The sequence below is a fragment of the Vigna angularis genome, chromosome 7 (assembly GCF_016808095.1).
Source record: "Vigna angularis cultivar LongXiaoDou No.4 chromosome 7, ASM1680809v1, whole genome shotgun sequence".
In the NCBI taxonomy this organism is placed as follows: Eukaryota; Viridiplantae; Streptophyta; class Magnoliopsida; order Fabales; family Fabaceae; genus Vigna; species Vigna angularis.
Window position 1 is genome coordinate 29321533 of NC_068976.1, and position 126555 is coordinate 29448087.

At 33.1% G+C, this 126555-nt stretch overlaps 11 protein-coding genes and 1 non-coding gene across 17 annotated transcripts; 6 read left to right on the top strand and 6 right to left on the bottom strand.

Moving 5' to 3' along the window:
• Positions 1–518: 518 nt before the first annotated feature.
• Positions 519–3900, bottom strand: LOC108337160 (cell division control protein 2 homolog C). The gene is made up of 5 exons (XM_017573626.2): positions 3750–3900; positions 3004–3658; positions 1842–1911; positions 1566–1704; positions 519–888 (listed from the first exon to the last, which is right to left on the bottom strand). Exons 2-5 carry the CDS (start codon positions 3644–3646, stop codon positions 796–798), a joined length of 945 nt encoding a protein of 314 aa, XP_017429115.1. The 5' UTR covers positions 3647–3658; positions 3750–3900; the 3' UTR covers positions 519–795.
• A 13239-nt stretch (positions 3901–17139) lies between these two features.
• On the top strand, positions 17140–20870 carry LOC108337702 (AP2-like ethylene-responsive transcription factor At1g16060). Its single transcript, XM_017574276.2, has 8 exons — positions 17140–17320; positions 17490–17572; positions 17698–17706; positions 17798–17886; positions 17984–18057; positions 18187–18237; positions 19044–19120; positions 20337–20870. Exons 1-8 carry the CDS (start codon positions 17193–17195, stop codon positions 20735–20737), a joined length of 912 nt encoding a protein of 303 aa, XP_017429765.1. The 5' UTR covers positions 17140–17192; the 3' UTR covers positions 20738–20870.
• A 7172-nt stretch (positions 20871–28042) lies between these two features.
• LOC108336669 (uncharacterized) lies at positions 28043–28981 on the bottom strand. The gene has a single exon (XM_017573138.1). The coding sequence runs from the start codon at positions 28979–28981 to the stop codon at positions 28043–28045; it is 939 nt and encodes a 312-aa protein (XP_017428627.1).
• A 20542-nt stretch (positions 28982–49523) lies between these two features.
• Positions 49524–49626, bottom strand: LOC128193413 (small nucleolar RNA R71). Its single transcript, XR_008244634.1, has one exon. It is a non-coding gene; the product is annotated as a small nucleolar RNA R71 (small nucleolar RNA).
• Positions 49627–61170: 11544 nt separating this feature from the next.
• Positions 61171–63895, top strand: LOC108337187 (uncharacterized). 2 transcript variants are annotated; one of them, XM_052880368.1, is made up of 5 exons: positions 61171–61689; positions 61761–61978; positions 62306–62434; positions 63300–63437; positions 63529–63895. In XM_052880368.1, exons 1-5 carry the CDS (start codon positions 61389–61391, stop codon positions 63640–63642), a joined length of 900 nt encoding a protein of 299 aa, XP_052736328.1. In that variant the 5' UTR covers positions 61171–61388; the 3' UTR covers positions 63643–63895. The 2 variants fall into 2 exon arrangements, with proteins under 2 accessions (XP_052736328.1, XP_017429145.2); XM_017573656.2 differs by having other exon boundaries at positions 61176–61689; positions 63306–63437.
• A 1572-nt stretch (positions 63896–65467) lies between these two features.
• LOC108338412 (uncharacterized membrane protein At1g16860) lies at positions 65468–71045 on the top strand. 4 transcript variants are annotated; one of them, XM_017575276.2, is made up of 6 exons: positions 65468–65670; positions 67135–67836; positions 67990–68111; positions 68917–69072; positions 69773–69984; positions 70529–71045. In XM_017575276.2, the coding sequence occupies exons 2-6, from the start codon at positions 67221–67223 to the stop codon at positions 70719–70721; spliced, it is 1299 nt and encodes a 432-aa protein (XP_017430765.1). In that variant the 5' UTR covers positions 65468–65670; positions 67135–67220; the 3' UTR covers positions 70722–71045. The 4 variants fall into 4 exon arrangements, with proteins under 4 accessions (XP_017430765.1, XP_017430764.1, XP_052736269.1 ...); XM_017575275.2 differs by having other exon boundaries at positions 67135–68111; XM_052880309.1 differs by lacking the exon at positions 65468–65670 and adding an exon at positions 65769–66418 and having other exon boundaries at positions 67135–68111.
• A 9112-nt stretch (positions 71046–80157) lies between these two features.
• LOC108336672 (GRF1-interacting factor 3-like) lies at positions 80158–81331 on the top strand. Its single transcript, XM_017573140.1, has 4 exons — positions 80158–80232; positions 80390–80466; positions 80802–80889; positions 80981–81331. The coding sequence occupies exons 1-4, from the start codon at positions 80158–80160 to the stop codon at positions 81329–81331; spliced, it is 591 nt and encodes a 196-aa protein (XP_017428629.1).
• Positions 81332–81830: 499 nt separating this feature from the next.
• Positions 81831–86460, top strand: LOC108336297 (kelch repeat-containing protein At3g27220). Its single transcript, XM_017572702.2, has 6 exons — positions 81831–82279; positions 82371–82600; positions 83727–83897; positions 84550–84655; positions 84883–85089; positions 85979–86460. The coding sequence occupies exons 1-6, from the start codon at positions 81947–81949 to the stop codon at positions 86147–86149; spliced, it is 1218 nt and encodes a 405-aa protein (XP_017428191.1). The 5' UTR covers positions 81831–81946; the 3' UTR covers positions 86150–86460.
• Positions 86461–87479: 1019 nt separating this feature from the next.
• LOC108338077 (F-box/kelch-repeat protein At1g51550) lies at positions 87480–90634 on the bottom strand. Its single transcript, XM_017574763.2, has 2 exons — positions 89926–90634; positions 87480–88744 (listed from the first exon to the last, which is right to left on the bottom strand). Exons 1-2 carry the CDS (start codon positions 90329–90331, stop codon positions 87759–87761), a joined length of 1392 nt encoding a protein of 463 aa, XP_017430252.1. The 5' UTR covers positions 90332–90634; the 3' UTR covers positions 87480–87758.
• A 1720-nt stretch (positions 90635–92354) lies between these two features.
• On the bottom strand, positions 92355–99556 carry LOC108338078 (uncharacterized). Of its 2 annotated transcripts, none has more exons than XM_017574764.2 (9): positions 99258–99554; positions 98590–98820; positions 98350–98452; positions 94684–94763; positions 94517–94594; positions 94284–94375; positions 93491–93602; positions 92877–93002; positions 92355–92790 (listed from the first exon to the last, which is right to left on the bottom strand). In XM_017574764.2, the coding sequence occupies exons 1-9, from the start codon at positions 99453–99455 to the stop codon at positions 92674–92676; spliced, it is 1137 nt and encodes a 378-aa protein (XP_017430253.1). In that variant the 5' UTR covers positions 99456–99554; the 3' UTR covers positions 92355–92673. The 2 variants fall into 2 exon arrangements, with proteins under 2 accessions (XP_017430253.1, XP_052735980.1); XM_052880020.1 differs by lacking the exon at positions 92355–92790 and adding an exon at positions 93171–93333 and having other exon boundaries at positions 99258–99556.
• A 2155-nt stretch (positions 99557–101711) lies between these two features.
• Positions 101712–104948, top strand: LOC108337342 (beta-glucuronosyltransferase GlcAT14C). Its single transcript, XM_017573844.2, has 4 exons — positions 101712–102549; positions 102978–103053; positions 103766–103881; positions 103984–104948. Exons 1-4 carry the CDS (start codon positions 102021–102023, stop codon positions 104550–104552), a joined length of 1290 nt encoding a protein of 429 aa, XP_017429333.1. The 5' UTR covers positions 101712–102020; the 3' UTR covers positions 104553–104948.
• A 10643-nt stretch (positions 104949–115591) lies between these two features.
• LOC108337519 (B-box zinc finger protein 32) lies at positions 115592–117424 on the bottom strand. Its single transcript, XM_017574066.2, has 2 exons — positions 116492–117424; positions 115592–116221 (listed from the first exon to the last, which is right to left on the bottom strand). The coding sequence occupies exon 1, from the start codon at positions 117242–117244 to the stop codon at positions 116507–116509; it is 738 nt and encodes a 245-aa protein (XP_017429555.1). The 5' UTR covers positions 117245–117424; the 3' UTR covers positions 115592–116221; positions 116492–116506.
• Positions 117425–126555: the final 9131 nt, after the last annotated feature.

The following is a 126555-nucleotide window of genomic DNA, read 5'->3' on the forward strand; positions in this document are numbered from 1 at the left end:
AAATTTTAATAAGAGATTCAAGTGAGGTATCGACAATGATATTTAAAAGCAGGGCAAGTAGACCATAAAATATTTGCGTTGACGTTCATTACCTAACCTTTAATTATGGTTTTCCATGTGGAAACTGGCAACTTCATAGCACGACAATCGCAATAAAACAATAACAACCGATTTTATATTCTAAACACTAACGTCTTTAAATAATTTATAAAATTAGGACACCGTACCAAGTAACCTCTGAAATATTCGACAGTTTAGTTTCTAACTAAATCTTATTGTTGTGCTAAAATATAATTTGAGGATTTTCTTAAAAATTTTAAAAACTACGCAACATAATTTGTCTTGGGAGCTAAATAATAAACTTTTTGACTTCAGGAACCATTTGAAGTTCAAGAATGAAACGAATGGTTATTCTTTCATAAACACACGTATACGAGTATAGTCATGGTGTATTCCTTTCAATTTCAACAAAAAATACAACCAACCCTAAAACGATTAGACATTAAGCACTGGGATAGTTAATACCACAATAATGGACTATCCTTTTCAATTTCGACAGAAACTACAACTTTTCAGGAGCATTAAGTTTTTTAAGGGTCCTACAAAGACTTTGGCAACCATGAACTGCCCTTAAGAGTGAACTGTTCATATATCACCAAGATGATGACGAAATATTACACACAAACTAAATTGGATATATATAAGCTCCATATGCCATGAATACTTTTCATCGACTGCTATATAATACTGAATGAAGGGAACTTTTGCACGGAAACTTTCGACATAGAGGCAAAACTAAAATTGAGACTTGTCGAGACTGTCAAAGTAGGGATGATCAAGTGCTGCCTTGGCAGATATTCTCTCAGAAGGGTTGTACTTGAGCATTTTCTGCAGATGAGAGAAAATATATTGTTCAAAAGGGGTTGTTATATATGTATACGTAGTGCGTAAAAAACTCAAGGTTAGCAACATATCACAGCTGGATCAGGTGATAGTATACAAGAAACTCCAATCAAGTGTATGATATATAACAAACTCCAGCCATGTGAGATAAGTTAAATTGACCACTCTAAAAATTAATTCAAATATACTTAATGCTTTTTTTAATAATTTTCTTGAACTCCTTCTATCCACTTTTATAGGACTAGAAACCGTGCCACCCAAAATTAAAATGGAATTATGCTATTTTAAGTATTAAGGCAACCTTAATTGGCTTCAAAATTTCTTTATAGGCACCTGATATACATGAGGAACCCACCCTGGTTTACAGCATTCTTTCCTATTGCACGTAAATTTTGTTTTTATCAATAGATACTACATCGAGATTACTTCATCACCAGGAAAAAGATACTTTGAGAAAAAAATGAAGCAGAGCACCTATGTCACAGTCTCAGACATATTTCGATTTTGTTCGGGTTGTTACGGAACAGAAAACACGTCAGAAGCATTTACGTGACTGGAAGTTATGTTGTACAAATATATACGTATATATTTATGTGAAGGACTGGATGGTTATGAATTCAGAAGCGTAGAGGATTCAAGAGAGGAAAAATACAAATACTAACCGACAACAGGTCCACTCCATCGGGTCCTAAGGTAGGTACATTCCTTGCCAAACTCTGAGGTTCCCACCGCGGGTACACATGCCAATCGCGCAGAGAAGTAACTCCTGGCCATTGCTCCTCCGTTGGAGTCCCCAACATCCTTGAGGGATCAATAATTAGTAAATAGCATAGTTGAATCAACAAACAAGGTATGAAAAGAAAAGACAGATAAAAAAAAGTGACTAGCTTCTAAGTTCTAATATTCCACTCAACTAAAAAATAAGTTTTCAGACATACTTGAATATGTGAATTAGCTGCTGGAACTCAGAATCCCCAGGAAAAAGCGCTTGCCTTTTCACCATTTCAGCTGCATAGAAAACATACAAACAAAAAAAATGTCGAGGAATTTAGAAAGGAGTGTTGGGATTTACATTAGATAATCCGGAATCATCGTATTGAAATACTAGTTAACATAATATTAAGCAACTAATAAACATGTTTGCTTCTGCATATTTTCGGATGTGAGTAATTGGAGTTCTAGTGTGAGTAAGTTTGTCTAAAAGTACCTCTCTAAGTTACATTAGCACGTTTTATTTTATATTTCTATTCCGTGAGTATACAATATGAAATTTCCATAAAAATATGAAAAGTTAGAGTCTAATGCACATTTAACTTCCATTTTCAATTCTTGTAGATTTTAGGAAATATTCCAGAGAATATTCAAATTTAACCAAACGCACTTGAAAAATACTCAATAAAAGGTTGTGTTTGTTTCAACTATCTAGAAAGATTCTCGTAAGAGTGAACATAGGAATGCAAAATTACTATGTTTGTTACAAGTATTGAAAATAAAAACATTCCAGAAATAATTGATGTCTTACTTCCCATTTCCATTATGAAGAATGAGTATCTGCATTCACATAAAATGAATGTTATTTTCTATAATAATTACCCTTTCCAACTTTTTCCTTTTGACATTTTTTTTTGTTTCCCATTTTTTTAATTAAATAAACTTAACATTTTTTAAAATACAAACAAACATGTTCACTAGAATAATACTTCCTCTCATAATATTAGCTATATCATTAGCATTGACAATTGATAATACAGTTTTAAATCCTACAGAGAAATTGCCTCTAACAATTTGAACCTATAATACTTCTGTAATAGTAGAATTTAAATCCAACTTAATTCAATAAAATGAAACTAACATCTAGTTATATGCTATAATTTGATCTATTTCTAGTTGTTATGGTCGATGGCGAGATCTTCAAATACAATTATTTACTAAAAAAAGTTTAGATAAAAACAACTCTAATTTAGCACACTACTTCAAAAGTCAGATTTTATTGACAAAAATCCAATTCAAAATCTCTTTTGCAAGCACTCATTCATCCAAACTCAAAACACAAACAAACTAGAATAAAGATAGTGAGAGAGGGAGTGGGTGTGGACTGACCAAAGATGCAGCCAACAGACCAAATATCAACTCCAGTGGAGTAATGCGTGGAGCCAAGGAGAACCTCGGGCGCTCTGTACCACAGAGTAACAATCTCATGCGTATAGCTCTTGAGAGGGACCGTGAAGGCACGCCCGAGGCCCAGATCAGCGATCTTGAGAATCCCCTTCTGCTGGTCGAGGAGAAGGTTCTGGGGCTTGAGATCGCGATGCAGGACTCCGTGGCTGTGACAGTGCGCCACGCCCTTGCATAGCTGGAAGAGAAAGCTCTGAACAAGTTGGGGAGGGAGTGGCCTAGGGTTAGGGCCCTTACGGTGGGAATCGATGAACTTCTTGAGGTCAGTGTCAAGGTACTCGAAAACGAGGTATAGGATGGGCTTGGTGAGTGGGTTGGCGGAGGCCTTCTGGGCTTTGGGGACCTTATCGACGTGTTCTACAGATAGGAGACGCACGATGTAAATGGATTGGGAGAGAAGTTGCAGAAGCGAAACCTCTCGGAGAGCCGTCGGAGGCACACCTTCTTCGTCCATTTCCAGACGCGTCTTCTTCAGCGCCACCACGTTGCCACTCGCTTTCTCTCGTGCCTTGTACACTTTCCCATACGTTCCTTCTCCCACCTTTTCAAGCTTCTCGTACTTCTCCATTTCGGTTACTCACTTCATCATCGATGGTGCATTTCATCAAATAGATAATCCACAGAATATGCAAAATGAAACTACGGAGACGAAACAGAGAGAGAGGACAAACCTGAGAGTGTTGTTGATGATGATAAGAGAGTGTAAGAGAGGCGCGGAGCCAGATTAGGTTAGATGATTGGGGAAAAGGCGAATTTGAATGTGAAACTGTGTAACGTAACGTTCCAGATCCAGTCTAAGAGGCGCCATTTTGATTTTCAAATATTTTTTCTTTTTTATTTTACTATATTTGTATCTTTCCATCAATATAATATAAAAAATTATAATCTTTTAAATGATAATTTTATATTTGTGTTTTAAAAATTAATTTTGATATTTTAAACATATTTTAAAAAATAAGTCAAATTTTGTGGCAACGCATTGCCATTGTGTGTGATAGCGCATAAATATGTGTACTGTATGAGTTGTGCTAACAGGAAGACTAGAAAATGCACTGCAGATTGCCTGCTCTGTAGTGTTTCTGTTTTTTCTCCACTCTTGTTCAGTACAAGGTACACACAGGTACCGACAAACTAAAAAAAAAAAATTAACTATAAAAGGAGAAATGTTTAAAATCACATGCCATTTAAAACCTTCCTAAATTCACATTTAAAATGCATTCTATTCTTTTTTTTTTCTTTTCTATAAAAGTTATATTATCTGTGTTTTAAAATAGAGCAAATTAAAATGAAAATTTGGTCCATGTCTTGATTTTAGAATTAGTTTCAAAACTAGTTTTCGAGGCCACCTAGAACCACCTAGAATAATAAATTTTAATTTTATTTTAAGGTTAAATATGTTTTTTTCTCTCAACTTTTTTTATGTGAAATTGAAATTTGTTTTTTACCAAAATTTTGATATATTTTAATTTTTAAACTTTAAAAATACATAAAAATATAGTACTTTTAATCTATTTACGTATGTGTACATTTATGTTAGATTTAAGTTATTTATACGGTTTAACATGTTCTCGTCAACCCCATGGAAGAAAAGGTAGGTCAGACCCATTAGCCTGTATTAACCTAGCATGTTTGGTCTGTCAGTCTGTTAGGTTGTAGAACAGGTTAGCCGCAAACTGACATGTTACATGTTTTAATGTGTAAAACAGGTTGGCCTGTTATGACCCTGTATTAATTTATTTATGTTATGTGGTTAATGTTCTCCTAAATTTAATAGAGAAAGAAACACAAACACCACAAAGAAAAAAAACAACACATCAATGAAACCAATAAAGCCACAACGAGGAACAAACTCAAAGAGGCTTAGAGTACCAAATATATAGTTTTACTTCAACAAAAACCATGGCAGACCACTTCCTTTTTCCCCTCCTAACTCTGTCAAATTGCAAACATAATAAAAACAACTCAAAAATCAGCACGTCACAAACCAAGGAAAAACGTGTGAACGACGAGTTGTGACCCAGGTTCGTTGTAACCTAATCGTTCATGCTTAGGGAAGAAGAATGTGAGGAGACAACGATCACACAGATTGGGGCCGCCACCACACCTGAAGACACCATTAGTGTCACATTGCCTTCACGATCGAACCCACTCTTGCTACTAGCCTAACCAAGGGAGGAAGTTGTAGTCGTCACTCCTCTTTCTCCATGGCCATTCAACCTTTTTTCTTCACTTCTTCTCTTTTTATTTGATTCATAATATTGTGATTTTTTATTCTTCTTCATTTTTATTTGAGATGTTGATTATATATAGGACTCTCTGTTGGGATCTATTGGCCTTGTTTGATTTTTTCGAGAGTAATTTTGTGTTTGAGAGAAGAGACTAGGTCTAGAATTTCGAGATGGTGGAATGGAGGGAAATAGTGAGTTGGAGGTGTTGAAAAAATATGGACTAGATAGGTTGGCATGTTAGTTTATTAGCCCATCACGAGACAAATTGTATTTTATAATGCTGCCAAAACAGGTCATCCGACCCAACCCGACTTGACCCACCAATAGTTGGCTACTTAGTGAGCCAATCAAACCCGGTTCACTAATTAGCGAGCCGAAAAAATTTGAACCCGACCCGACCCAACATGATTTTGTAGGTTAAACGGGTTGGCTCACTAAGTCACTTAATTTTTTCCAATTAAAAAAATAATAAAAATTTTCTAATTCAAACATAAATAAAAGGGGAGATCTTAAATTATATTTATGATCAATCAAACATAAAATTTCATTCACACAAATCACAAAATCTTCTCAACAAAATTTTTAGTAGCTTGATAACAATTCAAATTTGTTTTTGCATAAAAATTGAGTTACTAAGTATAAATTTGGAAATTTTTTATGTTGCCTAATTATTCCACACAAAAAAAATTACACACGAGTTTTCATTTCAATATTTTATAAAAGGCTTAATAGTTTATTTTGTCCCCAGTTTTGCTCAAGTTTGTCAATTAGGTCCAACCTTTGAAAAAAATGTCAAATGTGTCAACGAAGTCCCTTCCGTTAAATAGAAACAAACGAAGTTAAGGGATTGATGATATGGCAGATAACGTGTTATTTTGTAGGTATATTTATGTTGACGTGTTAGTGAATGGGTGCAGAGATGGAATTTAGGGGTGCACTTGGAATTTTTTGGGTCAGGCTCAAGCCCTAGTTTCTCTAGGGTTTCTCTTTTTATTTTTCGGAAACGAAGGTCTCTTCTCCACCTTCATTAGCGGCAGCTTTTCCCTCTGCATGACCAACGTCGTCATGCCTCCCTCTGGCCGGCCAAAACTGTCGCTAGCGACATGATCATTGCTAGAGACACCGCCAGCCACTACGGCGTTCCTCCCTCTGTGTGCGCTTGAGGTAGGCTCTGACACCGTGAAGCATCGTTAGTGACACTATTGCTCGCGCCTGTGTCGCTCGTCGCTGCAACGACACTGACTGATCTGGATGTCGGCGCCATCAACGATGCTCTCCCGCGCAAGTCATCGTTGCAACCAAGCCGGGGCAGTCGCTCCTCCTCACCGGCCAAAAGCGCCGCCGCGGACCACCATCTTAGTCCTCTCATGCGCAGAACCAGCCACCGTGACGATCATCAAGCTTGGCCAGAGATATTGTCACTGTCCTTTGCGACAGTTCAACCTTTTCGTTTTTCTCCTTTTGTGGGTGACAGAGGAGTTCAGCTACTTCTATTCGAAGCTAAAAATCACTGTTAAGGATTTCTCTTCTTCTTTTTTCGGTGTTTCTCTATTTTGGTTGGGTTTGAATTTGCAGGTGATTAATTATATGAGGATGATGGAGATTTTCTAAGGTATGAGTGAAGGGGGTGATACTGGGTGATGAATCTGAGTGTTACTGGAGTGATGAATGAGGTTGATGAATTTGTTTGTGATGATGTTGTTGAGAGCAAGAATGAGTACTTTTTTTTGGTATAGAAAATGAAAGAAGATGAAATTATGGAAGAATCAAGACCATGGTGCGTGAAGGGTGAATTACTTTCCACGTCAGCCTCTAATTCACTAATACATGAGCACAAATACACCTACAAAATAACATATTAACATTGTTTTCTGCCATATCATCAATTCCTTAACTATGTTTGTTTCTATTTAATATAAGGGACTTTGTTGATGCAAAATTTACAAAGTGATGACGCATTTAACACTTTTTTCAAAGGTTGGACCTAATTGACAAATTTGAGCAAAACAAAATAAGCTATTAAGCCTTTATAAAATGACTAACCCAACAAAAAGTACTTATTAGAAAAATTAGGTGGATTGGTGAGTCAACCCTGCTCACCCCGAGTCCAACTCGGATGAATCGGGTTTTTAGTGAGTCAGGTTCAAAATTAGCCTGTAGTGAAATTTCAAAAAAAATTTCAATCCAACTCGGTCTAAAACCGTGGTAGGTCAATTTGACTCATGAATTCCAACCCATTTTGACAGAACTAGTATTTTATGACCCATAATATGTAAATGGTTAGTCCGTCTCGACTCACTTTTAATGGACCAAAAACGAATCGGACCAAAACAAGCCAAACTAACTCGTTTTGCTACTTTTAAGGACCATTGTCCTAATAACAAATGCATAATGATTTCTTATAAACTTATAAAACTAGTTTTGTAAAAACTTAGAAAACAGAGTATTAGAGTTCATATGTGTTTTAAAATAATGAGTTAAATTTTTAAAGTTAAAATAATTCAATAAAATAAATAGAATTTCTTAAACTCATCTCATTACTTAAAACACAAATCATCTCTCTACAACTCTTTCTCTTAACTTCCTTTCACTTCTCTCTAGATTATCTTACTCCTCGATCGTCTATTTGACGATCAGAAAGTTCCTAGGAGATCATAGCTGAGTAACTCCAACATCTATCAATCAATTTCTGCTTTAAAGTAAGTAAGTTTCGATTCCTTTTTCTCTTTTATTCTTAGTTTGAAATCACGTGAAGAGATTCTTGTTGCATGCATTTTGTGACTTTTCCTCCTAGTTCTTTGGTAATCTGAGGTCCTAAGAATTCATTTTGTTTCCAATTCGGTGTTTTATAAGTGTTTCTAGAGTTTCTTGAGCTCTAAGCAAGGGTTTGATGTTTATAGAATTTCGTTGTTTCGGTGTAAGGTAAGGGAAACTAATCATCTAACTTTGAATTGAGTTGGTGGTGTATGTTTGGTAGTTATATGTATGTTAATTTGATTTAATTATGATTTCAATAATTATGTTAGTGTTAATTCTTTTGATTGAGTGTATTAGACAATTGGATGATTAATTTCTGGTGTGATACAAAATTTGATGTTATTGTTGTCATGAATTGTATGTTATGGACTTGTATTGATGTTAGGAATTGGTTGCAAAGTTTATGGAGTAATGAATTGAAAATCTATGGGTTTTGTAGTTAGAATTGAGGTTTTAATATGCAAGTTTGTGAAATAGTGTTTTGATTGAGAAATATAGTTTTTTCAGGACTAGTATAATGTTATTTGAGACTTGTTAGAGTGGTGAGATAGCTAGAAATTGATATAGGAATATATAATAGTCTTTTCTTTACGTTTTAAGTGGTTTTAAGTGTAAATTGGAGATTTGAGTAGTGAAATTTTTATGTAAGGGGTTCATACTGAATTAAGGAGTTTGGGGTTTGTATTTAAGTCATTTAAAACTTGTCTAGACTTTTGATTTGCTGAAATTGGTGTTAGAAATGGTAGAATTGAGTTTAGGCAAGTTCAAAGTAGTCAAGTTGGGTTTTAGGTAGCTAATTTGAGTTAGAGAAATGTTTCTCAAATGTTTCTTAGTGCCTAGAAGGTCTTAGGAGTTACTTAAACTTGTATAGAGGGTAGCAAAGATCAAATTAAAGGTGTATTAGGTTCTGGTGCGAGCTAAGCACCCATTGGACACCTCTTGAATGCCCTTTTTGCGCGAGCTCTAGGCTTAAGTGCCCTCTGAAGGCCCCCAAGGTGCCCTTTTGCCTAGAAGAACTCACTCGAGCGCCCCCAAGTGCCCTATTTCAGTTAGTTTGGTGCTTGTGCGCCCCTTTATAGGCGTTGGGCATCCCTTTTCAAGCTCAGGGCGTCCCTTAGCCAACTTTTGGGTTTTTCAGTTTTAGTTGGTCCTATGTTTTCTGATACATTGTTTTGAATAATTGATTTATGAGTAATGGTTTTATGTGTGTTTTGTGATAATATATGAGGTCGTATGTATATTTATATATTATATGGAAAGGTTATGGAAATGAGTTTCAAGAAAGAATTTCTGATTGAGTATTTTAAGTATTGTAAGTATGAATTTAGGTAAATATAAATATGATTTTTTTCTTTAAATTATTATAAACAATTTTCTTTTTAAATTAAATTTTAAGTTTTTGTTTTTATTTTTTGTGAAAATAATTGTGATAATTATATTAGAAAGTTAGATTATAGTTTATTGTGAAATTTTGTTTGTCAGACACTACACAATTGAGAGAAAAAAATATTTCATGTTAGTTTCATAAAGTACAACAAATAATGTAAGGGCCTCTAAAATTAATAAAGGGGCCTTTGGGCCTTATGTGGGGCAGCCAGGCCCATCAGATCAAAGGCACATGACCTTAGCAGGGGTCTTTCTCCTAAGTCAGCTTTCCACTCTGCCAACTTTTTTCTTCTCTCTCTAAAAACTCATCTTCTAAATATTGCTCTGCCTTCTCTCTAAAATACCACCCTGTTGAACCGTTCAATTTTTGAATAGGTGGTGCTCAAACATTCACCGCATCAAGGGCTCCGTAACGGACCGAACGGGTTCTTGTTCCAACCGGTAAGTCACTTTCTCCTTTTCTCCACCGTTCCTAGCACCTAGGGATTGCTATTTTACTGAATGCATGCCACTAGAAGTGTTCTACTTCAAATTTGTGGTAATTTCTAGTCTAAAAAGCAAATTCTATCACCATTGGGTGATTTATAGGGTGTCTTTGAATTTTGCTGTGAGGAGCATTATTTAGATCATCCTGTCAAGGTAAGGGGAGCTAATTATTTTTGTATGAATTTATTTTATACAAATATATGCAGGTTGAATGTTGAACTGGTGTATTCTTGTGAAGCTGTTCTACGATGTTAATTTTTATTTGTGGAATTGTGCTTAAATAATTTATGTTTTGGTGTTGAACTGGTACATGTGGCAATTATGATTGTAAGTGTCTCTGTTGAAATTAATTTGTTTTGGTTGAAATTGTTCTGGTTGGAGGGTTTGGAGTAAGGGCTTTGTGATAGCATGTATATGGGCAGGTACTGTTTAAGGTTAATATGACGGGAAGGGTGATATATATAATTGGGTATTTGATGTCTAGAACACTGTAGGACAGTTTTAATAACTTAGATAATTAAATCATAACTTGTTAAAAGCCTTTCTTTGTTGGTAGGATAGAGGGGACTTAAAAACCTGAGTTGGCACATCCCTGATCATAGAGCAGCCCTGGCCTGGTCCAGTAAGTTGTGACTAGTCATATGTGCTAGCGCCGAAGGTGAGTCTGATGCGTTCAGACATCTGAACCTTCTTCGGTGACCAATTGGGGGAAAGTAAGATCTCTACTATGATGAAAATTAGACAAGTAGTTTACCAAATAAGAACCATGATATATATATATATATATATATATATATATATATATATATATATATATATATATATATATATATATATATATATATATATATATATATATATATATATATATATATATATATATTATATTAACATATGAAACGTATGATATAAATTGTTATCATAATATATATGTATGTATATTATTAAATGTTATGGAAATATAAGTTAGGAAAGCATGACATATATATATATATATATATATATATATATATATATATATATATATATATATATATATATATATATATATATATATATATATATATATATATATATATATATATATATATATATATATATATGAACGTAAACTGGTGCATGGAGGGGATCTCACTCATTTTTCTTCTTCTGTTTGGATTGATTGATGTTGTTTGACTGCCAGGATGTATGTATGATGTTGTTGAGTGGTTGTAAAGCATATGAATGTGAACTACAATGATGTAATTGAGTATGAAGTGGACATCTCAAGGTGAGATGATTGAAAGTGATGTGTGGGGTGTTGTGGTTGTTCTATATAACTGTATGGAGCTTTGAACTGGTATGTCTATCCCTACACTCGAAGCACTGTTCATGCTCAAATAGAGGAGAGCAGTGTAAGTGGTGAGAGTAGAGGAAGGTTCTCGTCTATAGTCTTAGAGTTTAGACATAGACAGATGGGGGATTTACCTTGCATAGTGTTGGGGAGTATCAGTTGAACTACGCAAGTGCAAAGACGACCAATAGTTCGATAGTTATACCAATCCGGATGATTCGTGTGAGGGTTTGAGTCATGGTTTAAAGTGGTATGCCTTGATTGTTCTTTATATGTAGCTAAGCACGATGATATTTATTGATTGAACTATATGATTATTGCTTGTTTATCTAGCTCACCCTTACTTCTTTGTTGTGTGCTGCTTGTGTATGTTTTCCTTTGTGATGATCATCCACTTGGATGAGAGCAGATGTTGTTGAGGAGGTTCCCTTAGAGCAAGAGTTGGAGGATGGTGATGATGTAGTATAGTATTTTTAGGATTTCTAAATTTAAGTTGGTGTTATTTTGAAGTACTCTAAATTGTTTAAGTTTTAAGTTTTGTCCTTTTGTGGATGAATTTGTCCATTTTTGCGGGGTCTCGAAGGGGCATGGAAACACATAAGAACTCTTGAATTGAAATGGAAAAATAGATAGAACTCCAGTTACTTCGAAAATGGTAAGATCTTTGGCGCAAGAACGCAAAAGGAGGGGTTGATCCGTATCATCTTGACTTGGTTCTGATTTCTCTATTTTTTAAGAAAATCGAGTCTGGTTCTTCTCCTACCCGTATCGAATAGAACATGCTTAAACAAATCTTCTTCATGAAAAACCTGTTTTACTATTCTACTCTGACGGTTCTCTCTATTGGAATGTGGACGCCTAAGTTATATGATTGTGGTTATTATATATTTGGGATGCCACAAATAAATATTTTTAAGTTTATTTTAGAGATAAAATATATATTTTTATAATAAATTAGAGAATAACATTTAATTCTTAGAATAAATTATTTTTCACACTATCATTAAAAAAATAAATTGTAAAAGTTTCATAATAACTTTTCACATTACAAGACCATTATATAGATTGGTAAGAAATATATAATGAACCATTTATTCCAAAAAGGTGCCTTGAATGTTATTGTTCTCATACACTTCCACATGCACTTGTTTCCTACCTTTGTTTTCGGTAGATAAATGGTGGTTGTGTTTATTACCTTTGGCATCACTAATGAAGCTTTTTCAAGGTTTTCATGTGATGGTATAAGAACAAATAACATGTCGCTTTTTCTTCTATCAACAAAAATTGCAACAGCTTTAAACATGTACATAGAAATTTCTTTATGAAAATTATCTTCATCTTCTCCAAGTGTTTGAGCCAGGAAATCATGACACAATAAGAGGTAATTACCAATTTACCGGCTGTGTTTGTGATACACCTTTTGAACAATGTTGAATCTTGATTACTAATTCTGATCATCAAAACAATAACTTTTAAATTAAACATAATTTTAATGTTTAATTTTGTAGCTAAAATTATTAAAGTATACTTTTTTACATTTTAAATTAACTCTTTTTTCTTCAATATTTACTTTAAATGTAAGAAAAAATAAATACAAAATAATTATATCCTCTTAATCAACAATAACATTGATAGTTATTTTTATTTTCAAGAAAAAAATTTGAGATTTGACAAAACGAATTTATAGTATATAAACGAATGTAAATTACTTTTTATAAACTAATTTTATAGCATTGAGATAAACTTATATTATATTTCTTAGCCTAGTATCGAAGTCATGTGTTTGAGTCTATTTTATTGAGATTTGTTGTTTGTTGAATCTATCATATCATTCACTATGAAATCAATATCTGATTATCTATAATATCCAGTCTCACGTTTGAGATGTATCTTTATATGAGAATAGGTTAAAGATTTCACATTGACTAAAAATAAAACGAGTTTATATAATTGGAAGTACAGAACATCTCATTTTTACTAAATCTCACCCTAAACATAAATAATCAAGGTATAAAACAACTTCAACCTTAATAAACTAATACACTATTTTTATTATATTCATTGTAACATCTTGAAGTTTAAATCGTTATAAGTTAGATGTAACATATAATAATAAAGACAACTAAACATTTCTCAAAAAAATATAAAAATTACACAAATGGTGGATTTTTAAAAATGTTCTATAATTATTTAATAAGTTTTTACAACAATAATAAATTTTAATAATGTTTCTTAGATAATTTTATTGTTATTTTAATTTGATATAGAGTAATTAATACAATTTTAATACACTAAGGTTTTTAGTGTGTTATTTTAGGTTTTTCTTTTTACGTATGAGGTTATGTAATTGTGGAGTAAAAGTCATACGTATTTGTAGAGTAAATTTACATATATTGACTTAATAAATGTAAATGTATTGTTGTATGTATAACAATAAATATACGAATGTTGAAGTGACAATAGATATGAGATTTTTTATTTTTTAATTTCCAAGCACCAAATTTCTTCTCCTTCTCATTTTTTTTTCTTTATCTAAAAGATCTAAAATTATATAAACAGTAAAACATGTAATAAATTTAAAATTAATTAAATATTGAATATAAATAAAAAAAATTATAAAACTCACATTCAATATAAAAAAACATTCATGTATAACAATGAGTTATTCCATAAATGATCGCATTCACTAATACTACAGTGAGAAAGATAAGAAACTAATTTTAATGTAAAAAATGTTTGGAGGGAACTATATTTCCCAATGAACTGCACACAAAAATAACCAAAAATGTAATTTTTATCACTAATAAAAGCCTTAATTTGCACAAAATGATCAATGTTATTAAGGGAAACTTTGCACAAAAAAGAAAATGAGAAGAAATAAAAATTGTAAGTTTTTTTCAAACACATTTACATCTATCATATAATCACTAAAATAAATTTATAACTAACTTATAAACTTTAGAAGTAAACCTTTTTTTATGTTTTTTATGTTTGGCGTTTCTGATGTAAACATTGATCATTTAATTAGAAAAAGATTACTTTACGTTTATATGATAGAGGTAAATTCGCTTACATGGTAAATTTTTTTGTTTTGATGATATTAGATAATAAAATTAAATACTAATATAATATATTAAAATATTTATTATATAATATATAATATTAATTATATTTTACTTTTAAACAATCATGATAGTAATTTATGCAATACTATACTTTTATTATGATTCAATAAATCCCAAAATAATTTACTATAAATTTTAAAATGTTAATACTAATAATAATATAAGTATTATACAAATAAAAATCATTAAATTATTATAATAATAAGTAGTGATAGATCAAATGACACATGTGTAAGTTACATTAACACTATTATAAATTAGTCTAAAAAGTATTCATAAAATATACCACTTTGAAGAATATTTCATACAGATTAGTTATATAAAGTAAAATTAATTTTAAATAGTTTTTTTTTCTGTAAAATGAACTTATTTTGATTTTGATCATAATGAAAAAGTTACTTTTTTATTTTTTATTTTTTTATGAAATGAAAAATTATTATTTTTATTTATTATGAATATTTTTATTGTTTTCATCTTCCAAAATTTTGAAATAGTGAGTTTTGATCCTTAAGAATTCATTTAAGTATAAATAAATACTCATAAACATCACTGTATCATTTAACTTTTTAGTGAATGCATAACTAATTAACAAGTGCCACATAATACTGAAAATTAAAATAATAAATTTTAATTTTAGAGAGACTAAAATAATAAATTATAGATATATTCATTTTACATTGATTACCAATATATTTAAGCCAAAAAATTATATTAATCTTTGTAAATCAAAAATATGTATGTAATACATAATTTTTTAAAATATATTGAAATTATTAATAACGCAATACTTGATATAAATTACGTTCATATAATTAAGTTTTTCGTTTTATAAATATACAATAACGTGTTATTTGAATACATAAATTATTTTATTGTTGTGACATAGTATTTATTACAATTTAAAACAAATATTTAAGATTTTATATTTTAATAGTGTGCATTTGTGTGGGAGTATGTCTTCAGAATAAACTAATTGGCCATCAATCTATATAATTTTATGCTAATTAAGTGTGGATTCATTAACAAAAAATAATATTAAGATCTATTTAGATTTCATAGACTTTAAGATTTTGAGATTTTGTATTAAGATGTTTGAAGATTTTAGCTAGGATACAACAATTGTTTGTATTCACCCACTGATAAATTCTTTTCAAAGAAAAATATAAATTCTTCTAGAATTAATAATAATAATAATAATATACCGACCAAAATAAAAACAATAAAAACATGGTCGAGTTATGATTAATTTCCGGACTGCAAAAAGCAATGTCTACTCAACGATAGTGACTTATATGCACTTATAAATATATCAATTGCTGCATTTTTTTTTTAAATCTTATGTATTTTAAATTTGAAAAATAAAATTACATTTACAATCTAAATAAACAAAGCTCCAATTCACACAAAAACAATTTAAGTGTTTTCTTTTTATAGTTTTTCCTATACTCTCTTTTTACACTAACACTTACAGCACAGTATGAGTAACCTTAAATATAATGTTATATCCCTTAGAGATGATAAAAATTAAAAAACAAACAGAAATTTTATATAGAATTTGAAAATTTTCAAAAAGGGTTATTGCAATTTATCAAAATGATTACAATCATGAAAGTAAGAACAGTGAGACAAAAGTATAATGGACTAGCTTAGAGACAGCCACAATAAAAAGCAACACTTTTTTTTTTTCGTTTTCCGTCCAAAACTGAATTATTTAAGTTAGTCAGAACAACAAAAAGAACAAAAACTTACAAAATCTACTGCAAATATAAACATCATAATCCTTAAAAAAACAAAAGCAGTACATTCAAAATGTGCAAAAAAAACAAAGGTGATAAAAAAAACTTATTTGTAAGAATTTTTTTTTCAAATTTAAGATACATTTAGTTTTAATCTCTTAAACTTAAAAAGAAAGTAGTTTTCCAAATTAATATATATAATTCTTAAATTATAAAGTATTTTGTTCTTCTATCTTAAAGAAGTTTTCATCTCTACACCACCTTAATAGGTCAATCATAGGAATCGTCTGTTTGTTAGATCGTTAGATAGATAGCTTATATGACTTTTATAAAACGTAAGAACTAAATATTTTATTATTTAATTTAAATATGAAATATAATTTGTTTATAAGAACTTAAAAACAAAAAACTAATTTAATCTAATATTTTTTAAATTTAATGGTCAAAAGAGAATTATTTTCCAAAAATAAAAAATATAACTTTTACTTACAAATCTTCAAAAATAGTATTTTTCTTATGATATAAAAATTAATTAGAAAATATTGTTGCAATTCATTGATTATGTTAGCTAAACTAACTGCCTACGTTTCGTGTAACCGCATTGACTTTTTTTTTTTCATTCTTTAAAAGAGAATAGGTTACCCAACCAGAAGCAGTGTTACAGTGAAAAATATAATTACAAAAACTCAATAATATTAACTTATTAAAAAATGTAAGAATTGATGAAAAAGTTTATGAAAGCATTAATGATATGATAGAAAAGTAAAATACAGAAAAAGTATTAATGAAGTGTTAGAGATTATTACTCCTTTCCATCCTGAAGAATCTGTGTGTTCAACCACTAACCGCTACTGTATCAACAATAAAAAGGAAAATAAAATGTGAATAAATATATTATTAAATTATATAATTTATTTATGGGAGAAATAAAGAATAAACCTACTTTTTCATTCCCTCACTATTTCTATTAATTAATGCCTTTTTTATTGGATGACTTAGTCATATTTATAACCCTCTCGAACTGTATGCACTGCAGTGGTCCTCTCTTCTCTGCTGAGTTTTCATGGCCAGAAAATCGCAGAAAACCCTCAAGAACACTGACACCAACAACAACACTGCAAAACGCACACGCAAAACCGTTCCGAGAGACTCACCACCACAACGAAGTTCAATCTATAGGGGTGTCACAAGGTTATAACTATAACAACACTTCTCACTGTCTACTCATCAATCCAGATCTATGTCTCTGACATTTTTCTTTTTTCGTTTTCTTTCTTAGCTCTTTCCCGTGTTTCATAATGCTGTCTTCTCCTCTAATGGCTGATGAGTTTGTTTGCATGCATGTGGTTTTTTTTTTCAGACATCGTTGGACTGGTCGGTATGAGGCTCATCTCTGGGACAAAAACTGTTGGAATGAATCGCAGAGCAAGAAAGGAAGACAAGGTTTGCTGCTTTTTTAATTTCATCTCTTCATTATCACTTCTCTCTCTCTTTCTGATTTTCTTCACATGATTTATGTTGTCATGTTGATTGTGTTCCGGCAATGGAAAACAACTCGGTGGATGCAGTGTATCTAGGTATGATATGAGTCATGGTAACCTTCATTGATGTTGTTTTTTTCTTCCTTAATTTTTGGCATTGAAAATTGATTGCGATCGACTTTGTTAGGGGCGTATGATGATGAAGAAGCCGCGGCGCGTGCTTATGATTTGGCAGCATTGAAGTACTGGGGCCAAGATACCATTCTCAATTTCCCAGTATTATTTTTCTCACCTTTGCTTCAAATGATGTTTCGATAAACAAAGGTTTGTTGTTCATACATCAGATTTGATCAATCAATGTTTTTGGTCACAGTTAACAAATTATGAGGAGAAGCTCAAGGAAATGGAGGGTCAATCGAAAGAAGAATACATTGGATCCTTGAGAAGGTTGATTTTCAGTTATTAATTACATTAATTTCTACACATGATAATGCATTTCCGAAGCTTTTTCTCTGTCTTCTTTATTTTTGGAACTGTTGAAGTTGTTTCTTATTATATTCAATTTTCATTTTGCAGAAAAAGCAGTGGATTTTCTCGAGGAGTTTCAAAATACCGAGGTGTAGCAAGGTATTCCAACCTTGCTCTGTTTTGTTTGGAAAATACTAGGTTTCGTCACATTTTAATATATATATATACTATATTTTTAAAATATATAAATGTGGTAATTGTATCAGTTCTAAAAGAAATTAAAGGGAGTAGCTGAATAAAAGTCAGTCTATTGATAGGGGAAAGGATAAATAGTGTAAATTATATAAAATATTATTTCTTTTGAAGTACAATAAATGAGTTAGTTTGCAGGTAGTATCCAATATTCTGGGAGGCAATTAGGAAAAATAAAATTAACAAAATATCCCATTTTAGATGGATTCCCTCGGGAGAGAAGAAAAATACAAAAAGCAAAATAAATATAAGAAAAATTAAAATGTACATTTATAATTATTGAACAATATTTTTGTGCTAAAAGAGTAGTGAATTCTCACCATTAGTTGTGGACATTTATTAAAATTTCATATTTTAAAGATCAATTATGTAAAATACAATAAGTGTGAAATTATAATCATATATACCAAACAAGTTTTTCAATGTCTCTAACTTTTAAGTTAATTTTCATAAACATAAACTTTCTCACTCATCCCCTTTTTCTCTTTATATAGAAAAATGATATTTCAACACACATAAATTTATACCTTCATTTGACACTGTTTTTTTAATTTTTTATTGTATTTTTTTTAAATACAAAAATTTATTTTTTTATAATTATTTTATTTTTGTAATGTGTTTTAAAAGCACGTTACTGAACCATTATTTCTCTGTATATATATAGTTAGTTAGATTGATGAAAAATAGTCTGAATTTTTGTTTAAAATGATTAGACACCACCATAATGGAAGATGGGAAGCTCGAATTGGAAGGGTCTTGGGCAACAAATACCTGTATCTTGGAACATATGGTAATTTTCTTAGACTATGATCTAATATTTAGATTAGGTATGACTCATAATTGTAAAAAAGAGAAAAAAAGGTGTTTGTGTCTATTTTAATTAATGATTTTTATGTGCAATTCCCATCTTTACAACGAAGCATATGGTCTTTACATTTAAATGCATTTACATGCATCTTTAATATGAAATTTTGAAATTGTATTTGACCATTGTTTGTAATTCTAACAAGAAAATACCTACTTCATTTCAAGAGGTCCCGCATAACAAATATAAAGGTCAAAATATGCAATCAAATCACATTGGTTGCAATATAGATCACCAAACTCCAACTGCTTAATAAAGCTATTTAAGAGTGACATCATTCTTCCCTGTTCTTTTTTATTCTAAACCAAACCGAAAGAAGAAGAAATATCATAAGTTTGGTAGTGACACGGGCATATGTCTCAACACATTATGTCAAAATTGTACCTTAGGTTTTAACTGCTATTGTTCCTTACCTAATTAAATATAAAGTTTAGAGTAACAATATAATGATATATATTTATATTTATTTTACACCCATTATAAAGATCAAGTAGTTATAAAAAAAATGATTTTTTGTATTTTTTAAAAAAATAGTAGTATTAAATGAAGGTAAAAAAAATATATATATTAAAGTATTATTTCTGAAAAGTTTAATATCTAATTTTTAATATATTTTCAACTTACTTTATCTTAAGGATTTCATGTGTACTAAAGATAAAATTAATTTACAATATATAAATACACGTAAATATAATCTCAAAAAGTTAAGTTTCTAAAATTAATTAGGTTAGATATGTTTTTTTTCCTTAATTTTTTTGTGAAAATTAGAATTAGTCTCTCTTAGAAACTTTGGTCTAACTTAGTTCTTTAATTTTATAAATGGATAGATTTAGTCTTTTTAACCCAAATTTATTAAGTTTATTTGATGTTTCAAATGTATTTCATGATAGCATTTGAGTTGTTTACATTGTTTGACACATTTTTTATTCAATGTTAGTTGAGAAACACATTTAAAACCTTAAATAAACTTAACAAAATTTGGTTAAAAAGATTAAATTCACGTACTTCTAAAGATGTGAGACTAAATTAGACCAAAATTTTGAAGAGTCACTAATTCCGATTTTTACTGAAAGTTAAAGAGCCAAAAATATATTTAACTTAAATTGATTTAGATTTTAAAATTTTCATGTTATATTTGCAGCTACACAAGAAGAGGCAGCAGCAGCATATGACATGGCAGCCATAGAATACAGAGGAGCTAATGCTGTTACAAACTTTGACGTGAGCCGTTATATCAATTGGCCAGGTCCTAAAAGTGAAGAAGAGCACAAAAATGTTGCTATAAATGAAAATGTAAACTCTAATGGCGATATTGAACTAGGATTTGTTTCACATGAACATGGTTCAATCACTGATGAGAACACAACAGAGCATGTAGCACAATCTACAGAGTCAAATCCTTCTCGTCGCACATTCCCAGAAGACATTCAAACAATTTTTGAGAGTCAAGGACCAGACATCTATACTGAAAATGATGATATCATTTTTGGTGATTTGGGTTCATTTGGGGCACCAATTTTTCATTTCGAGCTTGATGTTTAGAAGACTGATATCATTATTGCTCTTTCCATATCTTATTTTTCAAAATGGGATAATCAACCAAAAAAACATGATAAAGAAGTTTAGGTTACAAGTAAACATTTTATAAATTTCAATGGAAGATTCTTTAGTAATACTCAAGGGGGAATGAAATTTTATAGTTTTATTTGTGATAGAACAAGAACAATTTAGTTTTGTTATTTGTCTCCACCAACTTGTGTAGATTTCACAACATTTAGTTAGAAATAAGAATAGTAAAAATAAATCATTGATCGTTTTTCAATGGTTAAGATTAAAATGAGTATAATTAAATTTTAATTAATTTTATGATTTGTTTTTAAATTCATTCAATTATGTATATTTATATGATGATGGTATTACTAACACGTATTATGCACTTAGTGTTTTGATTAGTTTTATTATTCTTGATTGATTTGAATTTTCAACATCCATATATGATTTAATTACAAACACAATTTGTTTTTATGTAATTTTGTAACCAAATAATTTGTGTTTAGGGATTAAACCGAAAAAAAAACTAACAGTTTCATTTTATTGGAGTTTAACTCCTCTTTGAGGTGGAAATATGTACGCACAAAATAGTGGAGTATGAATTAAATTTGTTTATCTTTAACCGTTCATGTGTATCTATTTTATTTAAGAAGATACATATTCATGTTATTGAACTCTTGTTTTTTTTAATACATTAACTTTCTTACACATTCTTGTCTTTTTAACATCATGTTTATATGATTACAAAAACCCCAAACAAAAAATAATTAAATATAAATTTCATCTCCAATATACATTAGTTTAAATGCTTATATTAATAAATGTTATAGTTTAATTCCTATACTTTATACCATTTGTGTAAAAAGGTCTTCACGAATAGATGAAATTAATGTTTTAAGTTTTATTTTAGACTTAATTTTCTAATATTTGATTTTAATTTAAAGATTTAAGAAAGTTTGAAAGATGTATCTTCTCTAATGTGAAGGTTCTCGTTTATCTACATGTTCATATTTGATTATTTTTTTCAAACTTGTGGAATTCATTTATTGTTGGTGTAACATTTCAAAATATTTGTTATATCAAATTCATTCATTGGTATAAAGTATTTTGTTAATTTTTTCTATTTTTAGGAAAACTTTGGACTTTTTTTTTATGGATGACTTGTTGTTAACTAATTGTGTATTTTGCTTAGGTTTAAAACACCTTTAAATATAAATATATCTCATTCGTAACATAAAAAATTTATAATTTTTTCAATACTAGATCACAAGAAAGATTGAATATGTTATTCATGTATCAACTGAATCTTTATAGAAAACCTTAGTTTGAATATGTTATTCTCGATACTAAATCATAAGAAAGATTGAATATGTTTCATGGATGGATTTAATCTTTAGGTGGTCTTAGTTTGAATATACTATTCTCGATACTAGATCACAGGAAAGATTGAATATGTTATTCATTGATGGATTGAATCTTTATAGGTGGCCTTAGTTTGAAGTATTTGAGATAATTAAGGATTTCAAGTAACACACGAGGTAAAGATATTGGGAAAACCTAAGAATGGAAGGATGGATGAACATTTGAAACAATTGTGTCTACATAGAAATGTTATGAAATAAAATGTTCAAAGTTTATTACACAAACTTTTCGTCATAGATGTGAAGAAAATGTTTTAGATTTCACCACTACTCCTTTACATAGATTGTAAATAACAAGATTAAGAGTTCATTGCACTTTCTTTAGTTACTCCAATCTTAACCATTTTTAGAGATGAGATGAGGACTTTACAAGAAAACAATGTAGGAGAAGAAACTAAACTCGTGATTAGGACAATAAGGCTAAAACTTACATACATTCTTTGTTGGAAGAAATATGTTTGTTTTGTTGAGAATCCAAGTGTGAGTCAAAATCTCACATTGGGTAGAAATGAGAAAGTGCAATAGCATATAAAGGTGAAGACCCATTAATCCATTGTCTTAAGGTTTTGGATAGAGAGTAATGTCAATCTCTTATATGGTTGAGCTCAAGTCTCATTGATGTTGTATCTCCCAATAATTTGGAAAAAAAACCATAATGCAACCTAAAAAGTGTATTGAGACCCAAAATTAAACCACCACAAACAAAAATAACATATATATAATAAGAACATTGTTTATATTTCATTGTAATGTTACCTATGACATTTATATTATTATACTAATTATTTAAATTTACAATGTTATAAATACTTGCTCAAGGTTATATGAAGTTACAAGTTCAAATTTATATCCATTTATTCTTAAAAGTTTTAATTTTCTATTATATATATTGTTTTAATTTTCTCTCCCTTTCATTGTATATATTGTTTTAATTTTCTATTTAGCTATTTTTTGCCTTTCATTTTACTTTTTCCTTTTTCAACTTATCAATTTTCTCTTTTTTATTTAATTTATTTTTATTATTTGAATTTTCTATCTCATATTGTTTATGAAATGGATCAATGATTTTTTTAATTATCACATGAAAAATTATCCATCTTGTGCTCGTAATTCTAAATATTGGCCCAATTTTCTTGTGTTTTCTACACTACCAAATAACTTCACAATCAATCATATGTAAAACCATCCAACTCTATCAAGCTCAAATAATTAATTGATCTCAAAATTTCAACAGTCATGTTATAGACCTACAATGAATACTATTAAAGTAGTTCTATCTAATAAATAATCTTAATCCCCATCCTAGTCAATATATACTCAAGTTTTATAATTTTTTATACTAAACTTAGTTATACTACACTCAACAAAACATGAAATAGTGACAACAAAAGTTAATGTATCAAATGGTATTTGAAAGAGGATATTATTTTAATTCAATCATGACTCAACTCATCGGTCAATCCAATTTCAAACATGAATGTGAAAAAAAAAGTATTTAGTTGAAAATTACCAACTACTATAAATACAATATTGATTAACAACAATTATTGTCAAGATCAAAAGGGTGGTAGACTAGGATTCATTTTGTTGTTAGCAATTTTGTTGGGTGTCACTCACAAGCCTTATAAAAGAGGAAAAGTTGAACCTTAAATGAGGATGAATGAAAAGAGTAAAGATTCCTTTTATTAAAACTCAAATGACATTATTTGAATAATCAACCTTTTTACAAAGATTTATTAACAAAGGCAATTCAAAAAGAGTAAAGATTTATTTTATAAAGTTGTCCTAGTCATTTTCCTATCCTAATACATCAACAATTTATGATGAAGAATCGACGACAACTTTGGTATGTCAAATGAAAAAAGACAACAAAAAGAAATAAAAAAAGATAAGTTGACTAAAATGCTTCTGAGAATGTATAATTCAACATAATAAACAAGCATCATAAAGAGAGGATGAGTAAGACATAAATGATATTTTGAAGGTTAGACATACAAAGAAAAATTTGCAAAAAGGAAGATCTTATTCATAGATAAATTAGGAATTACACTAACATAAATCAAAGATCCCAAATGTTATGTAGCATGATTAACTAAAAGCATTATTTTAATATATTATTCAAAGTAACCTTTATACAAGTCATTATTTTATCGTAATTGTTATTCAAACTAGTTATTATTCAAATGAATTGCTAGTATTGAAATGTTTATTATATATATACTACAAATATATAAGTAAAGTTTGATCTCATTCTATTAACATTATTCTTATCCCATAACCAAATTTTACAAAGCATTTACATGGATGATGTAGAATGAGAACTCAACAAATAAAAAGAATATGAACAATGCCAAAGAAGAATACATTTTGGATCGATCAGGCCTATGCTAACACAAACTGACTTGATCCGACACAAACTGACTTGACTCAAACAACCTTACCAACTTGATTTGACTTGGGTCCATGTAGACTTGGTTCAACCTGGTTTGGACCCTAACTCAGGTAAGCATGGACTTGACCTAACTCAATTGAATATGAGCTTGCCTCAACATGGGTCGAACCAACTTGACTTAACCTAAATTGGAATTGGCTCGGCTGGATCTAGGTCTGGACTAACCCGACTAGACTTTGGGATGAGCTAATTCAGTTCAACCTATGCTTGAGCCAATTTAGTTCAACCTTAACCTATGTCAACTTGATTCGATTTGAGTCCAAACTAACACAACTTAACTAAGGCCTAAACCTACTTGACTGAAGTTAGGTCTATACCGAATGACTCGACCTGGACTTCAATTGACTTGGATTAACTTGGATTCATATTGATTCAGCCCAACCTTGCATGAACTCAACCTTACTAAATTAAAATTACCTTATCCAAACAAGAACATTAAAATTTACTAAATTTAAATTACCTTATCTAAACAAAAAATTTAAAAAATAAAATAATTTAAAATAAAATCAATTCAATTCAATGTTTTTAAATATAAATTTTCGTATAAACTCAAGACTTGTTTGTGTGCACTAAATTGGGGGAAATATTAATATAGTTGAGGTAATCTTGGAAAACCTTAGAATCATGCTTGGAGCAATTGCAACTTTGAATTTACATGTTTCTTTTTTTATATTGCAAAAGCATTTATTTAATGATATTTTACAAGGAGAATCTCCACTTGTGTATTATTTGCGATAAACAGAATTCAATATAATATGAGAAGTTTTTCATCACACATAATAGTTCTATTGCTGTAATAGTTATATATTTTGCTGAAAAGATATTTATATCGTATATTTCTCGTTAACCTCTTCGAAAACATTTATATAATTTAAATATGACTATAACTATAACTATAACTATAAATATATATATATATGTTTGCTAACTTGCGTACACTTATTTTTCAATTGGTACATTTTAGCAATGTGTATCGGGTTTTAGTAGACAAAAATACGCTCATATATTATGGATTCTAAGTTTTAAGGTCAAGGGTATTTGAATAATTTTATTCTCAAAACTAAAAAAAAAACAAGAAACTCCCAAACCCTTACTCACCTCCCTCATTTCTCTCGATCATTTCTCTTTCATCTCTCTCACTCTAACATTTTCTCTGTCATCTCTACGGTAGCCCAAGTGAAAAAATTAGAAACATTCGTCGTTAAACAATTTGTCTTTGTAAAGAGTTGAGTCATGGACATATTCACCTTCAAGCAAAGTTCATTCAAGATCTCTTGAATTTCATCATCTTCACTAACCTCTCCAATTTTATCATCTGCAGATGTTGAATCATCATCTCTAAAAAAACCCTTCGGACCAATTACCAATTCTTTCAGATGTCATTATACTTGTGAAAATTAGATAAGACAAAAATTATAAAATGAAAAATCATTATAAAATCATTTTTTGTAAGAAATTGTTTAACAATGAGTATTTCTGATTTTTTTTTTCCAGGCCAATTACTAATTCCTTTGATGTCATATGCTTGTGAAAATTGGATAAAATTAGATAAGACAAAAATTATAAAATGAAAACTTATAAAATCATTTTTTGTAAAAAATTGTTTAACAACGAGTATTTCTGATTTTTTCCAAGTCAATTACCAATTCTTTCATATGTCATTATGTTTGTGAAAATTAGATAAGACAAAAATTATAAAATAAAAACTCATTATAAAATCATTTTTTGTAAGATTGTTTAATAGTGTTTCTGATTTTTTTCAGTTGGGGCTACCATAGGATGACAGAGAAAATGTTGGAGTGAGAGAAATGAAAGAGAAAGGGTTGAAAGGAATGGGGAGATGAGTAAGAGTTTGAGGGTTTCTTGTTTTTTTTTGTTTTGAAAATGAAAATTATTCAAATACCCTTGACCTTAAAACTTATAATCCATAATATATGAGGGTATTTTTGTCTACTAAAATCTTATATACATTATAAAAATATACTGTTTCGGTAGATATTTTTAGGACCGAAAGACTAACCTGCTGACGTGTTTGGGCCGCTCGCTCGCTTCCAAACTCCTGCTATTGGCCGATCAGTGTTGGCACAAACCGATCGGTCTCCTTCTCGACGAGGGAGGATGTACCTGCAAAAGATACTCCGACGCTCAAGTTAGGCGTGTGATTTGAAGAGTATCGGCTCTTGGTTGAATATTTAGTGAATGATTATCACTGTTGAGTATTTGAGAGTAGCGTAGAGTGAATAATGCGTAAGTGGAACGTACTTGGCTTTTGGCCCTGGCTTTGTATTTATCATTTACCTCATGGATCCTAAGCTGAGATAAGCCCAATAAAATATAAACAGAATAAGATATAAACAGATTACCTGAATATCCGGTTGGTTGTTTGTAACCACTCGGTCGATATTTCATATGATACATTATGCCCCCCAAGTCCGAGTTAAGCGTACGGCTTGAGCCGTGGTTAACTATAGGACTTATGAGTTTGAGGGAGGCTATATTTTGTATTGGAGAGCTCCTACCGCTCCTGTTGGTGGTTGAAGAGAGTTCGTTTTATAACTTTTTCCATGTAAAGACAAACGAGGGCAGTTTACCGTTCGTCCTTCAATAGGAATCGAGAGGAATTTACCTCTCGGTCTTCAACGTTAACCGAGAGGGTGCTACCTCTTGACCTTCGACATCAACCGAGCGGGATTTACTGCTCGTCCTTCAACTGGAATCGAGAGGAATTTACCTCTCGGTCGTCAACATTAACCGAGAGGGTTTTACCTCTCGACCTTCGACATCAACCGAGCGGGATTTACCGCTCGTCCTTCAACTGGAACCGAGAGGAATTTACCTCTCGGTCTTCAACAATAACCGAGAGGGTTTTACCTCTCGACCTTCGACATTAACCGAGCGTGATTTACCGCTCGTCCTTCCCCAGGAACCGAGAGGAATTTACCTCTCGGTCTTCAACTTTAGCCGAGGACTTTTTCCTAGTAAACGGACTTTACCGTTTGGTCTTTGAGAGGGCTTTACCTCTCTGCTTTGATCTAGGAGTGCTTCCTAGTGAACATGTTTTACCGTTCAGCTTTGAGAGGGCTTTACCTCTCTGCTTTTATCTAGGAGTGCTTCCTAGTGAACGGGCTTTACGTTCGGCTTTGAGAGGGCTTTACCTCTCTGCTTTTATCTAGGAGTGCTTCCTAGTGAACGGGCTTTACCGTTCGGCTTTGAGAGGGCATTACCTCTCTGCCGAGCGGGATTTACCGCTCGTCTCGGACTTGAGCTTTAGTGTTGACTACGAAATTCTTGAACGAAACTGGTAACTAATGTTCGAGCGTGAATTGCTCGGTTTTATTATTTCATAATGAAAGTTTAAGAAAATAACAAGAGTCTAAATCAAGAATTTAAATATGACATTAATAGAGGTTGGAGTTTCTCTCTTCAGTTTATAATTCCACGAACCGATCGTTCACGATGACGACTGGGACTGCGATAGTCTCGCCTTCGTTCGTTCTTCCGATACGTTCGTTCGGGACTTCTTCTTGCTTCTTGTATGTACTTACGGAGGTGTCCTGCCCGAATGAGACGTTCTATTTCGTTTTTGAGCGTAATGCATTCTTCTGTAGTATGCCCACGATTCTGATGGAAATGACAGCTCTTCCTTTCATCTGCGTATCTTGGAGATGGTTTTGTTTGGAGTGTGAGAAGTTCAGCGTTTAAAGCTTCTTCAAGAACTTTTGCCCTAGGTGTGTTGAGGGTTGTATAGTGATTAAATTTAAATGTTCGGGAAAACTCCCCACTTTTACCATTATTGTCGAACGGTCGTTTACCGTCCTTTCTACCTTCACTTGCCTCAGCTTCTTGTTGTCGCTTTCTTTGTGAGATTCGCATATCCTCCATGCGGATGAATTCAGCTACTCGTTCTTGGAGCTCCTCCATTGTTTTTGGCGGTCGTGCATACAATTTTTCAGCAAAATACCCTGGTTTTAGACAGGAAGGCAAATTGGTGATGATAAAAGATTGACTTACCTCTTTAACTCGTCGTGCAGTTTCCATATACCTTTTCATAAAGGCCTTCAAAGTTTCTCCCTTTTCCTGTTTAGTATTTACCAATTCCGCTGGTGTCACTTCCTGATTACGATTGGAGGCGTATTGCCTTTTAAAAAGGTTTTCCACAGTGGCGAAGCAATCCACTGTGTTTGGGGGAAGAGTGTTATACCATTCTAATGCTTCGTCCTTGAGTGATAAGGAGAAGGCTCTGCACATAACCGGATCACTGTCCGTGTAGAACACCATTGCATTGGTGAAAATCCTGAGATGATTGTCGGGATCTGTCGAGCCATCATACTTATCCAATACAGGAGGGTGCTTCTCTGGCATTGGAGTTTGCATGATGATCGCAGTAAAAGGGAGCAGACTGGAGGGCCGATCGGTTCGTAAGGGGGATGGTTCCCTTCTTCCCCGACCGTTCGGGTCAGTATGCCGAGATGGCTGCTGATTACGACTTCCATCGTTATCATTGTGATGGTTGTTATCCCGCTCGACTGTGGACTCCGAGTGTTGAGCTGACCGTTCGGCACGACCTTGCTCTGCTCTCAATATTGTAATTTCCTCTGCGTGCCTTCGTTGCGTCTCTTGTTGTGCTTGCGTCTATGCCTGTATGGTTCTGGCCTGTGCTTGTATCTGCGCCTGCATCTGCGCTATCAAATCTCTGGTGTGTTGTTCTTCCTCCATGCTCCTCGTGGTCACCATTGGGTTTGCCGCTCGGCCCCACGGTGGGCGCCAAAATGTTTTGGTAGATATTTTTGGGACCGAAAGACTAACCTGCTGACGTGTTTGGGCCGCTCGCTCGCTTCCAAACTCCTGCTATTGGCCGATCGGTGTTGGCACAAACCGATCGGTCTCCTTCTTGACGAGGGAGGATGTACCTGCAAAAGATACTCCGACGCTCAAGTTAGGCATGTGATTTGAAGAGCCTCGGCTCTTGGTTGAATATTTAGTGAATGATTATCACTATTGAGTATTTGAGAGTAGCGTAGAGTGAATAATGCGTAAGTGGAACGTATCTGGCTTTTGGCCCTGGCTTTGTATTTATCATTTACCTCATGGATCCTAAGCTGAGATAAGCCCAATAAAATATAAACAGAATAAGATATAAACAGATTACTTAAATATCCGGTTGGTTGTTTGTAACCACTCAGTCGATATTTTATATGATACATATACCAACTGAAAAATAAACGTACACAAGTTAGCAAACCTCATATATATATATATATATATATATATATATATATATATATAAAATTTGATATTATATATATATATATAGTTATTAATATATTAATAAAAATATATGCTTATGTGTTTATTATTAATATAAGTAAATACAAATTATATATTTTTTAACACCAGTATCATATAAATATAAATTTATTCATATATTATGTAATTTCTTGTGTGCGTTGTGTGAGAGTGATGGGTTTAGAGAAAGTGAGTGTTGGATTTGAGCTGTGCCTGAGCTGGAAGTTGCTCAGTATAGTAAGCACTTTTTTGTTTGGTTGGTACTTACTACTTTGATTAAAGAACATAAGTAAAAGAAACAGCAGGGAAGATCAATAAAAAATAAAAATAAAATAATTATAATATAATTATATAAAATGAGAGTATTACCAATTTATCAGAATAAAAAATAATATTAAAAGAGATGTGAGAATAAAATATGAGAATGTCTATAATATTAACATTTTATTATTCTGCAAAACGGTTAAAAGGTTAAATAAGAATTAATAAAAAAAGTAAAAGAAAACAATTTGTTTTTAATTTTATTTTATTTTTAACTGAATTTTAAAAAAACGTTTTTCTTTAATTTCAACAAACAAAATTGAAGAAAATACACAAGTAAAAATAAAACTAATATATATATATATATATATATATATATATATATATATATATATATTATTATAAAGTAGTTTTTAAGCCTAACTCAACCTCACAAAACCGGCTTGTAAGGTAAGGCTAGTATCTCACTTATATATTATAATTTTGTCTTATATCTAGTCGATGTAGGACTTCCACACATTTCCTTCACCCCTTAAAGTCTATTTCTTAATATGATATCAGAGTCATGGTTAGAGTCTAACCTAGCGAGTTCTATGTGGCCATTTCTATTTTCACTCGTTGTCGGGTCGTTATTGGACTACCCAATTTCTACTATCACGCACGAGATGTTTATACTTCAGCATAAAGAGGTGTATTGGAAGTCTCACATCGACTAGAGACAAGAAAAAATTATAATATATAAGTAGGGTGCAAATCTCACCTTATAAGCCGATTTTATGGGAATGAGTTAGGTTTTAAACTTATAATGTTTTAAATTGATATTAAAAAATTCAATTTATTCATCTTATGCGTACAAATAACTAATATCAAGAAATAAAATTGGATGTTTACTTTATTTTTTATCAATTAATTTAGATAAATAAAAGTTTAATATCATAATAAAATATATGTAAGGATATAATATAATTAATTTTATTTAAGGACTAAAAGTAGCCCAAAAATCTCAATATAAAAGCAGAGAAGAGAAATGCTCGAAATATAAAAAGAATGGAGGCAGGTCCTTAAACATAAAAGAAATAATTCCACGGTAAAAGGTTGGAGAGAGATATTCAACGTATAAATTCTAAATGGTTAATTATTATTTGTTACGTATATTTATATCTTTAATTTGTTTCGGATCTTATTTAAAAAAAAGGGTTAAATATGTTTTTTGTCCTTTAAGTATCACACGATTTTGGGTTTAGTTCTTATTTGAAACTTTGATGGTTTTTAGTCCTCATAGGTTTAAAACTCTTACTATTAGTCCTTAAAATTGGACGGCGTTAACTTTTAGTAAATGTGGCAAATGGCGAGACCACGTCTTATGCCAGCTTGCCTCTTCACTCTCTGCCACGTTGCTTGTGCTTGAGAACTTCGTTCGTCTTCTCCGGCAGAGCCTAGCCTCCATCAGACCAGCCGCCGTGCCGGACCTTCCACTCAGTCCAAGGCGTCGCCGGCGACACCAATCGCCACTGGGGCCATTGTCGGTCGTGGCGTCGATTTCTCCCTCCTTGCCTTTTTCTCCGCGCGAGAGAGAAGCTCTCTCGTTCCTTCGCCAATCACCGCCTGAGAGAGTCCAGCCTCCACGAGCCACAAACCAGGATGGTCACCGCCGACGCCGTCCTCGACAACCGGTCAGAGTCGTGAGGATTGGTCTCCCCTTCCTCTGATTCGGCGCGACCCAAAAGCAGGGGTTATCATCCCCATTTCGGCGAAGTAGACGGCCGCCAACGTCCACTGTTTCGCGCCGTCAACACCTGCTCCATGGCATTCTAGAAAACGCGAGCATCCATGGCATTCCCAGAATCACCTGAAAGTCACACAAAACCAGAAAACGCGAGAAACTCCAATCGCAAATCGCACCTTGCCGGAAGACGCACACCGAGTTCGCTCCGACCAATCGAGAACCACGGCCAAGCGAAATCCCAAATCGCGAGTGCTGCGACGAACCCTAAATCGCCTAAGCCTCTCCGCCATCGCGCCTTCATCTCGCAAGCTCCCCTGCAGCGACGCCATCCTCCACCAACGCCACCTTCAACGCGCAAAATCCTTGCAAGCCGCGACATCCTCCCTCGCGTCATCACCGTCCTCCAGAGGCGCCATCACCTGCAACAGACCTGCAAATCCAAAAACACAGTAGAAACTCCATTTGCCACCTACAAGAGTGCAACCCTTCCCTTCTCGCGTTCTTGGCTCATGACGGCGTAAGATAGAAGAGCAAAATCGTGGCGGAGGTGCAGAGGCAAGTTTTCCAATCTGGAAAACCCTAATTTAGGGGGGCTGACACGTGTCAGATTCTTATTGGCCAGATAAAAAGAAAAGCAACGTGGCAAAAAGTGAAGAGGCAAGCTGGCATAAGACGTGGCCTCGTCGTTTGCCACATCTACTAAAAGTTAACGTCGTCCAATTTTAAGGACTAATAGTAAGAGTTTTAAAACTATGAGGACTAAAAACCATCAAAGTTTCGAGTAGGGACTAAACCCAAAATCGTGTGATAGTTAAGGGACGAAAAACATATTTAACCCTTAAAAAAAATCTAATTGAACTTTTATTTTTATAAAAAAAAAATTAAACGTGATATCTTTTGTTAAATTAACATTAATATTGTTTGAAAATGTGTGAAATTTTGAATTATACTTAAAACTTAGGTTAACTTTTATATGAAAGTGTATATATTAAAATTATACTTAAAATATATTCTAAAATAAAAAATAACTTAAATTTTGACACTTAATAGACTTATATTTTAATAGGTAATATTTTTAAATAGTGATAATATTAATTTAATAAAAAAGTTACTTTAGTTTTTAAAAAAATATTCATTAAGTTAAAAATAAATATAAAAATAAAAATTAATCAAACACATAAAATTAATCAAATTAAAAACTGTCATATAATCAAACTATTAAAATAAAAATAAAGTAACGTGCGGAGGAACTGAATAATTGGAGAGTGGGACTTGAGAAGTAGAAATTTGATATAAATTGGATAAAGAAAGCTGACATGAAATTAGTGCAGAAATTTGATGTGAAGTAAAATGAAAAAACAAATATAAAATTGAATAGATATATAGAATCTAACACTATTATTTTCCTTTATGTTGTTATTTTCTATATAATTTATATTAGTTGTATATTCTCAACTCATTGACCATAAACCAGTTTAGATCATGTTATAGTCAAAAGAAGTTTTTTGAAAAAGGTAAAAGAAAGAACAATGCACGTATGTAATAAAAGTCAAATACGAAAAACTTTTTTTTTCATTTATTAGGAATAATATATAATAATAATAATAATCCAAAACAAATAATAAAAGAAATAATTACTTGGAATGTGGAAAATTATTTGAAATTAGAAGAGAAAACCTTAATTCCTATCACTAAATATGTAAATGGGTTGAGATAATAATAGTTATATGTCTCGGTAAAATAAAACTTATCTCGTTATACATATCTAATTGAAAAATACTGATAAATCTTTTTATATTTTAGATAATTCGACATAAAATAAACCGTATATTTAAACTTTTATATTTAGATATAAAATTAAAATCTGTCATTATTTTAATATGTGATACAATTTGATTCTTAAATTTAGAAAATAAATATATATTTTTTCTAATTCAAATGCGTGAATTTGTTTTTAATTTGACAATATTCAAGGTGTTTACATCAAATAATAATTTTAACTCAAATATTAATTTTAAATACACGTAAAAAGTTGATAATGTTGAATTAAAAAAGTCTATATTAATTCGTTTTTTAATTTGGAGATCAAAATATATCATGATGAATTCCAATATACATCAAATTTAAAAACTAAAAACATATTTAACACTTTATTTTATTGTAAATTTTAAATAAAATTATTTATAAATTATTTATTAAATAATAAATTCAAATTGTTCAACAAAGCAAGATTTTGTTTCTAAGACTCAGATTTATAAACATTTTGACATGGTTTTCTTTTATATTGTTGAATACAGTAAAAAATATGTATAAGAATAATCTCCTCTGGGTTGAATATACATATATGATACTGTATTTATAGTACAAAAAATATAACCTAAGCCCAAAATACAAATAAAGAATAATAACAAAGTAACTAAAGATAAAATAAACTATATTTATTTATCTTAGATATAATATATCTTACACTCCCCTACAAAATGGTGCATACAAATCGCATATACCAATCTTGTTACTAATATAATCAATAAAGACTTAGTGAGAATGTATGTTTCTGTACTCGAGTGATACCAAATTGTTAATGATTTGTGAGGACAATATAAAAGACGAAATATCACCCAAAAGACTCCCTTGAGCAACAAACCTAGGAGGTTGCTCCATTTAAACCTCTTCTTGCAAATCATTGTTGAGAAATACATTATTGACATCCAGTTAATAAAGAGTGCGAACAGAGGTCGACAAACAACTAACAACAACTATGGAGAATAATATTGGACATGGGTGGACTGCCGCGAAACTTCAACTATGATGACTTTGACAAAGAAGATTACCATAAGTAGCGGATGACGTCTAACAGTGGCAGACATTGATAGACTGTAGGGACTGGATTTTCATTAGTAACTAATGGGGTCTACAATAGCAAACAACGACAAACTGCAGGGACTAAATTATCATCAATAACGAATTGGTGGCCTGCAGTTACAGATGGCAAAAAAATCCACGGGCACGGGTATCCGCGGGTAATTATTATCTACGAATATTTACTACTCGCGGGTAACGGGTAGCGAGTATTTTAATACCCGCTTCTAAACTGGTCGGGTATGAGTACTATACTACCCAACCCGCGGGTATCCGTTACCCGCAAAAATAAAAATAAAATTAATTTTTATATTTTTTAATTAAAAATAAAATAAAATTATATTTTATTAGGTTAAATTTAATTAAAATTAAATTTTATTTTATATTTAATTTAATTTATACTATATTATATATATATATATATTGTACTCTTATTTTAAAAATGTATAAAATATTATTTTTTTATATTTTGCGGTTACCCGCGGGTTTTAAAATACCCATGGGTACTTTTCAAATGAGTACCGCGCGGGTACTGGGGTCGAGTAGCAGGTACAGTTTTATCCGGCGGGTCGGGTTGCAGGTAGGCACTATCCGTGCTCAACTCTGCAGTCTGTCGTTGTTTGCTATTGTTGGTCGTCATCCACTGCTAATGGTAATCTTCTTTGTCAAAGTTGTCTCAATTGAAGTTTCGTGGTAGTTCACTATTGTTTACAATAGTGCAGTAAGAGAAAATGGCACCGGTTACTTTTGCTTATAGGCACCGGTTCTACAACCGAGGCATATACAGACGAGGTAAAAAATGGTAGGTTTTATGCCTTGGATACGGACCGAGTCAAAAAGAATAGGATTATGCCTCGGTTTTTAGGTAACCGAGGCAGTAACGTATTCTTTTTTTAATTTTTTCAGCCATCCTCAGTCATCCTCAGCCATTTGGGGGTTCACAGCAAGAACAACAACATATCAGAAATTCCTACATACACCACAAAGCAATACACAACACACACAGAAGCTTCGCGTGCCCCAGATCCAACAATCTTTCTATTTTCACCCTTCTTTCTTCCCTCATCAGCACCCTCATCCGAAACAACACCATTTCTGGCCGTTTCAACTCCAACCCTCTTTCCTTTTACTCTCATCGAAAAAAACAAAGGACCAAAACAGAGAGCGAGAGAAAAGGAACGAAGCGAGCTGCACTTACCTTTAACCGGGAAGAGATCCGATGCTCACCGGAGGCGGGCTGACAACGAGAGGAAGACGCGGACACAGAGCAACGCGGAACAGAGGATTGAAAAGGTGTGGTTGGGTCTCAGTGGAAATGGCAACAGCGACCTAGGGCTGACAGATGCAGAATCTGGTGGGAGCGTGACAGGGAGGCGCTCGCGGGGGAGACTGGTGGCCATGGTGAAGTCGTAGCCTTTGTTGTTGGACGAGGCTCACTAGAATCTGTCATGGTGATGAGGGTGTGAGCTTCGATGCTGGATGATGAGCAGTGAGCTCGAATGGGGAGCGCGGCGAAGATTTAATCGATGTCGTTTAAGCTCGTCGGAACCCCATCAGAACCTTACCGAGTGAGGGGTAGAGAAATTGTAGAGAAAGGGGAATGAAGGAGAAGAACAGCGGTGACTCGCGGCAGAGTGGCGGCGACGCTGGTGGGGGAAACCCTTGGAGAGAACAGCGGTGGTGGCGACAATCCGTGGAGAGAACAACGACAGTTGCGGCAAAGGGCGACGATGAAGAGAAATGGACAGGGCGGCGGTGAAGAAGCAGTGAAGAGAAATGGTGCGAAGAATGTTGTAGCTTGAAGAGAAAGAAGAGAAAAAGGGCTAAAAATTTTGAAATTAGGGCTGAAGCTTATATGCCTCGGTTCTGCGTGCAACCGAGACAATAAATGCCTATATGCCTCAGTTAACAAAGCAACCGATGCTTATACACCTCAGAAATAAATAAAAGAAAAATACAAAATGGCATTTTTGAAATTACATTCAACTTATACGCCTCGGTTTGCCACAGAATCGAGGCAATAAGCAGGATCTGAAAAGCTGTTGAATTTTTCAGGGTTTTAGGCATCGGTTAAAATTGCAACCGAGGTAATACAACTTATATGCCTCGGTTCCCTTTGAACCGATACATATAAGTTCGACAGAATTACAAAAATGCCACCGCATTCTGATAGGCTTCGGTTTCTCCTAAACCGAGGCTTATTATGCGAGTTTAAATGTTGTTTTTTTTACTAGTGTTAATATTAATCTCCATAGTGGCTAGTTGTTTGTCGACTTTTATTCGCACTCTTTATCAACTAGATATCAATAATGTATTCCTCAAATATAATTTACAAGAAAAAATTTATATAGAGTAACTTTCCAGATTTGTTGCTGAGAAGAAGTCTTTTGGATCGTCTTTTATATTTTTCGGGATATGACATAGACTCTCATGTTTTGTAGAAATTTAATATTAGGCTCCATGGAATACATGAATATTTTTTTTATAATCTCTTTAATACGATTGAAAAGTGGTATTTGATACATAAATCTTTGGCTAAACAAATCACACTCTAACTCTTATAACTGTTTGTATTTTTCACAAAAGCTTAAGGTCATACATACATCCAACCTTCAACAACATGCCCTCTAAATGTCATATACATAACTTCAATGGTTAACAAAGCTACTATTGCTTAGGAAGTGATTTTCCAATTAGCCAAATACACGATAAAAGCATAATTATTAACAAATTGTCTAACTTCAAAGTCTACAACATTATCATAACCAAATGACTCAATAACATTTGAAGATGATACCAATATGGTTAAATCGAATATTTTTCACATCGCTTTAATTGAAAATTTTACAGTTATCACGTTTGAATGTTTAAAACTCAAAAAATAATTTAACTATTTTTTATGTTATAAAAAATACTGATGGATATATAAAAAATTCACAAACAATTTCTAAACCGTTATTTATACCAATAAAGGAATAAACGAAAAAACGAATTTTTGTATAGTAGTATTTTGAAGTCACTTGGATAACATAAAGGCGATTAGAAAAGAAGATCCACTAAAAATGATGAAATAATTTCCTCCACTAATTTAGTAAAATTAAACATCATGTAATGTGGTATGTGGTTACTATCAACTTCACAGTATCTAGTAATCTACCACTACGTGTAAACACGAAATGACTATGATGAATACAACAATTTCTAGATTTTAAACAAATTTCTAGCTTCTGGAAATACCTTGGGACCCATGATGGCCTTATCTTTCTGTTAAATCAACTAAGAGATAACTTCAAAATCAGGATATTGCATTATATGTTTTTGTTTCCATTCATGTAAATACAAATGTAAACATCCAAATAAATCTCTCACATATCGCATGATGAGGAAATGTACGTGTAAAACCTACAATTAGAGTTTTTTCTTACTTTTCAGACAGACAGTTGATATATCTACTTTCAAATAAAACAACCAAGGATTTTACACATAAAACTGAAGATAAACACTAATTCTAGTGTGGAAATATTATCTTTCGGAACTTTATGTGTAATCCAAATCCAAGATTTTACTATATTGAGGTGTTAACGTGTTATTATTCAACATGTAAATTTTGTATTGAAAACTCAAATCTTTTTGTGATACATAAACTACTTAAATTTCTATACACCCAAAAGACTTATAAGATTGTGGTAATAATCACTGGTGAAAAATAGGTTTTTTTACACTGGTTAAATAAAAACATGGGGTATAGAAAGTTCCAGACATGAGATAGATATTGTCACAACCGGGATCGCGACGGGACGACCATTCGAAAAAGAAACGGGTTTCAAAAAGAGATTTTGGAGTCGCCACCATAGTTTATTCAGGAAAACTACGGAAAAACCATAAAATAATAAGACACAGTCCACGAAAACCAGATTTTGGGTTCGGGAGTCGGTTACGTGTAGGGAAGGTATTAGCACCCTAAAACGCCTGCCCTAAGGCAGTACCTTTAACTAAATGCGCGAATATGGATGTGGTTTTCAAAATGTTTAACTTTCCCTTAACTAAATGATTTTGGATTTTTGGGGAAAGTGAACCTGACAAGGACTGGCCTTGCTCCTACGTATCTCCACTTTTGATGGAGAATCAAGGATCACGTAGTTCTGGCAAGGCGATATGTTTGTAGTTTGAAAAAGTGAATGTTTTTAGTTTTTGAAGATTTTATATTTTTTGGTATTTTTGTTTTAGGAGAGTGAAAATGTTTTTAGCACAAGGACGATGCGTGCGATCACACATGTGCCTAAACCTTTAAAACATATTTTTGTAATTTTATTTAACAGAGGGAAAATGTTTTTAGCACAAGGACGATGCGTGCGATCACACATGTGCCTAAACCTTTAAGACATATTTTTGGGTTTATTTAAAAGAGAGAAAAAGTTTTTAGCACAAGGACGATGCGTGCGATCACACATGTGCCTAAACCTTTAAAACATATTTTTAGGTTTATTTAAAAGAGAGAAAAAGGTTTTTAGCACAAGGACGATGCGTGCGATCACACATGTGCCTAAACCTTTAAAACATATTTTTGGGTTTATTTAAAAGAGAGAAAAGGTTTTTAGCACAAGGACGATGCATGCGATCACACATGTGCCTAAACCTTTAAAACATATTTTTGGGTTTATTTAAAAGAGAGAAAAGGTTTTTAGCACAAGGACGATGCGTGCGATCACACATGTGCCTAAACCTTTAAAACATATTTTTTATTTTTTTGAAGAAAGAGAAAAGATTTTTAGCACAAGGATGATGCGTGCGATCACACATGTGCCTAAACCTTTAAAACATATTTTTGGTAATTTTTGAAGAAAGAGAAAAGGTTTTTAGCTCAAGGACGATGCGTGCGATCACACATGTGCCTAAACCTTTAAAATGTATTTTTGTAATTTTTCGTGTTTAAAATGCAACAAAATAAAAATAAAAGACAAGATCTATGAAGTGGGGTTATCATACAAGGGGGTTACATACAGTAAAATCTAATAATCAAATAAATAATAAAAACAAAGAAATCTATTAAGAATAGAAGTGCAGATATAAAAACCAGGAGTTGCGTGGCGGAGTAAAATTAAGCTCTATAGTTTGGGCCAAAACCCCTATTTTTTGCCTTTGTATCATGTCAGGGGTGTAAAGATTAAAAAATGGGGTGCCGCCTCTTTGAACCAGACCAAACACACGGGTCGCCAGTAACCACCCGCGCCGCCAGAGCCTACATCGGCCCAAGCTCCAGTTTGCTAGCTCCTTCTCTTCTCCACTCCTTCGCGTGCAAGAAAGAAACTCTCGCCTCTCCACGCCACTCCCGGTGAAGCCAAACGCCGCAAGCCGTGAGCGAAGGTCGCGCTCATCGTCGGGGTCGTTTTCCGTCAAGATACCAGGGCGCCTCCTTTGTATAGTGCCTTCCGCCTCTCCACAGATATACTTGGGTTCCCTTTCTTTTTGGTGATTTGTATCTGTTATGGCATTCTTTATTGCTAGAGCAATGAATGGGTATCGATGAGTCTGGTGTTCATGGGGTCATGGGTATTCTATCATGTTTGGGTGTTGGGAATGGATGTAGTCGTGGGTGTCAAGATGGCTGTGGCAAGTGAATATGGTTGAAGTGAATATGGTTGAAGATTCGGGTGTTGGAGGTGATCGGGATGAAGTTGAAGATGCTGGCCGTGTGTAAGGATGGAGATTGTGATGTTGGCTGTGTATAAGGGGTAAGGATGAAGAGATGATGTTGGAGGTGGTATATGGATGAAGATGAGGATGAGCGTTGTCCGTGAAAACGAAGAGGGAAGGGTGTATGGCCGCGAGGTCTCAGGATGAAAATGATGATGTTGATGTGCATAAGGGTTATAGGTCCAGTGTTGGAACAGTGTTGGAGATGAAAGTGATGTTGTTGGTCGAATGGTAAGGATGAAAATGGTGGGCTGGAGTGGGTGAATATGGGTGTTTGGCCGTGCGTGTTAGCAATGGCCGTGGGTGTCAAGATGGTTGGGTGTGATGATTGTTCGGTAACAACAGACATGTACAAATATTCACAATACTATGCATCTATTTAACAGCACCACATGCAAACCTAACACATGCAAACTTAGCAACAACATAACATAGACATGTTCAAGGGCAACGTAACAGAGATATGTTTAAGGGCAACGTAAAAGAGACATGTTCAGGACAACGTAACATAGACATGAGGGCAAGTAACCAATTCAGTAAAACATGGAGTGCAAGACATTACTTACCTTTTTGAAGCTTGGTTCGGTCCTTGTTAACCCGTCGATGGATTCTTTCTCCTTGTGGCTGACCTTCTTTTTCCAGTAACCAGTCTCTGTTTCTCCTCCCTCCTTGGTGAGAATGGAGTTTAGAGTTCGGCCATGGTATATGGATAAAGATGATGGTTGACGGGAGACGTGGTGGAGGTAGCGAGTGAGTTGGGAAGAAGAAAAAGTGGTTTGGATAGTTACGGGTGTTGATGATGAAAAGGGAGAGGAATGAAAATGAATGAACAATGGTTAGAGGTGTGACGATGATTTTGTGAGGGAGTGGGGAAGAAAATGATGGTGAGGTCCCGTCGGTATGAGGTGTTGAAAGTGTATATCGATGAAGGTCCGGGGGAATGGTGTTTTGCCGTGATGAGGGAGGGCGTCAAATGGTTTCTTGGTGGTGGTGGTGGTGTTTGAGATGAATATGCAGAGGTGATGATGCTAGAGGTTGAGTCTGGTTTGGTGAGGATGATAAGTGTAGTGAGTGATGGTCATGTAGTTATGAGGTGTTTGAGGGTGGCTGTGACAGTGGGTGAATATGGGTGGAGATGGTCACTGGGTGAGGATAGGTGGTGGCCTTTAGGTGTTGGTAGTGGTTTTTGAGATGAATATCAGAGGTGATGAAGCTGGAGCTTGAGTCTGGTTTTGGTGAGGATGATAGGTGTTGAGAGGGAAGAGGATGGGTGATGGAGAATGGAGACCTGAGGTTCGGCCCTGGTCATGTTGGAGATGAAGGTGATGATATTGGCTCTATGCGAATATGGAGGATGTCCATTTGGTTACTAGTGAGTAGTATTAGGTGTCTCTGGCAGGTGAATCTGGTTGAAGTGAATCACTGGGTGAGGGAATCCGAATGAACAAATAAACTAAGGACCGAAGATAGTGGGTTCACATGCCCTCCCTGTCTGGCCATCAGAAAAACCCCAATACAAAATTGGTGTAAGAGGGAACTTTACAGAGTTGGACAGCCGCTCCAGACGTGTCAGGCGGGCGCTCGTGGAAGACAAACTCAGGTGGAAGTCCAGCAAATTGATTCTTCTCTTCTTTTTTAAATGCCAGAAACCCATACTGTGAGTGGTTTTTCAGACTGGCCGCGTGTTTGCTTTACCATGTGCCTCCAACAATTGCTCTGCCGTGTTGGTGCTTCCCTTCCAGCGAGGCCGTGAATATGGAGCTGCCCATGCTGCTGCCAGCGTGTTGCTCCCCATGCTTCCATTCGTGTCGGCTTTTCTCCAAATTAAAAATCCAAAAGTGTAAGCTAGCCAAAAATATTCTCTTTTTGCAGAAACCCATACTGCCAGTAGCTTTTCAGACGGTTAATGGTGGACAGCGGCAGCTGAAGGTGGGAATCTTCGCTGTAATGCTCAGACGAATTTTAAAATGCAGCCACCACTATTCGGACGCTCGGTCAAACCCGAAAATGAACGACCGTTCACATTACATGACCGAACGCTCTAATCTAAACACACAGACCGAACGTTCACAAAGTAGACCTCTGATCCAGGCCGAACGTTTCCGAGAATACCAATTTAAGGACGAACGCTTACAAACACAAGTCGCCATCTGTCGCAACCAGGATCGCGATGGGACGACGATCCGAAAAAGAAACGGGTTTCAAAAAGAGATTTTGGAGTCGCCACCATAGTTTATTCTGGAAAACTACGGAAAAACCATAAAATAATAAGACACATTCCACGAAAACCAGATTTTGGGTTCGGGAGTCGGTTACGTGTAGGGAAGGTATTAGTATCCTACAACGCCTGCCCTAAGGCAGTACCTTTAACTAAATGCGCGAATATGGATGTGGTTTTCAAAATGCTTAACTTTCCCTTAACTAAATGATTTTGGATTTTTGGGGAAAGTGAACCTGACAAGGACTGGTCTTGCTCCTACGTATCTCCACTTTTGATGGAGAATCAAGGATCACGTAGTTCTGGCAAGGCGATATTTTTGTAGTTTTGAAAAATAGATGTTTTTTTTAGTTTTTGAAGATTTTATATATTTTTGGTATTTTTGTTGTAATATTTATACTTTTTGCGTAATGAGTATTAGGCTGATGCGTACGATCGCACGAGCACTCACATGGCTTTTTCCTTTTATTGTTTTGCGTAATGAGTACTAGGCTGATGCGTACGATCGCACGAGCACTCACACGGCTTTTTCCTCTTATTGTTTTGCGTAATGAGTTCTAGGCTGATGCGTACGATCGCACGAGCACTCACACGACTTTTTTCCTTATTGTTTTGCGTAATGAGTACTAGGCTGATGCGTACGATCGCACGAGCACTCACACGGCTTTTTTGTTTATTTTATATTTTGGACAATAAGTACTAGGCTGATGCGTACGATCGCACGAGTACTCATACCAATATTTATTGTTACATGTTTTTTAAGTTTTATATGTTTTTTATATTATTTTTTCTTATGTATTTTTTGTAATTTTTATGTAAAATGACAAAACAAGCTAAACAGATATAAACAAAGCAAAGGGATGTGGGTTACTATACATGGAGTTACATATCGTAAAAACTAAATAATAAAAATAAAGAAACAAACACAAGTAAATAAAGGTCCAAGAGCAACAGGGTGTAGACGAGAACGGGGTACCAAAAAGGGAACTTTCGTTTTTTATCGTTTTTATCATGGGTATAAGCCCAAGGGTAAGGACAGGGGGTGCGCGGGTCAAATAAAGGGGGTGCATGGGTGAAATAAAGGGGGTGCATCTTTTTGTTTTAGGGAAATCTGGGCCAGAAAACAAAAACGAGCTCCAGGCCCTTTCCTTGGTCTCTTCTGTCTGAACGGGGGAAACCGGAAACACTCACCTCCGCCACTGCTTCTTCAAGCCACGACAACAGCACCATCCATTGATTTCGGCGTCACCCACGCCCTCCGACGCCACCGGGAGGACTGCCGTGAGGTTGAGCGGGCACGATACTGTGATTTTTCCTTTGCGGGTTCGGTGCAGGCTTGAGAGGCACGATGATCAGAGAATGGCGGTGTTCTCGTGAGGTGAGGGGAGGCTTGTGATGCGGATGGCGCGGATGTAATGATTGCATGCACTCTCGGTGATTGTTCTGATCGTGGCGGAGATGTTGAAGATAAAAAGCCGGTCCGATAGAGGATGGTTTTTTGGTGGTGGTGGTGGTGTTCGAGATGAATATGCAGAGGTGATGATGCTGGAGGTTGAGTCTGGTTTGGTGAGGATGATAAGTGTAGTGAGTGATGGTCGTGTAGTTATGAGGTGTTTGAGGGTAGCTGTGACAGTGGGTGATGGAGAATGGAGATCTGAGGTTCGGCCCTGGTCATGTTGGAGATGAAGGTGATGATATTGGCTCTGTGCGAATATGGCCCATGTCCATTTGGTTACCAGTGAGTAATATTAGGTGTCCCCGGCAGGTGAATCTGGTTGAAGATGATAACCGGGTGAGGGAATCCGAATGAACGAATAAACTAAGGACCAAAGATAGTGGGTTCACGTGCCCTCCCTGTCTGGCCATCAGAAAAACCCCAATACAAAATTGGTGTAAAAGGGAACTTTACAGAGTTGGGCAGCCGCTCCAGACGTGTCAGGCGGGTGCTCGTGGAAGACAAACTCAGGTGGAAGTCCAGCAAATTGATTCTCCTCTTTTTTTTTTTTAAATGCCAGAAACCCATACTGTGAGTGGTTTTTCAGACTGGCCGCGTGTTTGCTTTACCATGTGCCTCCAACAATTGCTCTGTCGTGTTCGTGCTTCCCTTCCAGCGAGGCCGTGAATATGGAGCTGCCCATGCTGCTGCCAGCGTGTTGCTCCCCAAGCTTCCATTCGTGTCTGCTTCCAGCCATGCATATACTTTTCTCCAAATTAAAATTCAAAAGTGAAAGCCAGCCAAAAATATTCTGTTCTTGCAGGAACCTAAACTACCAGTAGCTTTTCAGATGATTAATGGCGGACAACGGCAGCTGAAGGTGGGAATCCTCGGTGTAATGCTCAGACCAATTTAAAACGCAGCCACCACTATTTGGACTCTCGGTCAAACCCGAAAATGAACGACCGTTCACATTACATGACCGAACGCTCTAACCAACTAAACACACAGACCGAATGTTCACAAAGTATACCTCTGATCCAGGCCGAACGTTTCCGAGAATACCAATTTAAGGACGAACGCTTACGAACACTAGAACAACATGAACGAACGCTCGAGATTGCCTCATGAGAAAATACAACATTAAGACCAAAAGCCACCAAATTTGACCGAGCGGTACCAGATTAAACCAAAACTGAGCGGTAAAGATAATGGTCAATTAAACGAACAGTAGCGTAGTTGAAAGGGGACGAACGTTTGATCATAGATGACGAACAGTCGTAGGCTTGAACAGTTGGAGCCAAGAATGACCGAACGGTATACCTGCGAGGCCGAACGGTCGAACGTTATTGGTATTGAAAAGATGGCCGAACGGTCGTTAAGTCGAACGCTGGTGTGGACGAGCGGCAGAAGAGCAGGACGAGCGGTAGATGAGGGAGGACGATGGGACGAACGGTTGGAAAGCTTGTCGATGACCGAATGCTTGAGGCTGAGAAATGCCGAACGTCCTAAAGGGTCACTATTGAGGACGAACGGTCACAGCAACAGTCAAAGGCCGAACGTTTTTTTTTATTATATTTATATTTTTTTTATTTTTTATGATGAAAATAAATTTATTAATCAACCCGGACGAAATTGAGTGTTGACAGATACATACCCTAATTTCTTATATTTGACTGCTTAATCAGTACCCAACAAACATCTTGAATACCTTGCTCTCATTGTTCACAATCTCACCATCACCTCATCATTTTGGGTTAATGATGCTTCATTTATGCTATTGCTTAAACTCATTTCTTGATGTGCCTGTCATGCAATAAAACAAACATAAACGTTATAAAATAAAAAAAGAAACTAGTTTCTTATATCCGACATCTTAATCAGTCATACCCAACGAAGATTTTGAATACTTTGCTCTCATTGTTTACAATTTCACCATCTATATTGTGACTTTAGGCTAATGGTGCTTCATTTATGCCATTGCTTAAACTCATTTATCAATGTGTATACAATAAAACAAACATAAACGTTATAAACTAAAAAAGAAAATAACCACAATTACTGTTAGGTTTCACTTCCTTAATTGATGGTTAAGAGAACCCCTAAACAGATAAGAGAAAGAAAGAGATAATTGATTTTCCAGCCCTTTTTCATTCATACGAAAGGCTATATATAGCCATTACAAATCATAATTGGTTATAATCAAAGGGTCCTCCTGATTTGGTGGGCAAGGAAATCTACAAAATAAAAAACAATCTACCAAATCCCATAACTAAATTATTCTGGTGCAATGAAAAACATGATCTGGCACTTATAGAAAAATGATGACAAAGAGAGATTCTATGGAACGTAATCCCTCAAATGGGCTGGTGTGGTAGTAATCCTTTTGGGCCTTGCATTATTCAAATGGCCTATGGTTTGCTTGCTAACAATGTCCGCCTCTGAGTTGTGTCCACTCTTCCCAACTAGTATCATCCGGTGATAGTCCGAACCATTGAATAAGGACCATTTGGGTTGGGGGATCTGTGGAGTTGTCCATGTGAGTATCCAAAATTGCCATAGGGCGAATTATTGGTTGTTGGTTGAAGGCCTCCAAAGGAAGTGGGGTGGGGTCCGGGACAAGGCCATGATGACGTTTCAGCAATGAACAATGGAAGACCGGAAGAATTTTGGACTCAAGTGGTAAATCCAATTGATAAGCAACCGTACCAATTCGGGCAAGGATTTTGTGAGGTCCATAAAACCTTTTGGAAAGTTTGTGATAAGTGGAACCAGAAAGAGACTGTTGCCGATATGGTGTGAGACGAACATAAACCAAATCACCTACCTCATAAGACATATCACGTCGTTTGGGATCAGCATAATGCTTCATAATGGCCTGGGCTTTAAGTAGTTTTCTCTGCAATTGTGCTAATAGGGTTTGGCGTGATGCCAACAATGTATCGACAACTTCTATAGATGATGAACCCAGTAAGTAATGGGGAATGGATGGAGCTAGCTTGCCATAAATGATATGGAAAGGAGAATACCCCGTGGAAGGGTGAGTAGAAGTGTTATAAGACCATTCCGCCAAAGCTAAATACTTAGACCACTAAGAGGATTTGGAGTGGACGAAAGAACGATGGTATTGCTCCAAGACCCGGTTAAAAACCTTAGTTTCTCCGTTCGTTTCTGGATGATATGACGTGCTCATTCGAAGTCGGGTACCACATTGATAGGTGTAAACTTTACTTGTTTTTGTTCCTTAAATTGTTGTGCTTTTGAATAAGTTTTAGTGTTAATTCTCATGAAAAGTATATAATTGTTGATATAAGTATAATTTCGACTGTTTAAATGTGTTTTGATGCTTTTGTTCGTTATTTTCAAAGTAAAATAAGGATTGGATACTATCAAAGACTTGGAGTGCGTCATTTTCTTGTCAGAAGGATGAAATAACCAAGCCAGCGAGAACGGACGTTCGCCCAGCGAACGCACGCTCGTCCAGCGAGTGGACGCTCGTCGCCCAGCGACGCTCGTCCAGCCAAGAAGTCCAGCGCGGACGCTCGTCCAGCGAGTGGACGCCCGTGAATCAATAGTGGAAGCTCGCCCAGCAAGCTGTGGACGCTCGTCCATCGAGACGCTCGCCCAACGAGAAGTTGACGCTCGTCTAGCGAGTGAACGCCCGTGAATCAACCTTGGACGCTCGCCCAGCAAGCTGTGGACGCTCGTCCAGCGAGACGCTCGCCCAACGAGAAGTGGACGCTCGCCCAGCGAGTGGACGCTCGTGACTCAACAGTTGGACGCTCGCCCAGCGAGCTAGGACGTTCGCCCAGCGAGACGTGCACCCAGCGAACGGACGCTGCTCGCCCAGCGAAAAATCACTTACAGCCTTCTCTTTAAAAACGCGATCCAGAAACAGAAACCAGCAGTCTTGGAGGGGAGAAGTCCAGAGGGGACTCTGCAGCTCACGTCCAGCTCGTTTTGGGTGCTTCCAAGGTGGAAAATCACCACTTTCTACCATCCAATCCATCGTTTATCGCTTCTGTGATGTATATGTGTAGCTAGAACTCCATTTCACTGGGGTTGAGAGTAAAATTTTGAACTTCTATGTAATTTCTCTATTAATGCATGAACTTGTTTGAATTATGTGTTCTATCTTTATTATTCATGCCTATGATGGGAATCTGAGCTATTTGAACGGTTAAATCATTGGGAAATGTATGAGACCGCGGACCTAGGATAGAACTGCTAAAGGATTTCAAGTCCTAGACATAGGATGGAATTTTTAGTCATCTGTGACATTGTGTTTAAGGCAAATCTGATAATTGAATTAGCTAAGGGATTAGTAATTTAGTTTGAGTGATTCTGAACTGTCATCTGAGGGATCAGAGGCTGCATGCGCCTAGGATGTCGATGCCTAATTTTGAGGAATTGTGTTAGTAGAAAATTACCGGAGTGATGAACTTGAATTTCAACCCCAGTGAATTTTAATTCATCTGTTTTTACCACTTTAATTTCATCTGTATGCAAATCTTAATTGTGTTATAAAAATACGTTTATTAATCGCTAAATTAGTAAACTTTAATCAATCTGTGAATCAAAACAAATCTCTTGGGAAAACGATTTCCGGACTTACCGGTTTATTACTTGAACGATTCGGTACGCTTGCCGAGGTCTTAACAAGTTTTTGGCGCCGTTGCCGGGGATTTGTTTTTATTTTCGTTGATTGTTTGTTGTTTATCTAGTTTAGTTGATTTTAGCTATCTTTTGTTTAAGTGTTTATTGTGATCTTATTTGAACTTTTGTGCATATTTGTTATTATCTGTAGAAATTGTGTCTTTTTGGATTGTTTCTTTTTAGTTTGTGTTTTGTATGAGAAGCAGAGAACAGGTTGAAGGTCTACTTTTTGATCCGGAAATTGAAAGAACTGCTCAAAGGATCAACAGCATAAGGAGAAGACAAAGTAGAGAATCCAGAGAAGCCTCTACTATTTCTGAAGAAATTCTTAACTCTTCATCTGATCAAGAAAAAGAAGAAATGGAAGATAATCGTACTGGAGAAGGTTCTGGGCAAGGAAGACGTGCTCTTGCAGATTATAATACTTTCTCAGGACCTCTGCACTTTAACAGTATTGCAAGAGCAGTGGTGAATGCTGCTAACATGGAGATGAAGCCAGCTCTTATTCATCTGGTGCAGAACAATCAGTTCCATGGATTATCTCACGAGAATCCATACACTCACTTGGCTACTTTCATGGAGATCTGTAATACAGTGAGGATTCACCAGGTTCCAGATGAAGCAATCCGACTCAGCTTATTTCCATTCTCATTGGCCGGTAATGCAAAAATGTGGCTGAATTCCTTTCCAGAGAATAGTCTGACAGTCTGGGATGATGTAGTTGCAAAATTTCTGAATAAGTTCTTCCCTCAGTCCAAAGTCAATAAGGGAAAGCAGGAGATCTCGTCTTTTCAACAGGATGCTGATGAAACTCTAGGTCAAGCATGGGATAGATTCAAAGGCCTACTGAGAAAAACCCCTACTCATGGATTTGATGAGCCTACAATGTTAAATTTGTTTCTTGGAGGGCTGAAATCTCAAACAAAGTTAATGTTAGATGCATCAGCTGGAGGTAGTATCAGATGGAAGACGCCTGAAGAAGCACATGATCTGATTGAAAATATGGCTGCAAATGATAATGAAGTTCAGAGTGAGAGAGCTCAATTTCAACAAAAAGGTGTTCTTCAGCTTCAATCTCAAGATGCTTTACTAGCTCAGAACAAGATTATGACTCAGCAACTTGAGACATTAATGAAGAAGTTGTCTCAGCTACCTAAAGAACTGTAGAATGTTTCTCAAGCTCAACATCAGAGTTTTCAAAGTTGTGAATTATGCGGAGGAAATCATAATAATGGTCAATGCGTAGTGCAAAGCATGTCTCATGAAGAAGTAAATTATATGGGAAATCAAGGTCTTCAGACGAATTATAATCAAGGTCAAAGTTTTAATCAAGGATGGAGACCTCATCCAAGTATGGGACAAGCTATTCCGTTCAATAGACCACCTCCACAGAACTTTCAGCAACAACCTACTCTGACCGATAGAACTTCAAAACTGGAAGAAACTCTTCAGTAGTTTATGCAGGTATCAATCTCCAACCATAAAAGTACAGAAGCCTCACTTAGGAATTTGGAGATTCAGGTAGGTCAATTAGCTAAAAAGTTGGAAGAAAAACCAGAGAAGGACTTTGGGGCAAACACTGAAGTAAATCCAAAGGAAAAGTGTAAAGTTATTACTACAAGATCAGGAAGAACTCTGGAAGAAAGAGAGAATGAGAAAAAAATGATTGAAGAAAAAGATGAGATGAATAAAGAGGGAGATAAAGAAGAAGAGAAAGAGGATAGAGAAAGTGAAAAAGAGAAAGAGGGAGAGAAAAAGAAAGAACAGATGTATGAGAAACCTCTTCCATATCCAAAGGTTTTCTCTAAAAACGAGAAGGAAAAACAGTTCAGGAGTTTCATTGATATTTTCAAGAAGTTGGAAATCAAGATGCCCTTCTCAGAAGCACTGAAACAAATGCCTGCTTACTCGAAATTCATGAAAGATTTGCTCACAAAGAAGAGAAAGTATATTGAGGAAGAAACTATAGAAGTACAAGGCCAGTGCAGTGCTATCATTCAGAAGTTGCTTCCACCAAAGTTTAAAGATCCAGGCAGTTTTACAATTCCATGCACCATTGGTAAACTGGCTATTGGGAAGGCGTTAATTGATCTTGGAGCCAGCATTAATCTTATGCCTTTGTCTATGTTTAAAAAGATTGGAGAATTAGAGTGGAAGCCCACACGCATGACTCTACAATTGGCAGACAGATCGATCAAATATCCGCATGGAGTAGTGGAAGATGTGTTGGTAAAGGTAGATAAATTCTTATTTCCAGTGGATTTTGTTATCATTGAAATGGAAGAAGATACAGAAATTCCTTTGATTCTGGGAAGGCCATTCATGAAGACTGCTCGAGTGTTGATTGATGTTGATGATGGGAAGCTCAAAGTGAGAGTTGATAATGAAGAAGTAAATTTCAATGTTTTTGAAGCAATGTCTCACCCAAATGATGAAGATGCATGCTTTCAAACTGATGAACTTGAGGAAGTCTGCATGATGACACAGAAGACGATGCACATATCATCACCTCTTGAAAGAACTCTTGTTGATGCTTGTGAATTCCTACTTGCATATGAAGAGAAATTAATTGATGAATGTATACAGACTCTAGATACTTTAAAGGAAAGTCCATCTGATGAAGAAGAGATAAAAGAAAAGAAGCTGGACTTGAAGTTGCTACTTTCACATTTGAAGTATGCTTTTCTTGACAAAGATGACAATAAACCTATGATCATCAGCAATGCTTTATCCACTCTGGAGGGAGAAAAGTTAATTAAATTCTTGAAAGTGAACAAAGGAGCTGTAGGTTGGTCAAATTCTGATCTGAAAGGAATAAGTCCTTCTTCTTATTCCATGCATATAATATTCATGAAGGATGATTTCAAACCATTGGCTCAACCACAGAGAGCTTCTTAGTGTCAAGCTAAAAACGTTAAACAAGCGCTTACTAGGAGGCAACCCAGCTTTCTAACTCTATCTATTTATGTTTTCAATTCTTTTGGTTGTGTGGATTGAATCTGAATCTGTTTAGTTGTGTGGATTGAATTATGTTGTTTGCATTGATTTGATTTTGTAATGTTTGTTGGAAGTTTGATTTTGAGTTTTGAATTATGTCCATGATAACTGGCATGATTGTGAGATTGTTATTGCAAAATCTGAGTTTTAGAACTTGTGTTATGATTATATATGATTTGTTCTTGAATCTGATTGATTGTGACCCAGAAGTTGAATATTTGAGTGTACTGAGAAAGCTTTCAGAGCAAGTGAGAAGTTGTTATTGCTATGAATTTGGTTTTTGCATAATTCTTATTAACACAGATACATTCTGGTTTAGAAATGAGAAAGGCAGTTTTGTTTGATGAAATTAGCTACTTGGCCAGATGACTACCCATATGTGAATATTCATCCTTTGTTATCCTGTTTGAGCCTTATATATATTTTTGTGTACCCTCAGCATATTACAGAACAATCTACCTTATCCAACACTCTAGAAGAAGAGAACAAGAAACATAATTGTCAAGAGATAGGTAGAAATTAAGTTTGGGGGAAATCATAATCAGTTGAATCTTAAACTGATAAAAAAAAAGGGGGTTATTGTATCATGTAAATATGAAAAAGTATCAAAGTTAGAGAAAAATTCAGAAAATGTGTTATGTGATGAATGAAGAGGTAGTTGATAAATAAGTTTCAATATTGTTATGTTCTTGTTCTCCTCTTCTTTAGTGTTGTTTTGTTTCCCTGTAAAACCATGTTTCTTCTAGCCAAGCCAAGTTATAACCTGAGAAAGTCCTTTTGATTTAAATCAGAATTTTTGAAGTGTATATGAGATGACTTGCAAAAGTTGATGAAGTAGTTGATGACAATCTGAGTATGAATTGAAGTTGTAAACACTTGCAGGTTAAGATAAACACAGATTGAGCATAATGGTTTTATTCTTTTTCTGGTTGTCTTATCATTTTGGATTCAAGAACTTGTCAATATAGAAGTTATAACATTTGATCTGAATATTTGGAGGTGTAGGTACAATCCTTACTTTTGTGACAAAGATTATGTGATGGAATACTAACTGTTTTGTTGGGTTCGTTTTTCTATTGTTTTTGTTTATTTTCATGAGGACATGAAAATATATAAGTTTGGGGGAGTTTGATAAGTGTAAACTTTACTTGTTTTTGTTCCTTAAATTGTTGTGCTTTTGAATAAGTTTTAGTGTTAATTCTCATGAAAAGTATATAATTGTTGATATAAGTATAATTTCGACTGTTTAAATGTGTTTTGATGCTTTTGTTTGTTATTTTCAAAGTAAAATAAGGATTGGATACTATCAAAGACTTGGAGTGCATCATTTGCCTGTCAGAAGGATGAAATAACCAAGCCAGCGAGAACAGACGTTCGCCTAGCGAACGGACGCTCGTCCAGCGAGTGGACGCTCGTCACCCAGCGAACGAACGTTCGTCGCCCAGCGACGCTCGTCCAGCCAAGAAGTCCAGCGCGGACGCTCGTCCAGCGAGTGGACGCCCGTGAATCAAAAGTGGACACTCGCCCAGCAAGCTGTGGATGCTCGTCCATCGAGACGCTCGCCCAGCGAGAAGTGGACGCTCGTCCAGCGAGAAGTGGACGCTCGCCCAGCGAGTGGACGCTCGTGACTCAACAGTTGGACGCTCGCCCAACGAGCTAGGACGTTCGCCCAGCGAGACGTGCGCCCAGCGAACGGACGCTGCTCGCCCAGCGAAAAATCACTTACAGCCTTCTCTTTAAAAACGCGATCCAGAGGTAGAAACCAGCAGTCTTGGAGGGGAGAAGTCCAGAGGGGACTCTGCAGCTCACGTCCAGCTCGTTTTGGGTGCTTCCAAGGTGGAAAATCACCACTTTCTACCATCCAATCCATCGTTTATCGCTTCTGTGATGTATATGTGTAGCTAGAACTCTATTTCACTGGGGTTGAGAGTAAAATTCTGAACTTCTATGTAATTTCTCTATTAATGCATGAACTTGTTTGAATTATGTGTTCTATCTTTATTATTCATGCCTATGATGGGAATCTGAGCTATTTGAACGGTTAAATCATTGGGAAATGTATGAGACCGCTGACCTAGGATAGAACTGCTAAAGGATTTCAAGTCCTAGACATAGGATGGAATTTTTAGTCATCTGTGACATTGTGTTTAAGGCAAATCTGATAATTGAATTAGCTAAGGGATTAGTAATTTAGTTTGAGTGATTCTGAACTGTCATCTGAGGGATCAGAGGCTGCATGCGCCTAGGATGTCGATGCCTAATTTTGAGGAATTGTGTTAGTAGAAAATTACCGGAGTGATGAACTTGAATTTCAACCCCAGTGAACTTTAATTCATCTGTTTTTACCACTTTAATTTCATCTGTATGTAAATCTTAATTGTGTTATAAAAATACGTTTATTAATCGCTAAATTAGTAAACTTTAATCAATCTGTGAATCAAAACAAATCTCTTGGGAAAACGATTTCCGGACTTACCGATTTATTACTTGAACGATCTGGTACGCTTGCCGAGGTCTTAACAAACATAAGCGAAATAATTCGCGCCAAAATTTACTGATAAAGATAGGGTCGCGATCGGATATAAGACTGCGTGGTATGCCATGATATTTGCAGATAATATCAAGGAATAAATGAGCCACCTTAGACGCAAAATATTGTTGTGGCAAAGGGCCCAAGTGAACTCCCTTAGAAAAGCGGTCTACAACAACCAAAATAACTGTGAAGCATTAAGAAGATGGTAAGCCAGTTATAAAATCAAGGGATAAATCTTCCCATACAGCTGTAGGGACAGGCAGAGGTTGCAAAAGGCCAGTTGGTTTGTGTGTACCAGACTTCACTTGTTGGCAGATAGAGCATTGTTGAATGAAAATTTTGACGTCTTTACGGAGTCCAAGCTGAAAGAAGATTCAACTTTCTATACTGGTGTACCAGTTTTATGTATAACCAGTATAAAAGTATTCTCCAATATTACAAAAATATCATTACATCATTTTCTGTATTGGTTTCAACTTTAATCAATATAGAAGATATGACATTATTTACAAAACTATCAGTGTCTCTCTTTTTATATCTCTTGGATTTAAACCAGTATATAATATTAGATAAGTGTAGAAAACTTATTTTGCACCAGTGAATTCTAAAATTAGTTTTGATAATTATTTTTCTTTATCACTTAATTATGAAACTTAGGTAAATATCCACCTTAAAATAACATATTTGATCATAAGAATGAGATCTAAGTGAAACTATGAGAAAAGATTGTCAACTTTTCTAACTTAAAATCTAACACAATATATTTATGGATCTTTTTTATATTGTTTAACTTTTTATTTTTTACATAATGTTAGATTTAAATTGGTATTATACTTAAACTAATACTTAAAAATATATTTAAAGATAATCATGAAAAATTTTCAAATTTCAAAATAAATAATAATTAATGAAAAAGGAAATTGACTTAAACATTTCTTTTAAATACTTAAAATCTAAAAGAGAACATGTCTAACTTAAAATCTGAGAAGAGTAGTCTGAACAATTGTAATTTAAATGTGTAAAAAAACACAAGTTTTCTTAGACTAATAAGTAATAAAAAAATAAAAATCAGATAAACCAAATATACACATAAAATAATATATTTTAAAATAAAAAAACAATTTATACTTTTTGATAGTGTATATCTCAATTATAAATTAATCACTTTTTTTAAATATTTTTTTTACATGTTCTGAAATAATTATGTTAGATATTTCTTTCGTTAATGTTTATCTGGTTAAAATCTACTTGAAATAATAATAACAATAATAAATAAAATGATTAATTAATTCTGTGTATTAATATATTTAATTTTTAATATAATAAAAAATTATAGTCAGTCTATAAATTTTAATTTTCTTAATTTTATTTAATCTTCGATAATAATTGAATTAATTGATCACATTCTCTATTAGTTGTCTCGTATGTTTATTAGAGGAAAAAAATGACGATAATTTGAAACAATATCCTTTAACTTTTACTTTGTTCTTAGTAGTTATTTTAAGGTTAATATATATTAATATCAAATTTTTTCATTAATGAACATAATGATAATTTTTAAGAACTAAAATATATTCAATTGCCTCGATCGTCAATGAAATTTAAATAAAATTAGCGAAATTAAAATTTTTATAATAAAACTAACAACTTTTTGTATTTTGGTTTACTGAAAGAAAAATATGATAGTCTTGTCATATTTAACAGTCTCTTAACTCCATTAAATATATTCAGACAATGTGAGAGTCCTTTCAACTTTCACAAATTCAAACAAAAAAGATATAAACATGAAAATTTAAGTTGAAAATGACCTAACATGTTTGGCAAATATAATTTGTCATGATGAGAAAAGTATATACATATAAACCAAAATAATAAAACCTCGCAACCACTAAAAGTGATAAAATAGAAATAAATAGCCTAATAACATCAAAGTGGGAACAAGTGAAAACAATAAGAGATAAGATGAAGAAGCCATGAAGGGCTATGAAAAAAGATAAAACAGAAAGAAATTAATCACCATAAAAATTTAATTAATACGAAGAAATATAAGAAGACGATTTTTTTTTCTCTTTTTCTCTTAAATTCACCAACAAAATTTTAGTCACGATCAATATTAACGACAAGTTGCAGAAGTAGGTTAAAAGTTATGGAGAATATATTGGCCTAAGGATAGAATCATGTACTTGTTGCTTCATTGCAAAACTAAATGTTTAATATTTATTTTAGTCCCTATTTTCGTCATTTTAATTTAACGAGGTTTTCATCTCTTCTTAGCTATCTATATTTTGTAAAATTTATTTAATTTGATCATGATGTCTAAATAGTTAATCTAAATAGTTAACAATGTAGTGTTCATATTGGTAAATATTAAATGAGGTGTCATATTTTCATGTCACTAGTGTAGTCAAGGAAAATAATACCTGTTATTTTCGCTTATAGGCACTAGTTCTACAACCGAGGCATATACAGACGAGATAAAAAAGATAAACTTTTTGCCTCGGTTCTGAACCGAGTAAAAAAGGTTCGGATTTTGCCTCGGTTCACAGACAACCGAGGTAGTAGAGTGTTTTTAATTTTTTTTTTAATTTTGGTTCCTCATTCTGTTATGTTTTTCTATGTTCTTTTACTTTCTCTTTTCCTTCTCTTTTGTGCCTTAAACTTCTCTCTCTATTTTTTAATCTCAAGCTTATCCTGCAAATGTTTTTACATAAGTGGGGGCAAAGGAAGGTGTCCTGTTCAATATTTAACTCCATTGCAATCATACATCTGTGCATCATTGCATCCACGAACATTCTGCACAAATTGTGGTTTACATCAGTTATTTAACTCTCAAACAAGTTACAAAGAGAAGAGATCAATTGCGAAATGAACTTAGTTTATACCTGGAGCCCAACTCTGCATGACAGACCGATTGAAGCCCATCACCATCCACCCAATGAGCGAACAGGCCGATCGGATAAGATTATTTTCCTTTACAGATTTGACACCTGGTAGTCAGTCTATTCCCATCAACCGGCCGGTGGGAGCGAGACCTTTCGCCATCCAAACCGCAAACACTATCCATTTTTCCATCCACCTGTAGAGAAACAAAACCAAAAACCCAAGGAAGAGAAACGCAGATCCACTGGCTACGCCCTCGCCACACTATCGTTGTGCTTTCATCATCATCGCACCATCGTTGCTGCTCTCGCCGCCATCGTCGTTGCTCTCTCACCACCATCATAGCCGCACTATTCGAGAACTGGAGCTGAATGCGTTGTTGGAGAAGATGAGGCAGCAGAAGTAGCACACAGATCTATAAACTCTAGGTTTTGGTGTTGAAGAGGAAAAGGAACGAGCAAACCCTAGATCTGAAGGATTGTTCGGTGAAGGTTAGAGATCGGGGTTGTATGGTGGTTTAATCGGTGAAATCGTCCGATTAAACGGTGAAAAAGGCTAGAAACGAAGATTTAACCGGTGTAAATGGCTAGAACCCGATTTCAATTGGTGAGAATGAAGGAAAGGTAAAATGGTGGATCCGACTTACGGTGAAGGTTCTGCGATGGTGGATCTATGAAGCTGAGGACAACGAAGTTATGGCTGGTGCGAGTGAAGTGCGAGAGAACGAGGGAGACTCGCGTGCAGAGGAGAGGAGAAGAGGCATTTGGGGAAAAGTTTCCTAACTTGAAGGTCCCACGGTCCAATTAGAAAGGCTTATATGCCTCGGTCCATCCTGACAACCGAGACAGTATCTCTGTCCTGTGAGGTTTATGCCTCGGTTTACCCTGCCAACCGAGGCAATATTCTCTTTAGACGTTGATTTTTTAACAACTGAGGCATATATTGTTTTAAAAATTATGAGACGATCACCGTGTTTTGATACGCTTTGGTTCAAAAAAATCAAAACATAACGTACGAGTTAAAAATACGATTTTTTACTAGTGTGTATGTACATGTTAAGTTTCCTGCATAGTGTTTTTTTGACACTGGAAATTGTTATTGTATGATGTTGGAATTTTGTTTTTCCTTCGCTGGTTTGTGGTGCAACATAAGCTATGTTTAAGTGTTGAATATGTTGGACAGAACGCTGCATTATTTGGTCTGGGGCAGCCGCTAACCTATAGTATGTTTGATCATTGTTATTTCTTATGGATTGGGCAACTAACTGATCAGCTAACTTATTATTGAACAATGATATTTCTTATGGTCAACAATTAAGTCAACAATTAAATGTATTGAATAATGTTTAACTTTTATTTTAGTTTTAAATTATTTGACTGTATATTTTATTATTAAAACATTTTATGATAATTAAATAATTTTAATAGTATCAAAAAGAAAAATTAAAATGATTTTCAGTTCGTTTTAAAAGTCCTAGTAAGTAGCAGGCAATTTTAAAAGTTGCAGTAATTTGTGGCGGTTTTAAAAATCTTAGTAAGTAATGATAGTTTTGGAAATAAAATTCTTAGTAAGTAAGTAGTGATAGTTTTGAAAAAATCCTAACAAACAGTGGAGTTCCGGAAATTCAACAAATAACGACACTAAGTAGTAGCGATTCTGAAACCTACAAGTCACGTAGCGGTTAAACAAAAAATGGTCAGTAATTATTTATCAGTTTTTGTAATTGTAGGAAATATATTTACTAGAAGTTAAAATGGCTAATAATGTAAAATTAAACTATCATAAAAATTTGACATTTTTGAAGTGATTTTTAATCTCTTTTATAAAATACCTCTCCTATACTATGAGGTTAAGCGAAAGTGGTTCGGCGAAACTTTGCACTCAAAAACCAAAATATCAACAACCCCTAAAAAGTAAAAAGAAATTAAAAACAACTTAAATCACCGAACAAGTTAAAAGGATTAGTAAAAGGAATGACGACAAACTTCAAAAATCACGTAAATGGTGGTTTTTATGTTCGTTAGTGGTTTGAAACTGCGGAACACGGCAGACAATGCTCCGGTAAACGATAGCAGTCCGTTGAATGGTGCAAAGCCAGTGAATGGTAGGTTCTTCTCGAGCGACACTAGTGGGTGACTTCACGTTCTCTCCTAGGTTCTCTGCGCAAATGAGGTTCTCAATTTTGAAATCCAGAAATGAATCCCGTAAAATGAAAAAGTCCTGAAACCCTTTCTAACTTTATTTCCATGTCATTTTAAAATTTTCAATTTTGTTCCATATGGACCAATGAGAACGCGACACGTAGAAGAAGTTAAAAGTTTGTCAAAAAAATCAAATGACTATATAACAAAAATATTATATATATATATATATATATATATATATATATATATATATATTGTAATTTTCGTGTTAAATGGATTTACTTTTTCCTATATGTGCATTTTTTTTTAGCTGGACCTTTAAGAAGCCGTAGTGAACATTGGTTTGATGTTTGAATTTTACCGTTTAAGTTATAGAAATTTGACGATTGAAACCAAACACGGACATTAACCAACACACTTATTAAAAGGAAAAGTCTAATATTTATTTTGATTCTTATTTTTTTTATTTTTGTTTAAAGTGGTCATTAACTTTTTTGGACGGTCAAAGTTGTCTCAATTTTTGTTCCATTTAGTTCTTTTTTATAACGACATTTAAATAATTAACGACACAATATCTACGTAAGCCATCAATGAATGACGTGTTTTATTTTTTCTGATGTGGCTGTCCATGACGATTATGCGATTAAGGTTTTCTAGTTCACAATCTGGCTTCGCATGGTGGCATGCAGGTGGATTTCTCGTTGCTTTGATTTCGTTCGAAATTCTCTAGTCCCATTTAGGGCTTGTGTTTGAAGGTGGCTAATGTAAGAGTTTCGTGGTTCTTATTGCTTCCATAGTTGATTGCGATGATGATTTACGAGTTGGGTTTCGCAGTTATGCAAATTTGTGGTGGTTGAATGAATATGGTGTCTCGTCATGGTTGATTTAATTTGTAGTGGTGACGATGTTGGGCTTCATTTGCAATTTGTGATCTCTGGCTTTCTGATTTGCAGGTTGGAACTCATAGTGAGGCTTCGTGTGGAGGAGGCACAAAATGGGTCATAAGGATCGTACCTTATGTTGATGGTGCGAGGAAGTGGTGGCTGATACAAGTTTCTGTGATGGTTTATGGTTGTGTTATTGGTGGTTTTGTGTTTGGTTGGTCATTGAGGTTCTCCGATTTAGTGCACAATTTAGGATTTTCATAAGTTGCTCGTCAGGTTGCTTATTTACAATTTGTGGCTTGTTCAAAGAAGATGCTCACTATCTTGCAATAGTGATATAAGTAAAAAATGGCAATACGTTGTAACGACGACGTAATAACGAGGAAGGAGAGTTTGGTGACTAATAATGCTAGAGTAAAGAATGTTGGAAAGAAGATGAGATTATATGACAACAGATAATTTTTCGATGATTTATGTGAATATTAGTTTGAAACTAAAATAAATATTAAAGAAATGATACTTTGATGATTCATTTTATATATATATTTAAAAATATAAAAATTTGGTTTTTTATATTTAAGGACGAGTGTTTTTTATTTTTTCAATTGGGACTACAGTAAGGATGATAGAGAAAAAGTTGGAGTGACAGAGATGAAAAAGAAAAAGATGAGAGGAATGAGAGAGGTGAGTAAGGATTTGAGGTTCTTTTTTTTAGTTTTGAGAATGAAAATTATTAAAATACCCTTAACCTTAAAACTTAGAATCCATGATATAAAACTATTTTTGTCTACTAAAACCCGGTACACATTGATATAATGTACTAGGCGCAAACTCCATATTTAAAAATATAAAAATTTGGTTTTTTATAATTATTTTACCTTTATATTATGTTTTATTTTATGCGTTAAATAAATGTAAAAGTGGGTTAGCTTAACATTATTACCTACTAAATACAAATCAAATCACGATCAGTAGAGAGACAAGTGGTGTTGGGAGAGAAAAAGCTTGGAGGATAGCAGATAGAACCTTCTCAGAATAACGAAAGAACGATCGAACGAGTGGCTTAACTTGTGACAGAGAACGAATGAATGAATATCGACAAACACATCACAACGTAGCTCCACAAACAAACACTGCAAAAGGAGCCATGTCGATGTTCTTCGGTCCATCCGTCGCCACTGAATAGTCACTCCTTCATGGCCACTTCACTCTCCTTCTCCATTTCTCCCACAACCATAACCACATCTAGATTCAGACTCTCCGCCATGGCCGCCGCCCCCACCACCGTCACCACCCCTCCTACCACGGTCACTCCCGCCGTCATTGTCGGCGGCGGAAGAGTAGGAAGGGCTTTGCAAGACATGGGCACCGGCGAAGACCTCCTCGTTCGCCGAGGGGAGTCCGTGCCGCTTGATTTTGAAGGCCCCATTTTTGTGTGCACGAGGAACGATGATCTCGAGTCGGTGCTTCAATCTACACCACCATCTAGATGGAAAGGTGAGTCCTTTTGTTATGATTTCGTCATAGGGCTGGAGATTGTTATTGATGAGTTATTGATGGTGGCACAGATTTGGTGTTTTTCCAGAATGGAATGGTGGAGGCGTGGCTCGAGAGGAAAGGGTTGAAGGATGCAAACCAAGTGTTGGCTTATTTTGCTGTGTCGAAAATTGGTGAAGCCCCTGTTGATGGAAGGACTGATACCAATCCTGAAGGGCTCACTGCTGCATATGGCAACTGGGCTTCTGCTGTAGCTTCAAGATTAAAGGCTGGAGGCCTCTCTTGCAAGGTATACATAACATCATATATTTACTTTTTCTTCTTCTGCATAGTTGTATGTATCATGGACTCCAATCTTAGTAATTTTAATTTTAGAAATTTGTTTGTTTTCTTTTTTAATTCTAAGTACTGCTACGACAGCACCTCGCAAAATTGGGGCTAAAAGCAAGAAAAAAAAATCTGAAGGAGCTTCTTTTAATTTTTGGGGACACGAGTGTTTTGATTCTCATGTGTTGTTTTTTTGTTTGTTTAGCATCAATATTGAAGTTGTTGGGTATCCTTATACAATGTCGAAAACAAATATCTACAAACGTCTAATGTATGTCTGAAAAGCCAGGTTCTGGAAAAGGAGGCGTTTCAAAAGCAGATGTTGGAGAAGCTTATATGGATTTGTTCCGTTATGCTTGTTGGAGCACGTCATGGAGGGGTTTCTGTAGGTGTCGTGGAAAAGGAATTCCGCACTGAAGTAAGCTTTATAGTGGCATCTTCTCAAAATTAATCTGCTTATTCTCTTGGACCCTGTGTGAATATACTTACATGAAGAAGAGTAAGAAAGATAAACGAAATAAGTTTTTCTTCTAAGCTAAATTAGTTTATGCAGGAGTTAAAAACTAAAATCAGTATTTTTAGAGAGGTCTAATGATTTTGCTTCTTCAAAAAATTGATTTTTAACTTTATTGTGAGTTACCTTTAGTTTATCGGAAAAACTTATTCATGTGTTTTATTTTCTTTTGTTGCAAATGCTTATGGAGAAACTTATCTTAACATGATGACCTTAATCAGTAACATTTTGTACATGATTAGATTAAACTGGGTAGTTAATAATAGGATGGTTGGTGATTGCAATCTGTATCCTCTCCCTCCCTCCAATTCTGAGATTTCTTCTTTTGGATCTTGAAGAGATGCTTCTCAATGACGTATATCCAACTCATATGTGCTAATTCATCTAATATCCAAAAAAAAAAACGAAAAGTAATGATTATATACGATTTGTTCCTTATTTTTATAATCATAATATAAATTTATGCTATATGGTTACAAGTTTATGGATTTTTAAGAAAGTCATTGTATCTGTCTGTATTAACATTGTATTGAAGTCATGTCAAAATTATGTTAAAGGCAAAAAAATGTTCTGAATTAGACACTTTACCGATATGTGTCGTACAAGTGTTGTATGCATGTCTGTGTCCGATATGTGTCGTACACAGGGACACACCATTTTTGAGACGTTGTGAGCTTCCTATACAAACATTTTCATTTAACATTAAAGATGCATTTAACAAGTAATATTAAAAAATAAGACAACAATGAGAAGTGACTAATATTTCCAGTTTCAGTTGTCTAGCCTTATAACAGAACTGGCATCAGCTGCAGCAAGTGAAAAGGGGTTAACATTTGAAGAAGCCATGGAAGAGCGTTTATGTGCATATTCTAGAGCTGTAGCTCACTTTCCCACAGCAGTTAAGGAGGTAAATGTTAATATAAGTGGAAAAGAATATTGGATTCACAAGTTGACTCTAATGTGTAAAAGTTCTTATCTATGCTATATTTGCATTGCAGTTTAACTGGAGAAATGGTTGGTTTTATGCTCTCTCTGAGAAGGCTAAGGCCCAAGGCAAGCCAGACCCATGCCCTTTGCATTCCCTTTGGCTAAAAGAGTTGAGAATTGTATGAAGCTTAAACGCTAGTATTAGTGTATGTGTGTGTGATGTATTCACTAGGTAACCAGCTTGTAAGAGCTATGTAGACTTAGGACGTAGCCACTAGCTTTTAAGTGTTATAGTTTCTGGCTTCTAAGTTTAACTGAGTCAATGAGCATCAATTTTCATTTTCTTCCATCACATTGCTTCAAGCAATTGTATCAACTCGTTTTTTCTTATCATTTTGAGAGTGAATAAAGAGAGTTGTAATATGCATTGACTTTGAACGAATGATGTAAATTTTTTATCAGACACAAAGTGATTACAGTAAATCATTCTAACTATGCCGAAGTTATGTGAAATTTACATAAACACTCTTTTAAGTCTTTTAAAAAGATAGTATATGAGTATGACAAGGAGAGTATATGAGTATGATGTACGAGAGAATAGAGTGAGTATGATATACTGCATTTATACTGTATTTATAGGTTTGTTGTATCGATGGATAACATATAAAAATGTTAAATATTGTCATTGTATTATCTGTTTTGAAATTCAAAATTTTTATGTCAATTTCAGTTTTTCAAAGTGAAATAAAATAACCGAATCAAAATGCAGTCAGTTGTGAGACAACATGGTCTAACACTGGGAGGAGAATTTGTCTGTTCCCTTGTTGCTTTGCAATGGCATTTAGGTCCAAGTGAAGCAAGTTGGACAGCCGAAATACAGTGAGACAAAGGCTGTCGTGACGAGACAGTTAGACATTGCAACCTGAAAACAATGTGTGAATACAGGTTGGATTTCATTTTTATTATAAAAGATCCGCGTCCTTATATTGTGCACACTAACTTCTTTTTATATACATAAACATGATGGAGATTTGAATCTCAGCATCTCGAGATTTCAATATATACACAAACACGATAAAAACTTGTAAACCAATGATTGATTTATAGTAAAATATCATTCCTTCTAGCTTTGGTTTGCAAAAAGAAGAAACCATTAAAGTGTTTCATTTCATCTATTTCCACTTAGTTTTTAATCGAATAGCGATATAAGACCATGACACAAGGAAAAAAAATACAACACAAAATCAAGAAAAATGTTGTTTTTCAATCATACAGAAAAATCCAAAAGGCTAAATATTCAGTCTAAACGAGAGAGTCCGATGTAACGTACCAGTTTGACCTTTTTTATTTCTTGAAACGGAAAATACAAGCAAAGATTAAATTCGAAAACTTTTTATAAAATATTTGGAATTATCTTTTGGGATGACCTCATTTTTTTTTATAAAATCTCCCAATCTAATCTTGAACAAAAAAAAACACTTTGGGGTGATATTTTTTTAACCATATTATTGGTAATCTAGCTTTCTCTTTTAACAAAATTTCCTTCTTAATTATAAAAATTGGTAAAAAGGAAGAAAACAAGATATAAGAATCCGTGATTAGATAGATAGAAAAGAAAAAGAAGGGTAGTTTGGCTGTTAGGAAAGGTAGGGTCAGTGCCCGTGGGTGATAAAAAACAGAAGATAGTTTCCCATTTCTTGCAAGTTGAAATGCCTTTTTGCATCCAACAATGTAATCATCTTAACTTAAATATAAACCAATTTTAATTAAGTTAACTGAATCAAAATATCATCTTTAATAAATGTAGTTTATAATAAACTTAATTAGCATTTTTATTCAGTGGGAAATTAGATATCTTCGTCTGTAATAAAGTTTGAAGGAAGTGGAAAAGGGTTTTTCATTAGTAAAATAAAAAGAGTGAAAGTAATAGTAATTTTGTTAATATTTTGTAATTAATAATTTACCATAACATACGTTTTTGGTTTTCTTTAATTGAAAATTTTAGTCACTTTGCTAAAACCAGAGTCAGACAACACACAAATTTGTTGCGGCTCTCTTCTCAACCTCTCACAGCGCAATACAACCTTAGATTCTCCGAGCCAAAAACCTATTTTTATTTTCTCCCTTTGTTGTAACACTGAAACTCAGACTCGTTGCTATTTTGTCGTTGTTGATTGTACCCATCATGGTTCCGACTCCAGATTTCACTCCAGGTAGGTCTTTCCTTTTTCACTCTCTCTTTATAGATCCTTCTTTTCTCCCAACTGGGAATTTCGCCACTGTAATTCCTTCCTCATGTGCATGCCACAACACACCACACACAGTACATAAAGTTCTGTGCTTTGGGTTTATATTTTGTTTGTTGAGAAAATGCCCCAGAAATTCATAACAGTATTCAACTCTGACTGTTACACACATTGCTTCTACCCAAAGTTGAGATCACAACTTCATTCTCCAGATCGTTTTCCTCGTGATGTGGGTCTGCTTTCTCTCATTACTCTCGGCAGTAACATTTGACTTTCGGGACGCAATGTGTGTGGCATCGGTGCTGTGCGTGGTTTTTTTTACTCGGAAATCACAGGGTTCTCGACCGAGTTTTCTTTTTTTTTCCGTGTTTTTATTTTGTTGAGTGCTGGTTTTCTGCTTGATTGGTGGCCAAAATGGTCGGGGAAGCTTCGTTTTTTCAATAATATATTTGGTTTTTCAATCCTGGGGCATTCTTTATTCTACCAAAAAATAAATGCCAGCTTGTTATTGTGTATGACCTCGAGCAGTTTCCGTTTACTTAATCGGTTTTTAATTTGGAATAATGGATCCAGGGTCTCTTTCTTCCTGGACTACAGATTGGCACAAGTTTGAAAAAAAGTGGGGCTTGACTCTTGTGGATGTTGACGTACTTTTAGCCTTTCCTCCTAGTGTAGGGTTTTTTGAGAAGAGAAAAGTTACTGCAATTCAGAAAACGTACTCCTTGCTCTGGACTCGCTCTCTTTTCTTCTTGTGCACTTTGTTCCACTTCAGGGATTTTATCTTAGAATTCTAGTGTTAGCGTTCCCTCATTCATTTATCTCAAATTAGAGTAGTTTTGGTTGGAGGATGGATGAAGCTTATGGGAGGATAGGATATAAACACTATGATTGAATGTTTGCGTGCAAAAATTTATAGACATGCCCCCCTTGTTTAGGTCAGTGATTATGTAAGAACTTTAGGTGTTTCTTCATTCTATAGATTCATTAAACTTCTGGTAATGACAATGGGGAGTTGACTTGCTCTTCTTTATCTTCATTTGGGATGTGTTCATGCAATGAAGTACACTAAGAAGTTGACTATCATATACTTTGTTTCTTCATAATTAATTCTTGTTAAAGTGGTTATATACCAGATTTGCTTACTCTTTCTCTGATTAGGGGCGACCTTTTGGGATATCAAGTTCCCTTTAGTGTGTTAATTATAAACATGACACGTTATGTTCCGAAGGCCATGATTGGCTATTCACACATTCATTATTCCAACTAAAAGTGCCTAAACTTTTGTTCTCATCAATAGGTAGATATTGTGCTGTGATTTCTGTTACCTTTTGTCGTTTCGCTACGCGACATGGAAATTGATTGCAAATTAGTAATTTTGATTGAACAATAATTCCAATTCGTTTGGGAATTTTCATTTTTTGCATCTTTCAGGATCACTTTGACAGTTTGACTTGTCCAGCACCAACTTCTGGTATTACCATTGTCTGAGTTCTCAAGAGTTCTTCCACAGAAGGAAGATGAGTTCTAGAATCCCATCTCATCAGCTTAGCAATGGCCTCTATGTATCTGGGAGGCCAGAGCAGCCCAAAGAGAGGACTCCAACCATGACATCAACAGCTGTGCCATATACTGGTGGAGACATAAAAAAATCTGGAGAGTTGGGGAAAATGTTTGATATTCCTGTTGATGGCTCTAAATCCAGGAAATCTGGACCAATAACCGGTGCTCCTTCACGGACAGGATCTTTTGGAGGAGCTGGTTCACATTCTGGACCAATACAGGCTAATGCTGCTGCTCGAGCCGCCTATACCACTTCAGGTCCAATGACTTCTGGTGGTTCAAGTTCAATGAAGAAATCAAATTCTGGGCCACTGAATAAGCATGGGGAACCTGTTAAAAAGTCTTCTGGTCCTCAGTCTGGGGGAGTCACACCAGTTGGGCGTCAAAACTCTGGTCCTCTTACTCCTGTTCTACCTACAACAGGTCTCATTACATCTGGACCCATATCCTCTGGTCCGCTAAATTCTTCTGGGGCTCCTCGTAAAGTGTCTGGCCCTTTGGAAGCAACAGGTTCAATGAAGATGCAAGGATCTGCCGCAGTTCACAACCAAGCTGTGACTGTTCTTAGTCAAGGTGATGAATATTCCTTCAGAAGGAATTTTCCGAAGGCGGTGTTATGGTTATTAATTCTGCTTTTTGTCATGGGTTTCATTGCTGGTGCTTTTATTCTTGGAGCTGTGCACAATCCCGTTCTCCTTATTGTAGTTGTGGTTCTTTTTGGCTTAGTTGCTGCATCTTTCTCTTGGAATACTTACTGGGGAAGAAGATCTATTATGGGCTTCGTTGCTAATTATCCAGACTCTGAGCTCAGAACTGCAAAAAATGGGCAATTTGTGAAGGTCTCTGGGGTATGTTTTGGTCCTCTTGCCTATTTTATTGGCTATTCTTGGAAAGTTCATATTCACTTATTGGGCTAATAAGTAAATTCTTTATATCTAATCGTGCTGTATTAATTTCAAATGTTTTCCTTATTCACCTGTCTCTGCATCATTCTGATTTTGCATTATGAATTATTCTTCACCAGCTTTTGAATTATTTGAAGCTTGCTTTTTAATTTACAGGAGCTTTTCAGGAATGCCTTTTTTTTCATAAAGGAAAGATTGAAAATCTTCTAGAATATCTGATGCGGACCTAAATTTTTGCCAATTACAAAAACAAACTTACTCCTAGTCAATAACCTTACCTGTATTAGGTTTGTAAACTGGTACAGCGTGGATATGTATCAAGTGTTTCCACAAACATGATTTTGGTATGGTTTAAATGAATTAGTCTGTTCAATATTGAAATTTCATTGCTCTAATTTTTTTAAAAGACATGATGTCATCATAAGCAAAGAAAAATATGAAATTAAGAGCAAATTTTTATCATGAATGTAAAGCCTGTAATCCACTCTTTTTAGCTGTTTAAAACAATGCTATTTTCATTGAATGAGCTTCGGGATACTTCGATGAGTGCATTTTGTTTCATCTTCAGGATGATACCTGTGCCTTAATATTGGTGTCTTCCCATAATAAAAATTTCCCCATAAACATCTAAATATGTGAATGAGAACTTTGCACTTGGTTGATGTTTCATGCTATGAATCCTTTTTATAACTACGTACAAGCTGAAATGACTAATCAAATCAAATATGTTTGGCTGTTGTATGTGAAGGTCGTTACCTGTGGTAATGTGCCTCTAGAGTCATCTTTCCAGAAAGTTCCCAGATGTGTATATACATCAACAGGTTTATATGAGTATCGAGGTTGGGACTCAAAAGCTGCCAATCCTAAACACCGGCGGTTTTCCTGGGGCCTTAGACTGCTCGAAGTAAGTTACCATGTTATTTTAGTGGGTTGGTTATTATGAAATTTAATATTCTACTTTGACATCTTGTGTACAATTTACTTCAATCCTTGCCGGGAAGGTATGTCACAGAAGGACGTGTTTGTTTATCTGATAAAATTTCAAGTTGAATTTATTGTTTTGAACTAATCTTACTATCATATTTAGGAGAGGAAAGGGAAACTTTTCTTTTTGATATGATGATGTTTTCCTTCTTATTTCCAATTTACCTTGGACTAGATTTGATTTACTGAGCAAAGGATGGATTAAGATGGGGGCTCTACCCTTAAGCCAGTTACAATGCATTGAGTAGGGGTGTAAAATGGATGGAATAGACAAAATATGAGTTGGATTAAAATTGATGGTTGTTGATTCAATCCACTAAGTTTTGTTTTCATTATTTAGTGGATTTGTTAAATTTATGCATGGATGGATTGCAGGGTGGATCCGCCCCCTCTGACATTTATAGTCAAGCATTTTGATGGCATTTTAGATTGAATTGACCTATTTGTGTTGTTATATATGGTTCCCTAACATTAGTATCCCCTTCATTGGCTATTGTACCTATACTGAACTTGTCTTTATGAGTGTACACCAGTAAAGAATGCCCCATGAGGAGTCTGTGCTTAGAACTTCTACTTATTTTTCACTTGTTGATTTAACTGGAATATATGTGATGTGACAGAGGCGCGTTGTTGACTTCTACATCTCGGATTTCCAATCTGGTTTAAGGGCATTGGTTAAGACAGGTCATGGGTCAAGAGTCACCCCTTATGTTGATGACTCAGTTCTCATCAATGTAAATCCAACCAAAGAAGAGATTTCACCAGAGTTTCTCCGGTGGTTGGGAGAGAGGAATCTTTCAAGTGATGACCGCATCATGCGGTTGGAAGAAGGGTAAAACTTACCTCATGTTTGCTTGCATTTGATCTTTTATGCTACCATTTTGTCTCTGGATGGATCCATCTAGTGTCAGCCTTGATTTAGGGAACGTTTTGGTACAAGAAGAATCTAGTTTTCCGCAAATCTGTTTTCATGTTTGGTTTATGTTTTAAAACCAGAAAACCGTGAAGGAGGTGGTGTTTCCTAGGAATGTTTTTGGCTAAGCCACAAAATTGTTTCCATAAAGAGGTGGGAATCCATTGTCTTGAGTTAAAAATAAACTTGTAAACAATGAAAACATCTGGTAAGAAAATCATGTCATTCTTGAATTCCTGGGAAACGTTATAAGTATTTGCTGGAGTATTTATGACAAAACAGACAGATTTTGAAAAACTTAGGAATCATGATTCCCAAGACTTATCTTGTACCAAAAGCTCCATAAGGGGTATCCCAAGTAGACAAGTGTGAATGAACAACCTCTTTTGGCAACAAAGTTATGAATTTCCATTTTCAGGCAAATTGTTGAGCAGAAATAATATAACATGGTATTTGTATTCAGGTACATCAAAGAAGGAAGCACAGTAAGTGTAATGGGGGTGGTTCAGAGGAATGAGAATGTGCTTATGATTCTTCCTCCACCAGATCCTATCACTACTGGTTGCCAATGGATCAAATGTATTTTCCCAGCTAGTCTTGAGGGTATAGTGTTAAGATGTGAAGACGCATCCAAGAATGATGTGATACCGGTTTAACAGTAGGGTATGTGAAATGAGAATGCTTGTAGCATCTTCTAATTGGCCTCCTTAGATAGTGTTATTGTATTCTTTTCCCCTCTGTTATTAGTGGCGGTGGAATATCATATTGACAAATTATTATAGATTAAGATGCCAAAGTTGTGTGTGTGCTCTTTATTTTTCACCTTGAATTGTTGTATAGTTCTGGTTGTCTTCATGTTCTTCTAGGCTTTGTAAACTTTGGTAATGTTTGGTGCAGTGCAAATTCTTACTTGGACAAGCATATTGTGATTATGCTAACAACATGTTAAATAGAATACAATCTTTCTTTGTGTTTGCAAATATTTTTTTCATGCACTCTTTCTCTCTAACTTCATGTACACAAGTGTTAAAAGCTTGTCTTTTAGGAGTTTCACTAGAAAAAAAAAACTTAAATTTATTATGTTTAATTTATCTTTTAAAAAATAACTTTTTCCAAGAAATAATACTGTTTTCTGGTAATAATTTTTAGCAAAAATATTTTCACAAAATCATTTACATGGAAAGATGAAAATATTTTTTTTAGATAAATGAAATTTACTGCATATAAATACTATATTATTGTAATTAATCATGTGGTGATGAATTACTTTTTTTTTATTTTCTAAAATTAAAGCAATGACTTTTAGAATACTTGTATATAATTTTGACCAATAGTTTTCAGTATGAATTTATTTGTCTTATTATAAACAATAAAAACTGATGATATGAATTATTTTCTGAAGTCTCTAATATTGGTAGAGATATAAGTGGATTGAGTTCAATCCGTGAAGTTGGACAACTCAATCCAATTAGTGTTTTTAGTGTTCTGTTATTATATTAAGTTAAAATTTGCTTACTATGCTCACTATTGTTTTTACCCAACTCAAAATACTATTGAGTCAGGTTAATAATATTTTCATGAGTTTTAACCTCCTTAAATTTAACTCAATACGACGGTACAGTACAAAAATAATAATTATATATTTATTTCTGATTTTAGTGAATCTGAGTATTAAAAAAAATCTAACTCTGACTCTTTTCTTTGCAGCAGTTAATTTTGACCTTTTTAATTATATTTTTTATTTTAAATTTTAATATTTTAATATTTTATGCATATAACTTATAATTCCAATTTTAATGTCCAAAATACTAATTAAAATTAAGTTTAATTATTTGGGTAGTTCCATTTCAGAATAATGTGTCTACTTGTTCCGCTCTTAAAAAGTATCAACATCATCGTAATTGAGTTAATACGAGTTTATTCCAATTTTTGAGTAACGGTTAACTCAATGGTGATGTGGCAAAACATATTTGTAACGTGTAACCCATACGAGTTTTTTAGTGTGAAAATTCGATATTAGGGTGTAGAAAAAAAATTATCGTGTTAGGAAGTCGTTAAGAGCCTCCTCCACCACTACGTCGGAGTCAGAGCGAAACTGGAGTTTCCGACAATCCCCAACAGCACCTGTACTTTTGACATGGGTTTCTCCATCTACAACACATAATATTTAAATCTGGTAGCTACAATTTTTCACAAATTAATTAATCTATCTAAAAAAACAAATCCATTGTTTCTCATACTTTTATAGACACATAATTACCGAGTTCATCATCATCATCTTTTACGAGTTTATAAACAATATGTAATATTTTTTCATTCTCTTTCTTTTACGGTGAAGCAACTTGAATCAAAATCCATTTTTATAAGCACTGTTTACGACCACTATGATTAACACCACCTTCACAATCTCTTCTTTGAACAATACCTAATGAGTTACACTTATCCTTTGAACTAGATTGAGATGTTAAATAGGTGGACCTTCATGATGCTGTTTTTCTACCGTGGAATGCCACAGAGGATTGTGCCACCAAGATTAATACCATGATGATGAAAAAGACGATTTGAGACACCTTTTGTAATATTGCGATGTTCGTTTCCTTCTTCCTTCTTTCCCCTTCTTTTTTGGGCAAAGATAAGAAACCCTATCTTTAATTTCGTTTTTCTTCTTTTGTGTTTGAAATCCCAATTTCGCTTCTCTTCTTTTCTATTCAAAATCTCCAATTTCGCTTTATCTTTTCTTTGTTCGAAATTCCCAATTGAGCTTTTCTTCTTCTATGTTCGAAACCCCGAGTTGAGTTTCTCTTCTTTTCTGTTCGAAATACCCAAATTCTTGAACTCTTCTTCTCTATCCTTAATTTCATAAACATTCAATTTCTTTTATAAACCCTAATCCCAAATTTGTTATTAGGTTACACATCACTAAACAAATGCCATGACACTAAAATAATTCCCAATACAATATGACTAAAAGTCAACTTAATTATTTAACTATTTAAACGCAGTGAACAAAAATGAACTTGATTGATACACATTAAACTAAATGCATATGAAGTTGACACTTTTTTAAAAGCGAAGACCAAATAAACACAATACCTTAAAGTGGAACCTTCCAAACAGTTAAACCTTAAAATTATAATTATCCCATCAACTACTAATTAGAATACTAATTTCCAAAACTTTTCAAGAGATAATGACATGATTAATAAACTTTATTCAATGTCCTACATCAATTAAAGATAAGGACAATTGATAATATATTAACATAAATCTTATGTTATAAGTCAATTTTGTAAATTTTAATAAGACTTAAATATATTTTTTATCATTATATTAAAGTGATAGATTAAAGTTTATCCAATCAAATTTATTATTTATTAAATGTATTGTTTAATTCAATATTCAATTGTTATCATACTACTTATTAATTATTAGTTCTATATTTAACATAAACAAAATATATTAAAAATCTCAAATTAATAAAAAATAATAAGATCAATCCACAAAATATATAAAAAGGTTAAATATGTTTTTATTTTCTATACTATCAAGCGGTTTTGGTTTTAGTCCCTATTTCAAAGTAAGGTACATTTTAGTCCTCCTCCTTAAAGAAACTTTAATTTTTGTCCTCCAAAACTAACACCGTTAAAAACCAGCTGATGTGGCTAACGGTGTTGTGACATATCATGAATCTTTCCCGTGGTCAATGCCGCATTGCCAACACAATGTCGCACCGGCCAACCACCATGTCGTCGCCATCCTCCATCACACACCTCCACCATCAACATCCAGACGCAAGCAACCTCATCACGCCACCACCCAACGCGAGCAGTGCCATTACGAGTTCAATCTCTCTGCCACCACTCTCCCTTCATCATCGCGAGGCCGCCATCATCTTCCAAGAAAACGCAGCAGTTCAAAACCCAGAAAACCCAGATCCTCAAATCAGAAAACACATCAACCCAAAAAAACACCAAATCAAACCCAGAAACTCAGAAAATTTCTTCTTAATTTCGTTTTGGATTCCCTTCCTTATCAGCAGCAAAAATCAAATCATGACCCAAATCAACAAAATCCAAAATTGTTGCAGCATCAACTGATCCTCCAAAACCTATTAAATCCAAAATAGGTGTAGAAGTAATTGGCGAAGACAACATCTTTGGGAACAGGGGCGTTGGGAAAAATGGTTGTGTTTTGGGGAGGAGTAGGGACAGGTTTGGGATGATCGTCGATCTCGACAAAGACGATGTCAGTGGCGGAGACAGAAGCTGCCGTGGTGACGGAGGAAGGAGGGGAACTCACCGGAGGCGCCGTTCGGCCTGGCGATGAATTGGTGAACGATTTTGATTACTGCTTTCTTAGTTGATGAACTGACCGCGTGCTATTTTTCTTTGTTTTGCAGAATCAGTCATGGCGGATGACAGTGTTGCCAACGGCGGCGTAGATGATCAGTACAGTGAGGAATCGACGACGAAGATCAAAGTGTTGCAACGCGAATGCGATGAATTGGTGAACGAGAACGTCACGAGGAAGGAGGAGATCAAGAAGCTGACGGCGAAGCTCGACATTTTGCAAAGAGACGGCGTGATGAATAGTGAGAAGATCGAGGAGATGCAGTGAGAGGTGGCGTAATCGCGCGATGCGGCGAAGGCGGTCGAGGTTATCGTGGTGAGGGCAGCGGACCTGGAGACGGATGTGGCGAGGCTACAACACGATTTGATATCGGAGATGGCTGCGGCGGAGGAGGCGAACCCTAATATTTTAAAGGGTATTACTGATAGTAGAGACTAAATTAATTTGATATCTTCTATAAACAATCAAACTTTATTTCAATTCTCCCAAAGTACAATACCAAACTTACAAACTTCAACAATATAGTCTTCACCACTTAACATAAATTCGAAATTTCAACTTATAAGTTTTACACAACATAATTTTTCCAATACAAATTTATTCTTTTTACAAAATATCCCTGAAAGTTTTTCCCCGCATCTCTCTCATCTCTAAGCTTTTTCAACCGCATCTGCAACATTATCTATTCACATATAACATGAGTTATATGATCATAGCACAAACAAATAAGGGTAAGCCAACCATATCATATAAATCATTAAACTTGTAATAAAAATATTTCAATCATGTATTTCTGCAATTGATAACATATCATTATCCCGATGTCATTAATTCATCATTATCAAAATCATCTTCCTCATTTTCATAAACCTTACAAGTGTACCATGCTTACTCAAGAAGCCTTATGGTCAGACCGCTCTCTGCCTGCTTCCTTAAGCCTCACCTGTATACTATGTCTTACTTTCTGAAGCCTTATGGTCAGACCTCTCTCTGCCTGCTTCTATAAAACTTATGAACCATATATTTATGTCAAAGCCTTATGGTCAGACCACTTTCTTCCTGCTTTCTTAAACCTCAGGTGTTACTTTGCTCATATCAAGCTCTCATGGTATAAACCGAACATACTACTCCCCGTAGTAAACATCATTTCATAAGCAATGATTTCTTATATCCACTCCAACATTTCATCAAATCAACATTTCATACCCTCTTATCCACTCCAACATTTCATCAAATCAACAATTCATAACCTCTTATCCACATAACTCAATCATGTTCATTCTCTAATCATAATTTGACAATAACCTATTTTGGTGTCAATAAATTAAACATATTGCCAGATATCATACTTCATATTATAAACTCATTTTGACCATAACGAGTATAACTCAACATATTTTCACCAATCAAAGATCATAGATCAGCCAAAACACTTCAACATATCTTAGCAACTACATATTAAAGTCTGAGCTTAATGTAACGATAAATGAAATATATATGAAGTTTTTACCATGATAACTTTATGCATCTACAATCAACTTGTTTTATTTTATTTTCATCCTAGTAGAGATCTTTCTTTACCCCAATTGGTCACCGGAGAGGACCCAGATGTCTGAACGCATCAAACTCACCTTCGACGCCAGCACATATGACTAGTCACAACTGACTGGACCAGGCCAAGGCTGCTCTATGATTAGGGATGTGCCAACTCAGGTTTTTAAGGTTCCTCTATCCTACCAACAAAGGGAGGCCCTCAATAATTAACAATTTATTTATTTAAATTATCTACCTTGTTCTCTTATGCTCTAAATCTAAAATGCCTAATTTTAATATTTTTACTTCCTCTCACAACAACCTCAAACAGTATCTGTACATCTATTTAATACCCATATACAAGCTATTATAGAACCCTTACTCCAGACCTTCCAACAAGATCAATTTCAGCCAACAAACTCATTCAAAACAGATTAAATTCATCACATCACAACATGTACAATTTAACAGTTTCAGTTATAACACCCAATATAATAAAAGTCATAAAACATTCACAAGAGAACACCAGTTCAACATTCGTATGTATATAAATTCATACAAAAATAATTAGTTGCCCTTACCATCAAAATAATATTAATATAAAAATTCAGGGGAAACAAGAAGTTGAATCTGGCAGAGCCGGTTAGACAACTTCTCATCCTTCCAGAAAGATGCAATAAAAAGAATAGATAAAACAATAAAATTTCTGGGGAAACAAGAAGTTGAATCTGGCAGAGCCGGTTAGACAACTTTTCATCCTTCCAAAAATACAATATAAATAAGAAATAACAGGTATGGGGAAACAAGAAGTTGAATCTGGCAGAGCCGGTTAGACAACTTCTCGTCCTTCCAAAAATACAATATAAAGATATAAGAAACAACAAAAGCTTTGGGGAAACAAGAAGTTGAATCTGGCAGAGCCGGTTAGACAACTTCTCGTCTTTCCAAAAATACAATATAAAGATATAAGAAACAACAAAAGCTTTGGGGAAACAAGAAGTTGAATCTGGCAGAGCCGGTTAGACAACTTCTCGTCCTTCCAAAAATACAAAAGAAACAATTAAATGTTCTCATTCAAAATTCAAGACCATACAGAAACAAAATACTCTATATTCAAGATTTAGGATTAGATAAAAGCAAAGTATAAGAATGGCTTCCCTTACCTCTATTACAGACTTAATCTCCTCGCTCTCTGAAAACTTCCAGAATATCCCCTTTGCAATTAGAAATTCTTCCAACTCTCTTCTCTCAAAAATTTTCTAAGTTCTTTGGTGTAAATTTTCAGCCTCCCCCTTGGCTATTTATAGCAAAAAAATTTACTATTCATTTTAACTATTCATTTTTTTTATTCATTTTACTATTACAAAAATAATTTTTTATTTGCAATTTGATGAATTCTAATCTCAAAGCTACGTGGAACACTTATCCTTTCCAAATATATATATATATATATATATATATATATATATATATATATATATATATATATATATATATATTTTACTATTCACTATTTTTTTTTATATCTAGTATTTAACTTACAAATATTTTCAAGGATCTTACAGCGAGGGTGGATGCTTCTGAATTGAGAAAGAATTTAGGGGAGAAGAGTCGTTGGTTGAGTCTCTAGAGAAGGAACTGACGTCTTTAAAAAAGGTGAAGGCAGAGGGTGAGGTTAGGATTAGGGATTTGGAGAGGAAGATTGGAATTCTGGAAACCAAGGAAATTGAGGAAAGGAACAAGAGGATTAGGTTCGAGGAGGAGGAGATGCGGCGGTCGGTGCAGATCGAAGAAGGAGATGCTGACATTGGCGACACCCCCGATGGCTCCATATGCCACCCCCGACGAATCTGGTTTGAGTGGACCGTGATGGTGCCTCTATCGTTCCTGATGAGCGTTGCAGAGATTGAAAAAGGAAGGGAAACTCCGGTGGCTTCCCCACGGCGGCAACAAGCGTCAATCACACACACATGGCAAAAGTTAGGAAGGAAAACTGTGAACACACGTGGCCAAACGTTAGCCACACTCAACTTGTTTTTAACGCTGTTAGTTTTGGAGGACCAAAAATTAAGGTTTCCTTAAGAGGAGGACTAAAATGTACCTTACTTTGAAAGAGGGACTAAAATCAAATTGGTTTGATAGTTTAGGGACTAAAAACATATTTAACCCTATATAAAATAATAACTTAATCTTACAAACGACTAATTTTATAAAATTAAATTAAACTTAAAATTAACTTTTAATATAATTAACTTAAATTAGCTTAAAAAATACATAACTATAGCATCTTTTTAACTAAGAGAGTGCATAATTTATGACTTCAAAAGTAACGTTTTTAAAAAATTTATATTTACAAAATTATATGTATTTTACTTTTATAAATTATATTTTTATATATAAATATACAGACTCACAAATTCTTTAAACATAAAACAAAATCAAAATCATTAATGCGAATCATTAACACAAATTATGATTTATAAATTTTTTTAGAATCATAAGTTGGACATTAGAATAAAAGTCAAAAGGTAATATTCCAATATTATTAAAATATCAGTTTGTTATTGTATTAAATAATTTAATAAAAGTAACATGGCTACAATTTTAATTTAAAGCGGAAAAGTTAGTATTCCACCCTTTCTCCATGCAATCCTTTTATGAAAACTTCCTGAAAAAACAATTTTTCAAAACATTATTTCTTGGAAAAATTGTTTCCCTAAATATTATTTTCTTAAAATAAACCAAATATAAGTAAAAGAGCATAATTTCCCAAGTAACTAAAATTTTCCATGATATTTTCTTTAAACACATTATAACTTAAGTATATACTCGCTCTTAATTGATTTATTTAATTGTTTACTTTATTTAGCTTCTTTCTTTAATTTTTTCAAGGAAGTTGTTAATGTATAACTTTTTTGATATATATATATATATATATATATATATATATAGGGGTTTGCTAACGCGCGTTAAAATCTATGATTATATAAGGGTATTTTTGTCTACTAAAATCCGGTACACATTACTAAAATGTACCAACTAAAAAACAGGCATACGCGCGTTAACAAACCCCATATATATATATATATATATATATATATATATATATATATATATATATATATATATATATATATATATATATATATATATATATATATATATATATATATAGTTTTGTAAAAACATGTTATTCAGTTTGATTCATCATGGATTGATCACTTAGTGAGTCAATCTAACATTAATATTTAATGAATCAACCTAATCTAAAACACTTATTAAGAAGTCAAAAAAATTCAAATTTGGTTTAGTCCATTACATATTGATGAGTTAAACGGATTGACTCACTGATTTATTTAATTACAATATATTTTAATTAAAAAGTTATAAAAGTTTTGTAATTTAAATCTAAATAAATTTTTTTCTAAAAATGATGTTAAACTTTAAAAACAGCTCAAAATAAAAAGAGTAAGGTTTAAATTAAATATAGGTTACAATATAATATAATAAAGATAATATAAAATAATATAATACATTATAATATGATATAAGATAATATAATATAACATAATAATTCATATTTATTGGTAAAATTGATGATTGATAATTGTTTATACATGTTACAAGATAAAATATTTTCATAATATTGAGAATTTTAAGTTTTATAATAACTAAATTTTGGTTTGTTGGTGAAAGGTTTTCCTAAAAATATTTATCATAATCATTAATTTATTAACACATTTAATGATTTAAAAATTAACATGATATATTTTTAATAAAATTTCCATATTTATTTAGTTTCCCACCCTTTTTTATAGGATTTTTTTTTGGTGGGAAACACCACTAAGATCATTCTTGGAAAATCTTGGTTGGTGATGATGTTATTTTTAAAAAGTTTCCATCATTAAAACTCTACCTAGTACTATGAGGAATGAATCCAAGTTACTGTGGCTTATAATCTACTCTTCCATCCTAGCTATTTGATATCTCTTTCTGCTCTTTGCTTCATCTCAGGTAACTGCTTTGTTTATATTTGTTTCCAGTAAAAGGACCATTCAAATTCTAAAATCCATGGTAAGAATATTGTAACTTAGGAGTTTTGGATTTGAAAATTATAGTTCTTTTTTATCTTGTAATATTGCAAATGCAGATTTGATTATTGATTTTATTGAAAATTCAAACTATATATTGAAAAGAAAAAGTATGTCAATGAGCAGAAACATGAACCAGTCACAACCTAATATGCGGGTTCCCAGAACAGTAACCACCAATGATATTCAATGGGTATGCCACTCTTTTTGATGTTTTAACTATGTACATCAAATGTTAACAGATGCTATTGTTCATTTTTTAGGCCTGTTTTTGTATAATTGTCTTATATTTTCGGCTTCATAGCATCATCGCGTTTAATTTTAATGGCATGTTATGTCACATGATGCAGTATCTTGATGAGAACAAGAGGCTGATTATGGCAATATTTGAAAACATGAAACTCAGGAAACTTGATAACTGTGCCCAGTAAGTGATCGACCTCTTACTATGATTTTAGTTCATCCTATATTGTTTTGTGATATGTAGTTTATGCCTTTGTGAAAATGAAAAAAAAGTTTGCGACTTCATGGTATAGTTCTTCACCCTTTTGATTATCACTGAGAAGTCACATTTTTAAAGAATTACCTGTTGTGAGACATTGCTGATCTTAGTATTTGTATTGTTCGTTGGATTTAACCCTCTTGGTGTGTTAATTCAAGCTTCTTGTAACATGAAAACAGGACAGTTTCTGCTGAAGTTTTGAATGCTTTTCTATGTATAGTTTTTGACATTGTTTGGCTGTGGATGGTTGAATGTCTTAGGTACCAAGAGCAACTTCAAAAGAATTTAATGTATTTAGCTGCACTTGCTGATTGGCAACATTCACAATCACAAGTCATGCCTCTACAGGTAAAAAATTTACACCAGTATGATAAATTTCCCTTATGACGCGCTCTTAATAACTAGCCTTTGTTTGATTACCTGATTTTGGCACTTGCAGCAAATGAGGATGCAACCAGAATACTGCATGCAACACCCTCAGGTTGCAGCAATTGATGAACAACCAAGAATTTCCCCTCTAAATATGGCATTGCAATTTGCTAATCCTCAAGAACAGCTACACCAGCAAGTAGCATTGAGAGGTGGATGCATAGGTAATGGTAGAAATCCAATGTATGGTGAGAGTGGTTTTGGAGGTGGCAAGAATGCTGCCTCAACTTCAACTGCAAGTCCAAATGATGCATGTGAGGGAAGCTTGCAAGCACCTTCTCATGGTGGAGATGGCCAGGGAAACAACTCAGTTCTTCTGCATAATCATAATAATATTACTTCATTTCGTCTTCGGAAATAAATACCGATTTATTCTATAATCAAACTTTGATATAGAAAAATCTTTTAAGTTCATTTGATATTATGTTTTCTTTTTTTTTTAAAAGTACAAAAATTTCCTTTTTTTTACGATATTAATTTAACATTTTTTTTTTCTGTTTTTCTTCAAGTTTCGAATTTTTTTCACCAATGATATAACATCAATGTTTTATTTCTAATTTTTCTCTTATACAAGACTAAACAACCCTTTTATTTTCATGTTTTATTCTAATTTATTTCTTAATAAAAGAATCTGTTAATAGTCATGAATAAATTATTCAAATACTATACACAAATGTTAGCAAATGTACAAAAACAAAACTATTCATTGTAATATAATATTGTAAAAGGTAAGATGGAATAACTACAACACGACCACAGATTTGATTCAAACCGTACTAACTTGGTATTAGTAAATAAAAAAATTAAAAAATATTTCTTCCATAATAAAGTTGTAAAAAAAAATTGAAAAAAATTAGAAAAATGAAAGAAAAAACGGGAGAGTAAAGAAAGAGGCGCGTGTGAGAGGGAGAGTGGAAATGGTGTGTGTGGAGAAGAAGTTTGGTTTTGTGAAGTGGAGTTGATTTGATAGATTGCTATGGTTCGAGCGTCGGTGAAGTTGGGTTCGGCGAAGTTGGTGGTGATCTGCGTGGGCCTATTGGGTTTTGCTCTCGTCGCCGATTTTCTATGGGCCTCTACCTCTTCCACGCTTCTCACTTCCAAACCCTCCACATTCGTCGTCCCTGACAAGAAAAATCACAAAAATGTCACGGCTTCTGGAAGGTTCCTCGCCGCCGCTTACGCCGATTTGGATGCGCCCAACCTCCACTGGGAGAAGATGGCTCCGTGTCCCGTTCCTCGCCTTGACGGAGCCGCCATTCAGATTCGCGATCTCCTCTTCGTCTTCGCCGGTTACGGCACCATCGATTATGTAACCGACTGCTCTCCTTTCGCTTTTAATCTCAACTGCTGTCTTCGTTACTATTCTAATGATTGCGGTTCGTCTCTTTGTTTGGTTTCAGGTGCATTCTCACGTTGATGTGTACAATTTTAGTGATAATACTTGGGGAGGGAGATTCGACATGCCGAAAGAGATGGCGCATTCGCATTTGGGAATGGTGACCGATGGTAGATACATTTATGTCGTTACTGGACAGTATGGCCCGCAGTGCAGAGGTCCCACTGCTCGTACGTTTGTGCTCGACTCTGAAACCAGGAAATGGCAGGACCTACCTCCTTTGCCGGTACCTAGGTTTGTGTCATGCTTCAAATTAATCTTTCCCTTTGCAATTAAGTTGCTGCTGAATGAATTTCGTTATTTTCCCCCTTTTGTTCTTTGTGTTGCTCAGGGGTGGTGGAACAAAATACTAGTAGTAGATCTTGGTCTCCCTTAGATGTTGTTATTGACAATCATTCACAACTTTTCTGGATCCTGCACACAGTGGGAACCTTATTACATGGGGTTGGGTTGTCCTGATTAGTTACAAGGGTTGGGTTGTCATTATGTATATCTTTTTTTTTTTCTCAAATAATGATAATTTTTTGCAAGTTTAATCAATTAGTTTATATTCTTTCCAATATACTAAGAGGTTTGATATATCTTACCAGTTGAGATTAGTGATAGTTTATAAACACCTTATGTCCTTAACACATTGGCGTACTTCTTCGGGCATAGAATGGTGACGGAACCACTAAACGCCAAGTGGACAATAATACTTTGGAGAGGTGACTCTAATGAAACATAAACAACAGATTCAGAGGAAAGGGGAAGGATCTGGTCAAACTCACTTTTTCCCACCTTCTTTCTTGGTTTCCTGGTTTCCGGCTGTCCTCTGTGCCTGTATTGCTTTTGGATGATGCACAAATTTTCGTCACAGTCAAGAGTTTATAGAGAACCAGGATGTGCAGGTGCAGAGGTGTGCGAAAGTTTCATCATTTTTTTTTTCCAACTAATTAAGTTGGAGACGTGTGGAAGAAGTAACAGATGAATAAACTGTAGCACAGCAGTAGACTGAGAAAGAAGATAAAGGTGTTGGATTTGTACATTTCTAAGATGATAGGCTTGTGTTATTTTTATTTACAGTAATATTTTTATTACTATATTAGTACATATATTATGATGGCGATTAATCATGGGCAAAGCTAATGGTACTTCAACACGAATATCATGGTTACCCAAAATATTGGTAAATTTATCAGTAAAATAACAATAACAATTTATCAACTACATTTAGAACTGAATCAAAGTAATTTTGGCAATATTACGTTGGCTTTCCCAAGTCTGGCTTTCCTTTTGGCTCTGATAAAATAATCATGTGCTTTTTCTTTCTTGTATCATGATTTTGGGTGGAAGGTTCTTATGACAATATTATTTTCAGGTATGCACCAGCAACTCAACTTTGGAGAGGTAGGCTTCACGTGATGGGTGGCAGTAAGGAGAATCGGCATACGCCTGGATTAGAACACTGGAGTCTTGCTGTGAAGGATGGAAAAGCTTTAGAAAATGAATGGAAGGCTGAGATACCCATTCCCCGTGGTGGACCTCACAGGTTTGTGAACTCACTGAACTGAATTTGTTTGATTTGGCTAATGAGTCCTACAAGAGTACTATTATATTGTAGAAAAGTTATAATAGTTGTGACATTGAGTATGGAATTCTGTTATGCCATAAAAATATTAATTGAAATTAATAAATTATTTTTTTTTCTCAAATCAGTGTGTTTTACTACTATTATTATCTACATGTTTTTCTAAATAATTACTTGTTTATTTTGAATTGATAGGAAAGTCACATCTTGGTAATCTTGAATCATTTTGGTCTCTTGGGTAACCTTTTTGAGATTGGAAAAACTTCATTGCTGCCTTTTCTTATCCTCCCTTCATTTGGACTTCTCAATGGGATTTTATACTCCTCATTTGGTGTCCTTTTGATCGGAGCGACAAAACAACATGGGAGTTTATTTTGTTTTCTTGTACTTTCTGACATTAACGTGTTCAATATGTTCTCTTATCCCTTTTTGATTCATTTAACCTTTATGCTGCTAAGTGATGTAAACTTTGTTGCGTTGAAAAGAATGGAATATGGTGCAGTTTCTCTATGGTGTTTAGTATTCCAAACAATATAATCTTGGTTTATTGAAATGCATTTTCCTGTGTGTTTATGTTACCTGGAATTTATTACTTAATAATATCTTCTTTTAGGGCTTGTGTTGTGGTTGATGATCGTCTTTATGTTCTCGGTGGTCAAGAAGGTGATTTTATGGCCAAACCCGGGTCACCTATTTTTAAGTGTTCACGCAGACCAGAGGTATGCAATGGATTCAATTGTTATTATTCGTGTTTTATTTGCTCAAATGAAGGACTACTTTGGTATCCTGGATATCAGTTGTCTGAGCCAGAGTTTTTGTGTGTGTGTGTGTTTCATCTCCTTATCTCCTTTTCAGTTGTCACCTATTTGATGCTAAATTGTGATCATCTACAATGCTATCCCATGGTTTGACACACTCTGTGTCTCACTGTTCATTTTCATGTCAGGTGGTCTATACTGATGTTTACATGCTGGATGATGAGATGAAGTGGAAAACGTTGCCTGGAATGCTAAAACCAAATTCACATATTGAATTTGCTTGGGCGGTTGTAAATAACTCCATTGTCATTACTGGAGGCACAACAGAGAAGCACCCTGTAACCAAGAAGATGGTTTTAAACGGAGAAGTAGTCCAGTTTAACTTGAATACTTTGGTAATGACTTCTCTTTTTCAAAGCACTGAGAAAATGGGTCTCCACTTTTGCATATTTCTTCATATTCAATCGGCTGAATTTACATTATAATACACATATTACTCAATTACACGTGAGAATGCTAATAATGTGAGAATACTAATAAACACTCTCCGGTACTATTTTTGAAAAACCCTTTTCAAAATGTTATTTTTCTCTTTTTATAAGTCCCCTTTGTAATTATTTGATACATTCATTTTTTTTTTCTTAAAATACCCTTAATTTATTGACTTCTTTTAGGAAGAAGTTAAAATAGTTAATGTTAGAAACTAACAACATAAGTTTCTTTCTGATTCAAGAATAGTAGCCAGAATACTCGAGCCTTACATCTAAACTATTCTGACTTTTATGTACAATAAGCATCATTTTGAAACAACTAAACAAATTATTGTCAAAATTAGCTCTTATCTACTATGTTAACTAGTTTTCTTTAATGATGTGAATTATTTGAAAAGATCTTCTGAAAAGGGATGGAGGGAGTACTCCATTTTTGTAATTTCCTTGTTACCCTCTATTCACTTTAGCTGGGAAATTGGTATTTGACAACAAAATTTTTGGGCTGTCTTCCATTTGCCTTTGAGTTATTGTGATTTGGTATTAAGCTAAACCTCGTATCTTAGCTTCCCATGTATTAATTCCAAGTTCCCATCCTCGGCCCCTGTTGATTTTCTGTAGCTTTAATATTGGGAGTTGATGAAATAAGATTGTAAAGTGTATATATATGATAAGACGAGTCCACACATGTAGTTTCATATGTATAACTGACACATGGTGACATACTGTAGCAAGTAGGGGCATCATGCTATTTTTTTGTAGCTGATTGTTTATTTCTGCTGTTATAAATTCTCAGAAGTGGTCAGTGATTGGAAAATTACCATTCCGAGTGAAAACCACTCTAGTTGGATTTTGGAATGGATGGTTGTACTTCACTTCAGGACAGCGAGACAAGGGACCTGATGATCCATCACCCAAAAAGGTTATTGGCGAGATGTGGAGAACAAAATTAAAACTCAATGACTGAGCAATTGCTGTGGAATCTTTCAGTGGCGTCTTTCTCCAATAGCAGAGGCAAAGAGGCCAAAACATAGCACATTCTTTGTCAATACAATATTCATCGTTGTTGTAATTCTGAGAATGACTGTAACTTAATTTCACATTGACTGTTGTAATCAATTTTTTACCACTCGGCTTTTGTATTCTTCCATCCTATATATTTTTTGCTTTTGTATTCAAGTAAATATTGACAGATGAATTTAGTTTATACCAATTGTAATTCGTATAGGCATATTATTGAAGATTTTGTTTTCAAATCTTCCAAACATGGAAGAGTTCATTCTCTTGAAGTTGATCTACTCGAACCATTACAATTTCATACTTATTTACATGCTTAACTTTGTTTTTCAGGTTTAATACTTTAAGTAATTATGAACATAATCTAGTTTTAAAAGAAGGCTAAGATATTACTGTGCCAAAAATGTTCAAGTTTTTAGGTGATTCCTCTTTTGCTATATATATATATATATATATATATATATATATATATATATATATATATATATATATATATATATATATATATATATATATATATATATATATATATATATATATATATATATATATATATATATTTGTTTTATGTCTGACAGATTATAATAATTAATTAAATCATTACAATTTATCTTAGATTTTATTTTCTAATTATTTATAATAAATTTTGCTACTAAATATTGTTTATAGAAACTAAAGATTTTCTTCATAAAACTTTTACATTCTTACAGATATTTAATTACTTAAGTTGACTACCTTTAATTGAGTGAATATACACTTTTCTTTACAAATATAATTTCTTAATCAGTTTATTTTTACAATATATAATACAATTTTTATTTTCTTTTGAATATATAAAGTTTGAACAATTTCAAAACCAATAATAAAAAAAATATTTTGTACCAAACAAAACAATAAGTAAAAATAAAATTGATGATGAAGTAAAAATAAAATTGAAAAATATATTCATCTATTAATTTTGTATATGATTACACATGTATATATTATGTTTATTTGTTTCCTTGCCGGTCTTTTGACATAAAGCATGTTTCATTTTTTCCATATTAGAGGTTCAAAATATATAATGATAGTGACTTATCTATCTCAAAAACAAAATTTAACGAGATCTTCTCTTCCAACTATTTCTTTTTTCCCATCCACAAATTAGTATAAGATATTTACTCTGGGGTATTTATATATATATATATATATATATATATATATATATATATATACGAATTTTCTATATTGATGGTTTATAGAATTTGCCCATATTATTTCTCCTCCAAAAACTGAAAATATAGTAAAAATATTTTTTTTAAATTGACAATGAACAATGCAAACATTTTGGTAATCTTCACAATCATACCATTCATTGCTTTGTAATTATGCAGTGACAGTTCCTAAAAGATATTGACACTAGCTGACCCAATACATGATGCAACTGCTATATCCTTTACAAGAGCCAAACACAAGACACTACAGTGACTGTGACATGATAAGCTATGCAGTTGGAAGACAGTGCACATTACAGAATGGTCTTGGTCTCAAGAAAGAGGAGGCATTGACTATAACTAGTACTAGAGCTGCAGCACAAGCTCCACAAGAAAAAGCTCAGCATCAAACCTTAATGCAGAAGGCTCACCAGGCTGAAGAAAACCATCCACCATTCCACCAAATACATACAGATAACGCCCTGATCTGTCTGCACAAGCACGGTGGAATGATCTTGCTTTTGCCTCAAAACCACTTGATTTCCACCTTTTCCACATTCTTCTTGTCATTGACTCTTTCTTGGAGCTCACTGTGGTTGGATGCTGCAGAGTGATGTTAGGGTAAGGAATTGCACTGATATCCAACACCCAAAAATCATCTTTTCTGTGTCTATATGAATCTTCTCCTCCATAAATTAGCAACCTTCCCCCCAAAACCAATGTTGCTGTGTGACCAACTCTAGGGAGAGAAACACCATCTGTTATGCTTTGCAAATCATAAACTATCTGAACCCATTTGAAATAACCTTGATATGTATCCAATAACCAAACATCATCAAGCACCTCATAACCCAAGCCTCTGCCTCCAAATAGTATTGTTCTGCTTCTGCCAATGCATGTCAAGGTGTGTCCTGAGCGTGGTGGAGGTGAAGGGTATGACACAATCTCATGCCAAGTGCCATGGCAGGGACTATCTGACAGCTCCAACACCCATGTATCCCCCAAACGGAGGCCATTAAGCCCAATGCCCCCATGGATTACCATTCTCTTTTCATCAATGGAACATGCACCATGTGCTCCTCTTGGAGGTGGTGCAACATTTCCCACTTCAAGCATTTTCCATGAAAATCCTATGCCTTTGTTTTCATTCAACACAACTTGCCCCAACCATGTGTCGTTTTGACGGTTGCCACGGTCATTGATTCCTCCAAAGAGTACAAGAAAGTCACCCATTTCCACACATGTGTGCCCAAATCTCCCACTTGGAATGCCTGCATGAACTGTTTGCCATTTCAACTTTCTCCTGAAATCATTGCCAATGTATGCCACCCTCGTGTCATCAAGATGTCGTCCTAAACAACAACAATAATTATAATCATGATGATAACATCATAAGTTTACTATGATTCTAAAAACATCATTTTTCTTACATAAATGAAAAAGAAAAATGCAGCATTCAGGTCAGAATGCAGTGCTAAATGAAGTGTCCTTGCTCCTTTATGTCACAACAGAATTTGGTTTTGAAAGTGGACAAGATAAAAAGAAAAACAAAGTAAAACATCACAGTTTCACAATGGGAGCCTCTACAGACTTGCAACTAGAAAGTGGCCCATTTTGAATAGGGTTTGCTCAAGCTTAGTCAATAATTCCCTTTATCTGAATAATTTATTTAAAAATAGCATGAAACACTTTCATAATTTCTTCATCAAGCAGTCACTGGAAATGGAGGGAAACAGCAGTTCCCTTTCTTAGTTTCAGATATCACGTAGGTCAGATTCTCTGGAATCTGTTTCTTTTCAATGTCTACATAAAAAGCAAGGCCTAAAAGGAAGTCATAAATAATTAACCAAGGAAGAGGACAGAGCAAAAGGGACATGGTTTTCGTTTCATGGATGCTATACGAGTTTATGTAAACAATCTTTCTTAAGGCAAATTGAAAGTGTCATAGGCAAATTGATAGGCTTAGTTATATACATTGGTTATTGTAAAGAAGAAAGCTGAATATACACTTAACTGTTTCTAATGATGAAATACAATGATTATCAAACTTGACAAGAAGATAACAACATATTTAAGTAAAGTTACCTAACATATATATAAATGCTTGTCAAAGAAACATGTTTGCCTACACAATAGGTGATTCAGTAAGATGGGTTACAAGTTTTTATATTATGTTAGAATTTATCTCAAAACCAATTTACGTGAAGTGAAGTTACAGCATCATCCCAAGAACTGATATGATATAAGTGACGTGAGAGTTCCCAACAGTGGCGACCAAAGTGAAACATGTAGTGATTAGATGCCTTAAAGTTACAAGCTAAGTCACCTAGGTAGGTTATAGTGACATAAAAATGCCGTACAATGGGGTTGGTTTAATAATTTTGAGTTGAATTCGATTCCCTTTGTGGTGGAAAAAGGACACATAAGTTGTCTCCTTTTCACCATATCAGGGGACACACATGATTAGATGATATTTAATGAGAAGAACAGCAGCAGAATCCAATTCAGAAGATGGAAAGAGAAAGCAACAAACCTCCCTCACAGCCGCCACCAAACAGAACCAGACAATCCGAGACAAAGTTGAGAGAGTGAGAGGCTCTGGCTGTGGGGAAATCCAAATCTGCATGTGGCTCTGAGAGAAGTTTATGACAGGAAACTGAATCCATGAGAGAGACTTGTCTGTAGAGCCTCGTCCATGGGAACTGATGGTGGTGATTGTTGGAGGAGTTGAGAAGTGCCTCAACACAAGTGGAACCTAAGTCCCTTTTGCACAAAGATTTCCATATAGTGTTTGAGGAAGTGAGAGACCTGAATCTCTTGCAAGTCATGGAAAGGGAGAGAATTGCATCTATGGGGAGGAGGAGGAGAATGGTTATGAGGTAGTCCTGAGCCATGTTGGTGATTGGTGATCCACTTCCACTTCCCTCAGACTCTTCCATGATTCTTGAAACAGACCAACCAAGTGATGTTGTTATATGGTTGAAGAGGAAACAAGAAGGAGAAGAAGAAGAAGAAGAAAAGGAGGAAAGGGTTTGTTTGAGGGAAATAGCATGGTGGAATGGTAAGGGAGTGTGTTGTGGGAGAGAAAGAGAGATAGATAACTAGTAATTTGGTAAATGGTGAAAAGAATGAGTTTTGTTGTGTTGTGTTGAAGTTGAAGAAAATGGTGAAAATGTTTGAAGAGGAAAGAGATTGATGTAGGACAGATGAAAGGGGTGGCCATTTCATTTGTCGTCTGTAAGAAATAATGAGCATTGCCTTTTGTTTCAACATCATCTTCTCCTGCATGCCATCTCATGTTATCTCTCTGCACAACCATACCAAAATAACACAATGTTTATTTTAATTTCATTTTATCTTCACAATTTTTTTTTATTCTGGTAAATATAATTTTTGATGTAATTTATTTAGAAATAAATCAGGGAAAAATTGATATTTCATCGAAAGTTGACTTGGATAAATTTTAATTTTTTTAGAAGCTAAAATTGATACTTTTGGAAGGGGATAGTGTGACTATGCAGGATTAGAAGGATTTTGAATGATATTATAATAACTATAAAGAGTATGGTTGGACCCGCCAACTAAATTCTTGTCCACTTTTGTTGTCTTTATTAATCTCTAACTGACTTCTATATTCTTCAGTTTGCTACTGTTCTTCCAATCTTTGTCTTGCATACTCTATATTTCATTTTCCTCATAATCTACTTGCTTTGAAAATGAAAATGGAGAGAGAATATGAAGGAATTTACTAGAATATATTGAAAAGAAAAATATATGTTTTATTTCAAGGTATAGGTCGAGGTCAACTATTAACATTTAAAAAATTAATGATCAAAATGTTGTTTTCGATTTCAAGTATCTTTTAATTATTTATCTAAACTGTTCGGATCACAATTACAAAAATTATTTCAATATTAAAATCAGTTCAATATTTAACAGTTTAATTGATAGAAATCGTGATAGAAATCATATTTTATTTTAATTTTTCAACATTAAAATTGATTGTCTGACCGATCATAAAACTGACTTTCCAATCATGATGTAATATCTTCCGTGGTGGTTCATTCAAGTATATAATTAAGTGTTGTTTATATTGTATATGTTCTTTTATTGAATAGACTAGAATATTTATTAACAATAATGAATCGTGGATCATAGTAAAGGCATTCAAAGATATATAAAAGTGGATGAGAGTAAAAAATATTATTTTTATTGCATTGATTAAAATCAACCTCTCCTCTGTTTTATCGTTTAATTGTGCATTTATTTTTCTTCTATACTAGAACCATTTTCAGATACTATTACTCATTCGTGGCAGCACCACGTGGAAGATACCTTCTTCTCTTGAGTTGTATCGACGAACAGAAAAAATAGGTAGCAAATATATACCTTTTAATCTTACGTAAAAAAAAACATATAAACACCTAATTTTAATGTGTCTTGTATAGAACGGATTTATCCCGGTTAAACAAGTCACCTAGAAAATTTGTTTTTCAACTCGTCTTTTTAAAACAAGTTGCCACCTTTTTGCCTGACCTTACATGGGCCACAACTCATTTTGATCAATATATCAACTTTTAAACAATACAAATTAAATAAACAAACGAAAAATATAAAAAAATTTAATTATATATTTTTAAAGTTAAAATCATTTCACTGAATTTAAATCTAAATTTTAAATATAATGATATATAAATTAATATGAAATATTGTCAGTTTCTTCGAGAGAAATCAAATTTATATAAGATATTAAGATCCCACAGACAACTCAGGCAAATCAAATAAAAAATAGTCGAATCTAATTTAAGTCACAATCTAATTTGTTCTGTTTTTATGAACTTTTCAAACTAGTTCATCGTATGAACTTATTTTGACAGCTATAGCTCTGTGTGTGAAAGCTTGAATTAGTGAATATGATAAACACCAAAGAAATAGTCCATCGAAACATTTTTCAAAAAAACGTAAAGAAAACATCAAATGTGAACTACATGTCATATCTTGAATTAACAACCTGAGATTATTGGTTTATTATCAGCAAATACAACAGCATGGAAGGGACTTCTTTAGGGGGAAAAAGCATACTATTATTTGACCTGAGTTCTGATATATTATTTCTAGTTTGATTATGCTGATAGCCCACAAAAGGCCCTCTAACCATCAGACTTGATATAATACACTTTCTGGTGCATGTCAACCAGGCAAAAAGTATAAAATTAACCATTCCAGAAAAAGTCAGATTAGAAAACTGGCAGGGTTCCAGAGGGAGAGGGCATCCAACATCTTATTGCTGCAAATTGTACACTTTTCCTTTGTGTATTAATTTCCTAAGTGCAGCTTTAGCTTCTTCCAAAGTTTCTACACTCTGCCCTTCATCAAATGATATCCTCTGAATGTTGAACTGCATACAAGAAAGACATTAAATGAAAGACTGCAGCTACAAATATTATCAGAGAAAGAATCTGACTATGGAAAGAAAAAGCATACCTGGGCACCTTGACGGACCCTGATATCAGTCCCTTTACTGTCTATGGAAATGAGTGCAGCATCATCTACCTCAGTCTCATTAGATAGAAGTTTCTTAAGGGGCTTTGAGAAGATAGCATTGAGTTCCTATTATTTCAAACATAAAACCAAGCAATGAGGTTATAACTCTAGGGTTGGTTTACATAATTGTATCAATGAGCATATGGATTATAGAAAGTCATTGATTAAGGTTTGACTGAAACAACTACTCAGATCTCATTTCAACTTCACAAAAAACCCTATTGGGTTACTTACCCGGGGAGGGGGGTTGACATTAATTTATCCTTTTAGGTAGCTTTATTGACTAAGGGATAGCACTAGGGTCAACTAAGAACCCCACAAAACCAACCCCAGTCATGTCATGACCTTGAATGTGCCACATGTATACACCCCATCTGGACCATCTCCAGCTACTATGCTGAAAAAAGTAGAATGCCCCATCCCAACCAATCACATAAATTTCTTTTTAGTGGGAAAGAGAGAAACACAGTCTGTGAGCATACAAAATTGTTTTTGCCTACACAAGCCAGATATTATTTCCTTTAACGCGTAAGAAAAAAGATCAGAAAATTCACCTTTAAATACTGTTCACCACCATCGACTGCAATCTTATCCGGTTGAAGTTTTTCATATTCCTTTACATCCACCCAAGCAACAGTACCAAAGCCTCCAATGAAATATATGTCACTGTCAATAATGAACTGATTAAATTAGCTACACAGGTTGGTAATGACAGTACCAAACAACTGATGAAATTGAATTTCCCAATTCTTCATGGATTCTATTGTTCACGAGCACCATAACTTTTTGTTAAGAGGAACTAGAATTTTAATGAAAAATTCTAAAGGATAAAATCGATCTGCCCATGTTCTTAATGCTTTACCAAACACCCAAATATGGTTGTTTCATATTTCAACCATTAAAGAAAAAAACTAGTTGTCAATGTCTAGGCGATTGGGTTCTTTGGCTAAGATTGACATTTATACGCCAGGCCCAAGTAAAATGCCCCAAAAAATATGCAAGAAAGTTTGCACACAAGATTATTTGTTCAACACAATCAACTTGGCAGCAGGCAGCAGCTGCTTGCGTTAAAGATAGTGCAGACAAATATCAAATTAGAGTCACTTTTATGTGTAAGTGGGAGGAACCAATTAACTATTAAAGCATACAAGGAATAATCAATATTAAAATTCAAAAGTCATGTGACTTTAAATGATCGTGTGATTTTAGGTAGTCTTTAATCTTGAGTAGATAATGTAGACCATCTATGTATGATTCAATAATCAAGATTCACACCCCTCACTCCTAAAAAGAAATAACAAAAAATTACTAGATCCACCCCATAGATATCACTGGAAAGGAGCCAACCTTATACTCTCCATTCTAAAATAGTAGAAGTTGCCCCACTGTTGAGAAGGACCCTGTTGATGTTTCGCAATGTACTGCTTATGAGCCCATTCCTGTTAGTACAAAAAAGTCAAATAGATACCATGAAATGCACAGGTACACCTCTAATTCAGAAGTATCTCTAAGTGAATAATTGAAGGTACCAACAAGTGCACATTTCCTAACCCACAAAAACAAATTCATCAACAAGCAACCTGTTGATCTTCCGGAAGTGGATAGACATCCCCAAAAATAGTTACCCTAGCATTGGACAAGCCACTCCATCCAGGTATCTGAAAAATATAACAGTCAATAAAACCCACAAAATGGAAAAAAAAAATGGAAATCTAAAAGCTTAAATAGGAAATGTCATATTTCAAACCTGAACAACCAGTGTGCATCTTGGGTCAGCCAACAAATTCCTTGTGTGAATTGCAAGAGGAGAAAATGAAAATATTGGATCTACAAAAGAAGAATATAAGGCATTTATAGATAAACACCACAAACAGACAAGAAAACCTAAGTGCTCCACAATTAGGAACAATCAACATGAGACAGATAGCAGAGATAAATCAAGGAGCACTTTATAACACAAGAATCTTGAGTGGACTGAATCTTCCATGTGTTCTTTATTTTCTTTGTTTGTGTAGTATCAAAATAGTCAATTAGATTAGAATACTCTGTAATTCATGCCCACATTCCAACTACAAGGGGAACATGACTCTCATCCTGTTAGGATCTAGGATGTTAGGATAGATCAGGTTGAGGACTCAGCGGTTAAGGGTGTGAGGGTGTCGGTTGTAAAGGGGGAGCGGGTCAGAGCTGCTATAAATAGAGCTCTTGTAACTCTGTAGAGGGCATCGAGTATATTTTGTAAAGTCAGGTCTTTAGCCTGTAGAGGGAGGTTATGCTCTCAACCAGGGAGGTTATGCTCCCAACCCATCCTTTGTAGAGCGACGATTCTACAGTGTGAATAAGAGAATTCTTTCTTTCATCTCTTTTATCTGCATCGAGTGAGTGTTATTGTTAGGTTCCAAACCCAGTTACCTAACAAATTGGTCCGACCTGCCGGATATTCCTAGGAGAGGGGTGTCAGATCGAGAAGTTGCCGGATCGAGAAGCTGCCGGATATCCTTAGGAGAGGGGTGCCGGATCAAGAAGGGGTCAAGAACGGATCAAGAAGTGATCAAGAAAGGGGGGAAGCATGGAAGGAAGAGACAATTCTTGGGAAAGGAGGATCAACAAACAGAAAAGGGAGCTAGCAGAATGGAGAAGAAATATGCAAGAAATGCGGCAGGAAACTAGAGAACTCTTGCAAGTTCTTGGAGGAAGGGTGTGGAACCAGGAAAAGGGATTAGAAGGCAGTCCAGGGTCTGTAGATGAAGATCAACATTCTGTTAACGAGAATCAGAGAAGGGGAAGGGAATGCTCGGAGGAGGAACTGGATGAAGACCGAAGAGACGCCCAACCTAATTGGGGAAAAAGGGTAGAACTACCCACTTTTGAAGGGTTTGATTCGTTGGAGTGGGTCTCTAAGGCAGAGAAGTTCTTCGAGTTGCAAGGTGTGGCAGAGGAGGAAAAGGTGCACCTAGCTGACATCAGTATGGAGGGGAGCGTTGGCTACTGGTTCAGAGCCTGGAAGGAGAAAGAAAAGAATCGTTCTTGGGGAGGTCTGAAGGGGGCAGTGGTGGTGCAATTTGGAGAACAGAACGGGGGTACCACCTTTGAAAGGGTGGCGGCCAGTAAGCAGTCGGCAACCGCGGAAGAATACATCCCAGCATCGAACGTGAGAGAATTGCCAGAACCGAACAGGCTAGGACTACAGGAGGCGAACTTGAGAGGACTGCAGGAACCAAACGGTAGAGGACTGTTGGATCCGAACGTGAGAGGATGACCGGAACCGAACGTGAGGGAACTGCCGGAACGGAACGGTCGAGGACTGTTGGATCCGAATGTGAAAGTACGGCCGGAACCTAACGGGAGAGGACTGCTCGAGCCGAATGTAAGAGGACGGCCGGAACCGAACGGCCTAGAACTACAGGATGCAAACCTGAGAGGACTGCAGGAATCGAACAGTAGAGGACTGCCAGAATCGAACGGGAGAGGACTGCCATAACCGAACGGGAGAGGACGTCGGGAAGCAAACATGAGAGGACTGTCGAATCCGCACGGGAGAGGACTACCAAACCCGAACGGAAGAGGACGGCAAGAACCAAACAGTCTAGGAGGGATGGATTAGTGGGAGAGAAGCGTGATGGAAGAAGGAATGAAGGCTTCGGAGGGAAGAGTGGATGGAAGAATCAATGCCCGGGAGAGAAGAATGGATTCTGTGAGGAGGTGGGCCAGCAAACAGAAAAGGGGGCTTGCAGTTTTTGATACAGCGGCAAAGGGGAGAGAGCGGCTTAAAGCAACGAAAGACATTGAAGACCATTCTCTCAGGGCCTGTGATTCTGGAAAAAAGGTGACCAGAATGCTGGAAGCTAATAGAATCCAGGAAGAAGGGAAGTTATTGGAGGAGGAATTGCCACCACCCAAGCCTCCAAACCTAAATTGGAGGGCAGTAGCCAGTGGGTTCACTTCATATGATAACAAGATGATGAAGAGGAGCCAAGAGACCAAGCTTTTCGGTTCCAACCTTGAGGACAAGGTTGTTCTGCAGCGGGGTGTAATGTTAGGATCTAGATAGATTGGGTTGAGGACTGAGCGGTTAAGGGTGTGAGGGTGTCGGTTTTAAAGGGGGAGCGGGTCAGAGCTGCTATAAATAGAGCTCTTATAACTCTGTAGAGGGCATCGAGTATAGTTTGTAAAGTCAGGTCTTTAGCCTGTAGAGGGAGGTTATGCTCTCAACCAGGGAAGTTATGCTCCCAACCCATCCTTTGTAGAGCGACGATTCAACAGTGTGAATAAGAGAATTCTTTCTTTCATCTCTTTTATCTGCATCGAGTGAGTGTTATTGTTAGGTTCCAAACCCAGGTACCTAACACATCCCCAGTTCCCACATACCCTTACTCATGGCACACGATTATGCTACAAAAATGAAGGATGGGCTAAATTGAAGTGATGGACTGTGTATGTAAGAAAGGAGACGCAGGAAGGGAATTGGAGAAAATGGAAAAAGGCCCACTGCAGAGAAAATTCCAGGGGGAGGAGTCATTGATTGTAAACAACAGACCAGCTGGTTCAGAAAACTGGTGGTATGAAATGGTTGTTTTGATTTCTTTTAATTTTTAATCAAACCTAAATATTTGCTTAGCCAAATAAGGTCTACTGCCAACATATAAAGGCCAAGTATGAATCATTAGCTTTCCATTATAACTTTTTATCTTGCATGGCACACAATATGGTCATTTTAAGCTAATTCAAAATTACACCTAACTATAACTTTCTGGTTCTATGTTAGTTTATACTTGATATGCTATAATAGACATTAAATACGAACATTTCAACAACAAGTGGATGAACAAATGCCTTCAACCGTTTATGAGTAGTATGGTTTATAAACATAGATAAAGGGCAGGAATTTTGTAAGGAAACAGAAAATTGCCACATGTTGAGTGGTGATACCTGAACTGTGGGCCAAGAGGTAAAGAGGGTGAAGAAGAATTTAGGACAAAGGTAAGAATTGAGTGAGGTGGAAAGGTTCGGGTGGGCTGAAGCATTCTGTTCAGTTCAGCTGCACAATCTCCATAGTTATCTTCCTGCTTTCTTCTATGATATATTGCTATTATTATTATCAGAGGGTTACCCTGTTTGTAAGGTGCTTGGTCACCCTATTTTATCACATTCTCTCTCTTTTCTCAGCAAGGACCAATACTAGATTGAAATCCTCAGTAACGCATGCCCAATTTACAACAATTTAATTATCCTGACCCCATCCATTTAGCTGAGTCTACCAAATGCTTATTATCATGATAGTATCAGACATGTACCTTGGGAAGAACTCCCATCTCCATGGATACACAACTAGACACTGAAATCCATGAGTGCATCAAATATTCATGACTGAACGGAAGTAAGTAATCAAGAAAATGAAGAATTATTGACTTACGGCCCATCGAATCTGGTGCAAAATCAACTAGAGAACCAAATGGATATCCTTCTCGTCGGTGGTGCATACGAGACATTACAGTGCACAAGTGAGCAAATCTTGCCTTGAATTACAGACCAAAAAGGCAATAGAAAATTAATAAAGGGGATCCGTGATTGTAACTGCGCAAAATTCAGTTCTACACAGCAGAATACACAAATATTCATTTAGATTTTACCAGAAATAACACAAGCAGCTTACCTGCTCCATCAGGTTACGAACTGCTAAAGCAGGTCTAGGTAAACCGTGAGCCGATGTGGCACTCTGCACGCCACCAGAAATAGGAGTTCTGAAAAGTCCAGCCCTGGTGCCACCACCCGATGCACTTCCACCTCCTCCTGGGATTGAAACAGTTGTCCATGACATGTTCATTTGTAGAGGCGCATCTTGATCGTCCTCAGAACTCTCAGTCTCAGAATGGCTCAAGTTTTCCTTCATAACAAAATAGAACCCAACAAAGTCAAAATTCAATGATAAGTTATCTGTTGATTATGACGCATAAGATAAAAAAAAAAAAAAGCAATGACCAATTAACGACCCAATTGAGCATTACTATGGAGTGAAATAAAACAATAAGGAACTAAAAAAGAGGGAAATTCATCACATTCAATTCCTAAGCAAATAAACATAGGCCAGTAGTATCATGATCTCATGAGAACAAGTTTATTCAAATTACTAGTAAAAACAAAAAACAATAACAAAACGCGGAATAGAACCGCGAATAGGGTTTTAGCAGGAGAGTCATTTGATAAGAATATTCCAATTTCAAAGCACAGAGTTAAAGTACAGATTTTGATTTAAGTGGCGCGTGAGTTAATCAACAAATTAATAAATATGATAAAGAAGAAGAAAAAGTAGCATGGTCGAACCTGAGGCTGAGAAGCTAAAGCGAAATCATTGGTGGCTTCATCGCCACCAGTGTTTGAAACACGAAGAGGGAGAAGATGGGAGTGAGAGTTTTGGGTGATTTTGAAGAAAGAAAGTGGAAGGGTTCTCACAGCAGAGGAAGTAGAAGGAGTGCGAAGAAGGAGCGAAGAAGAATCGGAGATGATGGAGAGTGCTTCCATAGAAGACTTCGTTTCGGGTGGGTTTTGGTTTGGGAAATACTTTGTAAGTACAGAAGTAGAACAAAAATTAGCGTGTACTATGATACAGAGGTTGATGTTGTTGTTGTTGCTGCTGACATATAATATAATATAATATAATACTATAATAAATTCATCGTTATTTATCTGTTGATTGGTTATTAATTTTGATTTGCTTGGATTAATTATCGGTTAATTAGTGATTCTGATCGCTTGAGATTGAGATTGAGATTGTTTTGCCAACTGGAATACTACTTCAAATTCTGCGTGCCCAATCCAATACTATTTGATATTTTTAAATATATTTTTTATGATAGCAAACTCTTTTTAACATTTTCTAATATACTTTTTAACTAATTAAAAATTATAAAAATTTAAAACTTGTGAAAAAGCTTAATATTCACCACGTGTCTTCATAAATTTATTTATGTGTTATCTTATACATCTATCAGTTTTGTAAATATTATTAACTATTGTATTTTAATCAATTTTAAGCAGTTTGTTAATTACATTTTTTTATTTGTTTTAGATTAAATTACTTATTTGATTCTCTTAATTAAAAAAATAGTTTTTATGCTTAAAAACTATTTCTGTTAGGTCCGTAATTCATTTTTTTTATTTCTTTTAATTCGCGCGAGTTTAGATCTCTATTTGAATAACTATACTGATAAGTCTGGTAGTAAACGGAATATTCAAATAAACCCCAAAATCAAGAACCAAAAAATTGGAAAAACCATCAAAGTTTAATCTAAATCAGTTTATTTAAAAAATATATAATTTATTAATTTAGATTTTTTCTTAAAATAGTCAAAACTAACCCAAATTTTTTTATGTTTTATTTTTTATTTTGCAAATAAATTTATTATTAATAAATATTATTGAAATTGTAATATAAATATGATAATTTATTTTATTTTAAGATTTATACTATTTAAATTTTAAGAACCTATAAATTTAAATCTTATATTAATTTTTAACATCATAGAATTGTGATTTATATTTTTATAATAATGTTTTAATTCGGTTTTACCTTAATTTAACCATGATTAAACCATTGAACCTTGACTAGAATATAATATCATTTTATGTCTTGAAAACATCATTTAAACTAAAAGAATTTAAAATAGGAAAAATATAATATTGTTTTAATTATGTTTTACCTTAATTTAACCATGATTAAACCATTGAACCTTGACTAGAATATATTATTATTTTATGTTAAACTAAAAGAATTTAAAATAGGAAAAATATTATTTAAACTAAAAGAATTTAAAATAGAAAAAAGATATTTTGACATATATGATATTTTGACATAATATACATGTTATGTTTTCACTAATTATTATTTATTTACTAATGTATTGTTTATTTTAGACCTAATAAAAGTGTGTGAAAATATTATAAAAATATTATGTGTTACATTACCCTTTATAAACCGAGACATCTTCATCATGTCTTTTCGTTAAGAGATATTATAATAAAGTATTTCTAGTTTACTAAATCTCCTTCCAACATAAGAAAAATTATAACTAGCTCCTTAAAGTTTTCAAGACCAATAAAACATTTGAAACCTCAAGGTTGTAAGATACTGCAATAAATTTACAAAACAAATGCCGTAATAATGAAAAAAATAATAATATATGTTTTCTTATACAACAAAAGCAATATATCATAGAAACCAATCAACTGAATTCTGTTTCTTATGTGACGTTGGTATATATATAAATATATAAATAAATAAATATATATATATATATATATATCCAAATAAATACAGGCAATAATATATTATAATTCCTATAAATTACAATAAAAACAAAGATGTCAATGATGATTGAAATATAAAAATTTTAATGTTTTTCACTGTAAGAATCAATCAAAAAAAGAGTAGAGTTGAACATTTTCTTCTTGAATCTTTTTTTAAAGGTGAACTTGATGTTCTAACAAGAGGCATTTCATGAATTTCACTGCCATTTTATTAGGGAAAGGATTGTTCATGCAAACTCCCTCTCATCACATACCATTTTCACTAATTTATTCAACCAACAGAAAGTTTATTGTTTTCGGAAAGGGTCATAATAAGCTTTCAAATCTGTTGCAACCATGCTTTTTGTTTCCTTCCAGTTCAAGTTTTCAAACGTTAGGTACAAGTTTCAACATCCTTCACCTTTTTCCATTCTCAATCACAATCACACCTTCTACACTGATTTATCACCTTACTTCTCTCACTTTTTAAGATGAGTTTATAAACAAAATGCTGCAATAATGCAAAAAAAAAAAGTAATATATGATGTTTTTATACACAAAAGCATTTTTTTCTCTGATGTACCTTAGTTTCTATCTCCCATTTTTGCACTTTCTGAGATTCTTTAGCATTTGGAGACTTCATCCATGCATCAGATCCCCAGATCAAAGTCAGATCAAAGGCAAATTTTGTTGCTGCAGGATAATCTGTTTTCGCAATAGATGAACTTCTTCATGGCAGCCAAGTTTATCTGAATTTTAATCTTTCTAGAACCTTTTTTACATCCAATTACAACCACTCCAATGAGAACATCCAAATTTCCATGTAGGGGATTAGATTACCGTCTGTATCTTCTGATTTTTGTTGTGTGTCTGGTGTTGTATGGAACAGTTTCAAGATTGAATACTGCAAATGTTTCTCATGCCACAGTGTCTGAGTTAAGGCACTTCAATCCTAAGCATGTTGTATCAAAAGGAAAAGGGTACCCTCCTGTGCTTGCATATTGGATTCTTGGCACCGAAGGAGATACTAAGAAGATGCTGAGGCTGTTGAAGGCTGTGTACCATCCAAGAAACCAGTACCTGCTTCAGCTTGATGATTGTTCCTCTGAGTCTGAAAGAATGGATTTAGCCATTTCAATTAAGTCAATTAAGGTGTTTGAGGAATTTGGAAATGTGAATGTCATTGGGAAAAGTTATGCCATAAATAGGATGGGATCTTCTGCTCTCTCAGCTCCTCTGCATGCTGCTGCATTGCTGCTTAAACTGAACTCAGATTGGGACTGGTTCATCACATTAAGTGCTTCAGATTATCCTCTCATGACTCAGGATGGTAAGTGTCAATGATGCAAATTTTTTACATACTATAAAAACTTGCATTCTGAAGTTTTCTTGCTGTTAATAGTATGCATCATGACTTGGATTCCAAATTCAGGTCAATCTGAAATGTTAGAGGACTCTTAATTCAATAGCTCCAACCAAGCAAAAAAAAAAAACTGATTGCAAGAAATATTAGAATTGCCCTTTTCTTGGTTTGCGTGGTTATGTTGAGATCTAGAAAGAAAATGATCCATCAAAGATGCTGCAATGATTTAGCATATGCAATTTCTCATGATCTTCTTCTTAACACCTACATAGTACTTAGTGTTTCATAAACTGTAATAACCAAGGCATTAAACACTGATTTTAGAGCCTGAGATCTCTATCAATGTGCCTTCAATGGGATAGCAAATCAACCATGTTTTATTTATTTCTGTGCAGATATCCTTCATGCTTTCACATTCTTGCCAAGATATGTCAACTTCATTCATTACACTAACAAGACAATTCGGAACGAGTAAGTAGTCTGCAAATTAAGGTCTAGCATATTTCCTTAACTATATGCATATAATAAGAGTAAAATTTTAATCAAATAATCATAGTGATAACATTAACTGCTAACATAAAGAAGTAGTCTAGCAGTTACCTTTATTTGTTATGTATATAGTGAAGAGCCATACATTATCTGACTTCAATAAAGAAATCATCTAATCACAATTCACAATTGTTGCTGTCAAAAAGATGCAAGACACCAGGGTTTCTTTCTTAATTTATTCATCATTTTCACTCAAAAAGGTGTAGATTATGATCTTAATCAAAATGTGTTCAACCTTTCATGTTGGTATGGTATCAGAGAATGAAGAAACAAGCCTTTTCAAGATTTTTTTTACACAGATAGCACACTGTCAATTTCTTTTTACCAAAATAGCATAATGTAGGCTTTATTTACTCAGATAGCAGGTTTTTACTGTGCTAGTTCAGAACATAATTTTACATTAGCTTGCTTTTTTTAACAGAAACATCAAATATATGTTCAGAATTCAGTTTTTCAAAAATCAAATTCTGAAAAAGGTTTGCTATCTAGATAAATAAAACCTACAGTATGTTATTTTGGTAAAAGAAAATGATACTGTGCTATCTGTGCTATCTGTGTAAAAAATTGGCCTTTTCAAATATCACCACCATTCGTCTAATAGGTTTATAAAATGGTCGATGACCTGATGATGCAGGCAACGAGACATTAATCAAATTGTGGTAGACCAAAGTTTGCATTATGAAAAGAATAGTCCACTTTTCTTTGCTGTGGAATCAAGAGATACCCCAGATGCTTTTAAGCTATTTCGAGGTGAGTTCACCTTCAAACAGAGTCTGATAATTGAATTTTAATAAAGAAAAAGTACTATTTTCAGTCATTGGTTTCTTATTCATGTCTTTTTTCAATTAATAGGCTCACCCTGGATGGTTCTTACAAGAGCCTTCATGGAGTACTGTGTCACAGGGTGGGACAATTTACCAAGAAAACTTCTAATGTTCTTCACCAATGTGGCTTACCCTGTGGAATCATATTTCCACACAGTGTTGTGCAACTCCAAAGAGTTCCAAAACACCACTGTGGACAATAATCTAATGTACAGTCTTTGGGACACTGATCCATCTGAATCCCAATTTCTTGATATGTCACATTATGATACAATGCTGGAAACTGGTGCTGCATTTGCTCGTCCATTTGGCGAAGGTGATGTGGTTCTCGAGAAAATTGATGATTTGATCCTTAACAGATCATCCAATGGGCTGGTTCAAGGAGAGTGGTGTTCAAACTCAGAAACAAATAAGACCACAGCGGTTTCAGAATCTGAGGAAGAAGAACAAGAAGAAGAGTTCTTGTGCTCAGAATCTGGTAATGTTGATGTTGTAAAGCCAGGGCCATTTGGCATCAAGCTTAAGATTCTGCTAGCTGAAATTGTGAACACAAGAAAATTCAGACTAAACCAGTGCAAAGCCTTTGAAAGGTGGTGAAAAAATGGAATGTTGTGTTGCCAAAACCACTTTGAAATTGGATCCTTTTATATCCATCATGCTAACTGAATCAGACATTGAAACTTGCTGCTGCTATTTAGTCCTCAGAGTTTGGAACAGAAGATTCAAGATTGTGTCTGCTGAAAGCTGAGTTTGATTCCATTTCTCTATACCCAGAACAGTTTTCTTTGTTAAGATGTAATTTTGCTCATTTTGGTAACTTTTTTTCATGAATTTTTCTAGGATTGGCTTGGTGGGTCATTTGTAGTTTATCCCTTTGTTCTCACAGAGTAACAATTGAAGTAATCACTCTCTTAGAGCATAGTATATGAATTGTATAAATCACTTGCTATCTTTCTTTTCTATTTTAAACAGTTTAAAAATCATGAACACCAAACCCACCTTGTGTTCCTATAGGAAATTTCTTCATTTTTAGAGAAAAATTAAATGGGTTGAATTTAGTTTCATTTTTTTTAAACTTTTTTATTTTGGTAAAATAAATTAAATTTATTACATTTTAATTTCTTTAATTGAACTAGTCAAATCATATGGCACACATGCGTTCATTTTTTTTTGTGATGATAACAAATAATAAAATTATAATTATAAATAATTTTTCTAATTTTATTGTATATAGATTTTATTTATTTTGTTGGTAATTTTTTTATTATAGGTAGTTATTTTAATTTTAAAAAGGTTAAATTTAAAAAATGGTCAAATAAAAATATTAAATTTAAAAATACAATTAATAAGGTAAATACTTTAATTTAAAAACAGTTAATTATTAAAGGATAAAATGGAAAAAAAAAATTGTGAACACCAAATCTCATATATATATAACTAGTAGAAACACAAGTGCTATTATGTATCCACTTTTATTTTATTATAACAGAAGTTTTGTTAAACTACAAAATGATTTTTAATTATTGAAAAAAAATATTAATAAAAATGTAATTATAAAAGTAAATCATTTTTATAATTTTATCATAGATTAACAACATTTAATTAACAATATTTCAATATAATTAGTCAAGTAAACTATGTTCTAGTAAAAATCAGGTCGATGTTACATCAGTAAAATAAAAGAGAAATTACGAAAAAATAAATAAATTGAGATAAGAGGGTCTGGAGAATTTTAAACTTTTGCTTCTTTAATGAAATTTGAAATTCTCTAAATAATGAAAATATTCTATATAAGTTTTAAATTAAAATTTGAATTACCTTATAAATTAACACCTTAAGTAAAAAAAAATAGAGAAATGAATTTAAGGAGTGATGCATACTGTGAAACAAAATTAAAAAGTATTAATAGAATACAATATACATGAAAAATGCAAATATATTGATCTCATTAGATCTTGAGAGTGGATCCATAGACAAGTGTTTTTTATGATTGAAATTGATTTTTTTGTTGTTTAAAAGAAGAATATTTACTTGCAATAAACTCTCCTCTCAAGTCAATAAGAGAGTTTAGATCTTTTATGTATATAATAGTAAATACGAGTGATTACTAAGTAAGTATTTCTTAGGAAATACTATTTGTATTTATAGAATCAACATGAACCATAGATTTATATTATCATTTAAATGATATTTATCACAAGTATATAATAAGAGAGTAGTTAATAACAACATAATGATACCTCATCATAAATAATAATTATAATATTAAAACATCATATGCTTGGACGAACTGTACTCTTTAATATGTCTATTGAGATATATTTTAGTTGACAAAAATAGTCTCATACATTATGGATTCTAAGTTTTAAGGTTAAGAGTATTTTAAGATTAAGAATATTTGAATAATTTCTAATTCTTTTTTAGTTTGAATTAAAAATAAAAATTATTAAAATACTCCTACTGTGTTTAAAGTATGTCTTTTTTTATGAATAGAAATTTTTTTGTCAACTAAAATTTAATACTCTTTAAGAGGTTACATAAGTTAGCAAACTCATATATATATATATATATATATATATATATATATATATATATATATATATATATATATATATATATATATATAATTGGTTATTTAAATTGAAATGAAATTAGTTTTAGAAGGGGATTAAATAAAGTTTTGAAATATTTTACAAGATCATAGTGATTAACCGGTCCTAAAGTTTCTAAAAAAGATTGTAGTGAAACACTTAATATTTCATATGGTCAATAACTTTTCTATATTCCTGTTTTAAGTTGTGTATATCTACATATCTACAGGTGCTTCGATTGAAAAATTTTAATATTAACTTCGTGTTCTATTTATTTTGTACAGGATCCATAATGCACAATATGTTTATATTTTAGTTTAACAAAGAAGGTCTGGGTATACACATTTAATTTTAATACAATATATGACTCAAAACTTTAATTATAAATTACAATTATACAACAATATTGTACTCGTACATACACAACAATAGTTAGTTATAAAATCTTAACCTCAAATTCATAATATTTTAACTTTTATAATAAGAATTACATTTTACCATAGATTGCTCTATACTTTTGTTTACATTTTATTTTAACAATTCCAAATTTATTTTTAGAAATAAAAAATATTTCTAGATAGTGCAATTTGTAAGTCAAAAATGACTTTTAAATTATGTAATCTGAATTATGTGCTTTTATCCTCTCACCATCACCACCTACCCCCTCATCCAACACTTGCCTCAAACCATCATCTACACCCTCAGTAAATTGTGCAACCTCACCACCCTCATTAACCTAAGGTACAACTTCCTCACCTCCCTCATCAACGTTGTATTCAATCATGTGAATCACATCAGGTTGAGAGATAGTGTGCACAACATATAAATGAACTTGTCCATTTAAGTGAGCTAAATTGACCATATGCATGGCACCTACGTCATCACACAATGGTTCTAGCTTATCATCTAATACAGGACCACATCCAACAGAAAACCACAGATCCTTAAAATCGTCGTACCCAAGACTTTTCACTACACTAACTACAACAAAATAACTCCATAAGTCAGGATCAAAATACATTGTCTCACTTTCCCCTTCATGTTTTAGGCACCCGTCATTCACGAATTTCCTCCCATGGTGAATAACAACCTCTATATCATCCATCACACACAACACAATGAACAATATTCTACACCTACAAATAACCCTAAAACGACAAAAAAATACCGCTTATTAAAGTGATAATGACAGAACAAACAAAAGGTTTAAAGATGGGGGACATGGGGACATGGGGGACCACAACTGCAATATGAAAACACCACATTTTCAGACAACCCCAGCCCCACATTCAAAAAACATCCCTAGATAACAACAGAAACAACCGAATATTAAATTCACATCTATGTAAAGTACACATACTAACCTTCCAGTAAATTCCACTTCACGCACACCTACAACGACTTCACGTTTGACGTCCAAACTCCAATCACGAACCTCCAAAGCCCTAGTCAAGTCTGTATCCTCTCCACTAAACACTTCGCTCAAGCTTCGGATGCACTCTCCTCTCAGATTTCTAATCCCAGATTCAATTTCTTTGAACCCTAAATCCCATTTCAGATTTCCCTAATTTTATATTATTACGTTTAAAATAATTCAACGAATAATGTCACGTTTAAACTCTGAACAAGCCACGTTTCAAGAAAAAAACACATCATCCTCTCACATGTGCAAAAACTTAACCCCGTTAACGAAATTTAACGGCAGGGGCTTATTTGATGCAAATTACCACTTATAAGGACTCAATTGGGGACTCTAATAAGAAGGTGATCAAAATGGGAAAACTTCACATAAATTGGGACAACTAAAGGTTTAAACCTTTCTTTAATTGAACTAGTCAAAACATATGGCATACATGTGTTCATTTTTTTTTGTGATGATAACAAATAATAAAATTATAATTATAAATAAATTTTCTAATTTTATTGTATATAGATTTTATTTATTTTGTTGGTAATTTTTTTATTATAGGTAGTTATTTTAATTTTAAAAAGGTTAAATTTAAAAAATGGTCAAATAAAAATATTAAATTTAAAAATAAAATTAATAAGGTAAATACTTTAATTTAAAAACAGTTAATTATTAAAGGATAAAATGGAAAAAAAAATTGTGAACACCAAATCTCATTTATATATAACTAGTAGAAACACAAGTGCTATTATGTATCCACTTTTATTTTATTATAACAGAAGTTTTGTTAAACTACAAAATGATTTTTAATTATTGAAAAAAAATATTAATAAAAATGTAATTATAAAAGTAAATCATTTTTATAATTTTATCATAGATAAAATTTTTTTATTGTGTAATATGAATAATCATTTGAATTAAAAAATTAATTATTAAAAAGGTAAAATTGAATAGTGATTTTTCATTATAAGGAATTATTTAAATTAAAAAAATAGTTACTACAAATAAAACTGAAAAAAAAATGTGTACGGATAAATTCCTTTTAAGTTTTATTATAGTATAGATGAATATAAAGAAAACATTTTTACTACAAATAAATATGTAAATTAATTTCAGTATCAAAATATATTTAATAATTCAAAAATATTAATTGTTGAATTTTTTTTTAATTGACCGAGTTTATTTTCCTATTAAGGTTTACAATATTTTTTTGATTGGGATCAATAAGATATTTTCAAGTCGAAATTACTTTAAACTTATCATGGACACAATTTTGTTTTTTTACATCAATGATATTTTTTTTAATATTATTGGTGGAAAGTTTTTAATTGGTTTTTAAACCAATGTCAACAAGAACTCATTTACACATTAACTAAAAAATATCGGTAAAAGAAGTCAACAAAAAATGTAAGTGACATCTGTAAAAAAAATTAACTTTAACATAATTGATTGAAAATTTTAATTAACCTTAATTGTAAAATAACTTTAATTTATATTGATTGAAAAAGCATTTGAGCTATGTCAACCATTAACATTGAGTGAAAACTCCAACTTTCATAGATTAGAAAACAGTTTTATTGTTACCAATAAAAAAAAGTTAATATAAGAATATATATATATATATATATTTATATATACATATATATATATATATATATGTATATAAATATATATATATATATATATATAGTTTTGCATGTTAGGTATATTGATTGAAAAATGTAAGCCATGTAAACCAAAAACAAACTCTATTAATGTTGAATGGAAACTTCAAATTGGAAAATATTTTTATTATTACTAATAAAAAAAATAGTTAACATATAAGAAAAAAAATAGTTTGAGAAATAACTTCAACTTATGTTAGCAAAAAAGTAACTTTAATAAAAAATAATAATTTTGGTTGACATTAGTCGATAAACAATTTCAACTAACACCAATTAAAAATAACAAGTGATGTTAACGGAAAATAAATGTGTTTGACATCAATTTAAAAATATAATTGATGTTGAAAAAGAAAATTCTACCTATTTTTGTTTGAGAATTGGAAGATAAATGACCTCAATCTATAAAAGAAACAACTATGCCAACCATATTAGTCCAAAAACTACATTTAATTAACAACATTTCAATATAATTAGTCAAGTAAACTATGTTCTAGTAAAAATCAGGTCGATGTTACATCAGTCAAATAAAAGAGAAATTACGAAAAAAAAATCGAGATAAGAGGGTCTGGAGAATTTTAAACTTTTGCTTCTTTAATGAAATTTGAAATTCTCTAAATAATGAAAATATTCTATATAAGTTTTAAATTAAAATTTGAATTACCTTATAAATTAACACCTTAAGTAAAAAAAAATAGAGAAATGAATTTAAGGAGTGATGCATACTATGAAACAAAATTAAAAAGTATTAATAGAATACAATATACATGAAAAATGCAAATATATTGATCTCATTAGATCTTGGGAGTGGATCCATAGACAAGTGTTTTTTATGATTGAAATTGAATTTTTTATTGTTTAAAAGAAGAAGGTTCACTTGCAATAAACTCTCCTCTCAAGTTAATAAAAAAGTTTACATCTTTTATGTATATAATAGTAAGTACGAGTGATTACTAAGTAAGTATTTCTTAGGAAATATTATTTGTATTTATAGAATCAACATGAACCATAGATTTATATTATCATTTAAATGATATTTATCACAAGTATATAATAAGAGAGTAGTTAATAACAACATAATGATACCTCATCATAAATAATAATTATAATATTAAAATATCATATGCTTGGACGAACTGTACTCTTTAATATGTCTATTGAGATATATTTTAGTTGACAAAAAGAGTCTCATACTTATGAATTCTAAGTTTTAAGGGTAAGAGTATTTGAATAATTTCTAATTTTTTTTTATTTTGAATTAAAAATAAAAATTATTAAAATACTCATATTGTGTTTAAAGTATGTCTTTTGTTATGAATAGAAATTTTTTTGTCAACTAAAATTTGATACACTTTAAGAGGTTACATAAGTTAGCAAACTCATGTATATATATATATATATAATTGGTTATTTAAATTGAAATGAAATTAGTTTTAGAAGGAGATTAAATAAAGTTTTGAAATATTTTACAAGATCATAGTGATTAATCGGTCCTAAAGTTTCTAAAAAAGATTGTAGTGAAATATTATATTTGTTCACCCAAGACTATGTGCATTTCTGGTTACAAATTGAAATGTAAGGGATTCCTCTAATTAATACATTATTACAAGTATGTTTACTAGGACTTTTAGCTTACAACAATACAGCACGTATACATCACCACTCTCTTATCTATCCCCTTTCGCATATCTTAAGATAAAAGAATACAAATATTTTTTTTTCACTAATAATTTATGTCTTTTACAATTATTCTTTAATTGTCATTTATATTTATCACAAAAAAAATTTTAAAGGTGGATGGATAATCCTCAAAGACGATATAAAATGCAACTCTTGGCCAAGAGAACGTTTCACAAAGTGAACTTTTTTGCAACTAACACTTTTTCAAATTATCTGTAAAATGTTTATGATCTAGCACTTGTATGCTTAAGACAAACGCACAAGCAAAAAAACATTGATATCTCGTACAAAATCATCAACAAATTATGTATTGAAACTATATTCATATACGCATTTTGAATAAGACTAGTGTTTTGATCTTTTGTTGCATGACAAAGTTATAGTACTTAGTATTATTTTAGTTGAAATAATTTCTTCTACATTAATTCAACTTGTTGCCCTTTAGAATTTCTATATTTTTAAATATCCTTTCTTGTAGTGATATATATGACCAATTTCAAGATATATTGTGTTAGAGCTTTTATAGGAATTTATGGTCAACCGGCCAAAGACTTTACACAACACTTTGATAATTTCGTATTGATGTTGTCTTATAATATATTGTCTTTAAGAATCTTGCATCTTATGTATTATAAATGTTAAAAAATAGACTATCTAAAATTTGCATAAGACAAGATAACTTGATGATTTATCAAAATTTAAACTTCTTATTCATATAATCTTATCATTATTGTAAATTTGAATTATTTAACCAACTATTTTAACTTCCTTAATTAATCAAAATTGGTCTCGATTTCAAAATATAGATTCTTCATATTATTACAAGGTTGGTGATATTACAAACATTTCATAAACTTTTTTAATGGTTATGCAATATTAAATGTAACTAACACAATAAGGCCTTTTACATATTTTAGATATTTTTAGACCAGTTTTTTGTCTTACGTTATTGCAAAACATGTAAATTTAGGGGGGAAACACACAGTGTAAATTTATGTCGAATTAATTTATGTCGAATTTGGTAGTGTCCAACGTAAATTCACATCGAACTATAATGAAATTAATGTTTTTAAGTTTGTTTAAGTTTAGCATGTTACATTTCAAATGAAGGGTTTTGATAAAGTTAAAGAAGAGTTGGTGAATCCAGAAACCAAACTTAAGACACAGGTTGGACCACGGGAAGAAAATTAAGTTGTACAAGTTTAAGGGTATTTAGTATCCTTATAACTTAGATACCTTTGAACCTATTCAACTCAATCTTCTTTCTGAGTTACTCAACCTTTTTTCTAAGTTTGACTTTTTTATCAACTAATTCTTCCTCAATTTTATCAATAATTTTTCCTTTAATTTTGCACAAACTAAAACAAGTTCAAAAATACCCATTTCAATATAATATTTTTTATTCGTAGTAGAAATGAACCAATGTGATAATTAGGGTTCAATTTTGATTTTAATTATCATAAAAATAAAATAAAATAAATTACCACTACAACATATTTTTACAAATAAAACAATGGGACATTGATGCAAAGTTGTGACTAAGTTCGTCAATAAATAGTCAACGTTACAAATACAAATGTAAATATTAGCAAACAAACCTTAACGGTTAAACAAAGCCAACGAGAATACAAAAATAAATTTCCAAATCACCACTATTTCGTCATAGGAGAATAAATCCTAACTTGCAAAAGCATTTTTACTGTTTTTGTGTACTAGGAAATGAGAAAGAGAATCTTGAATTTGATATATAAGAAGAAATTTATGTATTCGCTACAACTTATTTACAAAAATATTATCACATTGTTTTTTTAGTTAACTTCTTCATTGTTAAACATAAATTAAGCAACGTAAATAACTATTTTTGTGTTAATGTCTATTACAATTCAAACATTAATTTAATCAACAATTATTCTAATTTAATTAAAACATTGCACTACCTTAATCAATGTATTGTAGTCTAAAAAATTAAATAAATAACACATGGAGGTATAGAATAAGTGCATGTGTATGTTTATCATTTTTCTTTAATTAGTAGCAGTTATACAATAATGGCCTTACTATTAATTTAATGAATGAATATTTCTATTAAATGAATGTGACTTTTATGTTAATTGGTATACGGATGTTTTTACATGCATGGAAAGTGATCGAATGCCTTAGGAATTAATTAAAGAAAAATTAAAAATAAGTTTGCGAGTTTCGCTAGAAAAATAGTAAGGATAATACGTCTGTTGAAAAGAAATTAATATTTCTTATATTTAAGAAAAACAACTATGTATATATTATTATTATTTTATAAAAAATTAAAGGTAGTAACATTACTAAGGCCAATTTATGAAAGAAATTTATAATTGCACCTTAAGATTTCAATGATTCTCTAAAATTATAAACGCTTCTATAATTAAATATGAATATGCACTTCTTCTAAATTAATCCATTGGTTATTGATCATTGGCTCTCAAGGAATTTAACTCAATTCAGTATAATAGTGTGCATAAATGATTATGAATACTCTTAAATTTAAGAAAAAAAAAATGTCCTTATTAATAAAAACAAAATCACCCGATATAATTTTGTTTTAGTGTTTAACCTATTCCCCTTAAAGAAAAAGCTTTTAACCTCTTAAACAGTTTTCACCCTGAATAATTTAGTTGCTTCACATTGATAAGTTACTACATTTCAGTTTTCTATTACCATTATTATTATCATTACTATTATTATTATTATTATATATAATATATATTATATTATATTATTATTAAAAAGTTAATCAAAGATAGGAACACTATATATTTTGCATCGATATACAAAAAAGATCTCTTAATTATATTAGAAATAATTTATGAAATTGAACAGTCGTGGTCTAAATAGAAATTTCCATATTAAAATATCTAAAACACTAATTATTGGCTTAGTTAATTTTTCTTCCTTTAGTTAGCACTTTATGTTTCATTTTTTATCATTGTTTATTTTTTATAGGCATTCTTCATCATTGTAATTTTCGTAAAAATTCTCCTTGTAAGTTCTTAGTTTTCTTTTTTTTTATATTTTGTTTCTATCATCTAAGTCTAGTAGTATCTCTATACGCACTACCATAAAATATTAATTATTAATAAAATTGTATTAAGATAAAAATTTTGTTGACAAAACTAAATTTATCAACAGATATTATTAATAGATTTTAAAATTTTAATTACCAATAGATATTTTTATTGATAATGCATCTATCTATAAATTAGAATTTTTATTACTAATTAAAATATTTATCAATAATGAATTCATTTGTAAAATTCATCAATAATCTAAATGTTTATTATCAACAAATATTTTTATTAAGTACACCAATTTTTTTGTTTTGAATTTTAACTATCTGATAAAATCTATCAGTAATTGATTTTTTTAATCCGTTAATAATTTATTTATTTTTAAAAAAAATCCAATAATAAATCGATCAATAATTTTATTTTTTCTAAAATTCATTGTTAAGCTTGTCAATAACTAGTTTTTTAAAAAAAAAATTCAAAATTGTATTGTTTAAAGTTTGTCGATAATTTTGTTTATAAATTCATAAATAAAACAAGCACCAATTTTATCGTCAAATACAATAAAATATTTTTTTATAAATTAATTAGATAGAGAAGAAGAAGGATGATTAGAAGAAAGAAGAAGATGAATAGGAGAAACAGAAAGAAAAGATGATGATAATGACAGCGACAATATTTAAGGAGGTCGAGACGATGACAATAATGCATGAGAAAAAGAAAAAAAAGAAAAAAAAGTGAATGTAACAATAGACACAACCGCGATGATGGTGAAGGAGGAAAGAAAGAAGAAGAAAATAAAAAGAAAAAAAGAGAAAGAAAAAGATCAAATCATGATATTTATCAATACATTTTTATCCACAGATAAAAATTTTCGACAATTACAAATATATATTTACTGATGTCGATAAGATTTATTGATAAAGTTTTTACGACCGATAAATCATTAGTAATTTTAATTTACGAATAAATTTTTATAATTATTAGCAGATTTTGATATATGGTTGATATACACCATTTCAAAGATTGATTGGTTTAAATGGAAAGTAGAATAAAATATAAGGATGATTTTGGATAATTTAACCTTTTATCTATTGACTCTAAAGATGATTTTGGAGAAATGACAGACAGTAGCATGGTCTCTTAAGTTTCTTAAAAACCTGTCTTATAATTAAACAATTAAAAACATGGAAAGCTTATAGCCATTAGTTGATGAATATTTTAAGGAAATGAAATAATGGCTAAGAATGAGCCATGACAACAAAACCAATGTTATGAATTTAAATTAAAAGTAAGGGAAACATGTGGTTTAGACATAATGAAGCCCATTGGAGCAGAAAGAATCTAAAAACGCAACAACAACAATAAAAAAACAACTGCTTCTCTCTCTTGGTAGTAGGATTCTTGCAATAATAACTTTAAACTGCAACCACAACGAAGTGCTTTGCTACTCATAGACCCAGCTCATGTGGCACTTTTGAGAAGCACGTTTAGACCTCACATACATATATTTGATTGAGGCTTTTTTTAACCGCTTGTTTTTCACTGGTTGTTGACGTGCATTATTACCAGCTGGGACCAAAACCAGAAACGTAGCAGACGTGTGGTTTTCAAACTCGCTACTCCTAGTTACTGTCTCAGTGATACAACATCATCAATTATGGTTGTTGGTTCCTGTTCAGAACCGAATCAATAACCTTGACAAAACCAAACATCAAATTTCTTCCACAATTCAGATATTGCCCTTTCGATAACAAGTGGCACCTACCATTGCCGCTTTTTCTTTTTACTAACTCACTCAGACACGTGCCTCCATCACCATTCATTTTATTTACAACAATCATGTGGTCTCACGCATTTGCCTTTCTTCTCAAACATCCATTTTCTGTTTAGCCAAAAGAAAATTTTGGATTAAGATTATGAATCAGGTCGAATATTATTAACCTTAATCAGAAATTTAAAGACTTGAACATGAACAAAAGTATAATGTTTTGTTATGAAGAAATTTGGGAATGGGTTGATTCATCCAATTGATACACATTGGTAAACACATTAATAATGAAGATATTTGTAGTGTTCTAACCCTAAATGCGAAAACGGAAAAGAAAATTGAAAACAAATCCACACTTTGGTTAATCGTAGGATTACAACATACAATTCCATGTATTGGCTATGACTCGCCCCATCCCTCGTGCAAATCGCGGGGTAGCGTCAAGACACGTGCGAGGTTTGCATGTGCGGCCAGAATCAGCTTAGCTGGCACTCCGGAGATTTTCTCCAACCTCACCAGATTCTGCCACGTGGCCACACTTCTGTCCCCACAAAATCTCAGGCCCAGCCAAAACGACGTCGCCGCGGCCACCCTGAACGGAAGCAAATTCCACTTTCCGAGGCACACGCTCAGAGCGTGCGACGCCACGCGGTTACCGTTCTCTCCTATTCCGAACCCTAAACCTATCTCTCTGCTCCATTTTGCGAACACCTCCTCCTGCTCCACCGATCCGACCTTCTCCCGTTGCTTCTTCGCTTCCCGAGACGCGTCGCCGGTCACCGAACTCGAAAAACTCCTCCTCCTTTTCTTCCCCGCCGCGCCGCGCGTCGCCTTAATCTTCTTCGTGGCGCAGGACTCGGAACTCGAGACGCAGGTGGAGGACGAAGGGAGAGAATCGCCGTCGTCGGAAAGAGCCTTCTCCGGCGAGCAAGAGGTGCAGGTGGATGGAAAGGTGGCGCCGGCGATGTAGATTCCGGTGGAACGATTGCATTTGGCGCAGATACGGCGACGGAAGTGGCGAGCGACGAGGAAGTTGGCGGCGTGCACGGCGGTGTCGCAGTCGCCGCAGAGAAATGCGGAATCGGCGGGACAATAGAGGGAAGCTTGGTTATTGCAAAGCTCGCAAGCCTTGCCCATCGTCGCAAGAACCTTACTCCGAACGTTAACTTGAAAAAAAAAATTGCGTTGTTCGGTGAATAGGGTTTGAGAAAAAAGTGAGAGAGAAGAAGGCGAAAATTGCAGAGGGCGTGTTCGTGTTATGTATACAATGTTAGGGACAGTGTCTCATATTAATACCCCTGGTGACGAACATAGCATAGCATATTTAAAATAAGTAACGCAACCAAAAAAAACTATGCCTTTTGCTTTCCAATGCTTATTTCTGTCCTTTTGTTTTACTTGTGGCTACGAATGTGAGCTCCTCAAATCTTCACCCCCTAACAGTTAAACACCATACATCCATGCATGCTTTCATACATACATACATACATGCATAACACATCAACCATGCTTCATTTAATATAATATTTCATAATATATAATATTGTTTGTGGACATACTTAATTATAAAATATCTTTTCAATCAAACATTAATATACTTTTTACTACCTCTAATCATTACAACATCATATCAAAAGCAAGATATATATATAAATTATAAAAAATAATTAATGTAATATATCAAATTAATAACATTGTCTATTGTTTTAGGTACACGATCGATCCACTTCACTTTTAAAAAAAAAATGTCACTTCAAATTTATAGTTTTAGAAAAACTAAACAATTTTTAACTTTTAAAGGCCATAGATTGAGCTTTTATAGCTAGTTATTTTTGAAATTGGTGCATGTCGAGTTAAAAACACACACACACAAATTAGATCCGAAACATCCTAATTGTTACTTATCGAAACGAAACAAACGAAACATAGGAAAGAAATCTGAATCTTTTTCATTTATTTGTTTCGTATACACTTTACTAATATAGCTTTTAACTACAATAATAATCTAAGAAACAATCAACGTGCTATTATAACATTTGAAGTATCCACACCGATTAAAAATTCGTGTGCCTAACACCCCTTTCTAAAACAAGGAAAAACACGAGGAAAAAATGTTTATATACCTAATATAACCAAGCTACAGCACGAGTAATATTCGTTGCCACCACTATTCTTAGCCTCTTCTTTTACACTGTCAAAAAGAAAAAAAAAACATTAACATTATTTTTCGGAATAACGCTATCAAATATTCAATTCTTTTGTCGATCAAAAATTGTTTTCTTACTTATATTAATAAAAATAAATAAAATTGTTCTTTATTTTTTTCCATATAATATGCAGTGTTCTTTTAACAACGTAAAATGATTGAAACTGATGGAAAGAGTGACTTTTTCTGGTTTTTCGGTTATCTGAGTTTGCTACGTCTGTTTCTCGTGCCTCTTATCCTTGGCATTCAAAACCTCGTCTCTCTCGAACTCTTTTTAATAATTTTTTTTTCTGCATAATGTCATTTTCTATTTATATATTTTACTAATTTCGTCACAATAAATGGTTTTAATATTTGATTTTTGAAAATTGATAAAAAGTGGAAGCTAAAGTTAGGGTAAGGTCTAAGAAAATAGAAGTGGTTGGTAATTAAGATGGAGGTGGAAAATATCTGATTCTGTACACACGAAAAAAGGAAAAATATCTGTATGTTGAAATGGTGAAGAATGAGTACGAACCACGTCAGAAGCATTTTCCACCACAAATTTTATCTATCAGCGATTCTTCTCCACGTTCCATTCTCATCATGAAACCCTATTATTGCTTGATCAATCCAAAAAATAAGATTAAGAAAATGATCGAGTTTTAAAAAATATAAAAGTGGAAATAAATATATAGTTCATTAATTATTTATCTGAAAGTAGAAAGGTGGTATAAATTGAGTTTGAAGTTTGAATGGAAGATGAAATTGAAAAGGGTGGTTGCAGTGGTTGCTTAGGTGCACGAAAATTAAAAGGAATACTGTGAGAACGTCATCTACCAGAAATAATATTTTAACGAATAAATTTTTTACGTTTATTTGAAAAAAATATAAAAATTTATTTTATGATTATTTTATTTTTGTATTATATGTCAAATGTAAAAATGAAAATTATAAAAGAATAGTAGTAGATGAAGTGGCAAGATCCGGAAGAAGCGTAATAAATAAGGTATGTGTGAACCACATTGATGGATTGCACCAAACAAAACTAATGTTGTTCTTACGACCCTTCATTCAATTCTACCTGTCTCCTTTTAAACTACGTCTCACAATTTCTTTTTTCCGTTTATACCCATTCTTCTACATGGTAAAATTCGTGAAAGAAAAACATCCTCTAACACCAAAATCAAACTACTTAGGACTACAATAGTCCCAAAAGGGTAAACTTTTATATTTTATGAGTGAAAAATAGTAAAAGAGAGTGAAGAATAATGTATAGAAACTTATTGCATGTCAAAATATCAATTACCATTGGTGAAACGGGTATATAATACATTTTAGATTCTTTTTTCTTAACTTTTTTTTTTTTACTTTGATTCAAGCTATTATTAAATGTTGTGAATTGTTTGTTGTTTGATTTCTAAATTGTTTCCAAAATATCAAAATTTTACCATAAATTTGATATATGTTTTATGCTTTTTAATACTAGTTGATTAAAAAAATGTGGTTAAATATCTTCCACTAACATATAACATATGTCTAAACTTTATGATAAATTAGACATATTTTAAGTTTTTTGATATTAAGATTAATTTCTCTTTTAACATTCAACACATAAAAATTTATGGATAAGATATATTTTTAATCCCTAAATTTGATACAAAATTAATATTTTTTTATATTCCAAATTTTAATATATTTTAATTTTTAAAATTTAAAAATAAATAGATATAGTCATTTTAATCTAACAAATTTTAGTTTTTTTTAAGTGTTAAACAGTGATTTAGATTGACATTTATTATGTTGAACGATATAAATAACTCAAATGTTAGTCTAAATCACTGTTTTACACGTCAAAAAAATATAAAACAATGATAATTTTAAAAAACTATAATAATTCATTTTTAAAGTTTAAAGATCAAATTAAATAAAATTTTAGATAAAAAGAAATTCAAATTCCTTAAAACTTAAAAACTAAAAACATATTTAACACAAAAGATATAATAAATTTGTCACGTATTTTTCAAGTTTTCCAATAAAAAAATCTATAAAAAAATCTAATTTCCTCTTTAACGTACAACACATGTTAAAATTATATGCTAAATTAGATACATATTTTACGTTTTTGAATACTAAATCTAATCTCCTCTTTTAACACATCAAAACTCTGATAAATTAGACACGTCTTCTAAATTTTTCGACAATAAACTATTTTCTTTAATATACAACACTTGTCAACACTCTATGATAAATTAGACACATGTTTTAAACTTTCCAATACTAAACCTAATTTTTTCTTTAACATACAACACATGTCACAACTTTATGAGAAGTTAGATACATATTTCCATTGCTCAATCTTCTCTTTAACATACAACAAATGCCAAAACTCTATAATAAATTGGACACATGTTTTATGTTTTCTGATATACTAAATCAAGTCTCCTTGTTAACATATAACACATCAAAACTCCACGATAAATTAGATACATAGTTTAAGCTTTCTAAATCCAAACCTAATTTATTCACATACCACACATGTCAAATTTCTATAATTAGACGCATGTTTTAAGCTTTCCTATTCTAAAGATAATCTTCCCTTTAACATATAATAACACATGAAAACTTTATATAAACCAAACACATGTTTTACACTTTCCATTAAGAAACGTACTCTTCTCTTGTAACACAAGTTACTCTTCTCTTTATAATACAACACAACACAGTGGATCAATGTTAAAGAACGTGTCTTCAAACATTAAATAAATAACGTCAAAAATTTTGACAATTCAGACGTCTCTATTATTGTATTTATTTATAACAATATCATCGATCATTTTTAATGTTTTTTGGATTTTTGACATTGAATGCGAGACGTTGTAATCTTATTTTACAATGATAATTAAAAATTAGGGTTGAAAAATAAGAAGCCAAATACAGTTTATAAATGATGAGAATGTGTTTTGAGTGGGACCTGAAAAGAGGTGGAAGTGGAGAGGGTTTATTAATATGATATCCACATGGAGCAAAGCAATAGCCTCAACTTTCGTTGCACCAAACAAGAGCCACATAAACATTTCATGTTTTCATTTTTCTCATTTCGCAATCGTTAAAGAAATAATGAAAAAAATCTGAATGGTACGATAATTTTTGTGACACAGAATGAATTTACCTTTTCCTTTTGAAAGTGACACAAGAAAATTACCAAGGGGAAGAGATGAATGGAATGATGATATTTTTTTGGGTACATTGTGTGATATGATGCTACGTGTTACAAATGAGCATTTTATGGTGTGGCGAAAATTGAGGTGGTGATGATTTGGTTTCAATGTTTTTGGGAATTCAGCTTTCAATGAAATGTGTTATTGTGAGGCTCTCCTAAGAGAACATTGTGTGGATGATTACGAAGGTTTATGTATAACTTTTATATTTTTATTTTGAAATATATATATATATATATATATTAATTTTGGAAATTTAAATTTAAATTTCAAAATTTCTTTGTAAACATTTCCTATATTTGAATTGATTTTTACGATATTCTACATAATATATTAGATTTAAATAACATAAATAAAATAAAATAAAATGCATTATATTATTACTAAATAAAAATGTATTCTATTATTTATCTTATACTATATTAATGGAAACAGATGCTCCTATGATGTTTAATTCGTGAGTTAATTTCACTCACCGCATATTCGAGTAATTTAGGTTAAAAAAAATACCTTTTTTTTTTAAACGTGGATCAAATTAAACCAAGTTCACTTAACTCATAAGTTAAAAAGGTTTGATCCGATTTGATCCACAACCCATCAATAACTAGTTTTCATCACTTTTTTACTAGTTTTTATTACAATTATTTATTAGTTTTGATTATGTATATTGATAATTTGATCAATTTAAATATTAAAGTGTTGTTTGATAATGTTTGAATATTTAATTTATTTGTTTATCAAGTCATGTAACTTGATATTTTAACTTTCATTTACTACATCGATTAGAGATATGTCAATTCACAATATATAAATGGGTGTAAACCTTATTTTATAAGCTGATTTTATAAGGTTGAGTTAGGCTTAAAGTTTATTTCTTAACATGATGTTATAATCATGAGTAGATTGTTATAAGATCACTAATTAATGTTTAGTCTCACGCACGATATGTATATATCTCGACATAAGAGAGTTTATTAGTCTAAATTAGGTTTAAACCCTCGGATGGTCCTCGTATTTATATGTGAATCTAAAATGGGTCATCGTTTTTTTTTCGGTCTCAATTAGGTCATATTTTTTGTAAAAATGAGCCAATTTTACCCTAACTGTTAAGTGCTCTCAAACGGCGTTAAGTTTAGCTGAGCTGTATTTTATATTTTGATGGCGTGGCATTGTTCATTAAAATTGAATGGCTGATGTGTTTTAAAATTGTTCACATCACACCTCAAATCAACTTCTTCTTCTTCTATCTCGCCACTTTCTCTCTCTCCTATCTCTTCCAACGCTCAAAAGTTGCAATCTTTCTTTGTTTTTTCCTTTTTCCTCTTCTACTTCATCTTCCAACTTCTTTGTTTTTTATTCAAATTCATTATTATCTTTCAATAAATTAAATTAACTTATTTTTCATTGTTTTTTTTCTTCAGATCACTAGTTTCCATCTGAATCATCATTTATTTTTCCTAACCAATTATCGCGTTTCACATAATCCGAGACACATGTATGGTAAACAGGCTTTATTCTTCTTGACCAATATCAATTACGCACTAAACATACAGTACTTCTGGCTTCTGCAGTATTTTTCATGTTCTTCATTGATTAGCTTTATCGTATTTTAGTCAGTTTTTTCCTTTTATGAAAAAGTGTTTTTTGGATGGGAAGAAGGTCTGCATAACCGTTAAATATTCATCTCCTCTTATTTAACAGTATGCATCTGATGTCATGGATGCATGATGCATTGGCTGCCATGTTAAACTTTTCTTTTGAAAGGAAAAGCAGAGAAATAAAGTCAATCATTTTATTTATTTTTGTTTTTAATGGATGCCTCATTCATACAGGTGGAACCCTTTCAAAGTCTTCAATCAATGAATTTTGCATCCTGGCCCAACTAATGTCAGTAGAAGCACCACGCATCAGCTGCTTTACAATTAAATTAATTAAACACATAATTAGATATTTTTGTAATTCTAAAATTCCATTTACTGATGAGTCAAAGTCCAAAGTAGTTAAAGTAGAGAAGAATAAAGGATGGAGCAATGGAGAGATATTTTTAATGCAGAGAAGGAGATGATAATGAAAAATGATAGAAAATGGAGAAGGACTGGAAAAGTTGGAAGATGAAGTAGAAGAGGAAAAAACAAAGAAAGATTGCAACTTTTGAGCGTTGGAAGAGATGGGAGAGAGAGAAAGTGATGAAACAGAAGAAGAAGAAGTTGATTTGAGGTGTGATGTGAACAATTTTAAAACACATCAGTCATTCAATTTTAATGAACAATGTCACGCCATCAAAATATAAAATACAGCTCAGCTAAACTTAACGCCGTCTGAGAGCACTTAACGGTTAGAATAAAATTAGTTTATTTTTACAAAAAATATGACCCAATTGAAACCGAAAAAAAAAAACGATGATCCATTTGAGATTCCCACATAAATACGAGGACCATCCGAACCTCTATATTAATATATTGGTCTTTAAGTCTTAGGAGATGCTTGAATTAAATGACCATGTTGCCTTTTTCAAGTCAGGTGCTCCCTTATGTTTCCGGTAAGCCACGAGATATCTTGTTGTTGTGATTTACCTATTGTTGTTATGGTTCAATAATAATAATAAGGTTGCATGCAACTATTTCTATTATGTTTATGATGATAAAGGTTTTGTTTTGATGTTACAAGTTGATTGCTTTTAAGAGGGTTCCATTTCCAACTAATAGTATTGCACCAGAGGAAAAATGTCTTTGGGATGTTCAGGCTTTGACAGCAACGATTGCATAAAATATTTTTTAACAGCAAAATATTAAATAAGTCAATCAGGTTCAAGACAATCAACAAGTGAAATAAAAAGATGAAGAACTTCCTAATTCACATCGTTTTTAAGAAGATTATTAGTGTTAAGGAATTTTAGACATTATTATTGTGTTAGAAAATCTTACTTAAATATTATCACATGACTGAATTTTTTTTATATTCAAATCATTGTATTATATAATGTTTTGATTTTTGACCGTTGTTAAATCTAGGTACTATGTTCAAATTATTTACTTTAGTGACTAATTTTTAGATATTAAATAAATTCCTTGCAATGAAGTGATATTTTGAACTTTTATGATGTAAATGTTCATATTTGCATAAGTGTTTTAGGCAAAAAATGGGGTCATCAAAATAACAAACACATTACCTTCAGATTTATCTATAATTAATTACATACGAATAAATCCGTAAATAATTATTTATAGATAAATTTGTAAAACTATGACTAATTACGAATTTTTGTTTGTAGGCAATCCATTGATAAAATTGTCTTACCTATAGATTTTGTGAGTTATCTACATATTTTTACTATAAATAATTGAATTTTTTTCTTGTAGTGATCTTTAAGTGAGTCAACCCATTAACTCACCAATATATAGTAAGTTGACTCATTTTAACGTCTTACTCATGCACTTGTGTGTCCATCCTAGTCTTATTGTTATTATTATTACTATAGTAAAAATACCAGCATTGTACCTATACATATGTGTGTTTATTTTTTTTATGATAACAAAATTATTATTATTATAAAAATAAATATAAATCAAATTTTCAATTTCAGGGTAGATTTATTTTATTTATTGTGTAGATAAATTTTTTTATTATAAATAGTTATTTTAGTTTTTAAAATGTTATATTTAATATAAAAAAGTCAAACTCAAAAATGGATATACTTAAAAAAAAGTCACTAAAAAGGTAAAATTGGTAAAACAATTATTTTAATTAAAAAAAAAAGTTGTCACAGGTAAAATTAAAAACAAAATATGTATAAATAAAATTATATTCGTATGAATTGGTTATAAAATATTTATATTAATAAGGATAAAATATAATAGGCATGTGAAAACAATTTTCAGAAAATTTTAAAAAATAATCCTCTTTATATATTGTTAAGTTATAAAAGTCTTGGTGTATTTTCAATCAAATTTAAAGTAAAGTAAACATATTAAGTGCACATAATACTTTCATTGTATTACATAATGCAATAACGTGATACAAAAACTATCATTATCACACATTGATATTTATAATAAAATAAATAGTGTAAATAATATGATGTTTGAAAAAGAAATTCTTACAATAAAAAAAGTGAAACAAAAATGTTAACTTGAAAGAAAAGGTTAAAAACTATCATAAACCACGTATTAAACATATATTCTCAAATTATATGTATTCTCAAATTATATGTTACCTAAGTTGTGTTTAACGCGTCATTTTAGTCACCTTTTACTTTTTTATCAATAGTTGTAAAAGCTTCGCTGATTGCACTCATTGAAAATTGAAATGGTTAAAACTAGACAATTTTTTTTTAAAAAGATTGCCAAAACAATCTAGAAAGCTCTCTTATTATTTATTATTATTATTATTATTATTATTATTATTATTATTATTATTATTATTATTATTATTATTATTATTATTATTATTATTATTATTATTATTATTATTATTATTATTATTGCTAGTTGGAAAAGCTTGTGTGATTGCATTGATTGAAAATTGAATTACTAGTTTTAAAATTGAAATGTTTAAGATAAAATTAATTGAAAACAAGTTAAAATTGAAGTTCACTAAAACAATACGAGAGCATGTTCTAATTATTAGAAGATTTACCGCATATCACTTACCTAGTAAATTTTATATTTGGTCGAGTTTAATAATAGTTAGCAACTATGTATGAAAATGACATCTCATAAATTTTTTTTATAAATAAAAAATGTAAAATATCTTTGTGTTGGCATTAAGATAAAAAAAAGAAAGTTGAATCAAAGTTATTACAACCTATCACTGATGAGGTTAAATTATTACTATTATATACATTAGACAAACTTATATAGCAATATTATCTATGACTTTTTATTCTTGATTATATAATGAGTTTTGTTTATATTTAATTTAGAGTGTATGATAAAAGTGTTTTATATTTTTTTAAAGCAACGTGTTAAGAAGTGTAGATAGTTATAAGCATTAATTATTAAAATATGGATAATTTAGACCATACTTTTAAAATTATGGATTGT

What these genes read in the sequence shown, in the direction of transcription:
- LOC108337160 (XM_017573626.2), bottom strand. Translation starts at nt 3,646, where the DNA reads ATGGAGAAGTACGAGAAGCTTGAAAAGGTGGGAGAAGGAACGTATGGG. An exon ending in GTCTGTTGGCTGCATCTTTG is followed by an intron (nt 1,912 to 3,003) that starts GTCAGTCCACAC and finishes TTTTCTATGCAG; the next exon opens with CTGAAATGGTGAAAAGGCAA. An exon ending in ATGGAGTGGACCTGTTGTCG is followed by an intron (nt 889 to 1,565) that starts GTTAGTATTTGT and finishes TCTCATCTGCAG; the next exon opens with AAAATGCTCAAGTACAACCC.
- LOC108337702 (XM_017574276.2), top strand. Translation starts at nt 17,193, where the DNA reads ATGGCCAGAAAATCGCAGAAAACCCTCAAGAACACTGACACCAACAAC. An exon ending in TACATTGGATCCTTGAGAAG is followed by an intron (nt 18,058 to 18,186) that starts GTTGATTTTCAG and finishes TTCATTTTGCAG; the next exon opens with AAAAAGCAGTGGATTTTCTC. An exon ending in AAATACCGAGGTGTAGCAAG is followed by an intron (nt 18,238 to 19,043) that starts GTATTCCAACCT and finishes TAAAATGATTAG; the next exon opens with ACACCACCATAATGGAAGAT.
- LOC108336669 (XM_017573138.1), bottom strand. Translation starts at nt 28,981, where the DNA reads ATGCCAGAGAAGCACCCTCCTGTATTGGATAAGTATGATGGCTCGACA.
- LOC108337187 (XM_052880368.1), top strand. Translation starts at nt 61,389, where the DNA reads ATGGCCACTTCACTCTCCTTCTCCATTTCTCCCACAACCATAACCACA. An exon ending in ACCACCATCTAGATGGAAAG is followed by an intron (nt 61,690 to 61,760) that starts GTGAGTCCTTTT and finishes ATGGTGGCACAG; the next exon opens with ATTTGGTGTTTTTCCAGAAT. An exon ending in AAAAGGAATTCCGCACTGAA is followed by an intron (nt 62,435 to 63,299) that starts GTAAGCTTTATA and finishes TAATATTTCCAG; the next exon opens with TTTCAGTTGTCTAGCCTTAT.
- LOC108338412 (XM_017575275.2), top strand. Translation starts at nt 67,221, where the DNA reads ATGAGTTCTAGAATCCCATCTCATCAGCTTAGCAATGGCCTCTATGTA. An exon ending in AATTTGTGAAGGTCTCTGGG is followed by an intron (nt 68,112 to 68,916) that starts GTATGTTTTGGT and finishes TTGTATGTGAAG; the next exon opens with GTCGTTACCTGTGGTAATGT. An exon ending in ATCATGCGGTTGGAAGAAGG is followed by an intron (nt 69,985 to 70,528) that starts GTAAAACTTACC and finishes ATTTGTATTCAG; the next exon opens with GTACATCAAAGAAGGAAGCA.
- LOC108336672 (XM_017573140.1), top strand. Translation starts at nt 80,158, where the DNA reads ATGAGCAGAAACATGAACCAGTCACAACCTAATATGCGGGTTCCCAGA. An exon ending in AAACTTGATAACTGTGCCCA is followed by an intron (nt 80,467 to 80,801) that starts GTAAGTGATCGA and finishes TGAATGTCTTAG; the next exon opens with GTACCAAGAGCAACTTCAAA. An exon ending in CACAAGTCATGCCTCTACAG is followed by an intron (nt 80,890 to 80,980) that starts GTAAAAAATTTA and finishes TGGCACTTGCAG; the next exon opens with CAAATGAGGATGCAACCAGA.
- LOC108336297 (XM_017572702.2), top strand. Translation starts at nt 81,947, where the DNA reads ATGGTTCGAGCGTCGGTGAAGTTGGGTTCGGCGAAGTTGGTGGTGATC. An exon ending in CCCCGTGGTGGACCTCACAG is followed by an intron (nt 83,898 to 84,549) that starts GTTTGTGAACTC and finishes ATCTTCTTTTAG; the next exon opens with GGCTTGTGTTGTGGTTGATG. An exon ending in AGTGTTCACGCAGACCAGAG is followed by an intron (nt 84,656 to 84,882) that starts GTATGCAATGGA and finishes TTTTCATGTCAG; the next exon opens with GTGGTCTATACTGATGTTTA.
- LOC108338077 (XM_017574763.2), bottom strand. Translation starts at nt 90,331, where the DNA reads ATGGAAGAGTCTGAGGGAAGTGGAAGTGGATCACCAATCACCAACATG. An exon ending in TGGTGGCGGCTGTGAGGGAG is followed by an intron (nt 88,745 to 89,925) that starts GTTTGTTGCTTT and finishes GTTGTTGTTTAG; the next exon opens with GACGACATCTTGATGACACG.
- LOC108338078 (XM_017574764.2), bottom strand. Translation starts at nt 99,455, where the DNA reads ATGGAAGCACTCTCCATCATCTCCGATTCTTCTTCGCTCCTTCTTCGC. An exon ending in GTGGTGAACAGTATTTAAAG is followed by an intron (nt 93,003 to 93,490) that starts GTGAATTTTCTG and finishes TTGAAATAATAG; the next exon opens with GAACTCAATGCTATCTTCTC. An exon ending in GGGTCCGTCAAGGTGCCCAG is followed by an intron (nt 92,791 to 92,876) that starts GTATGCTTTTTC and finishes TCTTGTATGCAG; the next exon opens with TTCAACATTCAGAGGATATC.
- LOC108337342 (XM_017573844.2), top strand. Translation starts at nt 102,021, where the DNA reads ATGAGAACATCCAAATTTCCATGTAGGGGATTAGATTACCGTCTGTAT. An exon ending in AACAAGACAATTCGGAACGA is followed by an intron (nt 103,054 to 103,765) that starts GTAAGTAGTCTG and finishes CTGATGATGCAG; the next exon opens with GCAACGAGACATTAATCAAA. An exon ending in TGCTTTTAAGCTATTTCGAG is followed by an intron (nt 103,882 to 103,983) that starts GTGAGTTCACCT and finishes TTCAATTAATAG; the next exon opens with GCTCACCCTGGATGGTTCTT.
- LOC108337519 (XM_017574066.2), bottom strand. Translation starts at nt 117,244, where the DNA reads ATGGGCAAGGCTTGCGAGCTTTGCAATAACCAAGCTTCCCTCTATTGT.